Source organism: Oncorhynchus nerka, linkage group LG20, assembly GCF_034236695.1.
Source record: "Oncorhynchus nerka isolate Pitt River linkage group LG20, Oner_Uvic_2.0, whole genome shotgun sequence".
In the NCBI taxonomy this organism is placed as follows: domain Eukaryota; kingdom Metazoa; phylum Chordata; class Actinopteri; order Salmoniformes; family Salmonidae; genus Oncorhynchus; species Oncorhynchus nerka.
Genome location: NC_088415.1, coordinates 60,219,701 through 60,363,879, shown reverse-complemented (window position 1 = coordinate 60,363,879; position 144,179 = coordinate 60,219,701). Strand labels below are relative to the sequence as shown.

The window sequence follows — 144,179 nt, the reverse complement described above, 5'->3', positions numbered from 1 at the left end:
TTTTGGGGCAAAATATATATATTTTTAAATACGGTATAAAGTACTACTATGAAAAAACACATTTAGGCTTTGAACCAGTGCTACCTCAGCTGAGCATGATTTATCCTAACTTCCACAGATTAGTAACAACCAGGAGTGCAACTTTCACTGGGGACGAGGGGGAGATGATACCCCCACATTCTGAAATTGTATTTTTGTCACCCCAGTTATCATTGCACTGTGATACCAAAAGAGGCATCATAGCAGTCGGGTAGGCTGTTTGGCAGGTTCAGACAGCTGGATTTAGGACCGCACGGACACCACATGCTGTGTGAAGGCAAATCATCTGAAAGGCTGGCTTCACTTTTAGCACCGGCAAGGCGGGTCACAAAATAAGGAAAAATGTAAGAAAGTGGAACATATGAATAAATATGGAGTGGGGGATTGCACAAACCTAAAGGAAAATCTGGTAAAATAAGTAGGCAGATAAGGAAGACATTTGAAAAGTGTCAAATGTTATTGAGGGAATATGGAATGGAGGATCGCACAGAACTTTTGGAAGGGCTCGAGACGGAAAGTGAACGTGATGAGTGAGGGTGAATTAATTGTGGTGGCAGGTGCAGTGATGACCTCCAAGAACGAGGTGACGACCACTGAGCTCTGAGGAGGAGCTGAGTGTAGAGGGAAGGGCTGGGATGAGGAGGGTTGGAGTCAAGTGCAAAAAGAGGGGTACGTGCTCTAGTAGCTCAGAGATGGAACCTCATGAGAGTATGAATGTAGTACCTGCGGTGAGTACCTCTAAGTTTGGGCCTAATCCCAAGGAGGAAAAGGATGATTCTGATCCAGTGGGTGTGAGATTTGTGGAATGAATGGATCATTGTATTCTGGCTGATCCATATGTGGTGTTAGGTTGGTTGGAGAAGAGGTTGGGGACTGTTGAGTTGGTGAAAGTAACTTGAAAGTGAACTAGTGTGATTTATTGTGTTTCTTCAGTCCAGCGGGAGCGAGCACTTCGGATCACGCGATTAGGGAGAAGAAATGTGACTTGCTTTGCTCTCCGGAGCAGGGAGCCATTGAAAGGAGTGATAACAGGGGTGGCATTAAGTGTGGAGGGGGATCCTTTGAAATGAAAGATTCCCAGTGTCTGTGATGCCCGCCGTTTGGTGCGACGCAGATCCGGTGGAGAGCGTAGGGAAACGGAAAAGACATTGTCTGTCCTGCTGAGTTTTGAGGTAAAGTCTTTGCCCGACAAGGTCAAGTTAGGAAGTGTCAGTTATCCCTTGAGAACTTTTGTTGTGAACTTACTACTGTGTTTTAGGACACAAGTTGCAGCAGTATGTAGGAGGAAGATTCTTAAATGTGAGAAGTGTGCAGGAGGGCATGAGACAAAGGAATGTGTAGTATCGGTGGAGAAAGTTGTGTGTTAGATGTGGGGGTGCCCATGGGGCTGGAGTTCAGAGGTGTCTGGTGTAAGAGGCACAGGTTGAGGTTGCCAGGGTTAGATTAGTACAGAAAGTGTCAGTATGCCAAAGCAGTGAAGAGAATGGTAGGGTGTGTGCAGGGTAAGGGATACTGAGAGTATTCCTGTGATTAGGCAGAGACCAAGAGAGTGATGGGAAGAATACTGTATGTGCTTCAGTAAGGTGGGCTGTTTAGCATTCATAGCCATGGTTGTCAATTGTCTGCAGACATGGATCGGAAGTCACAGAAAATAGTTGTGGTGGCAGCGGCAGAGAAGTACTTGGGATTGAGAGGATTTATTGCAGAACAGTTGCAGAGGGTGTTGAGTGGTAATGTTCTATCCTCTCAGACAATACCGACAACCGCCGAAGCATCTAGGGGAACATTCTATGAGAACATTTCCGAATGGTACTCTGAAGTATCCATTCTAACCGCTTACAACTACGACAGACTGTGACTTCTGGGGAACACAACCAGAGACTTTTCTGTCGACACTCTCCAGCAGATGGACCGGCCGACCACAGAGAGAGACAGCAAGACATACTCGTAAATATGTCAATTGCAATTTATTTTCTAATGAGCTGTTGTTCATGTAAAGTATTAGCAATTTCTATGAGTGTAGTTATCAGCTATGATACTAACTCCCCTTGTCTACAAGGCCGTCATATCGGCTTAGCTCACTTAGCTGACTTTTCTATCATTGTTAGTAACCCATATCTACTGTTTGTTTGTTCTGTAATTCTGTGTGATTATTTAGTTAGTAAATAAATAATTAAGCCAATTTGTATATTGCTGATTCATTATGGAAACTAGGGTTTGCGCAGTTAACCAATAATTTTACGACGTTTTGAATGAGACTGAGAGAAGTTAACAATTAATAACCATTAATTGAAGACTAATTGATAAGATATGAATATATCTGAAAGTCGATTCGGGAAATAGAGACTTTATTTTAAAAATCGGTGGTACCCCGAATTCCAAGATAATTAAAGTTTACATGATTAGTTTAATTACGTAATAATAATTATACATAGAGAAATGATTTGATGAAATAAGTCTTCATATTTAATGATACTAAAGACACGACACGATACACAGCTGTACATTTCGATGAAACATGGAGATGCCCCAAAATTGCCCTCCCTGGAAGCCTGTGTTTCTGACATAAGGAAGTGTAAGACGTCAAATTGTTTACTATTAAACTCGGACAGAGATGCTTGTTCTAGTTCCCAAGATAAAAAGAGATCTTCTGTTGGCTCTGACAATTAATCTTGATGGTTGTACAGTCGTCTCAAATAAAACTGTGAAGGACCTCGGAGTTACTCTGGACCTTGATCTCTCTTTTGAGAAACATATCAAGACTGTTTCAAGGACATATTTTTTTCCATCTATGTAACATTGCAAAAATCAGAAACTTTCTGTCCAAAAGTGATGCAGAAAAATGAATCCATGCTTTTGTCACTTCTAGATTAGACTACTGCAATGCTCTACTTTCCTGCTACCCGGATAAAGCACTTAATAAACTTCTGTTAGTACTAAATATGGCTGCTAGAATCCTGACTAGAACCAAAACATTTGATCATATTACTTCAGTGCGAGCCTCCCTACACAAACTTCCTGTTAAGGCTAGGGCTGATTTCAAGGTTTCACTGCTAATATACAAAGCATTACATGGGCTTACTCCTACCTATCTTTTCCGATTTGGTCCTTCCGTACATACCTACACGTACGCTATGGTCACAAGACGCAGGCCTCCTAATTGTCCCTAGAATTTCTAAGCAAACAGCTGGAGGCAGGGCTCTCTCGTGTAGAGCTAAATTTTTATGGAATAGTCTGCCGACCCATGTGAGAGACGCAGACTCGGTCTCAACCTTTAAGTCTTCATTGAATACTCATCTCTTCAGTAGGTCCTATGATTGAGTGTAGTCTGGCCCAGGGGTGTGAAGGTGAATGGAAAAAGGCACTGGAGCAACGAACCACCCTTGATGTCTCTGCCTGGCCAGTTCCCCTCTCTCCATTGGGATTCTCTGCCTCTAACCCTATTATGGGGGCTGAGTCACTGGCTTACTGGAGCTCATCCATGCCATCCCTGCGAGGGGTGCATGATCTTCCTGTCCGGGTTGGCGCACCCCCTTGTTCGTACTGTGGGGGAGATCTTTGTGGGCTATACTCAGCTTTGTCTCAGGGTAGTAAGTTGGTGGTTTGAAGATATCCCTCTATTGTTGTGGGGGCTGTGTTTTGGCAAAGTGGGTCGGGTTATATCCTGCCTGTTTGGCCCTGTCCGGGGGTATCGTTGGACGGGGCCACAGTGTCTCCCGACCCCTCCTGTCTCAGCCTCCAGTATTTATACTGCAGTAGTTTATGTGTCGGGGGGCTAGGGTCAGTTTGTTTTATCTGGAGTACTTCTCCTGTCCTATTCGGTGTCCTGTGTGAATCTAAGTGTGCGTTCTCTAATTCTCTCCTTCTCTCTCTCTCTTTCTTTCTCTCTCTCGGAGGACCTGAGCCCTATGACCATACCTCAGGACTACCTCACCTGATGACTCCTTGCTGTCCCCAGTCCACCCTTTCGTGCTGCTGCTCCAGTTTCAACTGTTCTGCCTGTGGCTATGGAAACCTGACCTTTTCACCGGATGTGCTACCTTGTCCCGGACCTGCTGTTTTCGACTCTCTCTTTCTCTACTGCACCTGCTGTCTCTAACTCTAAATGATCGGCTATGAAAAGCCAAATGACATTTTCTCCTGAGGTGCTGACCTGTTTCACCCTCTACAACCACTGTGATTATCTGCTGGTCATCTATGAACGTTTGAACATCTTGGCCATGTACTGTTATAATCTTCACCCGGCACAGCCAGAAGAGGACTGGCCACCCCTCATAGCCTGGTTCCTCTCTAGGTTTCTTCCTAGTTTCCTGTCTTTCTAAGGAGTTTTTCCTAGCCACCATGCTTCTATATTGCATTGCTTGCTGTTTGGGGTTTTAGGCTGAGTTTCTGTAGAGCACTTTGTTACATCAGCTGATGTAAAAATGGGCTTCATAAATAAATTTGATTGATTGAAGAAGTAGAAATGCTTCACTGTCCCAATAATTACAGAGGGCACTGTATGTGAAGGTTGTGCTGTTTCTGCATGTCAATGTATATGTGTAGTTGTTTGTGTGTTTTTGATAAAACTTTTCCCTTGAGACATAAAAAAAAAGTAGAAAGGAAAGTGTGTTGGGGAGAGTTGCGTTATTGACTAGAATGGTGGGGATTGGGCGTGCAGGCAGCTCGGGTTGGCTGGGTGGTGGGCTGAAATTTGATATAGAGGATTTTTTAATAAAGACAAGTCTTTGTACATTATTATTAAAAGTTCATTTGTTAGGCAATTGGTTTAAGACGCAACAATATTGATTATTTAATTATCTTTGATCTAGTTCAGTCTTATCAATCACCTAAAATATACTTAATAATTATATTTTACCTGGCTTGATGACTGTGTGCATTTTTGCTTACTTTTTGTTGTTCTAGAGATGGCTAGAAGGGCCATGGGTCATATTAGATTGTGTAGAAATGCAGGACATTTGCTTTAGATGACCACCACCAGGTTATGCCCCCCCCCCCCCCCACCCGCCCACTTCTAAATCCAAAGTTGCACCATGGTAACAACACATTCATAACACCAATCAGGTGTATGTGACAATAATTTTCTTAATTTTTGGGGTAGATTTCAAATGCAAGGCTCACTTAGACGTTGGTAGCTACACCAAAATTACAATGAACAATGAATGTTCCAAAAACATACGTATTAACCTAGCTATTGATTGATTGATTGTTCAACATTTTCTTTACAGTCTTTACAACTTAAGATTTAAAAAGCAGGCAAAAACGTAAATCTTCAGATTTCAATGTTAGTCATATTATTTTCCTCTGCTTCATAAACATTCCAGACCTAGAAAGGCCTCACTTTTTTCAGTTCTATCCTTGTTTCCTTGGTAGCGCCGATACATTTATTTGTCATTTTTTAAACAACAAATTGACATCCTTAGTAGTGCTGAGCGATTATCTGAAATGTATATTATTTTTCATTTTTTAAACAACTAATTGACAGACGTCAGTTCAATTATTTGAATTCCATTTCGTTTTTTTTTCTGTGAGCTGAAGGCCACATTGCACAGTTTCTCCAGAGATAAATCAGATCAAGCCTGAACTGTGCGATGTAGTGGGGAGTTGTATTTTCTAACAGGCCAATATTCTACACATTTTAGCACAGAACAAGTGGTAATTAACTACAATGATCATAATCCATTGTCCAGTCTGTCTGTTTCTTTTATGTCTGCTACTTTAGGTTAGTTCTCTCACGTCACCCCGCTCCTCCGCTCTCTCCACTGGCTTCCAGTTGAAGCTCGCATCCGCTACAAGACCATGGTGCTTGCCTACGGAGCTGTGAGGGGAACGGCACCTCAGTACCTCCAGGCTCTGATCAGGCCCTACACCCAAACAAGGGCACTGCGTTCATCCACCTCTGGCCTGCTCGCCTCCCTACCACTGAGGAAGTACAGTTCCCGCGCAGCCCAGTCAAAACTGTTCGCTGCTCTGGCCCCCCAATGGTGGAACAAACTCCCTCACGACGCCAGGACAGCGGAGTCAATCACCACCTTCCGGAGACACCTGAAACCCCACCTCTTTCAGGAATACATAGGATAGGATAAAGTAATCCTTCTCCCCCCTTAAAAGATTTAGATGCACTATTGTAAAGTGGCTGTTCCACTGGATGTCTTAAGGTGAACGCACCAATTTGTAAGTCGCTCTGGATAAGAGCGTCTGCTAAATGACTTAAATGTAAATGTAAATGTTAGTGTGGGACAAACACAGAGAGAGGAGATATAAGAATGCGCGAGAGGGAGAGAGAGCAGTTGGTTCATGAGGCATCTCTACCTGGAAATACATGATCTAAGTGATTGATAGTTGGTATTCAGAAGTCATAAAAGTATGCCTTATTTACTTTGAAAAAACTACATTCTGATTTTGAGAGCCAGCAGCTCTATGGAGATGAGATGACTTAGAATGAAATAAAGTAATCAAATAAAACAAATGTAATATATACAACTGAATGAAATAATCAAATAAAACAAATGTAATATATACAACTGAAATATTTTAAAGTCATGAATAAATGGTTAATAAAGCCGTTATGGGCAGTCACTACCATCATGGGACTTTAATTATTTTATTCTATGTTGATACAGCATTCAACCCACAAATGCATAGTACATTTAATGTGGGGGGGGGGTTTATTATCGAAAACTGATATTTTTTTTCTATAATCGAACCGAAACTGACCTCAAAAAGAACTAAATGTTCAGTTCTATTCCTTGGCCATTCATGACTGATGTATTACAACTAACATTGTATGTTTTATGAACTTGTGGCAGTAACTCCGACATAAAGTGAAAGCACTGTAAAAGTGGAAGATATAGTATCTCTCCAAAGGCAGAGCAAATGATTTATTAAGGAAATATCATTTCACAAATAAAGACCCTTCTTTAGTGATCCATCTGAATCTTACTAAATGTCCTAATCAAATGTTCACCATCAATATTAATGGTCATGTTCAGGAGTACCAGATAGAAAACATTTTGAAATGGAAAAGAAAATGTCCTTATTCAACAAATTAGTGCCCTCCCCTTTTCTAAATATGTTATATTTTGCTGCTATTGAAAGCCACCCAGCTCTGTCAAAGCAAGGGTGTAACCGTGGAGTACAAGATATGCAGGCTTTTGTTCCATCCCAGTGCTACATCTAATATGGTTGATCTTGGTCCATACTAAAGACCATGATTAGTTGATTATTCAAAACATGTGTGTGTGTGTGTGTGTATGTAAGTGCTGGAATGGAACACAAGCCTGCACTCACAATAGCAAGACTAGATTTGAAGACCACTGCTCCAGATTCTGGAAATGAGACCCTGCCTCCAAGGTTGGATGGGTGGTGTGGCTCTACTGCCCTCCTCTGGCTAAACATGGGTAACTACAGCCTACAGGGAGCTCATAGCAGTGCATCAAATCCAATTGTCCAATTATAAACAACATATATACTGCCCGGCTGTATTAGGTTCTTATTTAATATCTTAACTTATCAATGCTATATGAATTAGATTCTCAAATGAACACCATCTACCAGGAGGGGGGTGTAGCATGTGCATGGGAAACCATGAGAGATTACACAGAGGGATGCCACATTGAAATAATAGGGCTCCTTTGACACATGCATCGAAGTCCAACACTCAGACTGGAGCCTCCACCAGCATAGTCTCTCACAAGGCACACACACGAGACCCATGTCTCTACTATGGAGAAAATCTAAAAGTATACAGGAAAAAAGACAAAAACACTTAAAGGCCCAGTGCAGTAAAAAACTTGATTTTCATGTTTTATATATTTCTACACCATGAGGTTGGAATAATATTGTGAAAATGATAATGCCCTTTCAGTGAAAAAGCGGTTTGAAAAAACTTGCAGCCTGTTTTGGTGGGAGGAGTTTTGGCCTGCCTGGTGACATCACCAGGCGGTAAATTAGTTAATAGACCAATAAGTTAGAGCGTTCGATCCTCTCTGCCAAACCCAGCTAGTTTTCAATTCTCCCACTCCGACAGTCCTAGGAAAATTCTTGCTTGAAATTGCTCTTTGCTAAGAAGCCATTTGTTTATTTTTGACCATTTTAATTGAAAACAATCACAGTAAGGTACTTAATTGTTACCCAGAAATGATTTGGTATTAAGATAAAAACAGCTGTGAGTAAACAATGTCAAACTACAGGGAACACATCTATTTTCATCAGCAGAAGTAATACATCTTGGAGTACACATTCCTCCCGGAATAATAGTTACTGGCAGTTTACACTTTACAATGATTGCTTGCATTGAAGAGCAATGTCTCATCTATAGGGAATGACAGAGGCCTTTAGTGGCCAAAAGGCCACATTAGCATGGCAGTGCAATTAAGGGCTTCCACCATTTTAATATAGTCAACTGGGTGGGATTTTCAACTTCATTGGCTAATCCGTCCTGGTGACCCTGTTGGAGTCATGTCCAACTGGGTCATCAGGAGGGATCAGCCAATCGTGAAGAAGAAAACGGACTACTTTCAAATGGAAGCCTCAAAAAGGCACTGCCCATGCTGTCAGATTCTAAAATGGCACAGATAGAAAGATGAGTCCTCTATGTTATCGTTGCATTTTGTTGGCAAAAGGTAGCCACCCAGTGGTTAAAACCTCTCATTGCAGAATCAAGTCATAACAGTAGAAAACAAACAACTGTGGAAGTCTCCGGTACAGTAGGCCTATATGACAATGCTAACAATGAACAGATGAAATAGTCATGATTCAGCAGAATTATGAACGGTCTAACAATACAACACTTCTTCGGAGAGAGACACGGGACATCACTCCACTTCTATACCAGGAAGCACATGAACTGTTTTAACTTGTATTGTTTTATTTATGTTGGAATGATAATTGTAAAGTGATAAGAGGAGTTGCTTGGTAAGCCTCAAAGCTTCCTGGTTATGCAGTCGTCACCCACCCTTACTATTCTTTTTCCTATGGTTACACCACTAGCCCAGTTCAAGGATGGTGCAGTGCAATTATATTTTCCCTCAAAGCCACCTTTTCCTCCTTCCTCAAGGCAGACACCACCTCAGTTCTCCATGAGGGAGCGTTGTAGAGCCTCCTGGATCATAGTGTGTTCGTCTGTGGAGTAGTCCTGGAGAGAAGGAAAAGCAAGGCATTAATAAAATAAGATTTTCTTTACAGGAGGTCCCGAAAACAAGAACTGAATTGTGACCAGTGTGTCTTAAGGCCCACTTACCACAAAGGTGTCATAAGAGAAGGTGTGTCTTATCTTTAGGTGCTGGAAGAAGTCAGCGCTTCTGTAGTTGGGGTCCCCCCAAGGCATAGAGGCACAGATAGGACACACCTGCAAGACAACAGAATATAACTTCTTCGTTCATCTCTGGACACAGATGGGCCTTTAGCTTGCCTTCACATGTAACATAAAGCAGTAATAGACAAAACATCACACACTGTGTTAAAGCAGCAATAAACATGCACACTCACGCCGTCAAATGTCCGGCCAGATTGTCACTGGCCTTATCCCAATAGAAACCCTTTTGAATGCGGTCTCATGAAATCTAAAAGGTGCGTAGAGCTACGCCTGTTTTTGGAGTAACACACACATTCTGTAACATGATCCTCTCTACAGTGTTCTTAGACCCCTGAATAGCCACATACAGAAGGTGACGCTAGGTTTGTTTTACATTACCACATTCTGTAACATGATCCTCTCTACAGTGTTTTTAGACCACTGAATAGCCACATACAGAAGGTGACGCTAGGTTTGTTTTACATTACCACATTCTGTAACATGATCCTCTCTACAGTGTTTTTAGACCCCTGAATAGCCACATACAGAAGGTGACGCTAGGTTTGTTTTACATTACCACATTCTGTAACATGATCCTCTCTACAGTGTTTTTAGACCCCTGAATAGCCACATACAGAAGGTGACGCTAGGTTTGTTTTACATTACCACATTCTGTAACATGATCCTCTCTACAGTGTTTTTAGACCCTGAATAGCCACATACAGAAGGTGACGCTAGGTTTGTTTTACATTACCACATTCTGTAACATGATCCTCTCTACAGTGTTTTTAGACCCTGAATAGCCACATACAGAAGGTGACGCTAGGTTTGTTTTACATTACCACATTCTGTAACATGATCCTCTCTACAGTGTTCTTAGACCACGTTGGCTCCTTGCACGTCTCCCTCTATCCTGTCACCTAATTTTCTCTTGTCTGTGCTTTCAGCCTTGGTACAGTAGCTAGCTAGTTTGATTTGCACTGTTTTAACATTTACGATAGCTACTCAACCAGGCATTAGATTAGAGCAGGGGTGTCCAACCTCTTCTAGCAAAAAATACATACAAATTAAATGGCGCTTAATTATTTCTAGCTTTTAAATATCTTCTCTTATCCTCTACCATGCAACTCTTTCCTGGGTCCTTGGTGTACAAGATCAAATCAAATGTATTTATATAGCCCTTCGTACATCAGCTGATATCTCAAAGTGCTGTACAGAAACCCAACCTAAAACCCCAAACAGCAAGCAATTCAGGTGTAGAAGCATGGTGGCTCCCTTGAAAGGCCATAACCTAGGAAGAAACCTAGAGAAGAACCAGGCTATGAGGGGTGGCCAGTCCTCTTCTGGCTGTGCCGGGTGGAGATTATAACAGAACATGGCCAAGATGTTCAAATGTTCATAAATGACCAGCATGGTCAAATAATAGGTCTGGGACAGGTAGCACATCCGGTGAACAGGTCAGGATTCCATACCCGCAGGCAGAACAGTTGTACAGTTTCAAGAGATGTTTTTCTCAATATACCGTACCTTGTCAAATAATGGTAAATAAACTACTAAGGGGCCCCATGAAATTATACTTTGTATTTTCCAGTTTTAGCCATGTTCCCGCTGTTAGGCCTACTGCTACAGGACGTTATGGCAGAGTTTGCAAAACAATGGCCACTCAATTAACAGGGGTAATAATCATGACGTCTTCAGGTAAGCCAACATAAATTCTGTAGAGTGCACGGTATTATGGGTAAAATGTAGGAAAATACTGGTATTAACTGTAATTGGAAGCCTCTTGTAAAAATTACTCTGTATAACACGTTCTTTACAGTAATAACTTAAGCATACTGTAGATTCAAATGATCAGTTTCAGGCTGACTATTTTAGTAAATGTTTTCTTGAAGCAGCTGTGAAGTGGAATAATATTTTAAGCAACTGTTGGGTAGGCACCTGGACTTGTATATAAGTATCTTTATTGGTAGCCAATTGAATTACAGCAAGTTCTCTTAGCTAACTTAGCTAGCTAATGTTTGCTAGCTCAAGTTGACACAAGACATTCCAGTCTGCTCTGGTAAATATCTTGCTGTGCGACCTAGAAAAACCCAGAACATAAAATATGCGTTTCCCTGTGCTGAAGCCGCTGAGTGACAGAATACACAGAGTGCAGAAAAGCCTTCTGGAACATGGGAACTTTCATGTGCTTTAATAACAAACGTGTATTCCATCCGTAAATACAAATAAAATTGTTAAATTACGAGCCTAGTTGGTTTAGACACGGAAAAAGGCCGGGAGATGAGTTTGGATTGGTCTGCCATGTAAGCATGCTTTATTTTCCTTTCGACCACATCGTTTTGAAAGATATCACAATAGCCATCGAGAACTACAAAAGTTTTGTTTATTTTCTCAACAACATTGATGCCATGAATTTAGCAGGCGCTATTGACAGATCAGTTGGAAAATAGTGATAGCTTTAGTATTAATCTGCAGGTAGCTAAAGACATGACAATGTTTGTATTACATGACCCCTTAAGTTAGCCAGGTGTGAATACGGTAATCTATTGTATTTCATGAACATGTGTCAGATAAGCGTCATCTATTAATTATTAAATATTTTTATCTGGACACTTTGTTTTTGATATCAACCATTTCACCGTTCACACCTTCTGTATCCTGTGCATGTGACAAATACACTTAGATGTTAATTCATATACTGTGTGTTTACCAGAACAACTTAACCGGTGCAAAGGTCAGATTAGGATATAGGCCAAGGACCAGATAGGGTATTGTTACCTGGAGTTCTTCCTTGTTGTAGGCTACTACTTACCACTTTTAGTCTTGACATCTTTGGTTATTTACTAAAATACTCTGTTTAGCACATGACCTCACATGTGAATCCTTAAAGAGGTGGGTGGGGCTAAGGCTTAAAAGGGTGTGAATGATACTGCATGGGTGTCGACAAAGAAGAGCTCTCCAGTAGGTGTACCAAAACATTTGAAAGGCCATTTACTCAAAAGTGAGTTTATCAAAAGTTTATTAGTGTTCAACGCAGAATTACTTTCCCATTGTTCCCTCAACTGCAGTGTATGATATACCATTTTCTAGCTCTGAGTCTCTACTTTTATCCAATGTAAAAAACACCATTTCAAATGTTGCTACATAAGACCGAATCAAGGTGGTTGGTCACATTTGGTGGCAGAGAAAGAAAGGAAAATGTTAAGAGTCTGGTAAAATAATCAGTGGTATTGAGTAAGTTTATAGCAATGTTTAATTAGTTATCTAGTGTTAGAAGGTGTATTTAGCCATCGTATTAAACATTTGTTCAATGGATAAATTGATTTAAGACTATATTGGATACAGTGCATTTAGAAAGTATTCAGACCCCTGGACTTTTTCCACATTTTGTTACATTACAGCCTTATTCTAAAATGTATTACATTAATAGTTTATCAATCTACACACAATACCCCATCATGAAAAAGTGAAAACAGGTTATTTAAAAATATACAAAACTTCCTTATTTACATAAGTAATGAGACCCGAAACTGAGCTCAGGTGCATCCTATTTCCATTGATCATTCTTGATGTTTTTACAACTTTGGCCGCTCGGAAAAACTGAGCAATCGGGGGTGAAGGGCCTTGGTCAGGGAGGTGACCAAGCACCAGATAGTCACTCTAAGAGTGACTGAGTTCCTCTGTGGATATGGGAGAACCTTCCAGAAGGACAACCATAAATGTAAATGTAAACCATGCCTGTGTAGCCGATGTGAAATGGCTAGCTAGTTAGCGGTGGTGCGCGCTGGTAGCGTTTCAATCGGTGACGTCACTCGCTCTGAGGCTTTTGTGGAGCGATGGGTAACGATGCTTCGAGGGTGACTGTTGATGTGTGCAGAGAGTCCCTGGTTCGCGCCCAGGTCGGCGCGATGGGACGGACGTAAAGTCTATACTGTTACATCTGCAGCACTCCAACAATCAGGCCTTTATGAGAGTGGCCAGACGGAAGCCACTCCTCAGTAAAAGAAACAAGACAGCCTGCTTGGAGTTTACCAAAAGGTACCTAAAGGACTCTCAGACCATAAGAACAAAAACTATCTGGTATGACGAAACCAAGATTGAACTCTTTGGCCTGAATGCTAAGCGTCACATCTGGAAGAAACCTTGGACCATCCCTAAGGTTATGTATAGTGGTGGCAGCATCATGCTGTGGGGATGTTTTTCAGCGGTAGGGAGTGGACGACTAGTCAGGATTGAGAGAAAAATGAACGGAGCAAAGTACAGCGAGATCCTTGATGAAAACCCGCTCCAGAGCGCTCAAAACCTCAGACTGGGGCAAAGGTTCACCTTCCAACAGGACAACGGTCCTAAGTACACAGCCAAGACAAGACTTCGGGACAAGTCTCAATGTCTTTGAGTGGCCATGCCAGAGCCCAGACTTGAACCTGATCGAACATCTCTGGAGCTACCTGAAAATAGTTGTGCAGCAACACTCCTCATCCAACCTGACAGAGCTTGAGAGGATCTGCAAAGAAGAATGGGAGAAACTCCCCAAATACAGGTGCCACGCTTACAGCGTCATACCCAAGAAGACTCGAGGCTGTAATCGCTGCCAAAGGTGCTTCAACAAAGTACTGAGTAAAGTGTCTGAATATTTGCGAAAATGTGATATTTCCGTTAATAATTTTTTTATGCATTTGCAAGGATTTTTTTTTTTTAAATCTGTTTTTGCTTTGTCATTATGGGGTATTGATGGGGGGGGGCATTTAATCAACCACTGTATATGGCTGTACAGGTTCCTGGTTTGAGTCAGCCCAAGATGATTAACCTGACGATGGGATGATATGCCATGAATATATACAAATACTTGAAAACTTCTCAGTCGGTCACGGGCCGGTACCAGTTGACACCTTTACAAGTTTATGTATTTTTAGCAGCCAAAAACCATCAATTACCAGCTAACGGGTAAATTACCGGCTAACGGAAACACCGTTACAGAACTAGACATTCTCATGCCCCCCCAACCTCCACCACCTCACTCAGTGTTTCTTGGAAGCCGCTATCTATGACCATGACAGTGGCAGGTACAGAATGACGGATGAGCATAGTGGAGCAGCGCAATAGACTCTTTCACACCCTCTCACAGGGCCCTTAGTACCGGATTTTACAAGCCATCCCCATTTAATTTCCCTTCTTACTTTCTCCCTCGCTCTTGACTTTCTGTCAAGCTCATGCTTATTTCTCCCCCTCTCTGCAACCACATCTCCTGGCTGAGGCAAGCCGTCATAGACATAGCATGCACTAACAGTAACACACCATCTTTGTCCTCACGTTTCAAACAATGAATGAAACATGCTTGAGGGAAACTAATTGTCAGGTGAGTCATGTTTCACTGAAGACCACTTACCACGTGGCGCGTGTCCCGGGCATGCTGGGAAGTGCAGTGCTCCACCAGGCCGTCCTGGTCCAGGTTCTGGTAGTTACAGTAGGGGCATGAGAAAGTGAAGCGGTTCGGCATAGGGCTGGGGAGACAGAGGAGAAGTGGAATGAGGACATGTCACTGGATATGTTTAGGTCTCTTTTGTATACATTATATAACCATGATCCCTCTGGGTTTGTGTTATGTCCATGAAACCCAATCACAGCGTTTATGCAAAAGTCAAAGCCACCAGTCAATAAATACATTAGGATATTGAGAGCCATTACAAAGTTGAGAACCTATAAAGATGGGTTGATCAACACATACTGAGAGGCAGAGAATATTACACTATGACCATATATGGATAATTGTACAGCATATCAAAGCTGCTGTACCACCACCCTCCACTTCTCACCCAATAATGTTAGGCTGGGTCTGGGCAGTGGTCCTGACCCCCTCCTCAATATACTCCTGGTACTTGGAGCATGCTGCCGTGTGGCCTCTCATCTGGGACAGGCCCACCTGAAAGTCGAGAAAACACAAGGCATCAATGCTAATGGTAGTGCACTTTATTTAAAAACATAGACAGACTTATCCACATTTATAATAGATCATTCACTCACTTATCTTAATTCCTTTGACTATTCACATTGTTTTACAAACTGACAGACTGCTGGACACACACACCTGTGCTCCACAGCCCTTGCAGGCCGCCATTGAGGTGTGTAGGAGGGCCTCTAGGTCAGTGGCTTTGGCCCAGTGGCCCAATGGTGCCCTACAAACGGCACACACTGGCTTCTGGGGCCGCAGGCACTCCTGCAGACAACTTTGACAAAACCTGGGTGGAGGGAGAAGGGAAAGGAGATCGAGATGTTGCAAGTCATTCATAGGCTAAAATGAAAGCAAACATATAGCCATCGTATTACAGAAGGAAAACGAAACTTAGACGTCTGGTATGACAAAACCAAACATTGATGCTGATTATTGAACCACTATGTTCCTCACTGACAATTACTTTCTTCACTCTGTGAAATTAGAGGACGGTACGAGTAGAATTTGTTTTATTGATAAATTCACTTCCTGATACAAACGAAAGACCTGTCCGCTGAGGACATTGGGCGTTGTAGTTCTTTACATATCTACAGAATACATTTCTAATATAATTTAACTACAAAGGCCACAATTCAATTGAAGCCCATTTCTTGATGTAAACAAAACTGAAAGTAAAGCATATATTTATGAACATGCAAATATATTACCAACATATAACATTGAAAGCCAAAAGGAAACATTAAATGGCAAGTTAAATATGATTTCCTGTCAGTAGTTAGCTTGCCGGATCACATACATGTTCAATCCCTTAGCTAGCCAGCTCACAACACAGGTATCTTGCTGGTTGACGCCAGACAAGCTCGTTAGCTTGAACTTGGATGATGTCTAGCTAGCTACGTTCATAGACAAAATTAGATATTTGTGTAAAGATACTCACGTATGTCCACATTGTGTTGTGACAGGGCTATCGAAAATCTCGAGACAAACCGGACATACGAACTCTGTCCCGTCCCTGTCGCCCCCAGAAACATTTGTGTTCTGCTGTGCGGAGCTAAAAGATCCTAGCATCGCCATTTCTTCTCTCCTCTGTCGGGTGGTGAAAAGGAGGAGCATCCCTAGCTTTTTTGCTGTTGAAGTTTGACAGATTTGGTCATCTTGAGCTGTGTTCAGCAGGGGTGTATTCACTGGAAACCAAAGAGAAGCAAACGGAACGAAACAGGGCGGGACCTTCCTGGATTTCTCCAATAGAAACTCTCTTTGTTGCAAAACTTTTTCGAAAATATTTTGCTACGGGTGTGTACAGTACAATGGTAATGCCAGAGAAGACAGTGTTTGCAGGATATATTGGCAAGGGTGTTGTTAGTCCAGAGAAGTCGAGTGCCGGCAAACTGTGTCAATATATACTCCAAACACCTGCTTCGAGGGCAATATAACTTTTATACAATGGGTTACCAATATATTTAAATAATGATTGACATATTTTCATTAACGTTATTTTGATTAATTTATTCATACTATTTCATCCTTCCACAAGATATAGTCCCGACACAAATCTAGGGTTGGTCCCCAAGCCAACTGGTTGCTTGTTCTACCGGTTCTGTATCTATGGACGCGACCCAGTCGTTCAGTCTTGTTATTTTGTATCTATGGACGCGACCCAGTCGTTCAGTCTTGTTCTTCTGTGTCTAAGGACGCGTCCCATTCGTTCATTCTATTGGTGCTGTATCTATGGACACGTCCCAGTCGTTCAGTCTTGTTGTTCTGTATCTATGGACGTGTCCCAGTCATTCATTCTATTGGTTCTGTATCTATGGACACGAACCAGTCGTTCAGTCTTGTTGTTCTGTATCTATGGACGTGACCCAGTCGTTCAGTCTTGTTGTTCTGTATCTCTGGACGCGTCCCAGTCGCTCAGTCTTGTTGTTCTGTATCTATGGACGTGACCCAGTCGTTCAGTCTTGTTGTTCTGTATCTATGGACGCCTCCTAGTCGTTCAGTCTTGTTGTTCTGTATCTATGGATGCAACCCAGTCGGTCGTTCGTTCTCAATGTTCAATTACCATACTGGCTGGCAACGATCGTATCCCTTGTTTGCTAGCTAGCCAAATACGGCTAACTTACAGTCAAGTCAAAAAGAATAACAACAGTAGCTGCCTTTGTTTAAATTGTTTTCTTGTAACACTTATTTGGATAGAGCCATAACAATGAGATAATGAGGCGCAATTTTGCCTGGCAAAGAAAATGTGCTCTCTAGCACATAGCTCTCCTGTAGATCAGGAGAGCTAGCCGACAACACAGCTAACACAATCACTTCAAACATGGAAGCTGTAAAGACTGCAAACTAGCTGCACTTCATTTCGTTTTACCTTTTGTAAATTGACATGTCTTTGTATATATCCATAAAAATTATGCCATCTGATTCATGATTTTGACTGGCTGAGAAATGCTGCCTGTCTGTCTCCTACCCAACTTCTACACATTCATTACTACGGGACAGCTGGAGATCGAATTTGAAAATTGAAACAATGTAGCAAGTTTTGGAGAGACAGACAGCAAGGTTTATACAAATATCCACTGTTGAAAACTAAATGTTAGTCGAAAAGAAATGTTAAATAATATCTAGATGCTTTTTATAGTGGAGATCAAGTTCCTGCCCTGCCTTTAAGGTCTTCGAAAGCCAAGTTAACAAACAAATCACCGACCATTTCGAATCCCACCGTACCTTCTCCGCTATGCAATCTGGTTTCCGAGCTGGTCATTGGTGAACCTCAGCCACACTCAAAGTCCTAAACTATACCATAACTGCCATCGATAAGAGACAATACTGTGCAGCCGTATTCATCGACCTGGCCAAGGCATTCGACTCTGCCAATCACCACATTCTTATCGGCAGACTCAACAGCCTTGGTTTCTCAAATGACTGCCTCGCCTGATCCACCAACTACTTCTCTGATAGACTTCAGTGTGTCAAATCGGAGGGCCTATTGTCCGGACCTCTGGCAGTCTCTATGGGGGTGCCACAGAGTTCAATTCTCGGGCCGACTCTCTTCTCTGTATACATCAATGATGTTGCTCTTTCTCCGGGTGATTCCCTGATCCACTTCTACGCAGACAACACCATTCTGTATACTTCTGGCTCTTATTTGGACACTGTGCTAACTAACCTCCAGACGAGCTTCAATGCCATACCACTCTCCTTCCTTGGCCTCCAACTGCTCTTAAATGCAAGTAAAACTAAATGCATGCTCTTCAACCGATCGCTGCCTGCACCTGCCCACCTGTCCAAGATCACTACTCTCGACGGTTCTGACCTAGAATATGTGGAGAACTACAAATACCTAGGTGTCTGTTTAGACTGTAAACTCTCCTTCCAGACCCACATTAAGCATCTCCAATCCAAAATTAAATCTAGAATTGGCTTCCTGTTTCGCAACAAAGCATCCTTCACTTATGCTTCATCACTTATATTTCCCTCACCAACTTTAAACATCAGCTACCTGAGCAGCTAACCGATCACTGCAGCTGTACATAGTCCATCTGTAAATAGCCCACCCACTGCTCTTTTGCACACCAGTATCTCTACTTGCACATCATCATCTGCTCATTTATCACTCTAGTTTTAATCTGTTAATCTGTTAAATTGTAATTCTTCGTTACTATGGCCTAATTATGGCCTACCATTCCTTTTGCACACACTGTACATAGACTTCCTTTTTTCTACTGTGTCATTGACTTGTTTGTGTTATTGGCTTGTTTGTTTACTCCATGTGTAACTCTGTGTTGTTGTCTGTGTCACACTGCATTGCTTTATCTTGGCCAGGTCACAGTTGCAAATGAGAACTTGTTCTCAACTGGCCTACCTGGTTAAATAAAGGTGAAATAAATGTTTCTTTTTAAACACTGCTTTGCTTTACCTTGGCCAGGTCGCAGTTGTAAATGAGAACTTGTTCTCAACTGGCCTACCTGGTTAAATAAAGGTGAAATGTTGTGTGGGGGCTGTGCTTTGGCAAAGTGGGTGGGGTTATATCCTTCCTGTTTGGCCCTGTCCGGGGGTGTCCTTGGATGGGGCCACAGTGTCTCCTGACCCCTCCTGTCTCAGCCTCCAGTATTTATGCTGCAGTAGTTTATGTGTCGGGGGGCTAGGGTCAGTTTGTTATATCTGGAGTACTTCTCCTGTCCTATTCGGTGTCCTGTGTGAATCTAAGTGTGCGTTCTCTAATTCTCTCCTTCTCTCTTTCTTTCTCTCTCTCGGAGGACCTGAGCCCTAGGACCATGCCCCAGGACTACCTGACATGATGACTCCTTGCTGTCCCCAGTCCACCTGGCCGTGCTGCTGCTCCAGTTTCAACTGTTCTGCCTTATTATTATTCGACCATGCTGGTCATTTATGAACATTTGAACATCTTGGCCATGTTCTGTTATAATCTCCACTCGGCACAGCCAGAAGAGGACTGGCCACCCCACATATGCTCTCTCTAATTCTCTCTTTCTTTCTCTCTCTCGGAGGACCTGAGCCCTAGGACCGTGCCCCAGGACTACCTGACATGATGACTCCTTGCTGTCCCCAGTCCACCTGGCCGTGCTGTTGCTCCAGTTTCAACTGTTCTGCCTTATTATTATTCGACCATGCTGGTCATTTATGAACATTTGAACATCTTGGCCATGTTCTGTTATAATCTCCACCCGGCACAGCCAGAAGAGGACTGGCCACCCCACATATCCTGGTTCCTCTCTAGGTTTCTTCCTAGGTTTTGGCCTTTCTAGGGAGTTTTTCCTAGCCACCGTGCTTCTACACCTGCATTGCTTGCTGTTTGGGGTTTTAGGCTGGGTTTCTGTACAGCACTTTGAGATATCAGCTGATGTACGAAGGGCTATATAAATAAATTTGATTTGATTTGAAAATATATATATTTAAATGATCATGTTCCCGCACTGACTGACTGGGTGGAGGCTCATTGATTTAACGTTACGTTAGCCTACATGCTACGCTAGTAAAGTAATAAATTATATAGCTGTCAGCTATATTTGCCATGACTTACCGTTCTTTGTGCAGCTTCAAATGTAGAACGAAGTTGGAAATTGTTGCGCCTCCGTCTGTAATTTTCTTCCCGCATGTTTTGCAAGTTGCAATCCGTTTTTTGTTGATACAACGCCGTCTTTATATCCGAAAATAATTATTTTGGATATCATCTTTCCAAGGGCTCCATCTGAGTTCACCTGCCGACGTTCCGCAGTGCCTTAGACCACTGCGCCACCTGGGAGGCTAGAGTAAATTTTAAGGATGCAAAATGTTAAGTTGTGTGTAGACTTTCAGCGACTGTAAAGCCATGAGATAGTTTGACCTGCTCCACTACCTCAGGGCCTGTTAGGTAACACACACACCTCATTGCAGCGTAATATCCACCTAACTTGGACCTGCTCCACTACCTCAGGGCCTGTTAGGTAACACACACACCTCATTGCAGCGTAATATCCACCTAACTTGGACCTGCTTCACTACCTCAGGGCCTGTTAGGTAACACACACACCTCATTGCAGCGTAATATCCACCTAACTTTGACCTGCTCCACTACCTCAGGGCCTGTTAGGTAACACACACCTCATTGCAGCGTAATATCTACCTAACGTTGACCTGCTCCACTACCTCAGGGCCTGTTAGGTAACACACACACCTCATTGCAGCGTAATATCCACCTAACTTGGACCTGCTCCACTACCTCAGGGCCTGTTAGGTAACACACACACCTCATTGCAGCGTAATATCCACCTAACGTTGACCTTTCTCCACTACCTCAGGGCCTGTTAGGTAACACACACACCTCATTGCAGTGAATATCCACCTAACGTTGACCTGCTCCACTACCTCAGGGCCTGTTAGGTAACACACCTCATTGCAGCGTAATATCCACCTAACGTTGACCTGCTCCACTACCTCAGGGCCTGTTAGGTAACACACACCTCATTGCAGCGTAATATCCACCTAACTTGGACCTGCTCCACTACCTCAGGGCCTGTTAGGTAACACACACACCTCATTGCAGCGTAATATCCACCTAACGTTGACCTTTCTCCACTACCTCAGGGCCTGTTAGGTAACACACACACCTCATTGCAGTGAATATCCACCTAAAGTTGACCTGCTCCACTACCTCAGGGCCTGTTAGGTAACACACCTCATTGCAGCGTAATATCCACCTAACGTTGACCTGCTCCACTACCTCAGGGCCTGTTAGGTAACACACACACCTCATTGCAGCGTAATATCCACCTAACTTGGACCTGCTCCACTACCTCAGGGCCTGTTAGGTAACACACACACCTCATTGCAGCGTAATATCCACCTAACTTGGACCTGCTCCACTACCTCAGGGCCTGTTAGGTAACACACACACCTCATTGCAGCGTAATATCCACCTAACTTGGACCTGCTCCACTACCTCAGGGCCTGTTAGGTAACACACACACCGTATTGCAGTGAATATCCACCTAACGTTGACCTGCTCCACTACCTCAGGGCCTGTTAGGTAACACACACACCTCATTGCAGCATAATATCCACCTAACTTGGACCTGCTCCACTACCTCAGGGCCTGTTAGGTAACACACACACCTCATTGCAGCGTAATATCCACCTAACGTTGACCTGCTCCACTACCTCAGGGCCTGTTAGGTAACACACACACCTCATTGCAGCGTAATATCCACCTAACTTGGACCTGCTCCACTACCTCAGGGCCTGTTAGGTAACACACCTCATTGCGACGAGGCAGATCAGTCTACTGTGGTTTTACTGTGTGTGTCCTCGTACTACCTCTTCTCCCCTTGAGAAACAACTAGATGAAGACATAAGAAAAATGGAAAGTGTGTCTTTTCGAAACTGTTTTGCTATGGGTGTGTACTAATGAATTCACCCCTGGACACAACGCGGGCCAATGTTCAGATATAAATGTTTGATGTAGAGCATCCTACATTTATTCACCACCAACTGAATTTAGCTCTGCCCTGAGTTCCCCTGAAGTACTTAATTAAAAATACTTTAAAGTACTACTTCACTATTTATATTTTTTACAACTTTTACTCAACTACATTCCTAAAGAAAATAATTTACTTTTTACTCCATTTATTTTCCCTGACACCCAAAAGTACTCGTTACATTTCGAACGCTTAGCAGGACAGGAAAATTGGCCAATTCACGCACTTATTAAGAGAACATCCCTGGTCATCCCTACTGCCTCTGATCTGGCGGACTCAGCAAACACAAATGCTTAATTTGTAAAGTGTAGGAGTGTGCCCCTGGCTATCCTTACAAGTTGAAAACAAGAAAATGGTGCCGTCTGGTTTGCTTAATATAAGGAATTTGAAATGACTTATACTTTTACTTTTGATACTTAAGTATATTTTAGCAATTACATTTACTTTTGAAACTTAAGTATATTTTTAACCAAATGCTTTTAGACTTTTACTCAATAGTATTTTACTGAGTGACTTTCACTTTTACTTGAGTCAATTTCTATTAAGGTAACTTTACTTTTACTCAAGAATGACAATTCGGTACTTTTTCCACCACTGTAAAAACGTTGATCATAAAAATGTGCATTACCGTAGTTTCCGGACTATAAGCCGCTACTTTATTCCCAATGACGCGGCTAATTTATGGATTTTTCCCGCTTTCACAAGATTCATGCCGCCAAAAAACTGAGCACTAAATCGAGCGCGCTCAAACTTCCCATCATTCTGATTACGGTAGTAATTTTGTCACACTCATCATGGCAAAGACACGGAGAAATGCATATGATGCAGCTGTCAAGTTGAAGGCGATCGATCTGGAAGTTGGAAAAGGAAATAGAGCTGCTGCACGGGAGCTTGGCCTTAATGATTCGATGATAAGACGTTGGAAACAGCAGCGTGAGGAACTGACTCAGTGCAAAAAGACAACAAAAGCTTTCAGAGGGAAGAAAAGCAGATGGCCCAAAGTATTTGCAGCCACTTGTAAATCGTGCATTTAAGGTGGCGCTCCGTGTTCAGTGGGAGGCTTGGATGACAAGTGGGGAGAAATCCTTCACTAAAACGGGCCGCATGCGAAGAGCAACTTATGGTCAAGTCTGCCAATGGGTCCTGACATCGTGGAGCATTGTCAAAAAAAACACTATCATCAACGGGTTTCGAAAGGCTGGACTGCTGCGTGTTGAAGGGGCAGCATGAGCTCAGCGGGGAATTTGCCTCCGGATGAAAGTGAGGAGAGCGACAATGAAAACGATCCAACATCGGATGAAGCAATTCTGAGGCTATTCAAACTCCGACACCGAAGGAGATGACTTCAGTGGTTTCAGTGCACAGGAGGAGGAAGATAGTGACAAATAACTTTCTTGGTAGGCTACTGTTTAATTTTTGTTACAAGCCGTGTTTTGTTAAAGCCTATTTATTTTCGTTACAAGCCGTGTTTCGTTAAAGCCTATTTATTTTTGTTACAAGCCGTGTTTTGTTAAAGCCTATTTATTTTTGTTACAAGCCGTGTTTCGTTTAAAGGCTGTGTAAAGTTCATTTGTTTCAATGTACCGGTAGGCACCTGCGGCTTATAGACATGTGCGGCTTATTTATTTTTAATAATTCAGTGGGTGCGGTTTATATTCAGGTGCGCTAATAGTCCAGAAATTACAGTACATATATTAAACTATTGTAGCCATTCAAAGTATTTACATGGAAAGAGGAAGCTACAGACATTTAAACCTAGCTTCACTGGTAGCTCACTAGTGGCCCCTCAGCAAAAAGTAATGACAAATGCATGATGTTGGAACGGATGCAATGATAGTATCCTCACACAACATGGATACATATAGCACATAACATAGGTATGTGCAAAACATAACATAGATTCTACAAAGTAGCCACTCTTTGCCTTGATGACAGCTTTGCACACTCTTGGAATTCTCTCAACCACCTTCACCTGGAATGCTTTCCCAACAGTCATGAAGGAGTTCCCACATATGCTGAGCACTTGTTGGCTGCTTTTCCTTCACTCTGTGGTCCAACTCATCCCAAACCATCTCCATTCAGTTGAGGTCGGGTGATTGTGGCGACCAGGTCAAATCAATCAATCAAATGTATTTATGAAGCCCTTCTTACATCAGCCGATGTCACAAAGTGCTGTACAGAAACCCAGCATAAAACCCCAAACAGCAAGCAATGCAGATGTAGAAACACGTGGCTAGGAAAAGCTCCCTAGAAAGGCAGGAAACTGGGCAGAAACCTAGAGAGGAACCAGGCTCTGAAGGGTGGCCAGTCCTCTTCTGGCTGTGCCGGATGGATATTATAACAGTACATGGCCAATATGTTCAAACGTTCATAGATGACCAGCAGGGTCAATAATAATAATCACAGTGGTTGTAGAGGGGGCAACAGGTCAGCACCTCAGGAGAAAATGTAATTTGGCTTTTCATAGGTGATCATTCAGAGTTAGAGACAGCAGGTGCGGTAGAGAGAGTCGAAAACAGCAGGCCCGGGACAAGGTAGCACATCCAGTGAACAGGTCAGCGTTCCATAGCCGCAGGCAGAACAGTTGAAACTGGAGCAGCAGCAGGTGGACTGGGGTGGACTGGCGACAGCAAGGAGTCATCAGGCCAGGTAGTCCTAAGGTATGGTCCTAGGGCTCAGGTCCTCCGAGAGAAGAGAGAGAGTTAGAGGGAGCACACTTGAAGATCTCCCCCACGGCATCTCACTCACAGCACTCCATCCACCTTCTTGGTCAAATAGCCCTTAGAATGCCAATAGTGTTCAAAGCTGTCATCAAGGCAAAGGGTGGCTACTTTGAAGAATCTCAAATCTATTTTGATGTGTTAAACACTTTTTTGGTTACTACATGATTCTTTCTATATGTGTTATTTCATAGTTTTGATGTCTTCACTATTATTCTACAATGTAGAAAATAGTAAAAATGAAAACCCTTGAATGAGTAGGCGTGTATATCATTTTTTCATTACCCAAGACTCATTAAAACCCATCACCTTATTCTACTACTTTAACCCTGTCTGATCCTACCCAACGCCCACGACCTGAGCGGACGGGACACTACTGTTAACCGCAATTTTCTGAATTATCTTATGACCAGAACAAAACTACTTATTTCACTTAACTAACGATTGAACTAAATGGTATTTCTTTAAAAATAGGGACCTGGCTGACATGGATTGGTTCCTCACCTTAGTCTCCTTGTATCCATGGTTGTTGGTAATTTACCAGGTAGCAAGAATCAAAACATATACAAGGACTGAAGCGTCCTTACTCAACTAGAGTAACAGTTTTTTCTTTGAAAGGATAGTCCTGTCTGACATAAAAATGCATTAAGGGGAAAGGATCCAAAGACACAGAGGCTGATTAACTTTCTGCACATCTCTTTATTTACCATGCTGGCTGCCATGGTTAACACAAACGCAGGACATTCAATCCTACTTGAATTCAAGTAGAAATAAGTATGCCTACCTCTCAGGGAGGTCAAACAGGTGTGTGTGTGTGTATCTTAGTCAGATTATCCCGTGTCCACAGCAACACTAATAATTATTATCTGCCCCCAGTGAATGTGGTTTACTATGGTCTTAGCCATGCTCTCACTAACCCTCATATTATGTCTTTCTCCCCTTCCAGGGGGCCTGAGGCTCTTGGACTGTGACTGAGGACACCCTGGTCTGACACCTGGATGTGCCTGACCCACTCCCCACACACCCAGAAACTTGGGTTTCATTACTTACCATGTGACTGAGGACACCCTGGCCTGACACCTGGATGTGCCTGACCCACTCCCCACACCCAGAAACTTGGGTTTCATTACTGACCATGTGACTGAGGACACCCTGGCCTGACACCTGGATGTGCCTGACCCACTCCCCACACACCCAGAAACTTGGGTTTCATTACTGACCATGTGACTGAGGACACCCTGGCCTGACACCTGGATGTGCCTGACCCACTGGATGTGCCTGACCCACTCCCACACACCCAGAAACTTGGGTTTCATTACTGACCTGAGGACATGTGACTGAGGACACCCTGGACCTGACACCTGGATGTGCCTGACCCACTCCCCACACACCCAGAAACTTGGGTTTCATTACTGACCATGTGACTGAGGACACCCTGGCCTGACACCTGGATGTGCCTGACCCACTCCCCACACACCCAGAAACTTGGGTTTCATTACTTACCATGTGACTGAGGACACACCTGGCCTGACACCTGGATGTGCCTGACCCACCCCCACACACCCAGAAACTTGGGTTTCATTACTTACCATGTGACTGAGGACACCCTGGCCTGACACCTGGATGTGCCTGACCCACTCCCCACACACCCAGAAACTTGGGTTTCATTACTTACCATGTGACTGAGGACACCCTGGCCTGACACCTGGATGTGCCTGACCCACTCCCCACACACCCAGAAACCTGGGTTTCATGACTGACCATGTGACTGAGGACACCCTGGCCTGACACCTGGATGTGCCTGACCCACTCCCCACACACCCAGAAACGTGGGTTTCATTACTGACCATGTGACTGAGGACACCCTGGCCTGACACCTGGATGTGCCTGACCCACTCCCCACACACCCAGAAACTTGGGTTTCATTACTGACCATGTGACTGAGGACACCCTGGCCTGACACCTGGATGTGCCTGACCCACTCCCCACACACCCAGAAACTTGGGTTTCATTACTTACCATGTGACTGAGGACACCCTGGCCTGACACCTGGATGTGCCTGACCCACTCCCCACACACCCAGAAACTTGGGTTTCATTACTTACCATGTGACTGAGGACACCCTGGCCTGACACTTGGGTTTCATTACTTATCATGTGACTGAGGACACCCTGGCCTGACACCTGGATGTGCCTGACCCACTCCCCATACACCCAGAAACTTGGGTTTCATTACTTACCATGTGACTGAGGACACCCTGGCCTGACACCTGGATGTGCCTGACCCACTCCCCACACACCCAGAAACGTGGGTTTCATTACTGACCATGTGACTGAGGACACCCTGGCCTGACACCTGGATGTGCCTGACCCACTCCCCACACACCCAGAAACTTGGGTTTCATTACTTACCATGTGACTGAGGACACCCTGGCCTGACACCTGGATGTGCCTGACCCACTCCCCACACACCCAGAAACTTGGGTTTCATTACTGACCATGTGACTGAGGACACCCTGGCCTGACACCTGGATGTGCCTGACCCACTCCCCACACACCCAGAAACTTGGGTTTCATTACTTACCATGTGACTGAGGACACCCTGGCCTGACACCTGGATGTGCCTGACCCACTCCCCACACACCCAGAAACTTGGGTTTCATTACTTACCATGTGACTGAGGACACCCTGGCCTGACACCTGGATGTGCCTGACCCACTCCCCACACACCCAGAAACTTGGGTTTCATTACTTACCATGTGACTGAGGACACCCTGGCCTGACACCTGGATGTGCCTGACCCACTCCCCACACACCCAGAAACTTGGGTTTCATTACTTACCATGTGACTGAGGACACCCTGGCCTGACACCTGGATGTGCCTGACCCACTCCCCACACACCCAGAAACTTGGGTTTCATTACTTACCATGTGACTGAGGACACCCTGGCCTGACACCTGGATGTGCCTGACCCACTCCCCACACACCCAGAAACTTGGGTTTCATTACTGACCATGTGACTGAGGACACCCTGGCCTGACACCTGGATGTGCCTGACCCACTCCCCACACACCCAGAAACTTGGGTTTCATTACTTACCATGTGACTGAGGACACCCTGGCCTGACACCTGGATGTGCCTGACCCACTCCCCACACACCCAGAAACTTGGGTTTCATTACTTACCATGTGACTGAGGACACCCTGGCCTGACACCTGGATGTGCCTGACCCACTCCCCACACACCCAGAAACTTGGGTTTCATTACTTACCATGTGACTGAGGACACCCTGGCCTGACACCTGGATGTGCCTGACCCACTCCCCACACACCCAGAAACTTGGGTTTCATTACTTACCATGTGACTGAGGACACCCTGGCCTGACACCTGGATGTGCCTGACCCACTCCCCACACACCCAGAAACTTGGGTTTCATTACTTACCATGTGACTGAGGACACCCTGGCCTGACACCTGGATGTGCCTGACCCACTCCCCACACACCCAGAAACTTGGGTTTCATTACTTACCATGTGACTGAGGACACCCTGGCCTGACACCTGGATGTGCCTGACCCACTCCCCACACACCCAGAAACTTGGGTTTCATTACTTACCATGTGACTGAGGACACCCTGGCCTGACACCTGGATGTGCCTGACCCACTCCCCACACACCCAGAAACTTGGGTTTCATTACTTACCATGTGACTGAGGACACCCTGGCCTGACACCTGGATGTGCCTGACCCACTCCCCACACACCCAGAAACTTGGGTTTCATTACTGACCATGTGACTGAGGACACCCTGGCCTGACACCTGGATGTGCCTGACCCACTCCCCACACACCCAGAAACTTGGGTTTCATTACTTACCATGTGACTGAGGACACCCTGGCCTGACACCTGGATGTGCCTGACCCACTCCCCACACACCCAGAAACGTGGGTTTCATTACTGACCATGTGACTGAGGACACCCTGGCCTGACACCTGGATGTGCCTGACCCACTCCCCACACACCCAGAAACTTGGGTTTCATTACTTACCATGTGACTGAGGACACCCTGGCCTGACACCTGGATGTGCCTGACCCACTCCCCACACACCCAGAAACTTGGGTTTCATTACTTACCATGTGACTGAGGACACCCTGGCCTGACACCTGGATGTGCCTGACCCACTCCCCACACACCCAGAAACTTGGGTTTCATTACTTACCATGTGACTGAGGACACCCTGGCCTGACACCTGGATGTGCCTGACCCACTCCCCACACACCCAGAAACTTGGGTTTCATTACTGACCATGTGACTGAGGACACCCTGGCCTGACACCTGGATGTGCCTGACCCACTCCCCACACACCCAGAAACTTGGGTTTCATTACTTGACCATGTGACTGAGGACACCCTGGCCTGACACCTGGATGTGCCTGACCCACTCCCCACACACCCAGAAACTTGGGTTTCATTACTTACCATGTGACTGAGGACACCCTGGCCTGACACCTGGATGTGCCTGACCCACTCCCCACACACCCAGAAACTTGGGTTTCATTACTTACCATGTGACTGAGGACACCCTGGCCTGACACCTGGATGTGCCTGACCCACTCCCCACACACCCAGAAACTTGGGTTTCATTACTTACCATGTGACTGAGGACACCCTGGCCTGACACCTGGATGTGCCTGACCCACTCCCCACACACCCAGAAACTTGGGTTTCATTACTTACCATGTGACTGAGGACACCCTGGCCTGACACCTGGATGTGCCTGACCCACTCCCCACACACCCAGAAACTTGGGTTTCATTACTGACCATGTGACTGAGGACACCCTGGCCTGACACCTGGATGTGCCTGACCCACTCCCCACACACCCAGAAACTTGGGTTTCATTACTTACCATGTGACTGAGGACACCCTGGCCTGACACCTGGATGTGCCTGACCCACTCCCCACACACCCAGAAACTTGGGTTTCATTACTGACCATGTGACTGAGGACACCCTGGCCTGACACCTGGATGTGCCTGACCCACTCCCCACACACCCAGAAACTTGGGTTTCATTACTTACCATGTGACTGAGGACACCCTGGCCTGACACCTGGATGTGCCTGACCCACTCCCCACACACCCAGAAACTTGGGTTTCATTACTTACCATGTGACTGAGGACACCCTGGCCTGACACCTGGATGTGCCTGACCCACTCCCCACACACCCAGAAACTTGGGTTTCATTACTTGACCATGTGACTGAGGACACCCTGGCCTGACACCTGGATGTGCCTGACCCACTCCCCACACACCCAGAAACTTGGGTTTCATTACTGACCATGTGACTGAGGACACCCTGGCCTGACACCTGGATGTGCCTGACCCACTCCCCACACACCCAGAAACTTGGGTTTCATTACTTACCATGTGACTGAGGACACCCTGGCCTGACACCTGGATGTGCCTGACCCACTCCCCACACACCCAGAAACTTGGGTTTCATTACTGACCATGTGACTGAGGACACCCTGGCCTGACACCTGGATGTGCCTGACCCACTCCCCACACACCCAGAAACTTGGGTTTCATTACTTACCATGTGACTGAGGACACCCTGGCCTGACACCTGGATGTGCCTGACCCACTCCCCACACACCCAGAAACTTGGGTTTCATTACTTACCATGTGACTGAGGACACCCTGGCCTGACACTTGGGTTTCATTACTTATCATGTGACTGAGGACACCCTGGCCTGACACCTGGATGTGCCTGACCCACTCCCCATACACCCAGAAACTTGGGTTTCATTACTGACCATGTGACTGAGGACACCCTGGCCTGACACCTGGATGTGCCTGACCCACTCCCCACACACCCAGAAACTTGGGTTTCATTACTTACCATGTGACTGAGGACACCCTGGCCTGACACCTGGATGTGCCTGACCCACTCCCCACACACCCAGAAACTTGGGTTTCATTACTTACCATGTGACTGAGGACACCCTGGCCTGACACCTGGATGTGCCTGACCCACTCCCCACACACCCAGAAACTTGGGTTTCATTACTTACCATGTGACTGAGGACACCCTGGCCTGACACCTGGATGTGCCTGACCCACTCCCCACACACCCAGAAACTTGGGTTTCATTACTTACCATGTGACTGAGGACACCCTGGCCTGACACCTGGATGTGCCTGACCCACTCCCCACACACCCAGAAACTTGGGTTTCATTACTTACCATGTGACTGAGGACACCCTGGCCTGACACCTGGATGTGCCTGACCCACTCCCCACACACCCAGAAACTTGGGTTTCATTACTGACCATGTGACTGAGGACACCCTGGCCTGACACCTGGATGTGCCTGACCCACTCCCCACACACCCAGAAACTTGGGTTTCATTACTTACCATGTGACTGAGGACACCCTGGCCTGACACCTGGATGTGCCTGACCCACTCCCCACACACCCAGAAACTTGGGTTTCATTACTGACCATGTGACTGAGGACACCCTGGCCTGACACCTGGATGTGCCTGACCCACTCCCCACACACCCAGAAACTTGGGTTTCATTACTGACCATGTGACTGAGGACACCCTGGCCTGACACCTGGATGTGCCTGACCCACTCCCCACACACCCAGAAACTTGGGTTTCATTACTTACCATGTGACTGAGGACACCCTGGCCTGACACCTGGATGTGCCTGACCCACTCCCCACACACCCAGAAACTTGGGTTTCATTACTACCATGTGACTGAGGACACCCTGGCCTGACACCTGGATGTGCCTGACCCACTCCCCACACACCCAGAAACTTGGGTTTCATTACTTACCATGTGACTGAGGACACCCTGGCCTGACACCTGGATGTGCCTGACCCACTCCCCACACACCCAGAAACTTGGGTTTCATTACTTACCATGTGACTGAGGACACCCTGGCCTGACACCTGGATGTGCCTGACCCACTCCCCACACACCCAGAAACTTGGGTTTCATTACTGACCATGTGACTGAGGACACCCTGGCCTGACACCTGGATGTGCCTGACCCACTCCCCACACACCCAGAAACTTGGGTTTCATTACTTACCATGTGACTGAGGACACCCTGGCCTGACACCTGGATGTGCCTGACCCACTCCCCACACACCCAGAAACTTGGGTTTCATTACTTACCATGTGACTGAGGACACCCTGGCCTGACACCTGGATGTGCCTGACCCACTCCCCACACACCCAGAAACTTGGGTTTCATTACTTACCATGTGACTGAGGACACCCTGGCCTGACACCTGGATGCCTGACCCACTGACCCCCCACACACCCAGAAACTTGGGTTTCATTACTGACCATGTGACTGAGGACACCCTGGCCTGACACCTGGATGTGCCTGACCCACTCCCCACACACCCAGAAACTTGGGTTTCATTACTGACCATGTGACTGAGGACACCCTGGCCTGACACCTGGATGTGCCTGACCCACTCCCCACACACCCAGAAACTTGGGTTTCATTACTGACCATGTGACTGAGGACACCCTGGCCTGACACCTGGATGTGCCTGACCCACTCCCCACACACCCAGAAACTTGGGTTTCATTACTTACCATGTGACTGAGGACACCCTGGCCTGACACCTGGATGTGCCTGACCCACTGACCCACCCCCACACACCCAGAAACGTGGGTTTCATTACTTACCATGTGACTGAGGACACCCTGGCCTGACACCTGGATGTGCCTGACCCACTCCCCACACACCCAGAAACTTGGGTTTCATTACTGACCATGTGACTGAGGACACCCTGCCTGACACCTGGATGTGCCTGACCCACTCCCCACACACCCTGAAACTTGGGTTTCATTACTGACCATGTGACTGAGGACACCCTGGCCTGACACCTGGATGTGCCTGACCCACTCCCCACACACCCAGAAACTTGGGTTTCATTACTTACCATGTGACTGAGGACACCCTGGCCTGACACCTGGATGTGCCTGACCCACTCCCCACACACCCAGAAACTTGGGTTTCATTACTGACCATGTGACTGAGGACACCCTGGCCTGACACCTGGATGTGCCTGACCCACTCCCCACACACCCAGAAACTTGGGTTTCATTACTTACCATGTGACTGAGGACACCCTGGCCTGACACCTGGATGTGCCTGACCCACTCCCCACACACCCAGAAACTTGGGTTTCATTACTTACCATGTGACTGAGGACACCCTGGCCTGACACCTGGATGTGCCTGACCCACTCCCCACACACCCAGAAACTTGGGTTTCATTACTGACCATGTGACTGAGGACACCCTGGCCTGACACCTGGATGTGCCTGACCCACTCCCCACACACCCAGAAACTTGGGTTTCATTACTTACCATGTGACTGAGGACACCCTGGCCTGACACCTGGATGTGCCTGACCCACTCCCCACACACCCAGAAACTTGGGTTTCATTACTTACCATGTGACTGAGGACACCCTGGCCTGACACCTGGATGTGCCTGACCCACTCCCCACACACCCAGAAACTTGGGTTTCATTACTTACCATGTGACTGAGGACACCCTGGCCTGACACCTGGATGTGCCTGACCCACTCCCCACACACCCAGAAACTTGGGTTTCATTACTTACCATGTGACTGAGGACACCCTGGCCTGACACCTGGATGTGCCTGACCCACTCCCCACACACCCAGAAACTTGGGTTTCATTACTGACCATGTGACTGAGGACACCCTGGCCTGACACCTGGATGTGCCTGACCCACTCCCCACACACCCAGAAACTTGGATTTCATTACTTACCATATGACTTTATTAAAAGCTATCTAGCCATAGGATCTTGAAGTGTGAGTACTTTCTCTATGGTCATTATGGATATTGTCTGAGCCTGCTGGCCACTGATACTGGTATTACCCTTTCCTTATTGAAATGGTGGATAAAGGAAGACTATGCTTTCATTTTCAATTCAAACACAATGAAGACAAACACATCTCTCCATCTCTCTCGCAAATCAAATACAGATTTGTTCAAACTGGATGTGTGACTTCTTTTCCCAATGATTTCCTAAGGCCTATTCCATACCAACTGAGGCTGAATGGACACAACACCACACACAACCACAATGCAACTAATTCATCTCATTGGTACATGATATGTTCAGTCTGTTGAATATTTCATTCATGAAAATTTGGATTATATCTCTATTTGAGTTAAATATGAGGTTCTGTTGTGATCACAATCAAATCCTAACAATTCAATAAAGAGTCCCACAGTCAGGCAGACAAATCTGAATGTTCTTTCATAAAGTGACAACAATTCGTTACCCTGGCTGATATGGCTTCTACTTAGAGATACTATCCGAGTAAATTAAGATGACATTCACTGCTATAAACCTTTCTCCAATATAATCGGATAATTTACACAGACCCACTGCGGAACTTCGTGTGAAAAGGCGTTCCATGGTCTGTTTTGCCAACGAGCTCAATGTTTTCCAAAAACAGATGATCTCAATCATTTAGGTAGCCTAGTAAACGTTACTCCCTCTGGCATGTTCTATTGCGACCTGTCTGTGACTCGTTGTTTCCCTGTTTACTACTCAAAGAGATTTGACTTATTAAATCGAAGACGAAATTTACTGCAATACACTGGTCTCAAATATATTAGCATAAGTAGGCTATACATAACCATGGCGGACCCACTGTAAAATGAGTCTTTTTTTCTGTTATTGCTTGTTTCAACAGACTCAAACCCATCCTCTGCCTCCCTCAGTCTTTTCAACCTCCTCTCTCTTTCCCTCCAATCCTCCCCCTTCTGAAAAGGATCAACTTTTCCCAGCCTAAATGATTTCTTAGCCTCCTCGAGAGACAGCCCTGTACTCCCTCCTCTTTAAAGTGGAGCCTCACCCACAGCAATCAACCCGTCTTTATTCCGGGCGAGTGGCCGTTCTACGGTCGTCTCCAGGCGCGTTCCTGAGCAGGGCCAAGCCCCTCTCCGGAGAGTGCCCGTGCGCCAGCTGATCCGGATGAACTGTCACAACCCGGAGCCTGCGCACTGAGGCCACGGGGATTTCCAGCAGTACAGCGGAAAAGGTAAGGTGCTGAATGTCCGTGGCGTCTCTCTCACTCTGATGAAACAGGTTTTACAACAGCAGAACATTAAACATGCATAGCTCGCCTTTGACGCGTCTGTCTGGACATGTGTGAAGGGCCCAGAGATGTCCGTTCTCTGTGCGGCTGGGGACCATCAAACAGTTCCTAGCTAACGGTAGTTAGCTCCTGTGGCTAACGCCCATTAGCACCACAGCAAGCGAGCTGTGGCTTGTACATGACACTTCCACTGCGTACCCAGCTGATCATTGTTAACGTTGCAAGGCGTTATTGTTCAATTCGATGTATAATAACGTTTTAGTCGTGGTTAACTGGTGGGAACAACGCAGGCTAACATAGTCGGCAAGCTAACCCAGGTGGTTGTGTGTTTTCAGATGCTAACTAGTTAGCTAGCTTGCTAAGCGGAGTACTAGAAGTTCGTCCCTTGCGCAGCTGGTCCTTTTTGCCTTCAATTTCGGTCACCAAATAGCTTGGCCAGGTCAAACACATTTTCACTAATATTAAATCATAGCACGTTTTTGGGTTCATTCAGTGGTTTCATGTCAAATTAATTATCTTTGAAGTACCATTTTTATATTCCTAGAACACAAGTTGAAAATGATACTGTTTCTGCTTCCTGTTTATTTAAAAAATATATAATTTATAGCAGTGAGTGTCGAAACAACGGTTTTAAATGTCCCAATTCACAATCATTATTCTGAAATATGTTGTGATATGTTGAAGACCAATGCATAAAAAATACTCCCTATAAACACCTGTCACACTTTTGTTCAGATGACTTGTATTTTGCCAAATTAGTACCTTTTTAAACTGCTCATGCAGTTTAACTTTTACCAAGCGGTACTCCAGACTGAAATTGATTAGGTTGTTCTACTATAATCAAATGCACACGCATATTAATCACTCATGTCAAGAATGTATGGAAATCAATGGAACTGGGATAATTGGCTGCTGCTATGTGCCATTTGCACTCTTCTAAAAAAACAAACCACAACACACTTGGGTATACTACCTGTCGATAGATTAGAACATTTATCAACTCATCTCCTTCTGGGACAATGTTTATGGTAGATGGCCAATACTAAACAAGGCAGTAGCAGTGATTTGCTGATTCCCTTTTCCATTCAAATATAGCCATCTCTTAGTTATGCCTTTCGATTTTGAAATTGTTGCATGTTGATCATTTTATTTGGATGAAAGGAATTGCAGAATTAGCAAGTGTCGGGATGATACAAGTATTGTTAAAGTAGTTAGTATCGTGGGAAGGAAACACAAGGCATATTTAATTTCTTTAGGAAAACTCCCCTAATGTTGGAAACTAACGTCATTATGTTGTCATCCAGAGTCGCATGTATTTATTTTCCAAGCTATAGCGCACAACATTTTACATACAGCTTTTTTACAGGACAAAGAGTTTGGTCTGCTTTGTTTTCATTTTTGGCCTGGATTTTTTTGGGGATGGGGGGAAAACTCTGGACTTCATTGCCCTAGAATTTGCCAGCATATTTGCAGCCCTATAGTTAGCTAAACCTTACACTGACGCAAACACTAATTTGAATGTCAAAAGGATATTGCTGTGAAATGCAGATTTGAGATTACATTACATTTTAGGTCAGACTGCATGGTAAAACATTGTCAATTATATTTCTCTATTTTGAAATCCATACAATTATGCAGGTAATATAGGTAACTTCAGAGCTTGCTATATTCATGAATCAGCATACCATGTAGCCATCTGCATTTTGAGCTGTTACTTTTTCTGTTGATCATTCATGCAAAGTGGATGTGAGTGCAGTTTTTTTGCTAAATGGTTAGCTAGCTATTTAGTGCACTGTGGGGCAAAACATCCATCCATCCATGCTACACACTGCACATTTAGTGTCAGTAACAGAGGGGGTGTGTCACTCACTAGGATACATATTCCCTTCCCCTCAATCACGCACAAACACACTGAGATCGATGTTCTCTACCCCTTTGTTTCAATGGGCCATTTAGCATGTTTGGAACATATTTGGCTGCTTCTGTGTCACCTGATGTCAGCATTGCATGAATGCAGAGAAAGAAGGGAAGTGTCCCAAGCTCAATACGTCATCTTTATTGGCACAGTGAAGTGTGTGTGGTGTGCGCATATGTGTGTTCAATATCCTACCGCATATCCCTCTTTTGTCGTTGCAGCTTGGAGTTTAAAAAATGCACAGCATCATGATCGTGACCTTCTCTGCCTGGTGACCTTGAATTCACTACTTTTGACAGGGCAGAGGCTAGAGCTCCGGATGCAACTCAGGACCACCAAACTGTGAACCACCAGCCCCCTCTGACCTTATTTTATTTCCCACATTTTCCCTGGAGAGCCCACATAGACTGCTAATAAAATTACCAGAGATGCCCCAAAGCAGAGGGTGGTCTTACAGGCAAAAGCCTAACCACCCCAATTACCCTAAACCAGGAACCAGTTAAGTTCAATACTACTACCGATCCCCTTTCGTCTTTAGAATGGTGACAGCTTCCTGATTGAGGCCAGAGGCGTTTTCTAGTGCATTTCTCAAAATCCTCAGCGGAGTCTATTTGTGTGCATGTCCTGAGATGGCGGCAGAGAGGGGCTGCTGAGTGTCGTCCCGGTCCTTGGCATGAGAGAGGGAGTGAGAGAGGAGTGTCACGGCTGAGCAGTTCACTGCTGCGCCGCCAATGGATGCTAAACTGCAAGAGGACCTGTTCCGGAGGTACGTGGCATGCCTGGAGAGGCGGCTGGAGGACGGAGGGGGGAATGCGGGCGCTGGGAAAGGCACATCACAGAGGGGCAGCGAGGCCCTACTCTCCACGGCCACGGCCCTGCTGGGGGCCTACCAGCCAGACCCGGGCCAGAGGTTCCGCATGGTGCGCTTCTATGAGGTGGTGGAGAATGCCATGCGCTGCCTGAGAGGCTGCAGTCTGCGTGGCCTGGAGAGAGCCTTCCTCACCCTGGAGACGGTCTGCACCAACCTGCTGCTCTTCCCCTGGAAGAAAGAGTTCCGCTGCATCAAGGTACCATCATCTAAAGCTTCTGGAATGGACTTGTTTCTCTCATCTGACTGTTCTGATGGCAGGATTGTTGTCCTATATTAATATGGTCCCTGAGGTTAAACATTGTATTGCATTTCAATGAATTTGCTGGAACTTAAACAACTTAAACAACCTTAATAATTGTGTCCTCCTTTGTGTCTCCCCCTTCTAGACTTTCACAGGCCCGTATGTCTACCACCTTCAGGCTGTCTTGTGTGACGCCGATCTCCGTTCCCTCCTGCGTTCCATGGGCTACTCCCATGAACACGAGCTCCAGTTCCATGTCCGGGACCACCCTGGTGGCCCGGCCCACCTCCGGCAGCTAGCCTTTGAGCTCTTCCTGGCCCAGGCAGAGTGTCGTCTCCTTGGGGAGGTGGTGGCTCTGGCCCGGGGCTCAGCTTCTGAGCTGGAGGCCCTGGAGCAACGGAGGGGCTGCCGGGACGACGCAGCCGGCTGTGCCGAGGTCCTTCGGCGGCGGGACAGCCTCGGGGCTGACATGGCCCGGCTCTCTGTGCGACCAGTGGACATAGGTCACCCTCACCATCTGAGGAGAGGGGGAAGGCCGTCCAAGTCAGTGGATGTGACGGATGGAGCTGGGCATTGGCACACAGCCTGTAAGCCTGTCCTGAAAGCCTCTCTGAGCCTTAGGAAGGAACCTCTGTTTGTGGATGCAGAGGAGGACATGAAGGATGAGATCATCAGGCCCAGCACCTCCATATCCATGTTTTCTGTGGCTGCCCCGCCTTCTTACAGCCCCTTGGCTGACTTCTTCCCTATCCAATCACCGCCCTCTGTTGATGCCTACTCCTCCTACCACCTCTCCTCATTGGATGAGATTGATCTGTACACAGAGAGGGGTGGGCCTGGGGTTGGAGGTCGACAGACGCCTTCCAGACCTTCATCCAGGGAACCCTGGGATGCCAGGGATGGCTGGGCGTTCAAAGCCCATGGCGGACTCTCTTCTCTGGGGTTGAAGTGTCAGGGTTGTGGCCTGGGCTGCTCCAGCCTGGCCTCCTGCCCTAGGTGTGACATGATCCTGTGCCCGGCCTGTCGCGACATCGACCCCTCCCCTGTTGTGGCCTGCAGGAGTACCCAACCCCCAAATCACCCCGCCCCATGGATGGCTACCTCCCCGTCAAGGAGAAGCTGTCAGTATACTCCAACACCCACTCTCCTCACCCCCATATGCACCCTCATCCCCTCACCCTCACCCAACAGCACACCCACCCCCACCCCCAGATGGTAGAGAAACCCCTTATGGCCACCAAGCTGTTTCCCAGCAAGTCGGTAGCCAATGCTGACCGAGCAAGTCTGGTGGGGTCGCGGTGCGGGTTCTGTAACAAGCCGGGGGCATCTCACACCTGTGTGAACTGCTCCAAGGTATCGTGTGACTCGTGCATGAGCCTGTACGGCAAAGACTTGTGCACACGTAAAAACCCCCAGCACAGCTTTGTCCCCAACCATCAGCTCAACTTTAAGTCTGGAACCATATCACACCTGGTGTACCGATGAGCAGGGAGTGAACTCTCTCACTTTCCTCTCACCCTTCCCTTGTACCCTTGCACTCTCCCCTGCCCTTTCTTTCCTCCCCTCCCTCATATCGTCTCTATCAGATGTATGCCTCTGGAATACATACATTACACATGTTCATAGGGAGTCCTCTCTCTCTGCCTTGTAAAAGATCATGCTTTTTTTAACTGGTTCCTCCTCTTCCTTACTGCTCCACCCCCTCTAGCTTAGTCATGTGACGTCGTAGGGCTTCCCAATCCCTTAAATCTATTCCTCCTTCAAACGAAACGCACGACGGCTCGAAGGAAAGCCGCCCAAACAAAACACAAGCTGACATAACTTGTCAGCCGAGGAGACTCCGTTAGATGTGTCGTACAGAAGACTTCTGAAACTGGATTGTGTGCACTGATGAACTTTTTAACCTTGAAAACCAATAGGAAAGAACACTGAACTTACACTGGAATTAAATAGTATATATTTTCAATGGTTCATTCCGTAGATCAATGTAAGACTGTTAGTTGGGTGGTGAGAGGCTGAAGTGAACATTTGGTGTGGGGGTTGATGCTTTAAAGGGATATTTTGAGACAGACTATTATGGCAACTGACCACTATTTAAAGAACAATCACTTGTACATTTACCCTTAAATATTTAGTGTATGGCTGAGGTTTACATGCTGCTGTGGAAATTGGAGATGTTTTGTTGTATCAGTTTATCATATCACTTACATTTTCACAACACACCTAAATTCTCAATCTCATTGCTATCATGCTGATATGTCACCCAGCGTCTTGGAGGTGGCTGTTGTTTGGAGTAATCCAATAAACTGGAGGACCCTAAGAAATTAAGTCTAAAGCCAGTGACAGTCCCGAAAATATATATGAACTTCACTCTTTGCTACACTGGCATTTAGACACTACAGGGAGAAGTTTCCGTTCTGTGACAGGGAGAAGTTTCGGTTCTGACAGAAGTTTCTGTTTATGACAGGGAGAAGTTTCTGTTTATGACAGGGAGAAGTTTCTGTTTATGACAGCTTACCCAGATGGTAATTCTCCCAACTGATCTTCAGTTAGTGTTTTACAACCTGTTCCTTCTCCTATTTACAGTGGGGTTTGAAATTACTGACACCCTTGATAAAGATAAGCAAAATAAATCAAATACTGAGCTATACTGTATGCTGAAAAGAATGTGCTAAGAATACCTATTTTCATGTCAATTAACTAATGTAAACACTTGGAGTTTACTGAATGACATTGGCATTTGGATTGTAGCTGCTGCTTTGGTCAGAGGTGAAAATAAATGTCTTTGGCCATGCACACCAGTGGTGGGTTTGGCGTTGAAATGAGAATGCAGAAAATAACCCCATTCCTACTGTAAAATATGGTGGTGGATCTTTGATGTTATGGGGCTATTTTGCTTCCACTGGTCCTGGGGCCCTTAAGGTGGGGGCGGCAGGTAGCCTAGTGGTTAGAGCATTGGACTAGTAGCCGGAAGCATTTCGCTACACTCGCATTAACATCTGCTAACCATGAGTATGTGACCAATAAAATTTGATTCAGAAGGTTGCAAGATCGAATCCTCGAGCTGACAAGGTAAAAATCTGTCGCTCTTCCCTTGAACAAGGCAGTTAACCCACTGTTCTTAGGCCATCATAGTAAATAATAATTTCATGCTGAAATCCTTACACATAGGTCTACCTGTGGGCAATGACACTTCACACATACAAAGTAAAATGTTCTGGCCATGCTGAAATCCTTACACATAGGTCTACCTGTGGGCAATGACACTTCACACATACAAAGTCAAATGTTCTGGCCATGCTGAAATCCTTACACATAGGTCTACCTGTGGGCAAATGGCAATGACACTTCACACATACAAAGTCAAATGTTCTGGCCATGCTGAAATCCTTATGTGGCATGTGATGAAGAACACAGGACTGTAAAATTCACAGTTTAATAAAGAGACTTGCGGATAAGGTTCTGGGTTAGAAAAATACACAACACACGAAAAGGGAAGTGTGTTGTTTCTGACTGATGAACCCAATTGGCCACTGCTGCCTTACATTATTCTTTCAACAACCGCTCTAGCTAGAGAAGGGTGATTTTGTCAGCGTCTATGCACTAGCGTCTATGCACTATTGGGGCGGCAGGTAGCCAAGTGGTTAGAGCGTTAATAATGTACTGTGTTGTAAAAACAAATGCAGTAAGCAACATGTCAGGATACTAGGCTCATCCTAATGCGTCATCTAATGTGCAATTGTGTTATTTCCCACCATACGTTCATTTCGGTGAAGTGCGTCCCCCTCAGATGATTATCAGCTTCTGTAAGACACGTGGATCTCAAAAGACGACGACTCTTCCTCGTGCGCAGAGAATTCAACTTGATTAAAAGAAGAAATGAGTATGACATCCCGGCATTTAAAGTATAATACATTTGGAGTCAGTTTTAAAAAGGCCAACTGAAATCCTTTCCTCAATGATGTACTGTAATTGCTTGTTCTATTACTTGGTGAAAGCTATATAGAGGAATGCATTACATTAGTCATTACCTCAAGGAAGTGTGCTACTGCATTTTTTGGAACTTGGTTGAAATGTCTTTCTAGAGTGGCCTTAAGGAGCAGTGCAATTCACTTTTGACCTCTTCTCCTCGTTCATCTAGTGATGTTTCCGAACGGGCCAAAGAGATGCCCTAATGGATATGTTCCAATACTTAAATGTTCTTCTTTCCAGGAGCTCTTTCACCGGTGCTCTGAGAAGGCCAGCTGAGGTGATCTCTAGTTGGCTCTCACCTCCCACTGAGTGTGTTTCTGTCACAGACACAGCTTCTGTGCAGAGTATCATATCTTTACAATGTCTGGCTAGAAACATGTTAACATCTCAGGAACCAATAGGACACCATTAAAATCTCTGCAGAATCTGTACTGAATATGCATGAAAGCAACACCCATTGTCCTCACAGACCAAAAGGAACACAGAGAGAAGAGGCCATTGGGCATAACCTACTCTATATTCTAGCCAGTAGACAAATAGAAACAAATGACGAACTAGTAGTCACAGCAAGCCCATGACAAAATGTCATTGAGCAGCTTTGATGCCGCCAATTTGATTCGCTGTCATTTGTATATATTGTTTCACACATGAAACTTCCTATGTGACAGAGAAATCAATCATCCCTTTTCTCTCTTTGTGGTTATCTTACCAGTATGAAAAGTGGTGGTGTTGCCCCGACCCACAAATCCTCTGGTGGTGTTGCCCCGACCCACAAATCCTCTCCTCACCCGGCATGCTCTGTAGACCCAGCCCGGAACCCTAACTTTACCCCCTCTCCTCCCCCTCCACCCGTTGACACTGAGGAGCATCGCAGAATGTCTGTGTAGAGGGATTCAATCCCCACACGGCCATACAGGGGGAGAGGAGGGGGAAAATAGCCAACATTGTAAATTGATGAAAAGTATGTACAGTTGGAAGTCGGAAGTTTACATAAACCTTAGCCCAATACATTTAAACTTAGTTTTTCACAATTCCTGACATTTAATCCTAGTAAAAATTCCCTGTCTTAGGTCAGTTAAGATCACCACTTTATCTTAAGAATGTGAAATGAGAATGATATATTTCAGCTTTTATTTATTTATTCACATTCCCAGTGGGTCATAATTTTACATACATTCCAGTAGTATTTGGTAGCATTGCCTTTAAATTGTTGAACTTGGGTCAAACGTTTCGGGCAGCCTTACACAAGCTTCCCACAATAAGTTGGGTGAATTTTGGCTAATTCCTCCTGACAGAGCTGGTGTGACTGAGTCAGGTTTGTAGGCCTCTTTGCTCGCACATGCTTTTTCAGTTCTGCCCACAAATTGTCTATAGGTTTGAGGTCAGGGATTTGATGGCCACTCCAAAACCTTGACTTTGTGGCCCTTAAGCCATTTTGCCACAACTTTGGAAGTATGCTTGGGGTCATTGTCCATTTTGGAAGACCCCACAACATGAGGCTGCCAACCCCCGTGCTTCACGGTTGAGATGGTGTTTTTGGGCTTGCAAGCCACTCCTTTTTCCTCCAAACATAATGATGATCATTATGGCCAAACAGCTATATTTTTGTTTCATCAGACCAGAGGACATTTCTCCAATAAGTACAATCTTTGTCCCCATGTGCAGTTGCAAACCGTAGTCTGTTATATGGCAGTTTTGGAGCAGTGGCTTCTTCCTTGCTGAGCAGCCTTTCAGGTTATGTTGATATAGGACTCGTTTTACTGTGGATATAGATTATTTTGTACCTGTTTCCTCCAGCATCTTCACAAGGTCCTTTGCTGCTGTTCTGGGATTGATTTGCACTGTTCACATCGAATTATGTTCATCATCTCTAGGAGACAGAACGCGTCTCCTTCCTGAGCGGTATGATGGCTTTGTGGTCCCATGGTGTTTATAGTTGCGTACTATTGTTTGTACAGATGAACGTGGTACCTTCAGGCATTTGGAAATTGCTCCCAAGGATGAACCAGACTTGTGGAGGTCTACAATTTGTTTTTCTGGGGTCTTGTCTGATTTTCTTTTGATTTTCCCATTATGTCAAGCAAAGAGACACTAAGTTTGAAGGTAGGCCTTGAAATAGATCCACAGATGCAGCTCCAATTGACTCAAATAATGTCAATTAGCCTATCAGAAGCTTCTAAAGTAAAGTTTTTTTAAAGGCACAGTCAACTTGCTGAATGTAAACTTCTGCCCCATTGGAATTGTGAAATAATCTGTCTGTAAACAATTGTTGGAGAAATGACATGTCATGAACAAAGTAGATGTCCTAACCGACTTGCCAAAACTATAGTTTAACAATACATTTGTGGTTGAAAAACAAGCTTTAATGGTTCCAACCTAAGTGTATGTAAACATCCGACTTCAACTTGATTGTGTGTGTGTGAACTCAGCAAAAAAAGAAACGTCCCTTTTTCATGCCCGTCTCTTTCAAAGATAATTCGTAAAAATCAAAATAACTAAACAGATCTTCATTGTAAAGCGTTTAAACACTGTTTCCCATGCTTGTTCAATGAACCATAAACAATTAATGAACATGCAACTGTGGAACGGTCGTTAAAACACTAACAGCTTACAGACGGTAAGCAATTAAGGTCACAGTTATGAAAGGTTAGGACACTAGAGGCCTTTCTACTGACTCTGTAAAGCACCAAAAGAAAGATGCTCAGGTCCCTGCTCATCTGCGTGAACGTGCCTTGGTATGCTGCAAGGAGGCATGAGGACTGCAGATGTGGCCAGGGCAATAAATTGCAATGTCCGTACTGTGAGACTTCTAAGATAGAGCTACAGGGAGACAGAATGGACAGCTGATCGTCCTCGCAGTGGCAGACCATGTGTAACACCACCTGCACAGGATCGGTACATTCGAACATCACACCTGCGGGACAGGTACAGGATGGCAACATCAACTACCCTAGTTACGCAAGGAACGCACAATTCCTCCATCAGTGCTCAGACTGTCCTCAATAGGCTGAGAGAGGCTGGACTGAGGTCTTGTAGGCCTGTTGTAAGGCAGACCCTCACCAGACAACACCGGCAACAAAGTTGCCTATTGGCACATCCACCATCGCTGGACCAGACAGGACTGGCAAAACGGTTCTTCGCTGACGGGTCGCGGTTTTGTCTCACCAGGGGTGATGGCCGGATTCAGGGTTTTTCCGTTGAAGGCTTGAGTGTTAGACCGAGGCCTGTACTCTGGAGTGGGATCGATTTGGAAGTGGAGTGTCCGTCATGGTCTGGGACGGTGTGTCACAGCATCATCTGACTGAGCTTGTTGTCATTGCAGGTGATCTCAACGCAGTGCATTACAGGGAAGACATCCTCCCTCATGTGGTACCCTTCCTGCAGGCTCATCCTGACATGACCCTCCAGCATGACAATGCCACCAGCCATACTGCTCGTTCTGTGCGTGATTTCCTGCAAGATAGGAATGTCAGTGTTCTGCCATGGCCAGTGAAGAGCCCGGATCTCAAATCCCTTTGAGCACGTCTGGGACCTGTTGGATCGGAGGGTGAGGGCAAGGGCCATTCCCACTAGCAATGTCCGGGAACTTGCAATTGCCTTGTTGGAAGAGCAGGGTAACATCTCACAGCAAGAACTGGCAAATCTGTTGCAGTCCATGAGGAGGAGAGGCACTGCAGTACTTAATGCAGCTGGTGGCCACACCAGATACTGACTGTTACTTTTGATTTTGACACTCCTTTGTTCAGCAACACATTATTCCATTTATGTTAGTTACATGTCTGTGGAACTTTTTCAGTTTCAGTTGTTGAATCTTGTTGTGTTCATACACATATTTACACGTTCATTTGCAGAAAATAAATGCAGTTGACAGTGAGAGGACGCTTCTTTTTTGCTGAGTTTATTTATATATTTACTCCCATTCAAAAGTTTGAGGTCACTTAGAAATGTCCTTGTTTTTGAAAGAAAAGCACATTTTTGATCAATTAAAATAACATCAAATTTATCATAAATACAGTGTAGACATTGTTAATGTTGTAAATGACCTTTGTAGCTGGAAACGGCAGATTTTTTTATGGAATATCTATATAGGCGTACAGAGGCCCATTATCAGCAACCATCACTCCTGTGTTCCGATGGCACGTTGTGTTAGCTAATTCAAGTTTAGAATTTTAAAAGGCTAGTTGATCATTAGAAAACCCTTTTGCAATTATGTTAGCACAGCTGAAAACAGTTGTGCTGATTTAAAGTAGCAATAAAACTGGCCTTTAGGCTAGTTCAGTATCTGGATCATCAGCATTTGTGTGTTCGATTACAGGCTCAAAATAGCCAGAAACAAATACCTATCTTCTGAAACTCGTCAGTCTATTCTTGTTCTGAGAAATTAAGAAGAAAAAAAGAAATTGCCAAGAAACTGAAGATCTCATACAACGCTGTGTACTACTCCCTTCACAGAACAGCGCAAACAGCCTCTAAACAGAATAGAAAGAGTGGGAGGCCCCGGTGCACAACTGAGCAAGAAGACATTAGTGTCTAGTATGACAAACAGACGCCTCACAAGTCCTCATTCATTAAATATTACCCGCAAAACACCAGTCTCAACGTCAACAGTGAAGGCGACTCTGGGATGCTGGCCTTCTAGGCAGAGTTGCAAAGAAAAAGCCATATCTCAGACTGGCTAATAAAAATATTAAGATGGGGAAAAGAACACAGACACTGGACAGAGGAAGATTGGAATAAAAGTGTTATGGACAGACGAATCTAAGTTTGAGGTGTTCGGATCACAAAGAGAAACATTTGTGAGAATCTGAAACAAATGAAAATATGCTGGAGGTGTACTTGGCGCCATCTGTCAAGCATGGTGGAGGCAATGTGATGGTCTGGGGGTTCTTTGGTAGTGGTAAAGGGGGATATTTGTACAGGGTAAAAGGGATCTTGAGGAAGGAAGGCTGTCACTCCATTTTGCAACGCCATGCCATACCCTGTGGACGGTGCTTCATTGGAGCCAATTTCCTCCTACAACAGGACAATGACCCAAGCACAGCTCCAAACTATGCAAGAACTATTTAGGGAAGAAGCAGTCAGCTGGTATTCTGTCTATAATGGAGTGGCCAGCACAGTAATAGGATCTCAACCCTATTGAGCTGTTGTGGGAGCAGCTTGACCGTATGGTAGGTAAGAAGTGCCCATCTAGCCAATTCAACTTGTGGGAGGTGCTTGGGGTGAAATCTCTTCAGATTACCTCAACAAATTGACAACTAGAATGCCAAAGGTCTGCAAGGGTGTAATTGCTGCAAATGGAAGATTCTTTGATGAAAGCAAAGTTTAAAGGACACAATTTATTATTTAAATTAAAAATCATTATTTATAAACTTGTCAATGTCTTGACTATATTTGCTATTCATTTTGCAACTAATTTCATGTACAGTTGAAGTCGGAAGTTTACATACGCCTTAGCCAAATACATTTAAACTCAGTTTTTCACAATTCCTGACATTTAATCCTCTTAAAAATTCCCTGTCTTAGGTCAGTTAGGATTCCCACTTTATTTTAAGAATGTGAAATGTCAGAATAATAGTACAGTCGTGGCCAAAAGTTTTGAATGACACAACTATTCATTTTCAGTCTGCTGCCTCAGTTTGTATGATGGCAATTTGTATATACTCCAGAATGTTATGAAGAGTTATCAGATGAATTGCAATTCATTGCAAAGTCCCTCTTTGCCATGCAAACGATCTGAATCCCCAAAAACCATTTCCACTGCATTTCAGCCCTGAAGAGAGATCACTCTGTCATGCTGATTGAGTTTGAAAAACAGACTGGAAGCTTCAAAAGGAGGGTGGTGCTTGGAATCATTGTTCTTCCTCTGTCAATCATGGTTACCTGCAAGGAAACAAATGCCATCGTCATTGCATTGCACAAAAAGGGCTTCACAGGCAAGGATATTGCTGCCAGTAAGATTGCACCTAAATCAACCATTTATCGTATCATCAAGAACTTCAAGGATAGCGTTTCAATTGTTGTGAAGAAGGCTTCAGGGCGCCCGAGAAAGTCCAGCAAGGGCCAGGACCATCTCCTAAAGTTGATTCAGCTGCGGGATCGGGGCACCACCAGTACAGAGCTTGCTCAGGAATGGCAGCAGGCAGGTGTGAGTGTATCTGCACGCACAGTGAGGCGAAGACATTTGGATGATGGCCTGGTGTCATGAAGGGCAGCAAAGAAGTCACTTCTCTCCAGGAAAAACATCAGGGACAGACTCATATTCTGCAAAAGGTACAGAGATTGGACTGCTGAGGACTGGGGTAAAGTCATTTTCTCTGATGAATCCCCTTTCTGAATGTTTGGGGCAGCCGGAAAAAAAGTTTGTCCGGAGAAGACAAGGTGAGCGCTACCATCAGTCCTTGTCATACCAACAGTACAGCATCCTGAGACCATTCATGTGTGGGGTTGCTTCTCAGCGAAGGGAGTGGGCTCACTCACAATTTTGCCTAAGAACACAGCCATGAATCAACAATGGTACCAACACATCCTCCGAGAGCATCTACTCCCAACCATCCAGGAACAGTTTGGTGATGGACAATGCCTTTTCCAGCATGATGGAACACCTTGCCATAAGGCAAAAATGTTAACTAAGTGGCTCGGGGAACAAAACTTCAATATTTTGGGTCCATGGCCAGGAAACTCCCCAGAATTTAATCCCATTGAGAATTTGTGGTCAATCCTCAAGAGGCGGATGGACATAACCCCCCCACACAAATTCTGACAAACTCCAAGCATTCATTATGGAAGAATGGGCAGCCATCAGTCAGGATGTGGCCCAGAAGTTAATTGACAGCATGCCAGGGTGGATTGCAGAGGCTTTGAAAAAGAAGGGTCAACACTGCAAATATCGACTTCTTTTGATTTTCACATGATGTCAAGCAAAGACGCACTGAGTTTGAAGGTAGGCCTTGAAATACATCCACAGGTACACCTCCAATTGACTCAAATAATGTCAATTAGCCTATCAGAAGCTATCAGAAGCTTCTAAGGCCATGACATCATTTTCTGGAATTTTCCAAGCTGTTCAAAGGCACAGTCAACTTAGTGTATGTAAACTTCTGACCCACTGGAATTGTGATACAGTGAAAAATAAGTTAAATAATCTGTCTGCAAATAATTGTTGGAAAAACTACTTGTGTCATGCACAAAGTAGATGTCCTAACCGACAAAACTATAGTTTGTTAACAAGAAAGTGGTTGAAAAACGAGTTTTAATGACTCCAACCTAAGTGTATGTAAACTTCCAACTTCAACTGTGTGTTTTCATGGAAAACAAGTACATTTCTAAGTGGCTCCAAACTTTTGAACGGTAGTGTGTATGTGTGTGTGTATATATGCGCACACAGTACCAGTAAACATTTTGGACACACCTACTCATTCAAGGGTTTTTCTTTATTTTTTACTATTTTCTCCATTGTAGAATAATAGTGAAGGCAACAAAACTATGAAATTACACATAGAATCATGTAGTAACCAATATCGTTTTAAACAAATCAAAATATATTTTATATTTGAGATTCTTCAAAGTAGCCACCCTTTGCCTTTGACAGCTTTGCACACTTGGCATTCTCTCAACCAGCTTCATGAGGTAGTCACCTGGAATGCATTTCATTGAACAGGTGTGCCTTATTAAAAGTTAATTTGTGGAATTTCTTTCCTTCTTAATGTGTTTGAGGCAATCAGTTGTGTTGTGACAAGGTAGGGGTGGTTTACAGAAGATAGCCCTATTTGGTAAAATACCAAGTCCATATTTGGTCAAAAACTGCTCAAATAAGCAAAAAGAAATGACAGTCCATTACTTTAAGACATGAAGTTCAGTCAATCCGGAGAATATCAAGAACTTTGAAAGTTTCTTCAAGTGCAGTCGCAAATACCATGAAGCGCTATGATGAAACTGGCTCTCATGAGGACCGCCACAGGAAAGGAAGCTGCAGAGGATAAGTTCATTAGAGTTACCAGCATCAGAAATTGCAGCCCAATTAAATGCTCACAGAGTTCAAGAAACAGACACATCTCAACATCAACTGTTCAGAGGAGACTGTGTGAATCAGGCCTTCATGGTCGAATTGCTGCAAAGAAACCACTACTAAAGGACACCAATTAGAAGAAGAGACTTGCTTGGGCCAAGAAACATGAGCAATGGACATTTAGACTTGTGGAAATTTGTACTTTGGACTGATGAGGTTAATTTGACATTTTTGGTTCCAACCGCTGTGTCTTTGTGAGAAGCAAAAGAAGGTAAACGGATGATTTCTGCATGTGTGGTTCCCACCGTGAAGCATGGAGGGGTGTGATGTTGTGGGGATGCTTTGCTGGTGACACTGTCTGTAATTTATTTAGAATTGAAGACACACTAACCAGCATGGCTACCACATCTTTCTGCAGCGATACGCAAACCCATCTGATTTGTGCTTAGTGGGACTATCATTTGTTTTTCAAAAGGACAATGACCCAAAACACGCCTCCAGGCTGTGTTAGGGCTCTTTTACCAAGAAGGAGAGTGATGGAGTGCTGCATCAGATGACCTGGCTTCCACAATCCCCCGACTTCAACCCAATTGAGATGGTAAAACTTGTAAGAATAATGAAAAATACAACATTAATATATCTTGGTCATCAAAAAGAAAGGAGGACCAAGGCACTCTTCATATAATTAATTAAAATGCCTTTATTAGAATGGCATGTTCAATAGAAAAAAAGTTTTTAAAAAACAGACGCGTTTCGGCTGCATGGCCTTCGTCAGGGAGTACAAAAAAAAGGAATACAATGTCCTCTTTTGAACAGCTTTTCCAATTAGTCCTAATTGAAAGAAGGAGTGGTTACAAAATTGTGGTTACAAAATGTCAATTATCCCAGCTCAATTAGCCAGAATGATGACATTATCTCTCTAAACTAAATCACAGTAGACCTATTGCTTGCATGATAATCATACATGAATTAGAATAGAGGAAATTACCCATTGTAATTCATCACCTCAAAATAATTTATATTATTAAAATAACAAACAGGGAGAGACTACAGGAAGCGGCCGAAGTGCACATGACATCAGAAGCGCAGAAAGATTGAAACTATGAGCTGGCGATTTCTGATATTTGTTCTGAAATGATCATGTTAAAAATACTAGTGTAATCCTACAGCATAATAGGTAGGCTAGATTTGGACATAAATTTGGCAGCAGGTAGGGTAACATGGTGTAACTAGACACCCTAAGAAATATGTTCAAATGCTGATGCAAAAAAGCTACGTTTGGTAAAAATATGTGGATATGTGGATGATGGTCAACCTTAAGGAAAACAAACTATGAAGGCAAATAAGTGGCTAGTTTTTTAAACTCTTTTTGTTATTTAATGAAATGTTGTTTTCAGAAAAGTACTGGGGTAACTGGAAGTTACTTGTGGATGGCCAGCATCCACAGTCCCGGAGTCGACTCTTCACTGTTGACATTGAGACTGGTGTTTTGTGGGTACTATTTAATGAAGCTGCCAGTTGAGGACTTGTGAGGAGTCTGTTTCTCAAACTAGACACTCTAATGTACTTGTCCTCTTGCTCAGTTGTGCACCGGGGCCTCCCACTCCTCTTTCTATTCCGGTTAGAGCCAGTTTGCGCTGTTCTTTGAAGGGAGTAGTACTCAGCGTTGTACGAGATCTTCAGTTTCTTGGCAATTTCTCACATGGAATAGCCTTCATTTCTCAGAACAAGAATAGACTGACAAGTTTCAGAAGATATGTATTTGTTTCTGGCCCTTTTGAGCCTGTAATCAACCCCACAAATGCTGATGCTCCAGATACTCAACTAGTCTACAGAAGGCCAGTTTTATTGCTTCTTTAATCAGAAGAACAGTTTTCAGCTGTGCTAACATAATTTCAAAAGGGTTTTGTAATGATGAATTAGCCTTTTAAAATGATGAACTTAGCTAACACAACGTGCCATTGGAACACAGGAGTGATGGTTGCTGATAATGGGCCTCTGTACACCTATGTAGATATTCCATAAATAATCTGCCGTTTCCAGCTACAAAGGTCATTTACAACATTAACAATGTCTACAGTATTTCTGATCATTTTGATGTTGTTTTAATGGACAAAAAAAACAAGGATATTTCTAAGTGACGCAAAACTTTTGAACGGTTGTGTGTGTATGTATACACAATGTGTGGACACCCCTTCAAATGAGTGGATTAGGCTATTTCAGCGACACCCGTTGCTGACAGGTGTATAAAATCGAGCACACAGCCATGCAATCTCCATAGGTAACATTGGCAGTGCAATGGCCTTACTGAAGAGCTCAGTGACTTTTAACGTGGCACGGTCATAGGATTCCACCTTTCCAACAGTTCGTCAAATGTCTGCCCTGCTTCTTGCTGCCCCGGTCAACTGTAAGTGCTGTTATTGTGAAGTGGAAATGTCTAGGAGCAACAATGGCTCAGCTGTGAAGTGGTAGGCAACACAAGCTCACAGAATGGGACCGTGGAGTGCTGAAGCGTGTAAAATCAGCACAAGAACTGTTCATCGGGAGTTTCATGAGATGTTTCTATGGTCGAGTGCTCAATGCCAAGCGTCGGAGTGGTGTAAAGTTTACCATAAGGGTAGGCTAGTTACCCCATCAAATGAATGCTTTGGTGGGAGAAAAAGGAGGATTGTGAATTAAGTTAATTAAAATGTTTTCACAATTCTGTGGTGGCGCAAAACTTAATCATCACATGTATACACACATTGTAGATTTTCCATAATTTATGACAAGTAGGAATACATTTACTTTTTAGTTTTTCTAATTTCAGACGATTTTCAGACGTAGATACCTGTGATATCGACACTCACCTTGAATGCAACTGCAATCTGTCCTTGTGACCAACAGAGGGTGGTAGGTACCTACAGACCACAGCTTGTTGGACTTAACTGCGGACAAAATAAGTACTAAATATAAGGCATCCTATTTGTCTTGAAATAATATTACATTTTAAATTATAGTAGCGTATAAGTGACCAATACATAATATACATACAGTATTGTCAGCATGGCAACAATATATTTGATTCATCAAATAATTTGTCATAATATGATCGGATTTGGTCTGAACAATAAAGTACAGCAGTCTGATTGGTTATTGAGACATGGATGATACAAGGTTGCCATAACAACACACAGGCATACAATACAGCAGTCTGATTGGTTATTGAGACATGGATGATAAAGAGTTGCCATAACAATACACAGGCATACAATACAGCAGTCTGATTGATTATTGAGACATGGATGATACAGGGTTGCCATAACAATACACAGGCATACAATACAGCAGTCTGGTTGGTTATTGAGACATTGATGTGCATTGATACAGGGTTGCCATAACAATACACAGGCATACAATACAGCAGTCTGATTGGTTATTGAGACATGGATGATAAAGGGTTGCCATTACAATACACAGGCATACAATACAGCAGTCTGATTGGTTATTGAGACATGGATGATACAGGATTGCCATAACAATACACAGGCATACAATACAGCAGTCTGATTGGTTATTGAGACATGGATGATAAAGGGTTGCCATTACAATACACAGGCATACAATACAGCAGTCTGATTGGTTATTGAGACATGGATGATAAAGGGTTGCCATAACAATACACATGCATACAATACAGCAGTCTGATTGGTTATTGAGACATGGATGATAAAGGGTTGCCATAACAATACACAGGCATACAATACAGCAGTCTGGTTGGTTATTGAGACATGGATGATACAGGGTTGCCATAACAATACACAGGCATACAATACAGCGCCCTGATTGGTTATTGAGACATGGATGATAAAGGGTTGCCATAACAATACACAGGCATACAATACAGCAGTCTGATTGGTTATTGAGACATGGATGATAAAGGGTTGCCATAACAATACAGCAGTTGAGTATAAATTGATGTAACCTTTAGGGGTAGATTTGGGATGGAACATTACTCTACCATAGTGATAGGTGGAGCTTTCATCCTATTAATTACACCAATTAATTATTTTCTAATCTAAGAAGTGTAGCTAGGTCACTGCTCTGTGTGCAGAGTGTTTTGTGCGCAGCAAATGGGTGTGTGTGTGTGTATGCAATGGGTGTGTGCCTTTACAGCGTGTGTTTGCATTTGTGGTGTGTGTATGTGTGTGCCTTTGCAGCATGTGTGTGTGCCTGTGCAGTGTGTGTATCCGTGCAGCATGTGTCCATGCAGTATGTGTATGTGCCGGTGATGCGTGCTGCACCTCGTGCCGTGGGTTTCCCTCAGAGACAGTGGGCTCCTCTGTGTCATGTGCAGGGGACTCACAGCACCCCTCATCACCCAGCATCACCAGGACATTCTGGGCTATATTTATACTGGGATAACAGCTAGACCCATGGCATGCTACATTTGGACCTGGTTCAAAGTAAACACCATAGCAGCCTAAACTATACACCATACAGTGCCTTGCGAAAGTATTCGGCCCCCTTGAACTTTGCGACCTTTTGCCACATTTCAGGCTTCAAACATAAAGATATAAAACTGTATTTTTTTGTGAAGAATCAACAACAAGTGGGACACAATCATGAAGTGGAACGACATTTCATATTTCAAACTTTTTTAACAAATCAAAAAATGAAAAATTGGGCGTGCAAAATTATTCAGCCCCTTTACTTTCAGTGCAGCAAACTCTCTCCAGAAGTTCAGTGAGGATCTCTGAATGATCCAATGTTGACCTAAATGACTAATGATGATAAATACAATCCACCTGTGTGTAATCAAGTCTCCGTATAAATGCACCTGCACTGTGATAGTCTTAGAGGTCCGTTAAAAGCGCAGAGAGCATCATGAAGAACAAGGAACACACCAGGCAGGTCCGAGATACTGTTGTGAAGAAGTTTAAAGCCGGATTTGGATACAAAAAGATTTCCCAAGCTTTAAACATCCCAAGGAGCACTGTGCAAGCGATAATATTGAAATGGAAGGAGTATCAGACCACTGCAAATCTACCAAGACCTGGCCGTCCCTCTAAACTTTCAGCTCATACAAGGAGAAGACTGATCAGAGATGCAGCCAAGAGGCCCATGATCACTCTGGATGAACTGCAGAGATCTACAGCTGAGGTGGGAGACTCTGTCCATAGGACAACAATCAGTCGTATATTGCACAAATCTGGCCTTTATGGAAGAGTGGCAAGAAGAAAGCCATTTCTTAAAGATATCCATAAAAAGTGTTGTTTAAAGTTTGCCACAAGCCACCTGGGAGACACACCAAACATGTGGAAGAAGGTGCTCTGGTCAGATGAAACCAAAATTGAACTTTTTGGCAACAATGCAAAAAGTTATGTTTGGCGTAAAAGCAACACAGCTCATCACCCTGAACACACCATCCCCACTGTCAAACATGGTGGTGGCAGCATCATGGTTTGGGCCTGCTTTTCTTCAGCAGGGACAGGGAAGATGGTTAAAATTGATGGGAAGATGGATGGAGCCAAATACAGGACCATTCTGGAAGAAAACCTGATGGAGTCTGCAAAAGACCTGAGACTGGGATGGAGATGTGTCTTCCAACAAGACAATGATCCAAAACATAAAGCAAAATCTACAATGGAATGGTTCAAAAATAAACATATCCAGGTGTTAGAATGGCCAAGTCAAAGTCCAGACCTGAATCCAATGGAGAATCTGTGGAAAGAACTGAAAACTGCTGTTCACAAATGCTCTCCATCCAACCTCACTGAGCTCGAGCTGTTTTGCAAGGAGGAATGGGAAAAAAATTCAGTCTCTCGATGTGCAAAACTGATAGAGACATACCCCAGGGGACTTACAGCTGTAATCGCAGCAAAAGGTGGCGCTACAAAGTCTTAACTTAAGGGTGCTGAATAATTTTGCACGCCCAATTTTTCAGTTTTTGATTTGTTAAAAATGTTTGAAATATCCAATAAATGTCGTTCCACTTCATGATTGTGTCCCACTTGTTGTTGATTCAGTTTTATATCTTTATGTTTGAAGCCTGAAATGTGGCAAAAGGTCGCAAAGTTCAAGGGGGCCGAATACTTTCGCAAGGCACTGTATGTGCCTGACCACCTTGATTCGGTCTCATGTAGCAAAATTTGAAATAGTTTTTTTTACATTGGACAAAACTAAAGACTCAGAGCTAGGAATGGTATATAATACCCTGCAATTGAGGAACAATGTCAAAGTAATTTTGCTTTGAAAGTTGATCAACTTATAAACCCCACTTTTGAGAAAATGGCCTGTGAATGTTTTGGTACACTTACTGGAGATCTCTTCCTTCTCTACACCCATTTAGCATCATTCACACCCTGTTAAGCTTTAGCCCCACCCATCTCTTTAACCTCTTAAGTCGACCCTCTACTTTTTTGAACATTCTGTTAAAAATCGCGCAACATTTCAGCGCCCTGCTACTCATGCCAGGAATATAGTATATGCATTTGCTTAGTCTGTGTGGATAGAAAACACTCAGACGTTTATAAAACTGGTTAAATCACTGCTGTGGCTTTACCAGAACGGCATTTACATCGAAAAGCACAGGAAAAACTGATCACTGAAAATGGGAAAATATATCCATGCGCTACTTGAACCCATTGATAAAGGTGAACCACAATTAATTGACTGAGGTTGCAGTACCTACAGCTTCCACATGGTGTCTAGAGTCTTGTCATTTCCCTTCGAGTTTTTTCTTGGTCAAACACATGCAGGGCACCGTATCTCCTATGGTCTAGGACCGGATATTTTCGTTGAGTTTCTAGCCGGACATTTTTCCAGACGGACAGCTAATGATCTTTACATCGCCTCCTGATGAATTTTATCGCTTATTAACGTTTACTAATACCTAAAGTTGCATTACAAACGTATTTCGAAGTGTTTTGTGAAAGTTTATCGTCGACTTTTTGAATTTTAAAAAATGACGTTACGTTTTGAAACGATGTTTTTTCGTTTATCACACAGTCTACATATAACGATATCTAGGCTTTATATGGACCGATTTTATCGAAATAAAGACCCAAATAGTGTTTATGGGACATCTAGGAGTGCCAACAAAGAAGATGGTGAAAGGTAATGAATGTTTTCTATTTTATTGTGCGGTTTGTGTAACGCCGAAATGCTAATTATTTTGTTTACGTCCCCTGTGGGTCTTTTTGGGTGCTTTAATTCGATACCCTGCATGTGTATTTTAATGAACTTTTGAGTTTTAACTAATACTATTAGCATTTAGCGTAGCGCATTTGCATTTCCAGAGCTCTAGTTGGGACGCAAGCGTCCCGAGTAGAAGCAACAGGTTAAAGTCTTGGCTGAACGACGACATGAATAACATAGATCTGGAAAGACAAGGGTTGGCGGTCTGTGTATATTTGTAAACAACAGCTGGTGCACAAAATCTAAGGAAGTCTTGAGGTTTTGCTCACCTGAGGTAGAGTATCTCATGATAAGCTGTAGCCCACACTATTTTTTCATCTATATTCTTCGTAGCTGTCTATTTGTCACCACAAACCGACGCTGGCAGTAGGGCCACATTCAATGAGCTGTATACGGCCATAAGGAAACAGGAAAATGTTCATCCAGAGGCGGTGCTCCTAGTGGCCGGGGACTTTAATGCAGGGAAACTTAAAACCGTTTTACCTCATTTCTATCAGCATGTTAAATGTGCAACCAGAGGGAAAAACTCTGGACCACCTATACTCCACACACAGAGAGGCGTACAAAGCTCTCCCTCGCCCTCCATTTGGCAAATCTGACCGTAATTATATCCTTCTGATTCCTGCTTACAAGCAAAAATAAAGCAGGAAGCACCAGTGACTAGATCAATAAAAAAGTGGCCAGATGAAGCAGATGCTAAACTGCAGGACTGTGTTGCTATCACAGACTAGAATATGTTCCGGGATTCTTCCGATGACATTGAGGAGAACACATCATCAGTCACTGGCTTTATCAATAAGTGCATCGATGACGTCGTCCCCACAGTGATACCCAACAGACATACCCCAACCAGAAGCCATGGATTACAGGCAACATCTGCACTGAGATAAGGGGTAGAGCTGCTGCTTTCAAGGAGCGGGTCTCTAACCCGGAAGCTTAAAAGAAATCCCGCCATGCCCTCTGACGAACCATGAAACAGGCAAAGCATCAATACAGGACTAAGATTGAATCCTACTTCACCAGCTCTGACACTCGTCGGATGTGGCAGGGCTTGCAAACTATTACAGACTACAAAGGGAAGCAGAGCCGCGAGCTGCCCACAATAATCTACCAGACGAGCTAAATTACTTCTATGCTCACTACGAGGCAAGTAACACTGAAACATGCATGAGAGCATCAGCTGTTCCGGACGACTGCGTTATAATGACCTCCGCAGCCAATGTGAGTAAGACCTTTTAAACAGGTCAACATTCACAAGGCTGCAGGGCCAGACGGATTACCAGGGTGTGTACTCGGAGAATACGCTGACCAACTGGCAAGTTGACTTTACTGACATTTTCAACCTCTCCCTGACTGAGTCTGTAATAACAACATGTTTCAAGCACACAGTCCCTGTGCCCAAGACCACTAAGGTAACCTGCCAAAATGACTACCGACCCATAGCATTCACATCTGTAGCCATGATGTGCTTTGAAAGGCTGGTCATGGCTCACATCAACACCATTATCCCAGAAACCCTAGACTCACTCCAATTTGCATACCGCCCCAACAGATCCATGAATTATGCAATCTTTATTGCACTCCACACTGCCCTTTCCCACCTGGACAAAATGAAGCCCTATGTTAGACTGCTATTCATTGGCTACAGTGAGGGCGTTCAACAACACAGTGCCCTCAAAGCTCATCACTTAGCTAAGAACCCTGGGACAAAACACCTGCCTCTACAACTGTATCCTGGACTTCCTTGAAGGGCCAGCCCCAGGTGGTAAGAGTAGGTAACAACACATCCGCCACATTGATCCTCAACACAGGGGCCCCTCAGGGGTGAGTGCTCAGTCCCCCCCTGTACTCCCTGTTCACTCATGACTGCATGGTCAGGCACGACTCCAACACCATCATTAAGTTTGCCAATGACACAACAGTGGTAGGCATGATCACCGACAACAATGAGCTAGCCTATAGGGAGGAGGTCAGAGACCTCGCCGTGTGGTGGCAGGACAACAACCTCTCCCTCAACGTGATCAAGACAAAGGAGATGATTGTGGACTTCGGGAAAAGGAGAACCGAGCACACCCCCATTCTCATTGACGGGGCTGTAGGGAGAGCTTAAGTTCCTTGGTGTCCACATCTCCAACAAACGATCATGGTCCAAACACACCAAGATAGTCGGGAAGAGGGCACGGCAAAGCCTATTCCCCCTCAAGAGACTGAAAATATTTGGAATGGGTCCTCAGATCCTCAAAAGGTTCTACAGCTGCACCATCGAGAGCATCCTGACTGGTTGCATCACTGCCTGGTGTGGCTACTGCTCGACCTCAGACTGCAAGGGTAGTGCGAACGGCCAAGTACATCACTGGGGCCAAGCTCCCTGCCATCCAGGACTTCTATACCAGGCGATGTCAGAGGAAGGCCCTAAAAATTGCAAAGACTGCAGCCACCCTAGTCATAGGGTCACTATTGTGGAGGATTTAATTATTCCGGCTGCCACGGATATGGTTGGGACAATGCTGGGGGAAAAGACCCAAAAACGATACAATGTCTTCATCAAACAACACTGTTTCACAACGCATCAGTGACATGGCAGGAGATGTTTTGAAACAATTACTACTAAGCCAGTGAATTATATGCGTGACAGCTGGATGAGTCAACAGACGTGGCGGGCCTGGCACAGCTCCTGGTATATGTCTGTTACGTTTATGTGGGGGTCAATTAAAGGAAGACATCCTCTTCTGCAAAGGACAACATGAGAGGATATTTTTAAAGTACTGGACAGCTTTGTGACATCAAATGGACTTTGGTGGTCAAGATGGGGCGGCAGAGTAGACTAGTGGGTAGCGCGTTGGACTAGTAACCGAAAGGTTGCAGGATCGAATCCCCGAGCTGACAAGGTACAAATCTGCCGTTCTGCCCCTGAACAAGGCAGTTAACCCACTTCCTAGGCCATCATTGAAAATATGAATTTGTTCTTAACTGCCTTGCCTAGTAAAATAAAAAATAAAAATGTGTTGGTATCTGTACTGATGGCGCAAAAGCCATGACAGGGAGACATAGTGGAGTGGTAACGCGCGTGCAAGCAGTTGCTCCCAACGCAACTTGGGTACACTGCAGCATCCACCGAGAGGCTCTTGCTGCCAAGGGAATGCCTGACAGCTTGAAAGATGTTTTGGACACTACAGTGAAAATGGATAACTTTGTTAAAGCAAGGCCCCTGGTGACCATGTAATGCTTTTACAACATATAACAAGGGTTATCAAGGGGCAAAGTACTGACGCATTTTTTAAAATTGAAAGACGAGCTTAAAGATTTCTTTACTGACCCTCATTTTCACTTGTCTGACCGCTTGCATGATGACGAGTTTCTGACACGACTGGCCTATCTGGGTGATGTTGTTTCTCACCTCAATTATCTGAATCTAGGATTACATGGACTCTCTGCAACTCTATTCAATGTGCTGGACAAGCTGAGGCTAAGACCAAGAAGTTGTATCTCTTTTATGTCTGCATTAAGAAGGTGTTTCCATCATTGTAAGATTTTTTTGTGTAAAAATGAACTCAAGCTTACGGACAATGTCAAATGTAATATAGCGAAGCACCTGAATGAGTTGGGTGCTCAGTTACACAGGTACTTTCACATAACGGATGACACAAACAACTGGAATCGTTATCCCTTTCATGCCCTGCCTCCAGTCCACTTACTGATATCTGAACAGAGAGCCTCATCGAAATAAGCGGTTCTGTGAAAATTGAATTTAATCAGAAGCCACTGCCAGATTTTTGGATAGTGCTGCACTCAGAGTTTCTTGTCTTGGCAAATCATGCTGTTAAGACACTGATGACCTTTGCAACCATGTATCTATGTGAGAGTGGATTCTCGGCCCTCCCTAGCATGAAAACTAAATACAGGCACGGTGTGTGTGTGTGGAAAATTATTTAAGACGGAGACTCTCTCCAATACAACCCAACATTGCAGAGTTATTGCATACTTTCAAGCCCACCTTCTCATTAACCTGTGGTGAGCTATTCATAATGTTTGATGAACAAATAATGTTTTAAATGTAAGATGGCTAAATAAAGAGCAAAATGATTGATTATTATATTCTTATTTGTGCCCTGGTCCTGTAAGAGCTCTTTGTCACTTCCCACGAGCCGGTTTGTGAAAAACTCACTCATTCTTATGTTTAATAGATGTATCATATAGTGTGTGTGTGTGTGGCAGGCTTACAATGATGGCAAAAAAACAAACATTTGAGAGTGCGCTGACTAGAGGTCGACCGATTACAATTTTTCAACGCCGATACCGATTATTGGAGGACCAAAAAAGCAGATACCGATTAATCGGCCAATTTTTATTTGATTTTATTTATTTATTTGTAATAAAGACAATTACAACAATACTGAATGAACACTTATTTTAACTTAATATAATACATCAATAAAATCAATATAGCCTCAAATAAATAATGTAACATGTTCAATTTGGTTTAAATAATGCAAAAACAAAGTGTTGGTTTGTAAAAGAGCAATATGTGCCATGTAAGAAAGCTAACGTTTAAGTTCCTTGCTCAGAACATGAGAACATATGAAAGCTGGTGGTTCCTTTTAACATTAATATTTCTCTCTATACGATTTGTATTTCATCTACCTTTGACTATTGGATGTTCTTATAGGCACTTTAGTATTGCCAGTGTAACAGTATAGCGTCCATTCCTCTCCTCGCCGCTACCTGGGCTCGAACCAGGAACACATCGACAACAGCCACCCTCTTAGCAGCGTTACCCATGCAGAGCAAGGGGAACAACTACTCCAAGTCTTGGAGCGAGTGACGTTTGAAACGCTATTAGCTTGGCACCCCGCAAACTAGCTAGCCATTTCACATCGGTTACACCAGCCTAATCTCAGGAGTTGATAGGCTTCAAGTCATAAACAGCTCAATGCTTGAAGCATTGCGAAGAGCTGCTGGCAAAACGCACGAAAGTGCTGTTTGAATGAATGCTTTACGAGCCTGCTGTTACCTTCCATCACTCAGTCAGACTGCTCTATCAAATCATAGACTTAATTATAACATAATAACACACAGAAATAAGAGCCTTAGGTCATTAATATGGTCGAATCCGGAGACTATCATTTCGAAAACAAAACGTTTATTCTTTCAGTGAAATACTGCACTGTTCCGTATTTTATCTAATGGATGGCATCCCTAAGTCTAAATATTGCTGTTACATTGCACAACCTTCAATGTTGTGTCATAATTACGCAAAATTCTGTGTGACTGGCTTGTATGCGAAGTGACATAATTTCACCTGGTTAATATTGCCTGCTAACCTTTCTTGTAGCTAAATATGCAGGTTTAAAAATATATACTTCTGTGTATTGATTTTAAGAAAGGCATTGATGTTTATGGTTAAGTAGACGTTGGAACAACGACAGTCCATTTTCACGAATGCGCATCGATTATATGCAACGCAGGACACGCTAGATAAACTAGTAATATCACCAACCATGTGTAGTTATAACTAGTGATTATGATTGATTGATTGTTTTTTATAAGATAAGTTTAATGCTAGCTAGCAACTTACCTTGGCTTCTTACTGCATTTGCGTAACAAGAAGGCTCCTCGTGAGGCAGGTGGTTAGAGCGTTGGACTAGTGAACTGTAAAGTTGCAAGATTGAATACCTGAGCTTAAAAGGTAAAAATGTGTCGTTCTGCCCCTGAACAAGGCAGTTAACCCACCGTTCCTGGCCGTCATTGAAAATAAGAATGTGTTCTTAACTGACTTGCCTCGTTAAATAAAGTTGTACAAAAAAATATATATAAATATATTTTTTAAATCGGCCAAATCAGCATCCAAAAATACTGATTTCCGATTGTTATGAAAACTTGAAATGGCCCCAAATTAATCGGCCATTCCGAATAGTCGGTCGACCTCTAACGCTGACCCTGGTGCTAGAGGGGGTACGCAGCTGGAGGTTGAATGTTTTAAATAAGGAGTCATCTGAGGGTTATCTGGTGTCATGGAACTACTAAACCTCATCCAGCTACATACTGTAACACTTTCACATGATTAGTTCCTCACTCATTTTAAATAAGGAGCAACGTGAGGATTTGTCCATCAGCTTTTAGAATTCTGGAATAGTTTGGAATGACAAATGCTTTCCCCTTGTCATGCAGTAGAAGATATTGCATGAAATTATTGTACACACTTAGAAAAAAAGATTTGCTAGGCTGTTCCCATAGCATAATCCTTTTGGATCCTTGTAGAACTCTGTGGAAAGGGTTCTACATGGAACCCAAAAGGGTTCTTCAAAGGGTTCTTCTATGGGAACAGCTGAATAACTCTTTTAGGTTCTAGATTATACACTAGGACATTTTTTTCCGAATAGTGTAGTTTGGGGGGGGGGGGGGGGGGTTGGTTCAGAAAAGGGCTAGAAAGAGGGGGGAGGAGGAAGGAGAAGAGGAAGATAGTGGTCAGAGCTGTAGCCTGCCCATCCTTTCTCTGACTGCATCCTTAAATAAAGGTTACCTAAAGACATTGAAATTCTCTCACTCCACCAAAATAGGGACTCACAGTTCATCTTTGGTTCTCATTGTAATATCTTGGCAACTTCTAACCATTCTTTAAAACAAGGATTGACAGTTAATCTTTGGCGACTTCGAACCAGTGGTCTGTGATACGTGCTGATGCAGTAAACCTGCCGACAGTGCAGCTCTCGTGCACTGAATCAAATCCTATCCCTCCGTTTACTCTCTAGTCCACCTGACATGGAAAAATGGTCTTCTTCTGTGAAATGGGGGAGATTAGTCCCTGACTGTCCCTTTGTTTTGAAAATACCACTGAAATACTAAAGAACAAACCATAAAATCTCTGTTATCAGAGGATTTGATGCCTCCTGCTGGTTAATCTTTGAACTGCATCAGAACATGATAAATTAGATTTTCTTTTCTTTCTTTCTTTTACAAGTGCCAGTCTGTTTTTGCTATTATGTCAACTCCCTGGTAAGAGCACAATCCGATCTGGACCAGGCTATTACCAAAACACTTCAGCATACTAATATTATGTCTTTGACATCAGAATGACCAGAAAATAAACCACAACACTTTAAAAGTAAAAATAGCCTTTTGAATGACCAAAACATCACCCAGAATATTTTTACCCTAAGAACAGTCTGAGTGGGCAGAGAGATTCTATATACTCATGACCGCTCTTTGAAATGGCCTTGTGGTCACTGCCAGGTAACAAGGTAAACAATGGGACAAGTCATTCCAAGCCTAAATAGTATGCCTCAAACCATAGACATAAGGGACTGTACATGGAAACAGCATACAATAAGTGTACTGGACAATTTATTGGTGCCTCTGCATTAGCATTATAAGTGACAATATGGTCAGGATTGTATGTAAAGATCAGACATTTATTCTATATTCTATGATAGGCCAGCATAGCAAAAAGATCAACAAGAACACTCATGAGAAATAAAGGTGAGAAGTAATGGTGAGACATAATTTGACAGCAGATACATAATTAGAGCCATGTGCCTGATATAGGCACCCGGCCACCCTAGAGTGTGCAGGACCCATTGATTTGTGTAATTTGTAACACTCATCTCCTGTCCGAAATGCTTTTTAAAACGTTTCTATAACAAAATGTGATATCATACCACGTGAAAGTTAATTACTTATGATTCAGGAAATACAACTACAGAGATTGATGGGGAGGGGTGAGGAACCCATATACCCCACTTCAATCAAGCAGGCTTCAGTCACCCTAAAGATTGAAGCGGGAGACAACAGCTCACACTGGGCAGACAGGTGTCCTGCGATGGACAGCTCGCACAGCTTCCTCACCTATGGAGCTGGATCAAAGGTGATCTCATTGAAGAGGAGACCTAGGAGCCTCTCTACGTAGCCTGTAATGTTTTTGAAATGGGAAATGTTTGTTAAATGGGTAGTGCATTTTATTGTATTTTATGATTCTATCAATTCGTTCATGTAGCAATCTACTCATTCTACAATGTGTTTTCTATTTGTTTTCTCATTCTACAAGGTGTTTTTTATTTGAAATACGCAATATTTGGTTGTGCGGTTTTTGTGAAACTTTTCAATGTGTGTGTTTTAGTGTGTGTGAATTGCTCAACTGATGCAGATTTGAAATGAATAACTATAATCCCCCAAAGAAAATCATCATGACTAGCCCCAATGACACAGGGGGCTTAGGAATGAAAGATACAATCCATATACTGTAGTGACTCAGCTGTGTTATAGAAAATATACAGTTTACAAGTCAAAGCAGCCACAGTTGCATTATTTGACGTTAGGCCTATGATCTCCAACAATGTTGGCTACCGTGTCAGACATCAAACTCTGATACTTACATTACGGTCAGCGCTTCCAAGATCCACTGTCTATGATGGCATCCGTTTTCAGGACTAGCTTCTTGGCACGACTCATCGAATGTTCTCCCCAATTGGTAAAGCTGCCGCCTGCCCACCCGAAATGAAAAGCAGCCACGGCTATCTGATGTCTTCATACGTTCTGTTTGAGCGAGATACTGGCTTATGGTTTGTTAACAAGACCAAATCAAGGCGTAGGCGCACGTGATGTCGGTAAGGCAGAACATAATATGTTTATATGATAAGACGCTATTGTTGTGGTTTTACACTTCCTGCTTCATGTGACTTTGCATAAAGCCGGACGTAAAGCCTTGGTTATGCCTGTCCAGAGATAGAGGAAGGAGTATCTGGCCTGCCTCCTGAATCCAAGCGTTTGACATGGGGGAGGGGACCAGTGACTTTATGATTCAACTTTATCAATGTAGAATCAACAGTCATTTTGATGATGTTCGCGACCTTTAAGGAGAAATACTCAAAAATGAATGTTAACCAAATGTATAGCACCTTTCATATTGACATACAGTATTTTTAAAGGACAGTCCACACAGAGAGTAGAGTGTGCTTGCAGGGTAGAAACCCATAGTCCCAACCCACTGGGCACACACTGGTTGAATCAACGTTGTTTCCACTTCATTTCAATCAAATTACGTTGAACAAATGTGGAATAGACATTGAATTGACGTCTGTGCCCAGTGGGATATTATTTGCTTTGTTTTTGTTGTTCATTTTTCACAAATATGTCTAATACAGTATAACAATGAAGTCATCCTTTCTTCAAATAAGTTAAAAAGTCAGTTAATATCAATATAAAATGTGAAAACAAAACTATAAGAAAAAAACTAAATGCCCCTTTTGAAGAAAAACTTGAGGGAAAATATTGCCCAACTATACAACCAAGGGTGCTTTTCAATAGCTTCAAATGGCCTATTCTACTCATCTCCTCTCCTTCACTGATCTGAAAATGCAGGAATAAATCTGTTTTCAAGTTTCCCATTTGAGCAGATGAAGGAGAGCAGAAGATGAGAGGACACACGCCTTTCTCCGTAGCACAAGTGTTACTGGTCTCCCCTCTGATTGGCTGAGCCCTTTCCGACACAGTCTTTCATTTCTCCCTTCAGTTTGGCCAGCTGTGTGGAGTGACTGGCCATCGTTCCTTTGACCTGTGACAGGTGCAAGTCTGAGTGTCTCTCCAGCTCTGTCCTGATCCTCTCCAGGTTGTCCGCCAGCTCCCCCAGGCTACCACACTGTCCCTCCACCTGGGCCACTCGACTATCCACCTCCTCCACCTCCCTCTGCACCCCCAGGGCCGTACTCCGGCAGCCCTGCAGCTCCCCAGCCAGTCTCCTCCTCATGCTCACCAGCTCCCCCTTCAGCTGGGCTAGTCGGTGCTCCCCGGCCCCCAGGAGGTAGGCCTGGCGCCCCACCAGCTGGGTGATACCCTGGACCTGGGTGGCTAGCTGATTCTCCCTGTGTGTCCACGTGGCATTAGCATGGCCCACTTCCTTACTGAACAGGCTAACAGAGTCCCTCAGGCCCTTCAGGGTGCGGTTGACTGAGTTGACTTTGATCTTGAGGAGGGTGATCTCTCCCTGGACATAGCCTTCCTCGTCCTCCTGGGCAATGCGGCTCAGTAGGGTCTGCAGGGTGGTATTGAGACGGTCCAGCTGGTCAGCATGGGAGTCCAGACGGCCTGACACCTTCTTCTCCACCGCCTCACACTCCTCCACTAGGCCTGTCCGTGCGCCTCCTCCAGGGGGAGTGGCGTGGGAGCAGGAGGAGGTGCAGAGGAGCTCCAGGTCTGTGAGTTTCCTCTGGATGCAGTCCAGGTCTCCTTCAACCCTCCTCCTGACCGACTCTGTCTCCAGGGCGGGCATCACCTGACCCTCCAGCAGAGCTGGGGCGGTGGTGTTACTCAGCTCCTCCAAAGCCACAAACACCCTCTCCTCCAGGGACTTCAGCTTGTCCTTCAGCAGGGTCTTGAAGCCATCCAGATCCCCAGGCACCTTACCAACCCCTACGTCGCCAGACTCGGTGACATTGAGCCTGGCATCTATGTCTTCCAGACGGGCCTCTATCAGGGTCTCAATGTGGATGGTCTGGTCAGTGAGAGAAGCCTGAAGCTCCAGCTGGGACTCTTTTAAGCCCTTCACTGACTCCTCCAGCATCAACATCCTCTGTGACAGGCTATTCACCTGCTGGGACAGTCACATGTCAGGCATATAGTGTAGCAATAAGACATTTTGCAAATATTTGAGTAATATACAAGTTTTAGCCATTTAGCAGATAATATTTCATATTTACATTGAATAACTGTAACCCAATTTTCCTAGTGCATTTTTCAAGGTGTGTATGTCCATAACATTTGATGTGGTAGCTATTGTTTGAAGTATTGATTAATTTCTGTTGCCTCAATAAAAACATGCCATGTCCAGTAGCATTGAGAAACACCAAAGTTCATTGGTACCTGTCCACAGCAGCTCTCAGTGAGGGTCAGTCCCTGTATCTGGGCCTGCAGGGTACCCAGCTCCTCTCTCAGTCCAGTTTCTCTGCCGTCCAGAGACTGCTGTATGTGCTCCTGGCCGTTCATGTGTTCATTATGGCACTGTCTCTGGACCTCTCCTATCCTCTCCTCACAGTGGTTCTCCAGGCCAGACAGACGCCTCTCAAAGCCGTCCAGGATGTCAGCGCGGACACCTGCTAGTTTAGCATCCAGCAGCTCCTCCAGGGTGGAGGGAGAGACTGACCCAGTGATGGGCCTGCCAGTCGCAGCTTCCAACAACTTTTTCAGCTGCCCTTCATGGCCCAGAACCATGCCCTGAGGAAAGACAATGGTTTGGCTTTAGGAACACCTCAAATTCTTTGACACTGTAAATGAATGACACTGTGTGGAAATAGCCCAGTCTCAGAATCTCAGTGTGAGATTCAGAATGTTACCAATCAGCAAAAGTGATATTATTGATTTAGACATCTGCTACATTTCCATAAGCTAGCATAAACCAGTCGAATAACATTAACAAAACCGTAGCACCCACCTGTATCTCCTCAAGCACATGTCCTTTGGCTTTGAGCTCATCCTTTACCTCTGTCACCCTCCCAGCCAGGTCTCCGAACCCAGGGAGTCCCTCTCCCCCCTCCAGGCCATCTGGGGTCCCGTCTGGGATCACCCCAAAGCCAACCGAGGTGTCTGAAAGACGGGGGACGGTGGAGAGCAAGGAGCCCAGCATATTTTTTGTGTCCTCCCGGAGAGAGAGGTGCAGGCGGTCTTCTAGGCTGGCCATCACCCCGTTCAGAATGTCCAGATCCTGGGTCAGACGAAGCAGGTCCTCCTCCATGCGATCGAGACGGTCTCCACCAACTTTATGACCCAGAGAGAAAGAGAAAACGTTATTACATAGGGGCAAGGGAGGGAGAAGTGAATCACAGTTTGAAAATATAAATGGGCAAATATTTCACCCACTGTCTGGACTCACCATAGTTGGGTTTGCCGTTCCCGGTGGGCAGTTGTCCAGTGGGGATGGTTCTGCTATTAGGCTGATTTGGGAAGGGGCTCCCTGGCTCCAGATTAGCCCCACCAGGGACAGGTTTTTGGATCAGGGGAGGTTGGGGGTGCCCATGGGGGTACCCCTTGATCCCTGGTCGGTGTGGGGCACCCCCTTTGAAAGGGGGCAGAGAGGTGGGTCCATCGTTGCAGTTCTCCCCAGAGTAGCCAGGACAACACCTCCACTCCAGCGCAGTAATTCTCTTATAGCCCACCTTATACTTAGGCTTGTAGAAGGTCCGGTACCTGGAGTGGATGGAGAGGAGAGAAGATAACAAGAGGTCAGTGACTATCTTAGAAAGTGAGATGGGAGGAGAGAAGAGGGTAGATCAAAGGATCAAGGTTTGTATATTGATACTGGGGAGGGTATGAACAGTAGATTTGGAGATAAAGAGACACTTTAGTGTGATGATGATGATGATGATGCATTCTCAGATGAAGGATTGTTACAAGGGTCATTGACCTCACTGAGCCGGTTATGTCTTAAGGTGTCTACTCTTCTACTGAAGAATGGTGATCTCTACTCTCTCTTTCATCTCATTCCCTACATTTAAAAAAAAAGTAGAAATCCTTTCTCTCTGTGATGTCACTACAGAGGACCTTTGAGAGGCTTCAGTCACATCAGAGAGAATCTGACATCCCAGCTCACACACTCATTACAGAGATGAGCTATAGACACACAAACACATACGCACTCATGCATGCACACAAACGGACACAGCACAATTTCACTGTAAACTTATACTGAAAAGGTGGCCTCTGTAATAACCATAATGTGAGTTTGTTTTTAATCCACTGAGATGGAAATAAATTGTCAAATTTGACAAGAATCCAATTATTATGAAAACTAGCAGACCATTAACACTTTCCAACCTTTGAGGCCTGAGCAGAGTCACAGAGCCACTGACCACAAACACAGCTGGAAGTGCAGCTGGAGGGACAGTGTGGAGTTAACTAGTAATACAAACTGACACCACCAGAGGGCAGCACATATACATGAGTCCCAATGCATGGTACACCACCTACTTTGCTGTGCCTGTCAAAACTATACGGAAAGTGTACAGCAGTGGGGTGAGTCTCATAAACCACGTTCCCATCCACAGTTTTATGCGAGTCAAGTCATACCATATAAAAACAAATCATAACAGCTGTGATGGAAACAGGACATTTCCGTACAACAGATCATTTGTTCTTTCGACATTGTGGGATCTTTTGGAGGTCTTTAAAAGGATTATATTTATGCACAAATATTGATATAATAATTATCATACAGAAGTAAATGTGGAGTCATGGTGTGTGGTCCTCCTACTACGACTAGGGATTGGCCTACCATTGCAGTTTATTAGGCTACAGATGAAATAAGTTACGATGAACTTCACAGGGTGGTGAAAGTGCAAGGTGATGAGCCTGATGCTCCTTTCCAATAAATATTAAGGGTTTTATTCTAGTGACATGATGATCGGCTGCTGTTTTTACAAGTAAAAACATTCTGGTTCTTATCCATAATATCATCATCTAAACTAGCCTACCTGCAGACCACTGTATCCGCGAGATATTGGCTAGAGCGAAAGTACCAAGACGTAATCACATATTTTCATCTGCAATGAGCCAGTTTGTTGGAAACACCACTGGTGGGTTTCAGATTTTAGAATATTCGCATGAGAATATGTTGCAAACTGGATGGAAAGCTAGCTACTATCAGTATCTATTATGTCCCTGTATGTATCCTCTCTCATGTTACGATAAGTAGTGTCAGAGGCTGCTGGGTCTGAATTGAGTAACTATCAGGGTTGGGGTCAATTCCAATTGAATTTGAAAATCCAATGAAATTATTGAATTCACTCATGAAGTGAAGAATTTACATAGCATTACATTCTAATAAAAACAATCTTCAACTCATGCAATTGGAATTGAATTGGAATTAAACTGTTTGGACTTTTTGAATGGGAATTTAATTGTATTGGAATTGAATATTTTTTCGACGAGTGTAGACTTACATGACGACAGGACACTTCTGACCCCAGATGCACTTGGTGGTGTACTCTGCCTTCACGTAGGTGGCCATGCCGTCCTCAATCGTACACGTGGTGTTCTTCTGGACCACATACGCACAGTGGTTTCTGTTAGAGATCGAAAGAGAGAAGACAAAAAGACAACAAAATACAACATCGTCAAGTGCTCAATCCGACGTTGTGTCTCCTGTAGGACTTTGTGTACTAAAGCTGTCTATAACAACATTAGAGATAGTTGCTAATCCAACACACACAGCTGCTTTTCATAACGACCAAGGAATTCAATCATTTTGTACCACACTTTCTGAAAGTTTAGTGATGAAATTTCCAATGACACTTGATTCCCCCATTCAGTGCACTATACTTTAGGCCAAAATAAAATGTGAAGACATGTATGTGTCATTGAGGTTTCCCTCATGAAAATAAAACATACTAATCGAGCGATTTATGTGATTTAATGTGAAGTTAATATGTTAACATAAAATTAAACATGTGACAACATGATCTCATGTGAAATTGATGTGAACTACATGTGACCACATGGGGATGCAAAATCTCAACATCTGATAACATCAAACTTCACGTGACAATCACACAATTATTGACTTGATTCCGGGCAACTTGCAAAATGCAGAAATGTATTCTTGCCAATACATCTGTGGTTGATCTCTGTCATGGCCACATATCTGCTGGCAATGCAGGAAATTCCTCTTAATGGCATCCTAGAGGTTATGAGTTCAAATCCCAGGTGTGGTTGTGTCCAAGTGTGCTAACCAATGTTGAGGTCAGTTCCATTTACATTCCAGTCAATTCAGAAAGTAAACCAAAATCCACTTTGACATTTTACGGGAACTAGAATTTCTGTGTACTTCCTGAATATAGTTTGTTGTTGTATATTTTGAGTACCAGGATGTGTACTCAAAGCATGTGCGTACCAATTGCCATGTGTCTTCACTGACATTTTCAACCTCTCCCTGACCGAGTCTGTAATACCTACATGTTTCAAGCAGACCACCGTAGTCCCTGTGCCCAAGGAAGCGAAGGTAACCTGCCTAAATGATTACCACCCGTAGCGCTCACGTCGGTAGCCATTGTTGTGTCTTGACTATCATTAATGTGATTGACTGTTATTTTATCAAATAATTACATACCATGTAAAATTATTATGCAACAATTAATTAAGTAGTAATCTGGGGCACCATGGAAAAAGTTATTTAACGAGTTACTATCTCCCAACTAAACTATAAAGACAAATATATCTTACATCAGTCAATTCATTCATTCTTATTTACCTTCAGTCTCATTCTGAATTGCACAAAATCCTTGGATGTCTGCATGAACCCTAGCATAAATGATGAATCAGCGATATACAAATTGACTTAATTATTTATTTACTAACTAACTAAATAATCACATAGAATTACATAAACACACAAACAGAATAGCGTACACCTTGATTACAACATAATGTAATGAAAAGTCCTTAGTGGACTAAACCTGATATGACGACTTGGTACACAATGGAAATGGGTGGGGACAGATAAAGAGCGGGAAAGACAGAATGGATCCACTACATACAGTTGATAACTACGCTCATTCAAAAGAATTGCAAAGTACACTACTGTTCAAAAGTTTGGGGCCACATAGAAATGTCCTTGTTTTTGAAAGAAAAGTTATTTTTTTTTGTCCATTTAAAATAAGATCGAATTGATTTGCGATACGGTGTAGACATTGTTGATGTTGTAAATGTCTATTGTAGCTGGAAATAGATTATTTTTTAAATGGAATATCTACATAGGAGTACAGAGGCCCATTATCAGCAACGTTGTGTTAGCTAATCCAAGTTTATAATTTTAAAAGGCTAAAAACCCTTTTGCAATTATGTTAGCATATTAATGCCCATGATTTCTGAATGAGATGTTTCGACGAGCACGTGTCCACATACTTTGGTCATGTAATGTACAAACCTAAAAAGTAACTTCTATTGTTATTACCAACTTTGTAAAAGTAGTCTACATAAAACATTTCAGCCTGCAGGTAGAAAATATCCTGATAAAAATAAATGCCTTATAAATCACATTGGCTACGCATGGCCTGTCTGCAATGATCTTGAATTAATTTCGGTCTGGCCTGAAGCTTGCTCTAGCATTGTAGAAAATAATCTGGGCCCTTAGAGTTTCCCTTGCCAGTGAGCTCGGGACAGACATAGCTGTAGGCTATTTGCGCAAGGGATAAGAAGTAATCAGGTAGGCCTATTTTATGAAGTTTCCACTGGATCAGAGGATGACGTTTTCCCCTTTCACGCTGAGTGGTTATCGAAAGGGAGAGAGCTGGAAAGATCTTTCAGATACATTGAGGAACAATTGTCATTCTCAATAGATGTAAAAACAGTCTTTGTTTGTTTGCTATTTGAGAAGCTCCACAGCTCCTTAGTGGTGGTGCATTAAGAGAATCAGAAATACTATCAGATCCCCGAATGGGCCTATAGGCCTACTTCTATGTGAAATCAGGTGAGCGTAATCAACATTGACAGGAGCGCTGCAAACAAAAGAGAATGAATAAATTGACAAAACTGAAAAGAAATCAAATAAACCAAAACGTGTTTCTCATAAGCGTAACATAGGCTGTGCGGTCTGCAAACAACTTGTCCACTTCGACAATGAGAGCAAAAATAATATATTGAATGCATTTACAGAAATTACCTGTCTCCTGTGTTGCGACTCTAGGGGCAGTATTTTCATTTTTGGAAAAAAAACTTTCCCGTTTTAAACAGGATATTTTGTCAGGACAAGATGCTAGAATATGCATATAATTGACAGCTGTGGATAGAAAACACTAACGTTTCCAAAACTGTAAAGATATTGTCTGTGAGTATAACAGAACTGATGTTGCAGGCGAAAGCCTGTGAAAAATCCATTCCGGTAGTGCCCCATATTTTGAAAGCGCTGCGTTCCAATGAGTCCCTATTGAGCTGTGAATGCCCTATCAACCAGCTTACGCTTTCTACGTATTCCCCAAGGTGCCTACAGCATTGTGACGTAGTTTTACGTATTTATGTTGAAGAATAGCCGTAGGCGGCTACATTGCATAAGTGGTCACATGATGGCTCCCAGAGAGATTCTCGCGTAAAATACAGAGGTAGCCATTACTCCAATCGGTCCTACTGAAAAACGAATTGCCCCGACGGATATATTATCGAATAGATATTAGAAAAACACCTTGAGGATTGATTTTAAACAACGTTTGCCATGTTTCTGTCGATATTATGGAGTTTTCGTGACTGCAATTTCCAGGCGATTTCTCAGCCAAATGTGAAGAACAAACAGAGCTATTTCGCCTACAAAAATAATATTTTGGGAAAAAATGAACTTTGGCTATCTACCTGGGCGTCTCGTGAGTGTGAAAACATCCGAAGTTCATCAAAGGTAAACTATTTAATTTGATTGCTCTTCTGATTTCTGACAAGGTTGCCTGCTGCTAGCAAGGCATAATGCTATGCTAGGCTATCGATAAACTTACACAAATGCTTGTCTAGCTTTGGCTGTAAAGCATATTTTGAAAATCTGAGATGACAGGGTGATTAACAAAAGGCTAAGCTGTGTCTCAATATATTTCATTTGTGATTTTCATGAATAGGAATATTTTCTAGGGATATTTATGTCCATTGCTTTATGCTAATTAGTGTCAGGCGATGATTACGCTCCCGGATCCGGGATGGGGAGTCACAAGAAGTTCCAAACAAGCGTTGTAGATTATTCATTTTGTAGAAATGACAGGAATTAATGGTAAATGTACTACTGCTAGTACACAGTACCAGTCAAAAGTTTGGACACAAAAACTCTTGAATGAGTACTTTTTTTATTTTCTTCATTGCAGAATAATAGTGAAGACATCAAAACTATGAAATAACACATATGGAATTATATAGTAACCAAAAAAGTGTAAAACAAATCAAATTATATTTTTAATTTGAGATTCTTCAAATAGCCACCTTTTGCCTTGATGACAGCTTTGCACACTCTTGGCGTTCTCTCATGAGGTAGTCATCTGGAATGCATTTCACTTAACAGGTAGGCCTTCTTAAAAGTTAATTTTGTCACACCCTGATCTGTTTCACAATAATTCTATATTGTAGAAAATAGTAAAAATAAACAAAAACCCTTGAATGAGTGTTCTAAAACTTTTGACTGGTAGTGTATATTTTAGATTTTAGATTCTTCAAAATATTAACCTATTGCCTTGATGACAGTTTTGCACACTCTTGCCATTCTCTCAACCAGCTTCATGAGGAATGCTTTTCCAACAGTCTTGAAGTTCGCACATACGGTGAGCACTTGTTAGCTGCTTTTTCCTTCATTCTGCTGTCCAACTCATCCCAAACCATCTCATTTGGGTCGGGTGATTGTGGAGGCCAGGTCATCCAATGCAGTACTCCTTCACTCTGCTTCTTGGTCAAATAGCCACTACACAGCCTGAAGGTGTGTTGGGTTTGTTAAAAACAAATGATGGTCCTTCCAAGAGCAAACCAGATGGGATGGCATCACAGCAGAATGATGTGGTAGCCATGCTGGTTAAGTGTGCCTTGAATTGTAAATATATCACAGTGTCACCAGCAAAGCACCCTCACACCATCACACCTCCTCCTTCATGCTTCAAGGTGGGAAGCACACATGCAGAGATAATCAATCACAGACTCTTCGTCTCACAAAGACATGGCAGTTGGAACCAACAATCTCAAAATTGGACTCATCAGACCAAAGGACAGATTTCCACCTTTTTAATGTCCATTGCTCATGTTACTTGGCCCAATGCAAGTCTCTTCTTCTCATTGGTTTCCTTTAGTAGTTGATGTGGAGATGTGTCTGTTACTTGAACTCTGTGAAGCATTTATTTGGGCTGCAATCTGTGGTGCATTTAACTCTAATGAACTAATCCTCTGTAGCAGAGGTAACTCTGGGTCTTCCTTTCCTTTGGCGGTTCTCATGAGAGCCAGTTTCATCATAGCGCTTGATGGTTTTTGCGACTGCACCTGAAGAAACTTACAAAGTTCTTGACATTTTCCGGATTGACTGACCTCCATGTCTTAAAGTAGTGATGGACTGTCGTTTCTCTTTGCTTATTTGAGTTGTTCTTGCCATAATATGGTTTTTAACAAATAGGGCTATCTTATGTATACCACCCTTACCTTGTCACAACATAACTGATCAAACACATTAAGTAGGAAAGAAATTCCACAAATTAACTGTGCAAAGCTGTTCTTCAAGGCAAAGGGTGACTACTTTGAAGAATCTCAAAAATAAAATATATTTTGATTTGTTTAAAACGTTTTTGCTTACTATATGAATCCATATGTGTTTTTTCATAGTTTTGATGTCTTCACTAATATTCTATAATGTAAAGAAAATGTAAAAATAAAGAAAAACCCTGAAATTAGTAGTTGTGTCCAAACTTTTGACTGGTACTGTATGTAATGTGGAATTGATAGACACTAACAATCAAACGCAAACAATTCACACAATAAAGTTATGAAACAATGAATGTGCACAAATTGACGGGAAAGAGTACATTCTGGAGAGAGATGTGCATTTTAGCCACTCCCCTCCGTCTTAGACTGTGCCATTCCCACAGCCTCCGCAATGTATTAGTCTGGGCCTCTTCAATGGATTTGTTCACTGAGATTTTTTGACAGTTTGAAATGGCCATCTCAGTCTCCCGACTTGGATCCCATTGAAATTGTGTGGTTTGAATTGAAGAGGACAGTCGATAAGCACAGACAAAAGATATCAAGAATCTGGAAGGATTCTGTACGGAGGAATGATTCATCTCAATGTGTTCTTCGTCTCACAAAACTTTTTAGAAAAAGGATCAGTGTCGTTATCTTTGTAAGGTAAGGTACTGAAAGGAATTGAAAACAGAGGTGTCAATAACCTTTACCCCTACCTTTTATATTAAATATAAATATTACTTGTTAAACAAAATCTCTATCTCTTGTCTTTAGAAATGAAAAGGAACGCAGCTACCTCTCACTGGCATGCGCATGATTTAGCTCATGGCATTCTGCCAGAAACCTGACTCAAACAGCTCTCATTCGCTCCCCCTTCACAGTAAAAGCCTGACACAAGGTTCTGAAGACTGTTGACATCTAGTGGAAGCCGTAGGAAGTGACCCCATAGACACTGTATATTCGATAGGCAATGGCTTGAAAAACTACAAACCTCAGATTTCCCACTTCCTGGTTGGATTTTTTTCTCAGGTTTTTGCCTGCCATATGAGTTTTATTATACTCACAGACATCACTCAAACAGTTTTAGAAACTTCAGATTGTTTTCTATCCAAATATACTAGTGATATGCATATTCTAGCTTTTGGGCCTGAGTAGCAGGCAGTTTACTCTGGGAACCTTATTATCCAAGCTACTCAATACTGCCCTCCAGTCCCAAAGAAGTTTTAAGCTACACTCTGTGATATTTGTTAACCATCAATAAGTAGGCCCACCAACAAAACAAAACACTACCAAGCAATATTAATATAGGATTACAATATATTTTCACATGCAAATAGCTAAAAAGACTGAACTGGCATTGACCTGACTTGACTCCTGCTTCTGAGTTTGAAAGATGCATTTGTTGGGCCAATGAGATGAATGACACAGGACCATACGTTCCCATATGTACCTATCTTGGGGCTGCGCTCATATATTTCATGTGGACCCCTCCCTCTGCGTGCTCTGTCTGCAGTCACTATATTTATGGAGATAATCGATGATAATTGAAACAGAATCATGGCAGCTGCAGAATACACTATAAGTTGACTGACTTTTTTGTCCCTCTCATGATGTGGCCCTTTCTGGTTGTAGATCGTGGCTTCTCACTCTCTCCTAATTCCAGGTTCTGTTATCTCAGGTCATAAATTCCTGGCGGAGACTCTCTCCCTCTGGTCATGCAGAAAGAGAGACACAGAGAGAACAAAGGATTTCACTTGGCAAACTCCTAAATCCCCAAAATGGGAATATGAAACAAAATGCCCACTTGTGGGAATGGTTCCTGGACACTTAAGGGACGGGTCTGACGAGTGTGTTTCATTTGGTGACCTCAGAGAGGACAGAAAACACACATAACTATATCTCTGAATGTGTACATTTCTCAATTATGGGGTTTGCATCTAATTCACGTATAAAATGAATGAGTAAAGATGAAACTATTTGTGAAGTGATGTAATGTGATGTTAAACCTTTAATGTGAGAGAATTGTATTCCCTTTAACTAAGTCATTGGCCCCCGTGAGCACAGACCAGGCGTCCTTTCTATTGTTACGAATAAAACCCCCTCCTGAGGAAATCCTCTTCAGACTACGCATACCTCGGTGTGAGCTGAGGTGGCACAGGTTTGAGAACCAAGACTGAGCCAACCCTCAGCATGAGCTGTGATTGCAAATAGTTATTTAGTTCCTAACCATACCACATGGAGAATTGGCTACAAGGCTGGAAATGATTAAACTCTGAGACTATAGATCCATACAGAGTAAGAGAAAATCTAAGATACTAATTACTAGTCTGCAGCTAGAATTTATGTAAACCTGGGATGCAAATACAGACAATCGCCGAAACATCTATTCTATGAGAACATTTCTGAATGGTACTCTGGAGTATCCATTATAACCACAGAAAGAGAGAGAGCGACTCCATCAGACGGACCGGATTTCAACAGAAAAGATCACAATGAAACACTGGGCATAAATATATATTGATTGCAATTATTCCCGAATGAGTGAGCGTTCATGTGCAATTAATCAGATATTAAAATATCTGAAGAGTTATATTCGGAAAATTATAACTTTGTAATCTGAAGATTTTCCATGGTGCCCTGACTTCCTAGATAATTATATGTACACGATTAGTTTAATCACGTAATAATAATTACAGAGAATTGATTTGATAAAATAACAGTCTTCACTTTTAATGATACCAAAGACACGACTTCCCCATGGGGAAATGTTGCAGTGTCATGTACATGTTTAAAACTTCTTATGGCTGCAATCCCGTTAACGGGGTCGATATGACAACAGCCAGTGAAAGTGCAAATTCAAAACATCAGAAATCTCATAATTAAAATTCTTCAAACATACATGTATTTTATATCGTTTTAAATGTAGTCTTGTTGTTAATCCCACCACAGTGTCCGATTTCAAATAGGATGTACGGCGAAAGCACCACAAACGATTATGTTAGGTCACCAACAACTCACAGAAAAACACAGCCATTTTTCCAGCCAAAGAGAGAGAAGAAAAAAGCACAAATAGAGATAAAATTAATCACTAACCTTTGATGATCTTCATCGGATGACACTCATAGAACTTCATGTTACACAATACATGTATGTTTTGTTTGATAAAGTTCATATTTATATAAAAAAATTCGGAGTTTACATTGGCGGTTTACTTTCACTAGTTCCAAAAACATCCAGGGATTTTGATTAGGCACATAGATTCAACAGAAATACTCATCATAAATGTAGATGATAATATACACAAGGAATTATAGATATATCTCTCCTTAATGCAACTGCTGTGTCAGATAAAAAAAAAAAAGCTTTACGGAAAAAGAAAACCATGCAATAATCTGAGACGGCGCTGAGAACAATAGTCAAATTAGCCGCCATGTTGTAGTCAACATAAACCATAAATTACATGCTAAATATTCCCTTACCTTTGATGATCTTCATCAGAAAGTCTCCTAGGAATCCCAGGTCCACAATAAATGCTTGATTTGTTCGATAATGTCCATTATTTATGTCCAATTAGCTACTTTTGTTAGCGTGTTTGGTACACCTATCCAAACGCTGGAGCTTGTCGCCGTTTCTTTGGACAAAAACTTCAAAAAGTTATATGTGGACGGACCACTAGAGGGCAGGCTGGGCTCATGGATAGTTGCCCAACAGAGCCTGGGAGACAAGGTAACCAGAGTCAATTAAGCACAGCTGACGGTACTAATGAGATACTCTCCTTCCCCTATAAAAGAGAGAATGGAACCAGAAGAGAGAGGGGGAAACTATCTCTGGAAGATGGCCACCGAGAGAGAGAAGCTGTGCTGAAAGAACCACTAAGACGGTGACAAAACCGTGATTTATGTTTGTTGTAGTTTAACCTGTTGCCTCTACTTGGGACGCTTGCGTCCCAACTAGAGCTCTGGAAATGCAAATGCGCTACGCTAAATGCTAATAGTATTAGTTAAAACTCAAAAGTTCATTAAAATACACATGCAGGGTATCAAATTAAAGCTACACTCGTTGTGAATCCAGGCAACAAGTCCGATTTTTAAAATGCTTTTCGGCGACAGCATGAGAAGCTATTATCTGATAGCATGCACCAATACACTACAACAGAAAAGCACAGCAGGGGACGTAAACAAAATAATTAGCATTTCGGCGTTACACAAACCGCACAATAAAATAGAAAACAGTCATTACCTTTCATCATCTTCTTTGTTGGCACTCCTAGATGTCCCATAAACACTATTGGGTCTTTATTTCGATTAAATCGGGCCATATAAAGCCAAGATATCGTTATATGTAGACTGTGTGATAAACGAAAAAAACAGCCATTTCACAACGTAACGTCATTTTTTAAAATTCAAAAAGTAGACGATAAACTTTCACAAAACACTTCGAAATACGTTTGTAATGCTACTTTAGGTATTAGTAAACGTTAATAAGCGATAAAAATCATCCGTAGGCGATGTAAATATCATTAGCTGTCGTCTTGGAAAAAATTTCAGGAGAGAGCTCTTCCGGAATGATCTGGGCGGAGACCGGAGGTAAGTCGTGCTCCTCTTTCGGTTCAACCAAGAATCAAAGAGGATTCAATTCACAAGACTCTAGACAACATGGGGATGCTGTGGGAGTTGAATGCTCGGTCTTATCTAATTCGGCTCACTGTTAACAATTGCTGGAAGTGGCGCAAGGATATTTATTTCCATTTTCTGTGATCAGGTTTTCCTGCGCTTTCCGATGTAACACACGTTATGTAATAGCCACAGTCGTGATTTAACCAGTTTTAAAAACGTCCGAGGGTTTCCTATCCACACATTCTAACCATATGAACGTACTATATTCCTGGCATGAGTAGCAGGGCGCTGAAATGTTGCGCGATTTTTAACAAAATGTTCAAAAAAGTAGAGGGTCGACTGAAGAGGTTAAAGATTATCCTATTGTGTTCTTGTTTCATCTGGAGAAGAAGATGTGTGTTTTTCCTTGGAAGATTTTTCATTGATTATGTTTGAATGGTTTTGTTGACAAAATACTCTCAATAGAGAACCGTGTTCAATCAGAAAAACCTTTTTCCTGACTCGTTTATTCCACCTTCCCGCTTTAGAGTGACGCCTAATTACTTGGTACGCTCACATATATTACAGGTCAAAGAAACATTTCAAACTAAATACAGAATCAATCATTAGGCTGTTTGCAATATAGTTCCAACCAGAGAATTCCTTTGTGTCTAGAGGAGGAACGGAACGCAGGAAGATATCATGTGCTTTGCACGTGACCTGGAACTGGCTCTCTGCCAGTAGACTGATGCATTCTGTTCTTATTCAGCCCCACATCACAGTAGAAGCCTCATTCAAATTTCTATAGACGGATGACATCTAGTGGAAGCCCTAGAAAGTGAAAGTTCATATCTAACAGGGATTTCAAAACGGAATGGATTGAAAATATACCAACTTCCTGTTTGGATTCCTTCTCAGGTTTTTGCCTGCCATATGAGTTATGTTATACTCACAGACATCATTCAAACAGTTTCAGAAACTTCAGAGTTTTTTCTATCCAATACTAATAATAATATGAATATATTAGCAAATGAGACTGAGGAGCAGGCCGTTTACTCTGGGCACCTTTCATCCAAGCTACTGAATAGTGCCCTTGCAGCCATAAGAAGTGGCATTCAAATACAAAACAAGTTGACAAGACCACTTTCATAACAGTTACAGTTGTAGTCGGAAGTTTACATACACTTAGGTTGGAGTCATTAAAACACATTTTTCAACCACTCCACAAATGTCTTGATAACAAACTATAGTTTTGGCAAATTGGTTAGGACAACTACTTTGTGGATGACACAAGTAATTTTTCCAACAGTTGTTTACAGACAGATTATTATTAAATTGACTGCCTTTAAACAGCTTGGAAAAATCCAGAAAATGATGCCATGGCTTTAGAAGCTTCTGATAGGCTAATTGACCTAATTTGAGTCAATTGGAGGTTTACCTGTGGATGTATTTTAAGGTCTACCTTCAATCTCAGTGCCTCTTTGCTTGACAAAAGAAATCAGCCAAGACCTCAGCAAAACAATTGTAGAACTCCACAAGTACGGTTCATCCCTGGGAGCAATTTCCAAATGCCTCCCAGTTAGGGGGAGTGATGAGCTCTACAGCAGAGTCTCACAACTCAATCACTGGTTGAAAACTGTTTTCTGCCCCTCCCAAAAGATATAATTTGTAGATAATTGGCCCTCTTTTTGGGACTCACCCACAAACAGGACCAAGCTGCTGAGGAGTGACGGACTCCATCCTAGCTGGAGGGGTGCTCTCATCTTATCTACCAACATAGACAGGGCTCTAACTCCTCTAGCTCCACAATGAAATAGGGTGCAGGCCAGGCAGCAGGCTGTTAGCCTGCCAGCATAGTGGAGTCTGCCACCAGCACAGTCAGTGTAGTCAGCTCAGCTATCCCCGTTGAGACTGTGTCTGTGCCTGGACCTAGGTTGGGCAAAACTAAACATGGCGGTGTTCGCCTTAGCAATCTCACTAGGATAAAGACCTCCTCCAGACCTCCTCCATCAGACCTCCTCCATCATGATACCTCACATCTCAAAATAGGGCTACTTAATGTTAGATCCCTTACTTCAAAGGAAATTATAGTCAATGAACTAATCACTGATCATAATCTTGATGTGATTGGCCTGACCTGAAACATGGCTTAAGCCTGATTAATTTACTGTGTTAAATGAACCTTCTGGCTACGCTAGTGACCATATCCCCTGTGCATCCCGCAAAGGCAGAGGTGTTGCTAAAATTTACGATAGCAAATTTCAATTAGTCTTGAAATCTATGCAGCCTACTCAATCACTTTTTATAGGTACTGTTTACAGGCCTCCTGGGCCATATACAGCATTCCTCATTGAGTTCCTTGAATTGCTATCGGACCTTGTAGTCATTGCAGATAATATTCACATATTTGGTGACTTTAATATTCACATGGAAAAGTCCACAGACCCACTCCAAAAGGATTTCGGAGCCATCATCGACTCAGTGGGTTTTGTCCAACATGTCTCTGGACCTACTCACTGTCACAGTCATACTCTGGACCTAGATTTGTCCCATGGAATAAATGGTGTGGATCTTAATGTTTTTCCTCATAATCCTGGACTATCGGACCACCATTTTGCAATTGCAACAAATAATCTGCTCAGACCCCAACCAACGAACATCAAAAGTCGTGCTATAAATTCACAGACAACACAAAGATTCCTTGATGTCCTTCCAGACTCCCTCTGTCTACCCAAGGACGCCAGAGGACAAAAATCAGTTAACTCCCTAACTGAGGAACTCAATTTAACCTTGCGCAATACCCTAGATGCAGTTGCACCCCTAAAAACTAAAAACATTTCTCATAAGAAACTAGCTCCCTGGTATACAGAAAATACCCGAGCTCTGAAGCAAGCTTCCAGAAAATTGGAACAGAAATTGCACCACACCACACTGGAAGTCTTCCGACTAGCTTGGAAAGACAATACCTTGCAGTATCGAAGAGCCCTTACTGCTGCTCGATCATCCTATTTTTCCAACTTAATTGATGAACATAAGAACAATCCGAAATTCCTTTTTGATACTGCCGCAAAGCTAACTAAAAAGCAGCATTCCCCAAGAGAGGATGACTTTCACTTCAGCAGTAATAAAGTCATGAACTTCTTTGAGGAAAAGATCATGATTATTAGAAAGCAAATTATGGACTCCTCTTTAAATCTGCGTATTCCTTCAATGCCAGTTGTCCTGAGTCTGCACAACTCTGCCAGCACCTAGGATCAAGAGAGACACTCAAGTGTTTTAGTACTATATCTCTTGACACAATGATGAAAATAATCATGGCCTCTAAACCTTCAAGCTGCATACTGGACCCTATTCCAACTAAACTACTGAAAGAGCTGCTTCCTGTGCTTGGCCCTCCTATATCGAACATAATAAATGGCTTTCTATCCACTGCATGTGTACCAAACTCACTAAAAGTGGCAGTAATATAGCCTATTGAAAAAGCCAAACCTTGACCCAGAAAATATAAAAAACTATCGGCCTATATCGAATCTTCCATTCCTCTCAACATTTTTAGAAAAGGCTATTGCACAGCAACTCACTGCCTTCCTGAAGGCAAACAATGTATACAAAATGCTTCAGTCTGGTTTTAGACCCCATCATAGCACTGAGACTGCACTTGTGAAGGTGGTAAAGGACCTTTTAATGGCATCAGACCGAGGATCTGCATCTGTCCTCGTGCTCCTAGACCTTAGTGCTGCTTTTGATACCATCGATCACCACATTATTTTGGAGAGATTGGAAACCCAAATTGGTCTACACGGACAAATTCTGGCCTGGTTTAGATCTTATCTGTCGGAAAGATATCAGTTTGTCTCTGTGAATGGTTTGTCCTCTGACAAATCAACTGTAAATTTCGGTGTTCCTCAAGGTTCCGTTTTAGGACCCCTATTGTTTTCCAAATATATTTTACCACCAGGGGATGTCATTCGAAAACATACGGTTAACTTCCACTGCCATGCAGATGACACACAGCTGTACATTTCAATGAAACATGGTGAAGCCCCAAAATTGCCCTCGCTAGAAGCATGTGTTTCAGACATAAGGAAGTGGATGGCTGCAAACTTTCTACTTTTAAACTCGGACAAAACAGAGATGCTTGTTCTAGGTCCCAAGAAACAAAGAGATCTTCTGTTGAATCTGACAATTAATCTTCATGGTTGTACAGTCATCTCAAATAAAACTGTGAAGGACCTCTGCATTACTCTGGACCCTGATCTCTCTTTTGAAGAACATATCAAGACTGTTTCAAGGACAGCTTTTTTCCATCTACATAACATTGCAAAAATCAGAAACTTTCCGTCCAAAAATTATGCAGAAAAAATGTATCCATGCTTTTGTTACTTCTAGGTTAGACTACTGCAATGCTCTACTTTCCGGCTACCCGGATAAAGCACTAAATAAACTTCAGTTAGTGCTAAATACGGCTGCTAGAATCCTGACTAGAACCCCAAAATTTGATCATATTACTCCAGTGCTAGCCTGCCTAAACTGGCTTCCTGTCAAGGCAAGGGCTGATATCAAGGTTTTACTGCTAACCTACAAAGCATTCCATGGGCTTGCTCCTACCTATCTCTCTGATTTGGTCCTGCCGTACATACCTACACGTACGCTACGGTCACAAGACGCAGGCCTCCTAATTGTCCCTAGAATTTCTAAGCAAACAGCTGGAGGCAGGGCTTTCTCCGATAGAGCTCCATTTTTATGGAATGGTCTGCCTACCCATGTGAGAGACGCAAACTCGGTCTCAACCTTTAAGTCTTTACTGAAGACTCATCTATTCAATGGGTCCCTATGATTGAGTGTAGTCTGGCCCAGGAGTGTGAAGGTGAACGGAAAGGCTCTGGAGCAACAAACTGCCCTTGCTGTCTCTGCCTGGCCGGTTCCCCTCTTTCCACTGGGATTCTCTGCCTCTAACCCTAATACAGGGGCTGAGTCACTGGCTTACTAGGGCTCTTTCATACCGTCCCTAGGAGGGGTGCGTCACTTGATTGGGTTGAGTCACTGATGTGATCTTCCTGTCTGGGTTGGTGCCCCCCCTTGGGTTGTGCCGCGGCGGAGATCTTTGTGGGCTATACTCAGCCTTGTCTCAGGATGGTAAGTTGGTGGTTGAAGATATCCCTCTAGTGGTGTGGGAGCTGTGCTTTGGCAAAGTGGGTGGGGTTATATCCTTCCTGTTTGGCCCTGTCCGGGGGTGTCATCGGATGGGGCCACAGTGTCTCCTGACCCCTCCTGTCTCAGCCTCCAGTATTTATGCTGCAGTAGTTTATGTGTCGGGGGGCTAGGGTCAGTTTGTTATATCTGGAGTACTTCTCCTGTCCTATCCGGTGTCCTGTGTGAATTTAAGTATGCTCTCTCTAATTCTCTCTCTCTTTCTCTTTCATTCTCTCTCTCGGAGGACCTGAGCCCTAGGACCATGCCTCAGGACTACCAGGCATGATGACTCCTTGCTGTCCTCAGTCCACCTGGCCGTGCTGCTGCTCCAGTTTCAACTGTTCTGCCTGTGATTATTATTAATTGACCATGCTGGTCATTTATGAAAGTTTGAACATCTTGGCCATGTTCTGTTATAATCTCCACCTGGCACAGCCAGAAGAGGACTGGCCACCCCACATAGCCTGGTTCCTCTCTAGGTTTCTTCCTAGGTTTTGGCCTTTCTAGGGAGTTTTTCCTAGCCACTGTGCTTCTACACCTGCATTGCTTGCTGTTTGGGGGTTTAGGCTGGGTTTCTGTATAGCACTTTGAGATATCAGCTGATGTATGAAGGGCTATATAAATACATTTGATTTGATTTTGATTTGGTTTGAATAGTACGCAAGTATAAACAACATGGGATCACTCAGGCGTCATACCGCTCAGGAAGGAGACGCGTTCTGTCTCCTAGAGATTAACGTACTTTGGTGGGAAAAGTGCAAATCAGTCCCAGAACAACAGCAAATGGCCTTATGAAGATGCTGGAGGAAACGGGTACAAATGTATGTATATCCACAGTAAAATGAGTCCTATATCGACATAACCCGGGGACAAAAATCATACTTTTTGGAGAAATGTCCTCTGGTCTGATGAAACAAAAATAGAACTGTTTGGCCATAATGACCATCATTATGTTAGGAGGAAAAAGGAGGATGCTTGCAAGCCGAAGAACACAATCCCAACCGTGAAGCACGGGGTGGCAGCATCATGTTGTGTGGGTTCTTTGCTGCAGGAGGGACTTGTGCACTTCACAAAATAGATGGCACCATGAGGGAGGAAATTATGTGGATATGTTGAAGGCATCATTCTAGAAGTTGAAGGTTGGTCGCAAAATGGTCTTCCAAATGGACAATGACCCGAAGCATACTTCCAAAGTTGTGGCAAAAAGGCTTAAGGACAACAAAGTCAAGATATTGGCGTTGCCATCAAAGCCCTGACCTCAATCCTATAGAAAATTTGTGGGCAGAACTGAAAAAGCGTAGGCAAGCAAGGAGGCCTACAAACCTGACTCAGTTACACCAGCTCTGTCAGGAGGAATGGGCCAAAATTCACCCAACTTATTGTGGGAAGCTTGTGTAAGGCTACACGAAACGTTTGACCCATGTTAAACCATTTAAAGGCAATGCTACCAGATACTAATTGAGTGTATGTAAACTTCTGACCCACTGGGAATGGGATATTAGAAATAAAATCTGAAATAAATCATTCTCTCTATTATTATTCTGACATTTCACATTCTTAAAATGACTGACCTAAAACAGGGAATTGACCTAAAACAGGGAATTTTTACTGGGATTAAGTGTCAGGAATTGTGAAAAACTGAGTTCAAATGTATTTGACTGAGGTGTATGCAAACTTCCGACTTCAACTGCACATACCAATAAAAAGAGACTAGCCTGCTGGCCTTACTGAGTCGATAGGAACAATAGACTGAGCTATTTAGGAGGGATATCACACCTGGCACAAATTGTTGTCTAGTTCTGTTTTTCCTGCTGAGGGGTGCCCTATATCTGTGCCCAGAGGGGAGTAGTTCAAAGTCTGGGTACAGGGGGTGGCTTGGGTCTAAAATGATTTTGTGAGATCTTTAAAGATCTCACCCAGGCCTGTCTGTTTGACTCCGACAACATCCAAATGAGCAGGATTGGAGTGAAAAACACAACCTTTCACCAATACTCCCCCTGTAGCCCTCTGTTGTTTGTGTAAATCCCATGCAAGTTTAGTTTGAACCATTGTGATCATTATCTTCCTTGTCACTAACAATGAGGAGCGGGCACATTCCCTCCCAGTTAGCTGTTGAATCACATGTTCCATTGCAACAATACTGAAAAATGCGAACATGAAAAAAACACCAACAGACCCACAGCTGAAGACTTGACAGAGAATGCTGTGATCTGTTAATTCTATGTAGTGATTTCTAGGCTATATATTTTGTTACCTAGTTTTATACATATGTGTTATGTTCTTGGTTGTGTTTTTATGTGTTATAAATTCCAGATAATGACACACATACACACATGTTTTGTTCTATTCTTGCGTGGACCTATTGATTTCCATTCAAAACCATACCTAACCATAACCCAAACCCTATCCCTAACTCCTAAACCTAAACCTAACCACTAACCCTTTACCCTCACCCTAATTGTAACCTAACACTAATTGTAACCCCTTAGCTTATGGCCTTCGTCCTCATGGGGACCTTTCCCATGTTCCCTAAGCTTAAGCTTAGGGGTTATGGTTTTCCTTATTTTACTATCTTTGTGGGGACATTTGGGGATTTTAAGTCCCCACAAGGATAGGAGAACCCTACCTATATTTCCACTGCCCTGGAGACAGCTAACTCAAGTCATATATCTGCTGTTGTGGTCTGCCTGTGACATATCCCTTAGAAACAGACAAGGAACAGACAAGGACAGCAGCGACTGTGAACGAAGACTATATTGAGTGACAGTTCTGGTCAGTAAATAACAGAGATACAAAGGGACCCCTCCCTGTGCAACTGGACATCCTGATTTGCCGCCTCCAGATGGTGAGGGTAGGAAATAACATTTCCACCCCGCTGATCCTCCACACTGGGGCCCCATAAGGGTGCCTGCTCAGCCCCCTCCTGTACTCCTTATTCACCCACGACTGCGTAGCCATGCACGCCTCAAACTCAATCATCATGTTTGCAGACGACACTACAGTGGTAGGCTTGATTACCAACAACGATGAGACGGCCTACAGGGAGGAGGTGAGGGCCCACGGAGTGTGGTGTCAGGAAAATAACTTCATATTCAACGTCAGCAAAACAAAGGAGATGATCGTGGACTTCAGGAAACAGCAGAGGGAGCACCCCTTATCCACATCGACGGGACAGTAATGGAGATGGTGGAAAGTTTTAAGTTCCTTGACGTACACATCACGGACAAACTGAAATGGTCCACCCACACAAACAGCGTGGTGAAGAAGGTGCAGCAGCGCCTCTTCAACCTTAGCAGGCTGAAGAAATGTTGCTTGTCACCAAAAACACTCACAAACTTTTACAGATGCACAATCGAGAGCATCCCGTCGGGCTGTATCACCGCCTGGTACAGCAACTGCTCCGCCCTCAACTGCAGGGCTCTCCAGAGGGTAGTGAGGTCTGCACAATGCATCACCGGGGGGAAACTACCTGCCCTCCAGGACACCTACACCACCCGATGTCACAGGAAGGCCATAAAGATCATCAAGGACACCAACCACCCGAGCCACTGCCTGTTCACCCCACTATCATCCAGAAGGCGTGGTCAGTACAGGTGCATCAAAGCAGGGACCGAGAGACTGAAAAACAGCTTCTATCTTAAGGCCATCAGACTGTTAAACAGCCATCACTAACATTGAGTGGCTGCTGCCAACATACTGACTCAAATCTATAGCCTTTATTAATAATAACTTTAATAATTAAAAATTCGATGTAATAAATGCATCACTAGTCACTTTAAGCAATGCCACTTTATATAATGTTTATAATATAATGTTTGCCTATGCCGTTCGGCCATCGCTCATCCATATATTTATATGTACATTTTCTTATTCATTCCTTTACACTTGTGTGTGTATAAGGTAGTTGTCATGAAATTGTTAGATTACTTGTTAGATATTACTGCATGGTCGAAACTAGAAGCACAAGCATTTCGCTGCACTCACATTAACATCTGCTAACCATGTGAATGTGACCAATCAAATTTTATTTGAATTACTTATTTGCTGTGTACACAAAATTGTACCAGTGCTTTAGCCTCCTCGTGGAAAGAGAGGCCCATTGCACCATAGCATACAGATCACAGTGATGGGTCAGTGATCTAGCATTTGTAATACATCTTAAAGCACCATGATACATGACAATATCACCACCATAATTCAGCACTGGTTAAAAATAAGTGTTTTGAACAAGATCCTTTCTGACTAACATTGAAAAGCAAGATTTGTTCCTGAAATAGAAACCCTATTTCAACTTCAGTTTCTTGGTTATCAATGTGCTGTTTAAAATTCAACTTCTCATCTAACCAAATCCCAAGATACTTATAGGAGGTGACCCTATCAATTTGTTGGCGTTTTATAGTTAAGATCTGCAATTGACTCATCTGTTAACTTTCAGGGAAGAGAACCATAAACTTTGTTTTCCTTTCATTAGGCACAAGTTTCAATTGGAAAAGCTGCCTTTGAATGACATTAAAGGCCAACTGTAAGTCCTGAAAAGGCTCAATATTAGACGCGCTAGAATGAATGTGTCATCAGCATACAAATGGAGATTTGCAGAGTCAACAGTCTTCCCTATATTATTTATATACAGTTTAAAAAGGATCAGAACTAAAAATGAGTCCTGGGGAACTCCTTTTGTAAGCCTTAACTCAGATTTCATACCCTCCTGTGCTACATACTGTGTTCTGTCAAAAAGGTAGTTCTGGAACCAATCCAATGCATCAACACTTAAGGGTGAGATGAAGGGGGAGGTTGAGGGTGAGACAGAGGGATGTAGAGGATGGGGGAGCTTGAGGGTGAGATGGAGGGGGTGGGGAGCTTAAGGGTGAGATGAAGGGGGAGGTTGAGGGTGAGATGAGGGATATGGGAGGAAGGGGGAGGTTGAAGGTGAGATGGAGGGATAGAGAGGAAGGGGAGGTTGAGGGTGAGATGGAGGGATGGAGAGGAAGGGGAGGTTGAGGGTGAGATGGAGAGATAGGGAGGAAAGGGGATGTTGAGGGTGAGATGGAGGGGGAGGTTAAGGGTGAGATGGAGGGATATGGAGAAAGGGTGAGGTTGAGTGTGAGATAGAGGGATAGAGAGGAACGGGGAGGTTGAGGGTGAGATGGAGAGATAGGGAGGAAGGGGGAGGTTGAGGGTGAGATGGAGGGATAGAGAGGAAGTGGGAGGTTGAGGGTGAGATGGAGGGATAGAGAGGAAAGGGGATGTTGAGGGTGAGATGGAGGGATAGAGAGGAAGGGGGAGGTTGAGGGTGAGATGGAGGGATAGAGAGGAAAGGGGAGGTTTTTTATTTTTATTTATTTCACCTTTATTTAACCAGGTAGCCTAGTTGAAAACAAGTTCTCATTTGCAACTGCGACCTGGCTAAGATAAAGTGTAGCAATTCGACACATACAACAACACAGAGTTACACATGGAATAAACCAAACATACAGTCAATAATACAGTAGAACAAAAGAAAACAAAAAGTCTATATACAGTGAGTGCAAATGAGGTAAGTTAAGGAAATAAATAGGCCATGGTGGCGAAGTAATTACAATATAGCAATTAAACACTGGAATGGTAGATCGGCAGAAGATGAATGTGCAGGTAGAGATACTGGGGTGCAAATGTTAAGGGAATTTTTATCAATAAATTTCAATCAGGACGGACTAATCAGAATACTATTATGTTACCATAGATGTATGAATTTTCTTTTAACCCTAGTACTGAATATAATCTGTGTAATCATAATCAAGAATTAGAACAATGACTGTCTGTTCCTTGGTAGAAATTAATGAATTTATCGCTAGACTGGCTAGAATGCTTATCTACACAGGCAGACCTTGGCTCTGGTTATAAATTATGTAAGTCTTGAGAACCATACAGCCATTGTCCTGGAGCGGAGATGAGACGGGGTAGTACGAAAACGAATGACGTCATCTTCAGTTTATAACCTGTGGTAAACTGTATCATGTTCAGTACTCTAGAGAATAAACGCTGCTGATAGATTTTGAGACTGGTCTCTGTCCATTTAATGCAAATAAGAGTCTTACAAATTCTTAGGAATTGACAGAGTGTTTAATTTTAATTGGGTGTTAAAACACATAGGAATTTAGTGCCATGAGAGACTCTGGGTTCGCGCCCAGGCTCTGTCGTAACCGGCCGCGACCGGGAGATCCGTGGGGCGATGCACAATTGGCCTAGCGTCGTCCGGGTAGGGGTGTCCTTGTCTCATCGCGCACCAGCGACTCCTGTGGCGGGCCCGGGCGCAGTGCGCGCTAACCAAGGTTGCCAGGTGCACGGTGTTTCCTCCGACACGGTGCGGCTGGCTTCCGGGTTGGATGCGCGCTGTGTTAAGAAGCAGTGCGGCTTGGTTGGGTTGTGAATCGGAGGACGAATGACTTTCAACCTTCATCTCTCCCGAGCCCGTACGGGAGTTGTAGCGATGAGACAAGATAGATACTACAACAACTGGATACCACAAAGGAGCAAAATAAATAAATAAATACCAGTATGGGGATGAGGTAGGTAGGTAGATAGGTGGGCTATGTACAGGTGCAGCGATCTGTAATCTGCTCTGACAGCTGGTGCTTAAAGCTAGTGAGGGAGATGTGAGTCTCCAGCTTCAGAGATTTTTGCAATTCGTTCCAGTCATGGGCAGCAGAGAACTGGAAGGAAAGACGACCAAAGGAGGAATTGGCTTTGGGGGTGACCAGTGAGATATACCTGCAGGAGCGCGTGCTATGAGTGGGTGCTGCTATGGTGACCAGTAAGCTGAGATAAGACGGGGCTTTACCAAGCAGAGACTTGTAGATAACCTGTAGCCAGTGGGTTTGGCGAGAGCGAGAGCGTACAGGTCGCAATGGTGGGTAGTGTATGGGGCTTTGGTGATAAAACGGATGGCACTGTGATAGACTGCATCCAGTTTGTTGAGTAGAGTGTTGGAGGCTATTTTATAGATGACATCACCGAAGTTGAGGATCGGTAGGATGGTCAGTTTTACGAGGGTATGTTTGGCAGCATGAGTGAAGGATGCTTTGTTGCAATATAGGAAGCCGATTCTAGATTTAATTTTGGATTGGAGATTCTTAATGTGAGTCTGGAAGGAGAGTTTACAGTCTAACCAGACACCCAGTTATTTGTAGTTGTCCACGTATTCTAAGTCAGAGCCGTCCAGAGTAGTGATGCTGGACGGGCGAGCAGGTGCGGGCAGTGATCAATGAAAAGCATGCATTTAGTTTTACTTGCGTTTAAGAGCAGTTGGGAGGCCATGGAAGGAGAGTTGTATGGCATTGAAGCTCGTCTGGAGGTTAGTTAACACAGTGGCCAAGGAGGGGCCAGAAGTATACAGAATGGTGTCGTCTGCATAGAGGTGGATCAGAACAGGGCTCCGGGCAGCCGAGCGGAAATGGAGGAAAACTCGCCTCCCTGCGGACCTGGCATCCTTTCACTCCCTCCTCTCTACATTTTCCTCTTCTCTCTCTGCTGCTAAAGCCACTTTCTACCACTCTAAATTCCAAGCATCTGCCTCTAACCCTAGGAAGCTCTTTGCCACCTTCTCCTCCCTCCTGAATCCTCCTCCCCTCCCCCCTCCTCCCTCTCTGCAGATGACTTCGTCAACCATTTTGAAAAGAAGGTCGACGACATCCGATCCTCGTTTGCTAAGTCAAACGACACCGCTGGTTCTGCTCACACTGCCCTACCCTGTGCTCTGACCTCTTTCTCCCTCTCTCTCCAGATGAAATCTCGCGTCTTGTGACGGCCGGCCGCCCAACAACCTGCCCGCTTGACCCTATCCCCTCCTCTCTTCTCCAGACCATTTCCGGAGACCTTCTCCCTTACCTCACCTCGCTCATCAACTCATCCCTGACCGCTGGCTACGTCCCTTCCGTCTTCAAGAGAGCGAGAGTTGCACCCTTCTGAAAAACCTACACTCGATCCCTCCGATGTCAACAACTACAGACCAGTATCCCTTCTTTCTTTTCTCTCCAAAACTCTTGAACGTGCCGTCCTTGGCCAGCTCTCCCGCTATCTCTCTCAGAATGACTTTCTTGATCCATATCAGTCAGGTTTCAAGACTAGTCATTCAACTGAGACTGCTCTTCTCTGTATCACGGAGGCGCTCCGCACTGCTAAAGCTAACTCTCTCTCCTCTGCTCTCATTCTTCTAGACCTATCGGCTGCCTTCGATACTGTGAACCATCAGATCCTCCTCTCCACCCTCTCCGAGTTGGGCATCTCCGGCGCGGCCCACGCTGGATTGCGTCCTACCTGACAGGTCGCTCCTACCAGGTGGCGTGGCGAGAATCCGTCTCCACACCACGTGCTCTCACCACTGGTGTCCCCAGGGCTCTGTTCTAGGCCCTCTCCTATTCTCGCTATACACCAAGTCACTTGGCTCTGTCATAACCTCACATGGTCTCTCCTATCATTGCTATGCAGACGACACACAATTAATCTTCTCCTTTCCCCCTTCTGATGACCAGGTGGCGAATTGCATCTCTGCATGTCTGGCAGACATATCAGTGTGGATGACGGATCACCACCTCAAGCTGAACCTCGGCAAGACGGAGCTGCTCTTCCTCCCGGGAAGGACTGCCCGTTCCATGATCTCGCCATCACGGTTGACAACTCCATTGTGTCCTCCTCCCAGAGCGCTAAGAACCTTGGCGTGATCCTGGACAACACCCTGTCGTTCTCAACTAACATCAAGGCGGTGGCCCGTTCCTGTAGGTTCATGCTCTACAACATCCGCAGAGTACGACCCTGCCTCACACAGGAAGCGGCGCAGGTCCTAATCCAGGCACTTGTCATCTCCCGTCTGGATTACTGCAACTCGCTGTTGGCTGGGCTCCCTGCCTGTGCCATTAAACCCCTACAACTCATCCAGAACGCCGCAGCCCGTCTGGTGTTCAACCTTCCCAAGTTCTCTCACGTCACCCCGCTCCTCCGCTCTCTCCACTGGCTTCCAGTTGAAGCTCGCATCCGCTACAAGACCATGGTGCTTGCCTACGGAGCTGTGAGGGGAACGGCACCTCAGTACCTCCAGGCTCTGATCAGGCCCTACACCCAAACAAGGGCACTGCGTTCATCCACCTCTGGCCTGCTCGCCTCCCTACCACTGAGGAAGTACAGTTCCCGCTCAGCCCAGTCAAAACCCCCAATGGTGGAACAAACTCCCTCACGACGCCAGGACAGCGGAGTCAATCACCACCTTCCGGAGACACCTGAAACCCCACCTCTTTAAGGAATACCTAGGATAGGATAAAGTAATCCCTCTCACCCCCCCTTAAAAGATTTAGATGCACTACTGTTCCACTGGATGTCATAAGGTGAATGCACCAATTTGTAAGTCGCTCTGGATAAGAGCGTCTGCTAAATGACTTAAATGTAATGTAAATGTAGAATCACCAGCAGCAAGAGCAACATCATTGATGTATACAGAAAAGAGAGTCGGCCCGAGAATTGAACCCTGTGGCACACCCATAGAGACTGTCAGAGGTCCGAACAACAGGCCCTCCGATTTGACACACTGAACTCTATCAGAGAAGTAGTTGGTAAACCAGGCGAGGCAATCATTTGAGAAACCAAGGCTGTCGAGTCTGCCAATAAGAATGTTGTGGGTGAGATGGATAGATAGGGAGGAAGGGGGAGGTTGAGGGTGAGATGGAGGGATATGGAGGAAGGGCGAGGTTGAGGGTGAGATGGAGGGGGTGGGCAAGCTTAAGAGTGAGATGGAAGGGTAGGTTGAGGGATAGGGAGGAAGGGGGAGGTTGAGGGTGAGATCGAGCGATGGGGGAAGGAGAGGTTGAGGGGAGAGAGTGACTGAGGAAAGGGAGAGAGGGTGTGTGAGATATAGTGAGCAATGGTATGGTGAGTATATAGTGTAGGTGAGGGTCGGGATGAAAACTGTTAAGTCAGACCCTCTCTCTGAGGGAATTAAAATGAGGAGAAGTAAGGATGAGGTGGGTAAAACAGGGGGTAAATGCTAAGTTGGGCTGGGTCAGGGTTAGTCTCCCTGGTGAATTAGGGTAATGAGGGGTGAGGGGGAGGGTAAAGACTAAATTGGGCTGGATCAGGGTCTGTCTGCTGGGGCTGGGAGAGGAAAGGGTTTGCCTCCCTGGCGAATTAGGGTAATGAGGGGTGGGGAGGGAGGGGGAGGGTAAAGACCAAGTGGGGCTGGGTCAGGGTCTGTCTGCTGGGGCTGGTAGAGGAAAGGGTTTGTCTCCCTGGTGAATTAGGGTAATGAGGGGTGGGGAGGGAGGGGGGTGGGTAAAGACTAAATTGGGCTGGGTCAGGGTCTGTCTGCTGGGGCTGGTAGAGGAAAGGGGTTGTCTCCCTGGTGAATTAGGGTAATGAGGGGTGAGGAGGGAGGGGGAGGGTAAAGACTAAGTAGGGCCAGGTCAGGGTCTGTCTGCTGGGGCTGGTAGAGGAAAGCAGCAGGTAGGTGGGCTGCTGTCCAGAGTGGTACAGCTCTCAGGGGAAGCCAAGCAACAGAAAAGGACAGAACGGAAAACCCCCAGGGCCAAACAACAACCTGCCATGTGGAACTCTCTTTCTCTACAATGCAGAACATCGCAATGTTCTTCACAGTCATCACAGCAATGTTTTTCACAGTCCCATCTTTCAGCATCACTCCTAACAATTCCTATGTTCTTCTTTTATGTAATAATTTAATTGCAATGACAATTCTTTTAAGTTTTATGATCAAATGAGGAAAAGGGAGAAAACCCCCAGATCCAGCTACTGTATGTTATCACTTGAGTAAGTATTTGGTGGTGACAAGAAAATATTAAAAGCTTTACTAGCATTAGAGCACAAAGAATGTAGCCACATTCTGGCCCCTTACTGTCGATCTACTGTACAGTTGAATTACTCTGAGGCTGGAATTCAGTCAAATTTACCACAGTCATAACTTCATTGACAAACTTAAGTCACACACACACACTTCCCACTGGGCACAAAATAGTTGAATCAGCGTCGTTTCAACGTAATGTTCAACGTATTGTGACGTGGAATCTATGTGGAAAATACATTGGAGTTAAAAAAAGAAATCAAAATAAAATGCTGTTTTGAGGGTGACATTTCAACCACAGGATTATGTCATCATAGTAACCAAATTTCAACATAGACAAACCTATAAAATACACTGAATATACAACATTTTAAGGACACCTACTCTTTCCATGACATAGACTGACAAGGTGAATTCAGGTGAAAGCTATGATGCTTTATTGATGTCTGTAAGGGGTGCGTACTGGCGGCAGAGAAGTCAGGCGCAGGAGAGCAAAAACTGTGTTACAACGGTGCAGTTTAATAATAAAAATCATCAGAAACAGAATAATCAATACAATGGGTACAAAACCCGTCGTCGCCTACCAGAATAACATGCAAAAGCACTTAAAATAAACAATTCTGGAAAAGGACATGGGTGGAACAGTGGGTTAATACACAACATTTAACGATGGAGTTGAAACCAGGTGTGTGGGAAGACAAGACAAAACAAATGGAAAATGAAAAGTGGATCGATGATGGCTAGAAGACCGGCGACGCTGAACGCTGCCCGAACAAGGAGAGGAACCAACTTTGGCAGAAGTCGTGACAGTACATCCTCCCCAGGCAAGTTCTGTGCCATCTCGGCCCATGGCACGAACGCCGCCCACTCCCCCGGCCAGTCCTGGCAATAAGACCACAGAAACCTGCCATACATCCTGGTTTACTCTCTCCACCTGCCCATTACTCTTGGGGTGAAACCACGAAGTAAGGCTGATCGAGACCCCCAGACGTTCCATGAACGCCTTCCAGACCCTCGACGTGAACTGGGGACCTCGATCAGACACTATATCCTCAGGCACCCCGTAGTGACGGAAGATGTGCGTAAACAAGGCCTCTGCAATCTGTAAGGCCGTAGGGTGACCGGGCATAGGGAGGAGACGACAGGACTTCGAGAACCGATCCACAACGACCAAAATCGCAGTGTTACACTATGAGGGGGGAGAATCCACCGACAGGTGCGACCAAGGCTGTTGTGGAACGGGTAATGGGTGTAGCTTCACACTGGGCAGGTGCCTAGGAGCCTTGCATGGGCACACATGGAGCAGGAGGACACCCTCACATCCTTAGCCAAGGTAGGCCACCAGTACCTCCTGCTCAAACAGCGCACTGTCCGACCAATTCCAGGATGACAAGAGGAGGGTGACGTGTGGGCCCAATAGATCAACCGGTCACAAACAGCAGACGGTACGTACAGACGCCCAGCGGGACACTGGGCTCTGCACGTAACGCCTGCTCAATGTCCACGTCTAGCTCCCACACTACCGGCGCCACCAGGCAGGAGGCGGGAGTATGGGAGTGGGATCCATGGGCCGCTCCTCTGTGTCATACAGCCGGGACAATGCGTCTGCCTTAACATTCTGGGAGCCTGGTCTGTAGGAAAGGGTGAACACAAAACAGGTGAAAAACATGGCCCACCTTGCCTGGCAAGGTTTCAATCTCCTCGCTGCCTGGATGCACTGCAGATTGCGGTGGTCAGTCCAGATGAGAAAAAGGTGTTTAGCTCCCTCAAGCCAATGTCTCCACGCCTTCAAGGCCTTGACGACAGTCAACATCTCCAGGTCCCCCATGTCATAGTTTCGCTCCGCCGGGCTGAGTTTCTTCGAGAAGAAGGCACAGGGGCGGAGCTTCGGTGGCGTACCCGAGCGCTGATGGAGCACAGCTCCTATCCCAGCCTCGGAAGCATCCACCTCCACTATGAATGCCAAAGAGGGATCCGGTTGGGCCAGCATGGGAGCCGAGGTAAACAGAGCCCTCAGGTGACCAAAAGCCCTGTCTGCCTCAGCCGACCACTGCAAACGTACCAGGCCCCCCTTCAGCAGTGATGTAATGGGAGCCACTACCTGACCAAAACCCTGGATAAACCTCCGGTAGTAGTTGGCAAACCCTAAGAACTGCTGCACCTCATTTACCGTGGTGGGAGTCGGCCAATTACGCATGGCTGCAATGCAGTCACTCTCGATCTCCACCCATGAGGTGGAAATGCGGTACCCTAGGAAGGAGAAGGACTGCTGGAAGAACAGGCATTTCTCAGCCTTGACGTACAGGTCATGCTCCAACAGGCCGACCAAGCATTCTGCGCAACAGGGGCACATGCTCGGCGCATGCAGCGGAGTATATCAGAATGTCAGCAATATACACCACTACACCCTGCCCATGCAGGTCCCTGAAAATCTTGTCTACAAAGGTTTGGAAGACTGATGGTGCATTCATCAACCAGTACCTCATGACGAGGTACTCATAGTTCCCTGAGGTGGTACTGAAAGCCATCTTCCACTCGTCTCCCTCCCGGATACGCACCAGGTTGTAAGCGCTCGTGAGATCTAGTTTGGTGAAGAAGTGCGCCACGTGCATTGACTCAATCGCTGTGGCTATGAGCAGTAGCGGGTAACTATACCTAACAGTGATCTGGTTCAGACCTCGATAGTCAATACACAGGCGCAGACCTCCCTCTTTCTCCTTCACAAAAAAGAAACTCGAGGAGGCGGGTGAAGTGGAGGACCGAATGTACCCCTGATGCAGGGATTTGGAGAAATATGTTTCCATAGCCGCCATCTACGCCTGTGAGAGGGGATACACGTGACTCCTGGGAAGTGCAATGTCTACCAGGAGCTCTATCGCACAATCGCCCCGTTGATGGGGTGGTAATTGAGTCGCCTTATTTTTGGAGAAGGCGAGAGCCAAATCTGCATATTCAGGGAGAATGCGCATGATGGAGACCTGGTCTGGACTTTCCACCGTAGTAGCACCAACGGAAACCCCTAAACACCTCCCCGAGCACTCTTGCGACCACCCCGTGAGAGCCCTATGTTGCCGAGAAACAGTGGGGTTATGACAAGCCGACCAGGGTAGGCCTAGCACCACAGGAAACGCAGGAGAATCAATAAGGAAGAGACTAATTCTCTCCTTGTGACCTCCCTGCGTCACCATGCCCAGAGGAGTGGTGGCCTCCCTAATCAACCCTGCCCCCAATGGTCGACTATCTAAGGCGTCAACGGAAAAAGGCACAGCCACGGGAACAATGGGGATCCTTAAACTTTGGGCGAACGATCTATCTATAAAATTCCCATCCGCGCCTGAATCGACGAGCGCCTTATGCTGGGAATGCGGGGAAAACTCAGGAAAAGTTACATACAAAAACATATGTGCAACAGAGGGCTCTGGGTGAGAATGGTGCCGACTCACCTGAGGTGACGCCAGAGCGCCCTGCCTGCTGCCTCGATACCCAGAGGAACCAACCCAGCACCGACCGGTAGTGTGACCTCTACGGCCACAGATGGTGCACGAGCTGGAACCCCCTCCGGTCTCTCTGTGCACCGCCCCTCCCAGTTCCATGGGTATCGGAGAGAGGGGTGCGGGGGGATGGAATCAACAGACCCCGATCTGGATGTCCGCAGGTAGCCAGCAGGTTATCCAGCCGGATGGACAGGTCCACCAGCTGGTCGAATGTGAGGGTGGTGTCTCTGCAGGCCAACTCCCGACAGACATCCTCGCGCAGACTGCAGCGATAATGGTCAATCAGGGCCCTGTCGCTTCATCCCGCGCCGGCAGCCAGGGTCTGAAACTCCAGGGCAAACTCCTGGGCGCTCCTCGTCCCCTGCCTCAGATGGAAGAGGCATTCACCCACCGCTCTACCCACGCACAGGTGGTCGAAGACTGCCCAGAAACGGAGGATGAACTCCTCAAACTGGTCCAATGCAGCATCTCCCTCTCTCCACACGGTGTTGGCCCACTCTAGGGCTTTCCCGGTGAGGCACGAGATGAGGGCGGACACCCTCTTACGGCCCGAAGGAGCTGGGTGGATGATTGCCAAGTCTAGCTGCAACAGGATCTCCTGGCTGTTCGCAGCTGTCCCATCGTATTCCTGGGGAAGGGAGAGACGAATCCCACTGGGACCAGGAGAAGGAGGGGCGTGTAGTGGATACCCCAGTTGTGCTGGTGGAGGCACTGGTAGAACTCCCTGTCTCTCCCAGTTTACCTTTGTCTGGACAACGCGGTCCATGGTGGTGACAAGATGGTGGAGCATTGCTGTGTGCTCCTGGACGTGCTCCTCCACCCCTATACCCGGGGTACCTGCTCCCGCTGACTCCATAAGTTTGGTCCGGAATTCTGGGGTGCATACAGGCGGCAAAGAAGTCAGGCGCAGGAGAGCAAAAACTGTGTTACAACGGTGCAGTTTAATAATAAAAATCCCCATAAACAGAATAATAAATACAATGGGTACAAAACCCTCCGTCGCCACCAGAATAACGTGCACAAGCACTTATAATAAACAATTCCAGACAAGGACATGGGGGGGAACAGAGGGTGCAATGACGGAATTGAAACCAGGTGTGTGGAAAGACAAGACAAAATTAATGGAAAATTAAAAGTGGAACGATGATGACTAGAAGACCGACGACGCCGACCGCTGAACGCCGCCCGAACAAGGAGAGGAACCAACTTCGGCGGAAGTCGTGACAATGTCACCTCTTAAATCTACTTCAATCAGTGTAGATGAAGGGGAGGAGACAGGTTAAAGAAGGATTTTTAAGCCTTGAGAAAATTGAGACATGGATTGTGTATTCTGAGGGTGAATATGCAAGAAAATAGGATTTAAGTGCCTTTGAACGGGGTAGTAGTAGGTGCCAGGCGCATCGGTTTGTGTAATGAACTGCAATGGGTTTTTAACACTGAGCAGTTTCCCATGTGTGTCCTTTGGTCCACCATCCAAAGGGCATCCAGCCAACTTGACACAACTGAAGGAAGCATTGCAGTTAACATGGGCCAGCAACCCTGTGGAACGCTTTCGACATCTTGTAGAGTCCATGCCCTGACAAACTAAGGCTGTTCTGAAGACAAGGGGGGGGGGTGTATCTAATGTTTGGTCAGATCTTCAGCATTATATCCACCATTAGAAAAAAATACAATAGGCTGGGCAGCAACGCCTAGTGGAGAATCAAATCTATCTACAGCTACCCTTTGGTCTCCCATGTTGTAATCTCATCGATTACAACGATCGGTCTCAGCCAAATATGACCCAATTATCCACGTTTGAAATTACATAGTTTGCCCGGTGGGTTGTTATTTTGTCACAAGCCTCAAGGCTGACGTTGAGGAGATCCTGCCTGGTAGTAGTAAGGTTTTAACCTACCCAAAATACAATCAGTGGCCAGTGTATTAGTTACACCCATCTAGTACCTGGTCAAACCTCTTTTTGCCTCCAGAACAGCATAAATTCTTCTGGGCATGGAAACATTGCTCAATTGGTATGAAGGGACCTAACGTGTGCCAGGAAAACATACCCCACACCATTACACCACCACCACCAGCCTATACTGTTGGCACCTGACAGGATAGGGCCATGGACTTATGTTGCTTACGCCAAATCCTGACCCTGCACGACGTAACAGGAACCGGCAATGTTTTTCCAATCCTAAATTGTTCAGTGTTGGTGATTGCGTACCCACTGCAGCCACTACTTCTTGTATTTAGCTGATAGGAGTGGAACCCAGAGTGGTCGTCTGCTCCAATAGCCCATCCGTGAAAAGGACCAACGAGTTATGCATTCAGAGATGCTGTTCTGCACACCACTGTTGTACTCCGCTGTAATATTCCTGTTGGTGGTCAGAAAGCCTGTTAGTTTGCACGATTCTTGCCATTCTCCTTTGACCTCTCATCAACGAGGTGTTTTCGACCCACAGGACTGCCACTGAATGAATGTTTTTTGTTTGTCGCAGCATTCTCTGTAAAACAGAGCATTTTTGCAAATTTAAATAAAAATAACCTTATTTACATAGGTATTCAGACCCTTTGCTATGAGACACGAAATTGAGCTCATTTGCATCCTGTTTCCATTGATTATGCTTGAGATGTTTCTACATCTTGATTGGAGTCCACCTGTGGTAAATTCAGTTGATTGGACATGATTTGGAAAGGCACACACCTGTCTATATAAGGTCCCACAGTTGACAATGCATGTCAGAGCAAAAACCAGGCCATGAGGTTGAAGCAATTGTCCGTAGAGCTCTGAGACAGGCTATTGTCGAGGCACAGATCTGGGGAAGAGCACCAAAACATTTCTGCAGCATTGAAGGTCCCCAAGAACACAGTGGCCTCCATCATTCTTAAGTGGAAGAAGTTTTGAACCACAGAGCGTCTTCCTAGAGCTGTTCACCCGGCCAAACTAAGCAATCAGAGGAGAAGGGACTTGGGCAGGGAGGTGACCGCGAAGACGATGGTCACTCTGACAGAGCACCATAGTTTCACTGTGGAGATGGGAGAACCTTCCAGAAGGACAACCATCTCTGCAGCAGTACACCAATCTGTCCATTATGGTAGAGAGGACAGACGGAATCCACTCCTCAGTAAAAGGCCCATGACAGCTCACTTGGAGTTTGCCAAAAGATAGCTAAAGACTCTCAGACTCCAATATTGAACTCTTTGGCCTGAATGCCATTCGTCACATCTGGAGGAAACCTGGCACCATCCCTACGGTGAAGCATGGTGGTGGCAGTATCATGCTTTGGGGATGTTTTTCAGCGGCAGGGACTGGGAGACCAGTCAGAGTTGAAGGAAAGATGAAAGGAGCAAAATACAGAGAGATTCTGAAATCCTGCTCCAGAGCACTTAGGACCTCAGACTGCGACGAAGGTTTACCTTCCAACAAACCAACGACCCTAAGCCCACAGCCAAGACAACGAGGAGTGGCTTCAGGAGAGGTCTCTGAATGTCCTTGAGTGGCCCAGCCAGAGACAGACCTGAACCCATTTTAAAATAGCTGTGCAGCGACGCTCCCCATCCAACCTGACAGAGCTTGAGAGGATATGCAGAGAAGAATGGGAGAAACTCCCCAAATAAAGGTGTGCCAAGCTTGCAGCATCATACCCAAGAAGACTCAAGGGTGTAATCGCTGCCAAAGGTGCTTCAACAAAGTACTGAGTAAAGGGTCTGAATATTTAAGTAAATGTAATATTTCTGTTTTTTATTTGTAATACATTGGCAAAAATGTATAAAAAACAGCTTTTGCTTTGTCTTTATGGGGTACTGTGTGTAGATTGATGAGGGCAAAAAAACTACAACTTTTTATTTATTTTTCTCATCAATATTTACACCCTGAATTTAGCATCTCTTGTTTTGTATGATCTTCATGTTTACTATTATTAAACTCACCTTCTGCACCTGCTTCCTGACTCCCTGTGTATATTTTACAGTTATAGCTTAATGTTACCTAGCTGGTTAGCTCTGTAGCTACCTGCAGATTAATACTAAATCTATGACAATGTTTGTGTCACGTTCTGACCTTTATTTCCTTTCTTTTGTCATTATTTAGTATGGTCAGGGCGTGAGTTGGGGTGGGCAGTCTGTTTGTTTTTCTATGATTTGGGTATTTCTATGTTTCGGCCTAGTATGGTTCTCAATCAGAGGCAGGTGTCATTAGTTGTCTCTGATTGAGAATCATACTTAGGTAGCCTGGGTTTCACTGTGTGTTTGTGGGTGTTTGTTTCCGTGTCTGTGTTTTTCACCACACGGTACTGTTCTGGGTTTCGTTCATTCCACGTTTATTGTTTTTGTATTCAGTTGTTCATGTGTACTATTTCTTATTAAAAAGAACCATGGACACTTACCACGCCGCACATTGGTCCTCTGATCCTTTTCGCCTCTCCTCTTCGGAAGAGTTTGTATTGGTAGTAATATGAGTTGGGATTATGCCGGCTCATCGTTTAGCTACATGTCTAAACAAACTCCACTTCGCCAGATGATTACATGACACGTCAAGTTAGCCAGGTGTGTCTGTGGGTGATTACGGCCATCTATTGTATTTCATGAACATGTGTACATGTCTAGGGGTGGTTATATTATTTCCTTCACATGATTTATCAATTTAGACAAGCGTGTTGGGCATGTGTCATCTAATAATTACAAAATATTTATACAATATTTTTATTTGGACACTTTATATCTTTGTGCATGAGTCAAATCAACGTAGCTATTTTTTGATAGTGTGTGCTTACCAGAGACCGTAATGTGATAAACAACATGACATGCACCATTGTCAGATTAGGATATAGGCCAAGGATTGGGTATTGTTACCTGGAGTTCTTCCTTATTGTAAGCTACTACTTTTACCACTTTTAGTCTTGACATGTGAATCCTTAAAGTGATGGGTGGGGCTAAGGCTTATGAGGGTCTGAACGATGCTGAATGGGTGTAGATAAAGAAGAGCTCTCCAGTAGGTGTACCAAAAACATTCAAGGGCCAGAAAAACGAGAGCCTCGTGTTGGCAGGCTCCTCATTCTTTAAACAGACAGCAGTGGCTTCTGTAACTCATGGACATTATAAACATGGAAATATCTGTAGCATATACGCATGGAGCAAGTGAAAGACACATAATGGTTCTTACATCAGCGTATCTCTGTAAGACTGATATTGTGACCCAGGAATCTAACTATGGGTTAGGAAGTCCTGTGGGGGGAGGGGGTTGTTTCTTTGTTCACGTGTACTTGTCTAAACGTTAACAATAAAAACATTTGATCCCCTGTAGTATTGTAAATGGCTTTGGATAAGATGGAAATCAATGGAAATCCCTATTGCCATGTAAATCACTTTGAGCACTTGGCGAGGTGCTGTATGAATCCAAGTCATTACAAAGTATTCCTTGTACAGGTGAGGCTAGAGACAGTTTCAGGAGGTGCACTTACTTGTGACGGCCCAAGGGTTTGCCCGGGCTGTAGTGTGAGTTGGCTCCAGACTTGTACAGGTTGTATCTGTTGCCATGGCCTCCTCCATAGAGCGGGTTCCCATGGCCTGTTCCATAGAAGGTTCCTTTGGCGTCCACCAGTGACAGCAACAGTCCTAGAAAAAAGGGCTGCAAAGCGGCTTGAGGCATCCTGGACCTCATTTTCTCTTCTGGGTGGCTTCCAAAATAACCCGTGGAAAAGCACCAAAAAGGAGGACAAAGATGAACAACTGATGGACCGATTGAGAACCAAAGGAGAAAAAAACAGACAAGCTGTGTGTTAGGATCCTGGTGCCTCGAGTGTTTTTGTCTTGTCTTCAGTCAGCCCTGAGGGAAACCTGTAGACGCATACATCTGCAGAGTCCACAGCATCCTGACCCGTCCTGCACCTCTTCTCTTCTGTTTTCTTCAACACACACTCTCTCAGACAACTGCCAGCGACAGGCAGAGCAGAAGGAAAACTAGAGAAGGAGAAGGGAAGAGGGAAAGAGGGAGGGAGAGAGCACAACCAAAGGTAAAGTAAAGGAGAGAGATAGATAGAGATGGTGTCTAGGAATGCCACATATCCATATACACATGCAAGTGTGTGTGTGAAAGGGTGGACGTTTCTGACTCAGCTTCTTCCGTCTTCTGTGCTCTGTGTGTGTATAAGGGTGTGTGTGTGGAGCAGCGTGCTCTACTACTGACTATGAGGGGGCAGGCTGACAGGCAGTAGCCATTTGTATATCCCCTGTCCCTCCCCAGGCCCTACCCCTATCCTTAGCCCTGCCCTGAAATGCTACCCAGCCCAGACACAGAGGAACAACCCCATACTTTCTCTCAAATTCAGATAAGATTTATTAGCATGAATGGCAAGGCCACTGTTGCTAAAGCTATATGACATCAACAATAACAGTAAAAAATTAACAATACAATTGGTGATTAGAGAAAGGGGAATATATATATATAATATATATATATAGTACCAGTCCAAATTTTGGACACACCTACTCATTCAAGGGTTTTTCCTTTTCCATTGTTGTACATTGTGAACAATAGTGAAGACATCAAAACTATGAAATAACAGATATGGAATCATGTAATAACCAAAAAAGTGTTAAACAAATCAAAATATATTTTATATTTGAGATTCTTCAAAGTAGCCAATTATTGTATCAGGTTTCAGGTAAGACCCAAGTGCAGACTGTGTTGAAGTAACAATGTTTATTGCAACAACAGGGGCAGGCAAACGACAGGTCAAGTCAGGCAGGGGTCGATAATCCAGAGTAGTGGGGCCAAGGTACAGGACGGCAGGCAGGCAGGCGCGGAGTAAGTACAGGCAAGGGTCAAAACCAGGAGGGAGAGAAAAAGAGAGACTGGGGAAAAGCAGCAGCTGAGACAAACCGCTGGTAGACTTGAACAAACAAGACGAAGTGGCACAGACAGACAGAAAAACAGGTATAAATACCCAGGAGATAAGTAGGAGATGGGAGACACCTGGAGGGGGGTGGAGACAAGCACAAGGACAGGTGAAACAGATCAGGGTGTGACACTTGCCTTGATGACAGCTTTACATACTCTTGGCATTCTCTCAACCAGCTTCATGAGGAATGCTTTTCCTACTGTCTTGTAGGAGTTCCCACATATGCTGAGCACTTGTTGGCTGCTTTTCATTCACTCTGCAGTCCAACTTATCCCAAACCATCTCAATTGGGTTTAGGTCGGGTGACTGCCTAGTTAAATAAAGGTTACTTTTTTAAATGTATTTTTATTGTGGAGGCTAGGGCATCTGATGGAGCACTCCATCTCTCTCCTTCTTGGTCAAATGGCCCTTACAGCCTGGAGGTGTGTTGGGTTATTATCCTGTTAAAAATCAAATGATATTCCCACCAAGCAAACCAGATGGGATGGTGTATCGCTGCAGAATGCTGTGGTAGCCATGCTGGTTAAGAGTGCCTTGAAATCTAAATTAATCATTGACAGTGTCACCAGCAAAGCAACCCCTCTCCATCACACCTCCTGCTCCATGCTTCACGGTGGGAACCACACATGCAGAGATCATCCGTTCACCTATTTTGCATCTCACAAAGACACAGCGGTTGGAACCAAAAATATAAAAATTTACCTCATCAGACCAAAGGACAGATTTCCACCGGTCTAATGTCCATTGCTCGTGTTTCTTGGCCCAAGAAAGTCTCTTCTTGTCATTGTTGTCCTTTAGTAGTGGTTTCTTTGCAGCAATTCAACCATGAAGGCCAGATTCACACAGTCTCATCTGAACAGTTGATGTTGAGATGTGTCTGCTATTTGAACTCTGTGAAGCATTTATTTGGGCTGCAATCTGAGGTGCAGTTAACTCTAATGAACTTATCCTCTGCAGCAGAGGTAACTCTGGGTCTTCCTTTCATGTGTCGGTCCTCATGAGAGCCAGTTTCATCACAACGCTTGATGGTTTATGTGACTGCACTTTCCGCATTGACTGACATTTATGTCTTTTAAAGTAATAATGGAATTGTTGTTTCTCTTTGCTTATTTGAGCTGTTCTTGTCATAATATGAACTTGATATTTTACTAAACAGGGTGATTTTCTGTATACCATCCCTACCTTGTCACAACACAACTGATTGGCTCAAACACATTAAGAAGGAAAGAAATTCCACAAATGAACTTTTAACATGCCACACCTGTTAATTGAAATGCATTCCAGGTGACCAACTCATGAAACTGGTTGAGAGAATGCCAAGAGTGTGCTAAGCTGTCATCAAGGCAAAGGGTGGCTACTTTGAAGAATTTCAAATATAAAATATGTTTTGATTTGTTTAACCCTTTTTTGGTTACTACATGATTCCATATGTGCTATTTCATAGAATTTGATGTCTTCACTATTATTCTACAATGTAGGAAATAGTAAACATAAAGAAAAACGCTTGAATGAGAAGGTGTGTCCAAACTTTTGACTGGTACTGTATATTTCTTTATGAATACAAATACAATAAATTAAATGATCTATTATTAATAATAATGTGATGATCTAAAAAAGCATTTTGATAAGTAAACAAAACATCAAAAAGAAGACGTACAGTGAGATCATTGTATACATGTAACAACATTAAATAGGTGAGATACAACAAGGTTATATATGGAATGTATGCATTTGTCAGCAGTGTATGTATGTGTGAGTGCATAAGGGTGTGTATGGATAAGTGTATGAGTGTCTTACATGTTATTTGATGTATTCCTTGATGTCTATTTAGAGCAGAGGCGCAACTTTGGTTGTAGAAGTGTAGAATTGAGAGCTTCTAGCGGTGAAGATGCCATTGGAGGAATGGGGGCACTGGCTGGAATGGACGGAACCTGGCCGGGTGTCCAAGAACATCAAGCCGGATTCCCTGTCTCGCCGCTATAGCCCCACGGTTACTACCCCGTAGCCCGAGACCATCCTCCCACTGCTTGCCTGGCGATGGCACTCAGCTGGGTATAGGGAAACAGGTCTGGGAGGCGCAGCAGTCCCAGCTGAACCCTGGGGGGGGGGCCAGATAACAGGATGTTTGTGCCTGACACTGTCCTCAGTCCTGTAGTGGGCCCATTTGTCCAGGCTGGCCTGCCCGTCAGACCCTGGCCTTCATGCGACAAGGCTTTTGGTGGCCTACTATGGTTCCTGATATCGCTGCGTGTCGCCGCCTGCATGGTCTGTGCTCAGAACATGACTCGTTGCTAGCTCCGGCTGGTCTTCTTCAACCACTGCCTGGCCCTCACTGTCCCTTTTCCCACATATCCCTGGATTTCATCATGGGTCCCTTTTGAGGGAAACACTGCCATCCTGACTGGGGTCGACCGGTTTTCCAAAGTCACCCACTTCATTCCTCTCCCCAAACTACACTCGGTCAAGGAGACTCCCCAGCTCCTGGTGCAGCACATCTTCCAGATCCGGAGCACGTCTTACTCAGTTCTCATCCCAGTTTTGGAAGGCGTACTGCACCCTCATTTGGTCGCCGGCCGGCCTGTCCTCTGGGTTCCACTCCCAGTCCAATGGCCAGTCGGAGTGATCATCCAGAACCTCGAGACTACTCTGCGCTGCTTGGTCTCCGTAAAATCCACCACCTGGAGCCAGCAGCTTGTGTGGGTGGAATACGCCCGCAACACACTTCCCTGCACTGCCACGAGCGTATCGCCATTTTAGTGTTCCCTAGGGTATCAACCCCAGCTCTTCCCCGAGCATGAAGAAAACGTTGGCTACAGCCCAGATGTTTGTCTGCCACTGGAGGAGAGCCCGGTTGGCCCTCCTAAAGACGACCTCCAGGTATAAATGACAAGTGGATTGCCATCGGATGCCGGCTGCCCCGTCTCAGGCAGAAGGTATGGCTATCCACCTGGGATCTTCCTCTCCGGGTGCAATCCCGTAAACTCTCCCCCTGGTTTATCGGCCCTTTCCCGAATTCCAACATCATTAGTGCCTCTGCTGTTCATCTTCTGTTGCCCCGTACCCTTCGTATACATCCTACTGTTCATGTGTTCAGAGTTAAACCCATGTCTCACACCCCTTTGCCTCCTGTTTCCAGCCCTTTGTCTCCTGTTGTCTTACATTTACATTACATTTAAGTCATTTAGCAGACGCTCTTATCCAGAGCGACTTACAAATTGGTGCTTTCACCTTATGACATCCAGTGGAACAGCCACTTTACAATAGTGCATCTAGGTCTTTTAAGGGGGGAGGGAGGGGGAGAAGGATTACTTTATCCTATCCTAGGTATTCCTTAAAGAGGTGGGGTTTCAGGTGTCTCCGGAAGGTGGTGATTGACTCCGCTGTCCTGGCGTCGTGAGGGAGTTTGTTCCACCATTGGGGGCCAGAGCAGCGAACAGTTTTGACTGGGCTGAGCGGGAACTGTACTTCCTCAGTGGTAGGGAGGCGAGCAGGCCAGAGGTGGATGAACGCAGTGCCCTTGTTTGGGTGTAGGGCCTGATCAGAGCCTGGAGGTACTGAGGTGCCGTTCCCCTCACAGCTCCGTAGGCAAGCACCATGGTCTTGTAGCGGATGCGAGCTTCAACTGGAAGCCAGTGGAGAGAGCGGAGGAGCGGGGTGACGTGAGAGAACTTGGGAAGGTTGAACACCAGACGGGCTGCGGCGTTCTGGATGAGTTGTAGGGTTTAATGGCACAGGCAGGGAGCCCAGCCAACAGCGAGTTGCAGTAATCCAGACGGGAGATGACAAGTGCCTGGATTAGGACCTGCGCCGCTTCCTGTGTGAGGCAGGGTCGTACTCTGCGGATGTTGTAGAGCATGAACCTACAGGAACGGGCCACCGCCTTGATGTTATTTGAGAACGACAGGGTGTTGTCCAGGATCACGCCAAGGTTCTTAGCGCTCTGGGACGAGGACACAATGGAGTTGTCAACCGTGATGGCGAGATCATGGAACGGGCAGTCCTTCCCCGGGAGGAAGAGCAGCTCCGTCTTGCCGAGGTTCAGCTTGAGGTGATGATCCGTCATCCACACTGATATCTCTTGAAGGTCATCCACACTGTCTTCTCTTGAAGGTTCGACATTGGGGCAGGGGGTTCCAGTACCTGGTTGACTGGGAGGGTTATGTCCTATGTCCCAGAGGAGAGGTACTGGGTCCCTGCCAGGGACATCCTGGACCCAGGCCTCATGGCAGATTTCCAATGCCGGCACCCCGGTCAACCAGGTATGCGCCCAGGAAGGACACCAGGTAGCGCCCCCTAGAGGGGGGTACTGTCACAAAATTATCTGTTTCACGTGTCTTTTTGATTGTCTCCACCCCCCTCAAGGTGTTGGCTTATCTTCCCCATTATCCCCTGTGTGTTTATACCTGTGTTCTTTGTTTTTCTGTTGCCAGTCCGTGTTGTTTCGTCAAGCCTACCAGCATTTTTCCCTCTATTCCTGTCTCTTGATTGTTCCTGTATTCTAGTTTTGACCTTTTCTGCCTGCCCTGACCCTGAGCCTGCCTGCCGTCCTGTACCTTTGCCCACCTATAATACTGACCTCTTGCCTACCCTGATCCTACCTGCAGTCCTGAACCTTTGCCCCTCCTATCTGGATTACTGATCCCTGCCTGCCCTTGACCTGTCTTTCGCTTGCCCCTGTTGGATTAATACGGCTAGGGTCCTTTTTTCTCAATTTCCGCCTGACTGACGTGCCCAAAGTAAACTACCTGTTGCTCAGGCCCTGAAGTCAGAATATGCATGTAATTTGTACCATTGGACAGACGACACTTGGCAGTTTGTATGAATGTTAAAATAATGTAGGAGACTATAACACAATAGATATGGTAGGAAAAAATCCAAAGAAAAACCAACCTGAATTTGTTTTTTTTGAGAGCCTATGCTCTTACAATGGAAAGAATACGGGCATTCTGAAATCTAGCTCTCAGGATGCAATCCCTATGGCTTCCACTGGGTGTCAGCACTTAAAATTCAAGGTTTCAGGCTTGTTTATTCCAAAACGAGTAAGAATAATGATTTTTACCACAGGGACACAGACTTGGAAATTTGTGTATGCGAGAGCGAGGAAGAGGACACGCACCTGCTAATATCACCATACTTATTTTCCGTATGAAATATTATAGTTTAATTACATTTTAGGGTATCTGAGGATTAAATAGAAACATATTTTGACTTGTTGAAACAAAGTTTAGGGGAAGATTTGTTAAAAGAGTGGATTACTCAAATCGAAGGCGCCAACTCAACAGACTTTTTGGGATAAAAACTACACTACATGTTATAGCTGGGACCCGTTGGATGACAAATCAGACGATGATTTTCAAAAAGTAAGTGAATATTTCATCGCTATTTGTGAATTTATGAAACCTGTGCTGGAGGAAAAATATTTTGATGTGGGGCGCCGTCCTCAAACAACCGCATGGCATGCTTTCACTGTAAAGCCTACTGTAAATTGGACAGTGCAGTTAGATTAACAAGAATTTAATATTTTAATCGATATAAGACACTTGTATGTTCATAAATGTTTAATATCCCCAAAATGTATGATTATTTATTTAAATTGCGCAACCTCCAGTTTCCCCGGAAGTTGTCCCGCTGACGGGATGCCTAGCCTTTTAATAAACTGTTGTTAATTCGATGTTGTCTACATCTGTTCTCTAATTCTCTCCTTCTCTCTTTCTTTCTCTCTCTCGGAGGACCTGAGCCCTAGGACCATGCCCCAGGACTACCTGACATCATGACTCCTTGCTGTCCCCAGTCCACCTGGCCATGCTGCTGCTTCAGTTTCAACTGACCTGAGCCCTAGGACCATGTCCCAGGACTACCTGACATGATGACTCCTTGCTGTCCCCAGTCCACCTGGCCATGCTGCTGCTCCAGTTTCAACTGTTCTGCCTTACTATTATTCGACCATGCTGGTCATTTATGAACATTTGAACATCTTGGCCATGTTCTGTTATAATCTCCACCCGGCACAGCCAGAAGAGGACTGGCCACCCCACATAGCCTGGTTCCTCTCTAGGTTTCTTCCTAGGTTTTGGCCTTTCTAGGGAGTTTTTCCTAGCCACCGTTCTTCTACACCTGCATTGCTTGCTGTTTGGGGTTTTAGGCTGAGTTTCTGTACAGCACTTTGAGATATCATCTGATGTACGAAGGGCTATATAAATAAATTTGATTTGATCTGGGTCTTACCTGAAAAGTAATCATGTTGTATTTACTATGGATCCCCTTGGCATCAGCTACTATTCCTGGGGTCTGTCAAAATTAAGGCAGTTACACAATTTAAAAATCTTTGCAATACGTTTACAACAAATTTCACAACACACTAAGTGTGTGCCCTGCTCCACTACCACATATCTACAACACAAAATCCATGTGTACCTGTGTGTATAGTGCGTATGTTATCATGTGTGTATGCATGAATGTGTCTGAGCCTATGTTTGTGTTGCTTCACAGTCTCCACTGTTCCATAAGCTGTTTTTTAAAATCTGATTCTACTGCTTGCATCAGTTGCCTGATGTGGAATAGAGTTCCATGTAGTCATGGCTCTATGTAGTACTGTGCGCCTCCCATAGTCTGTTCTGGACTTGGCGACTGTCAAGAGACCTCTGGTGGCATATCTTGTGGGGTATGTGTGGGTGTATGGTATACATGGGTTACCTGATGTGGAATAGTGTAACATGGGTGTCCGAGCTGTCTGCTAGTAGTTTAAACAGACACCTCGGTGCATTCAGTATGTCAACACTTGTAGTGATGAAACCAATCTCTCCTTCACTTTGAGCCATGAGATATTTACATGCATGTTGTTAATGTTATCTCTCCGTGTACATTTAAGGGCCAGCTGTGTTGCCCTGTTCTGAGCCTATTGTAATTGAGGTCTCTCTTTGTGGCACCTGACCATGACTGAACAGTAGTCCAGGTGTGACAAAACTAGGGCCTGTAGGACCTGCCTTGTTGATAGTGCTGTTAAGAAGGCAGAGCAGCGCTTTATTATGGACTTCTCCCCATCTTAGCTACTGTTGTATCAACATGTTATGACCATGACAGTTTACAATCCAGGCTTATTCCAAGCTATTTATTCACCTTAACTTGCTCAATTTCCACATTATTCATTACAATATTTAGTTTAGGGTTTTTTGAATGATTTGTCCCAAATACAATGTTTTTTTTTTCAATATTTAGAAATAACTTATTCCTTGTCACCCATACTGAAACTAATTGCAGCAGTTAATTCACTCACTGTAGATCTGCGTGATGAGGTGGAGAGAGGCTAGACGGCAGGCTGCCTTCTGAGGAGTCGGAGGCGATTGAATAAACCTCCACTACCCTCAATTCTGCTAGCAAACATGCAATCTTTGGACAATGAAATGGAAGAGTTATTGGGAAGATTAAACTACCAATGGGACATTAAAAACTGTAACATTTTATGTTTCACGAAGTCGTGGCTGAACGACGACATTATCAACATACAGCTGGCTGTACTGGCAGGATAGAACAGCGACGTCTGGTAAGACAAGGGGCGGCAGTCTATGTATTTTTGTAAACAACAGCTGGTGCACGATATCGAGCTATTGCTCGCGTGAGGTAGAGTTTCTCATGATAAGCTGCAGACCACATTACCTACCGAGAGAGTTTTCATCTATATTCTTTGTAGCTGTTTACATACCACCACAGTCAGAGGCTGGCACTAAGATAGCATTGAATGAGCTGTACTCCGCCATAAGCAAACAAGAAAACGCTCACCCAGAGGCGTCGCTCCTAGTAGCCAGGGACTTTAACCTCTTGAAGCTATGGGGGAGCTATTTCATTATTGGATTAAAAAACGTGCCCGTTTTAAGCGCAATATTTTGTCACAAAAAGATGCTCGACTATGCATATAATTGACAGCTTTGGAAAGAAAACACTCTGACGTTTCCACAACTGCAAAGATATTATCTGTGAGTGCCACAGAACTGATGCTACAGGCGAAACCAAGATGAAACTTCAAACAGGAAATGAGCAGAATTTTTGAGGCTCTGTTTTCCATTGTGTCCTTATATGGCTGTGAATGCCATATTGCCCAAGGTGTCTGCAGCATTGTGACGTATTTGTAGGCATATCATTGGAAGATTGGCCATAAGAGACTACATTTACGAGGTGTCCGCCCGGTGTCCTTTGTCGAAATTGCTGCGTAATCTCCAAGCTGCACGCATTCATCCATGTGATTCAGGGGGGAGAGGAGACTTCCACAAATGACATATCATCGAAGAGATATGTGAAAAACACCTTGAGGATTGATTCTAAACAACGTTTACCATGTTTCAGTCGATATTATGGAGTTAATTTGGAAAAAAGTTCGGCGTTTTGATGACTGAATTTTTGTTTTTTTTGGTAGCCAAACGTGACGCAGAAAACGGAGCGATTTCTCCTAAACAAATAATCTTTCAGGAAAAACTGAACATTTGCTATCTAACTGAGAGTCTCCTCATTGAAAACATCCGAAGTTATTCTAAGGTAAATGATTTTATTTGAATGCTTTTCTGGTTTTTGTGAAAATGTTGCCTGCTGAATGCTAACGCTAAATGCTACGCTAGCTATCAATACTGTTACACAAATGCTTGTTTTGCTATGGTTGAAAAGCATATTTTGAAAATCTGAGATGACAGTGTTGTTAACAAAAGGCTAAGCTTGAGAGCTAGCATATTGATTTCATTTCATTTGCGATTTTCATGAATAGTTAACGTTGTGTTATGCTAATGGGCTTGAGGCTGTAGTCACGATCCCGGATCCGGGATGGCTCGACGCAAGAAGTTAATGCAGGGAAACTTAAATTTGATTTACCACATTTCTATCGGCATGTTAAATGTGCAACCAGAGGGAAAATAACTATTGAACACCTCTACTCCACACACAGAGATACATACAAAGCTCTCTCTTGACCTCCATTTGGCAAATCTGACCATAATTCCATCCTCCTGATTCCTGCTTACAGGCAAAAATTAAAGCAGGAAGCACCAGTAACTAGATCAATAAAAAAGTGGCCAGATGAAGCAGATGCTAAGCTACAGGACTGTTTTGCTATCACAGACTGGAATATGTTCCGGGATTCCTCCGATGGCATTGAGGAGTACACCACATCAGGCATTGGCTTCATCAATAAGTGCATCGATGATGTCATCCCCACAGTGACCGTACGTACATACCCCAACCAGAAGACATGGATTACAGGCAGCATCCGCACTGAGGCTACAGCTGCTGCTTTCAAGGAGCGGGACTCTAACCGGGAGCTTAAAAGAAATCCCGCCATGCCCTCTCACGAACCATCAAACAGGCATCAATACAGGACTAAGATTGAGTCGTACTACATCAGCTCTGACACTCGTGGGATGTGGCAGGGCTTGCAAACAATTACAGACTATAAAGGAACAGCCAAGAGCTGCCCAGTGACACGAGCCTACTGGACGAGCTAAACTACTTCTATGCTCGTTTTGAGGCAAATAACACTGAAACAGTCATGAGAGCACCAGCTGTACCATGAGACTGTGTGATCACACTTTCCGCAGCTGATGTGAGTAAGACCTTTAGACAGGTCAACATTCACAAGGCCTCAAGGCCAGACGGATTACCAGGACATGTACTGCGAGCAAGCGCTGATCAACTAGCAAGTGTCTTCATTGACATTTTCAACCTCTCCCTGTCCATGTCTGTAATACCAACATGTTTTAAGCAGACCACCACCGTGCCTGTGCCCAAGAACACGAAGGTAACCTGCCTAAATGTCAACTGACCTGTAGCACTCATGTCTGTAGCCATGAAACTATCCGCCGCCATTGTCGCAACCCCTATTACCAGCCTGTTCAACCTCTCTTTCATATCATCTGAGATCCCCAAGGATTGGAAAGCTGCCGCAGTCATCCCCCTCTTCAAAGGGGGAGACACCCTGGACCCAAACTGTTACAGAACTATATCCATCCTGCCCTGCCTATCTAAGGTCTTCGAAAGCCAAGTCAACAAACAGGTCACTGACCATCTCGAATCCCACCGTACCTTCTCCGCTATACAATCTGGTTTCCGAGCCGGTCACGGGTGCACCTCAGCCACGCTCAAGGTACTAAACGATATCATAACCGCCATCGATAAAAGACAGTACTGTGCAGCCGTCTTCATCGACCTTGCCAAGGCTTTCGATTCTGTCAATCACCATATTCTTATCGGCAGACTCAGTAGCCTCGGTTTTTCTGATGACTGCCTTGCCTGGTTCACCAACTACTTTGCAGACAGAGTTCAGTGTGTCAAATCGGAGGGCATGCTGTCCGGTCCTCTGGCAGTCTCTATGGGGGTGCCACAGGGTTCAATTCTCGGGCCGACTCTTTTCTCTGTATATATCAATGATGTTGCTCTTGCTGCGGGCCATTCCCTGATCCACCCTTACGCAGACGACACCATTCTGTATACTTCCGGCCCGTCCTTGGACACTGTGCTATCTAACCTCCAAACGAGCTTCAATGCCATACAACACTCCTTCCGTGGCCTCCAACTGTTCTTAAACGCTAGTAAAAACCAAATGCATGCTTTTCAACCGTTCGCTGCCTGCACCTGTACGCCCGACTAGCATCACCACCCTGGATGGTTCTGACCTAGAATATGTGGACATCTATAAGTACCTAGGTGTCTGGCTAGACTGTAAACTCTCCTTCCAGACTCATATCAAACATCTGATCTAAAATCAAATCTAGAATCGAGGAGCGAACCAGAGCCACTTCACTCACACCGCCAAAGTTACCCTAGTAAAACTGACTATCCTACCGATCCTCGACTTCGGCGATGTCATCTACAAAATAGCTTCCAATACTCTACTCAGCAAACTGGATGCAGTTTATCACAGTGCCATCCGTTTGGTTACTAAAGCACCTTATACCACCCACCACTAGCCCTCGCTACATATTCGTCACCAGACCCACTGGCTCCAGGTCATCTACAAGTCCATGCTAGGTAAAGCTCCGCCTTATCTCAGTTCACTGGTCACGATGGCAACACCCACCCGTAGCACGCGCTCCAGCAGGTGTATCTCACTGATCATCCCTAAAGCCAACACCTCATTTGGCCACCTTTCGTTCCAGTTCTCTGCTGCCTGTGACTGGAACGAATTTCAAAAATCGCTGAAGTTGGAGACTTTTATCTCCCTCACCAACTTCAAACATATGCTATCTGAGCAGCTAACCGATCGCTGCAGCTGTACATAGTCTATCGGTAAATAGCCCACCCAATTTTACCTACCTCATCCCCATACTGTTTATATTTATTTACTTTTCTGCTCTTTTGCACACCAATATCTCTACCTGTACATGACCATCTGATCATTTATCACTCCAGTGTTAATCTGCAAAATTGTAATTATTCGCCTACCTCCTCATGCCTTTTGCACACAATGTATATAGACTCTCTTTTTTTCCTCTTTTTTTCTACTGTGTTATTGACTTGTTAATCGTTTACTCCATGTGTAACTCTGTGTTGTCTGTTCACACTGCTATGCTTTATCTTGGACAGGTCGCAGTTGCAAATGAGAACTTGTTCTCAACTAGCCTACCTGGTTAATTAAATAAAGGTGAAATAAAAAAATATATTTAAAAAAATGAAGTGCTTTGAAATGCTGGTCATGGCTCACATTAACGCTATCATCCCAGAAACCCTCGACCCACTACAATTTGCATACAGCCCCAACAGATCCACAGATGATGCAGTCTCCATTGCACTCCACACTGCCCTTTCCCACCTGGACAAAAGGAACACCTATGTGAGAATGCTATTCATTGACTATAGCTCTGCGTTCAACAACATAGTGCACTCAAAGCTCATCAATAAGCTAAGGATCCTGGGACTAAACCCCTCCCTCTTCAACTTGTTCCTGGACTTCCTGACAGGGCGCCCCCAGGTGATAAGGGTAGGTAACAACACATCTGCCACACTGATCCTCTACACAGGGGCCCCTCAGGGGTGCGTGCTCAGCTCCCTCCTGTACTCCCTGTTCACTCATGACTGCACGGCCAGGCACAACTCCAACACCAATTTTACATTTTCCGAAGTAACAGTGGTAGGCCTGACCATTGACAACAACGAGACAGCCTATAGGGAAGAAGTCAGAGACCTGGCCGTGTGGTGCCAGGACAACAACCTCTCCCTCAACGTGATCAAGACAAATGAGATGATTGTGGACTACAGGAAAAAGATGCTCGATTATGCCCCCATTCTCATCGATGGGGGCTGCAGTGGAGCAGGTTGAGAGCTTCAAGTTCCTTGGTGTTCACATCACCAATAAACTAACATGGTCCAAGCACACCATGACAGTCGTGAAGCGGGCATGACAAAACCTATTCCCCTTCAAGAGACTGAAAAGATTTTGCATGGGTTCTCAGATCCTCAAAAGGTTCAACAGCTGCACCATTGAGAGCATCCTGACTGGTTGCATCACTGTCTGGTATGGCAACTGCTCGACCTCTGACCGCAAGGCACTACAGAGGGCAGTGAGAATGGCCCAGTACATCACTGGGGCTAAGGTTCCTGCCATCCAGTACCTCTATACCAGGCGGTGTCAGAGGAAGGCCCTAAAAATTGTCAAAGACTCCACAGCCATCCAAGTGTTCTCAGACTGTTCTCCCTAATAACACACGGCAAGTGGTACCGGAGCGCCAAGTCTTGGTCCAAGATGCTTCTAAACAGCTTCTACCCCCAAGCCATAAGACTCCTGAACATCTAGTCAAATGGCTACCCAGACTATTCGCATTGCCTCCCCCCCTTCGCCACACCACTGCCACTCTCTGTTGTCATCTATCCAGTCACTTTAAGTACCTACCTACATGTACATACTACCTCAACTAACCGGTGCCCCTGCACATTGACTCTGTACCGGCACCCCCCTATATAAATTGTTATTTTTATTGCTGCTCTTTAATTACTTGTTACTTTTATCTCTTATTCTTATCTGTATTTTTTTAACTGCACCATCGGTTAGGGGCTCGAAAGTAAGCATTTCACTGTAAGGCATCAATATGAAATGGCATCATGTCCTTTGCAATGTAATATGAAAGGGCTGCAGTGAGTTCCTGTTGTATTCGGCGCATGTGACTAATACAATTTGAATTTATTTGATTTGACACATTGGCTTTACTCAAAGCCAGTGGCATGTCATTAGTAAAGATTGAAAAAAATAAGTGGCCAAGACAGCTGTCCTGGCGAATTCCTGAATCCACCTGGATTATGTTGGAGAGGCTTCCATTAAACACCCTCTGTGTTCTGTTAGACAGGTAACTCTTTATCCACAATATAGCAGGGGGTATAAAGCCATAACACCTACATTTTTCCAGCAGCAGACTATCATCAATCATGTCAAAGCCACACTGAAGTCTAACAAAACAGACCCCACAATCTTTTTTATCATTAATTTCAATATTTTTTCACCTTTTACTCACTCACTTCACTGAATTCAAAATTACAATGCTTGTCTTTCATAATTTGATCAGTTATACTTGGATGTGTATTGTCAGCGTTTGTTGCTGGCATGTCATGCTTGAATTTGCTTATCGTGCCAGTGGGTTTTGTGATGAATGAGCCATCTGATTCAATGAATGATGGAGCTGATCAACAGATTCATGTGGTATATGTAGACATGTTATTTATTTGTTTTCCCATTTGAATTTTGCTGTGACCGCTAAATCAAAAATCTGATATTGTATTTCATGACATAAAGAACTGTATTATACATTATATATTATCTATAAAGTATATATATTATATGGAGACATGGTTGAACAAGGACATGGATAATGTACAGTTAGCTGGGTTGTCCATGTATAAGCAGGAAAGAACAGCATCGTCCGATCCGTGGGGGTGGGGAGTGTTTCTTTGTCAACAAAGACTGGTGGGCGATCTCTTATATTAGGGAAGTCTCAAAGTTCTGCTCGTTTAAGTTAGATAATACTGTTTACTATTTACCATGAGAGTTTTCATCTCTATTTTTCGTAGCTGTCTATTTACCACCACAAAAACGTATTCTGGCACTAAAACCGCAATCAACGATCCATAAGCATTCATCCAGAGGTGCTGCTCCTAGCGGCCGGTGATTTTAATGCAGAAAAACAAATCTGAACGTTTATAAGAAATCCGACTACACCCTCCGACGAACCATCAAACAGGCAAAGCTTCAATACAGGACAAAGCTCAAATCTTACCAAACTGGCTCTGATGCTTGTCGGATGTGGCAGGGCTTGCAAACTGAACAACGCGGCAAGTATCTTCACAATTCGTATACCGCCCAAACAGATCCACAGATGACACAATATCTATTGCACTCCACACTGTCCTGTTCCACTTGGACAAAAGGAACATCTATGTGAGAATGCTGTTCGTAGACTATAGCTCAGCATTCAACACAATAGCAGTGTGGTGCTTGACAACAACCTCTCCCTTAATGTGAGCAAGACAAAAGAGCTAATCGTGGACCACAGAAAACATCCCCATTCACATCAACGGTTTGAGAACTTCAAGTTCCTCGGTATCCACATCGCTAAGGAACTATCATGGTCCAAACACACTAACACAGTCGTGAAGAGGGCAAAACAATGCTTGTTCCCCTCAGGTGCTTGAAAAGATTTGTCATGGGCCTTCAGATCCTCAAAAAGGTCTACAGCTGCTTCATTGAGAGCATCTTGACTGGCTGCATCACTGCCTGCTATGGCAACTGCTCGGCCTCCGACCGCATGGTGCTACAGAGCATAGTGCGTACGGCCGAATACATCACTGGGGTCGAACTCCCTGCCAACCAGGATCTCTATACCAGGCGGTGTAAGAGGAAGGACGTAGAGATTGTCAAAGATTACAGCCACCCAAGTCATAGACTGTTCTCTCTGAACCAACACGGCAAGCGATACCGATGCACCAAGTCTGGATCCAACAGGATCCTGAACAGATTTTACTGCTAAATAGTTAATCAAATAGCTACCCGGACTATCTGCATTGACTTTTTGCACTAACTCTTTTGACTCATCACATACGTTGCTGCTACTGTTTATTATATATCCTGTTGCCTGGACACTTTACCCCTAGTTATATGTACATATCTACCTCAATTGCTTTGTATCCCTGCATATGAACTCGGTGCTGTTAATCTACACCTATTGTTTATGTGACAAGATTTTTTATTTTATTTGCATTTTATTTGCATAAATTGTAGGACCCGGTGTGCCCAGTGTGTAGCCTCCACAGTTGGGAACTATTCATGGTAACTAGCTGTCTGCAACTATCACATTCGTTATAGGAAGGAGACCAAGGTGCAGCGTTGTATGCGTACCTTCTTCTTTTATTAAAGAAAGAACACTGAACAAACTAGAAAAACAACAAAACGAACTAAACGTGAAGCTATACGAAAAGTGCAGACAGGCAACTAAACATAGAATAAGATCCCACAAACAGCAAAGGGAAATGGCTACCTAAATATGATCCCCAATCAGAGACAACGATAAACAGCTGCCTCTGATTGGGAACCATATCAGGCAACCATAAACATACAAATCACCTAGACCGTACGAAACCCCAATACAAAAACTAGCGTACCCACCCTAGTCACATCCTGACCTAACCAAAATATAAAGAAAACAGATATCTCAGGTCAGGGCGTGACAGTACCCCCCCCACACAGAGGTGCGGACTCCCAGCCACAAACCTGAACCTATAGGGGAGGGTCTGGGTGGACATCTACCCTCGGTGGCGGCTCTGGTTCTGGATGCCGTCCCCCCTCTTCATGCTGATCCCGCCGCCTTTGTAGAACCGGACCGTGGACCATCGCCGGAGGCTCTGGACTGCGGACCATCGCCGGAGGCCCTGGACTGGGTACCGTCTCTGTAGACCCAGGACTGGGAACCTTCTCTGTAGACCCTGGACTGGGGACCGTCACTGGAGGCCCCGGACTGGGGATCGTCGCTGGAGACCCCGGACTGGGAACCGTCGCTGGAGACCCCGGACTGGGGATCGTCGCTGGAGGCCCCGGACTGGGGACCGTCGCTGTAGGCCCCGGACTGGGGATTGTCGCTGTAGGCCCCGGACTGGGGATCGTCGCTGGAGGCCCCGGACTGGGGATCGTCGCTGGAGACTCTGGACTGGGGACCGTCGCCGGAAGCTCTGGACTGGGAACTGTCGCCGGAAGCTCTGGACTGGGAACTGTCGCCGGAAGCTCTGGACTGTGGAGGTGCACAGGAGGCCTGATGCATGGGACCGGTACTGGTGGTACCGGGCTGATGACATGCACCTCAGGGCGAGTACGGAGAGGAGGCACAGGACGTACTGGACTGTGGAGGCGCACTGGAGACTTGATGCGTGGGACCGGTACATGTGGCACCGGGCTGATGACACGCACCTCAGCACGCCCGCTCTGCAGTGCTCTCAATGCTAGCACCTCTCTCCGGAATCTTGCGTCGAACTCCTCATCCGACTCCCTGACTGGCTCTGGTTCGCTCCTCGGCTCCGACTACTGTCCCATGTTCCATGCGGTTTCTGTGGCCTATCTCGTTGGTAAAACTCCTCGTAACGTCGCCATTCCGCTTTCAATGTCTCTATTTCCTCCTTCGGAAGGCGATACTCACCAGCCTGCATCCAGGGTCCTGCTCCATCCAGGATCTCCTCCCAGGTTCATTCCTCCTGAACACACTGCTTGGTCCATTTTTGGTGGGATCTTCTGTCACGTTCATTATACGAAGGAGACCAAGGTGCAGCGTGTATTCGTACATTCTTCTTTAATTAAAAAAAGAACACTGAACAAACTAACAAAACAACAAAACGAACGAAACGTGACGCTATACGAAAAGTGCAGACAGGCACACTAAACATAGAACAAGATCCCACAAACACCAAAGGGAAATGGCTACCTAAATACACTGCTCAAAAAAATAAAGGGAACACTTAAACAACACAATGTAACTCCAAGTCAATCACACTTCTGTGAAATCAAACTGTCCACTTAGAAAGCAACACTGATTGACAATACATTTCACATGCTGTTGTGCAAATGCAATAGACAACAGGTGGAAATTATAGGCAATTAGAAAGACACCCCCAATAAAGGAGTGGTTCTGCAGGTGGTGACCACAGACCACTTCTCAGTTCCTATGCTTCCTGACGGATGTTTTGGTCACTTTTGAATGCTGGCGGTGCTTTCACTCTAGTGGTAGCATGAGACGGAGTCTACAACCCACACAAGTGGCTCAGGTAGTGCAGCTCATCCAGGATGGATCATCAATGCGAGCTGTGGCAAGAAGGTTTGCTGTGTCTGTCAGTGTAGTGTCCAGAGCATGGAGGCGCTACCAGGAGACAGGCCAGTACATCAGCAGACGTGGAGGAGGCCGTAGGAGGGCAAAATCCCAGTAGTAGGACCACTACCTCCACCTTTGTGCAAGGAGGAGCAGGAGGAGCACTGCCAGAGCCCTGAAAAATGACCTCCAGCAGGCCACAAATGTGCATGTGTCTGCTCAAACGGTCAGAAACAGACTCCATGAGGGTGGTATGAGGGCCCGACGACCACAGGTGGGGGTTGTGCTTACAGCCCAACACCGTGCAGGACGTTTGGCATTTGCCAGAGAACACCAAGATTGGCAAATTCGCCACTGGCGCCCTGTGCTCTTCAGAGTCTGGAGACGCCGTGGAGAACGTTCTGCTGCCTGCAACATCCTCCAGCCTGACTGGTTTGGCGGTGGGTCAGTCATGGTGTGGGGTGGCATTTCTTTGGGGGGCCGCTCAGCCCTCCATGTGCTCGCCAGAAGTAGCATGACTGCCATTAGGTACCGAGATGATATCCTCAGACCCCTTGTGAGACCATATGCTGGTGCGGTTGGCCCTGGGTTCCTCCTAATGCAAGACAATGCTAGACCTCATGTGGCTGGAGTGTGTCAGCAGTTCCAGCAAGAGGAAGGCATTGATGCTATGGACTGGCCCGCCCATTCCCCAGACCTGAATCCAATTGAGCACATCTGGGTTGCACCACAGACTGTCCAGGAATTGGCCGTGGCGGAGATCTTTGTGGGCTATACTCAGCCTTGTCTCAGGATGGTAAGTTGGTGGTTGAAGATATCCCTCTAGTGGTGTGGGGGCTGTGCTTTGGCAAAGTGGGTGGGGTTATATCCTTCCTGTTTGGCCCTGTCCGGGGGTGTCATCGGATGGGGCCACAGTGTCTCCTGACCCCTCCTGTCTCAGCCTCCAGTATTTATGCTGCAGTAGTTTATGTGTCGGGGGGTTAGGGTGAGTTTGTTATATCTGGAGTACTTCTCCTGTCCTATTCGGTGTCCTGTGTGAATCTAAGTGTGCATTCTCTAATTCTCCCCTTCTCTCTTTCTTTCTCTCTCTCGGAGGACCTGAGCCCTAGGACCGTGCCCCAGGACTACCTGACATGATGACTTGCTGTCCCCAGTCCACCTGACCGTGCTGCTGCTCCAGTTTCAACTGTTCTGCCTTATTATTATTCGACCATGCTGGTCATTTATGAACATTTGAACATCTTGGCCATGTTCTGTTATAATCTCCACCCGGCACAGCCAGAAGAGGACTGGCCACCCCACATAGCCTGGTTCCTCTCTAGGTTTCTTCCTAGGTTTTGGCCTTTCTAGGGAGTTTTTCCTAGCCACCGTGCTTCTACACCTGCATTGCTTGCTGTTTGGGGTTTTAGGCTGGGTTTCTGTACAGCACTTTGAGATATCAGCTGATGTACGAAGGGCTATATAAATACATTTGATTTGATTTGATTTGACATACAAAACACTAGACAATACAAACCCCCTTAGACAATACTAAAACTAGCGTACCCACCCTAGTCATACCCTGACCTAACCAAAATATAAAGAAACAGAGATATCTCAGGTCAGGGCGTGACAGTAACTCACTAATTAGTTTTCACGTCTCTGCTGTTTCTGAGATCGTAGATTAAAAGTACAATGCATTTGGAAAGTATTCAGACCCTTTCATTTTGTTACGTTACAGGCTTATCTAAAAATGGATAAAATACATTTTCCCTCATTAAGCTACACACAAAACCCCATAATGACAAAGTGAAAACAGGTTTTTAGAGATTTTGCAAATTTAATTAAACATAGAAAACAGAGATGCCTTATTTACATAAGTATATAATAATAATAATATGTATTCTGACCCTTTGCTAAGAGTCTCGAAATTGAGCTCAGGTGCATCCTGTTTCCCATGATCATCCTTGAGATGTTCTACAACTTGATTGGAGTCCACCTGTGGAAAAGGTGGAAAGGCACACACCTGTCTATATAATGTCCCACAGTTGACAGTGCATGTCAGAGCAAAAACCAAGCCATGAGGTCAACCGAATTGTTCTTAGAGCTCAGAGACAGGATTGTGTCGAGGCACAGACCTGGGGAAGGGTACTAAAACATTTCTGCACCATTGAAGGTCCCCAAGAGCACAGTGGCCTCCATCGTTCTTAAATGGGAGAAGTTTGGAACCACCAAGACTCTTCCTAGAGCTGTTCACCCAGCCAAACTGATCAATCGGGGAAGAAGAACCTTGGCCAGGGAGGTGACCAAGAACCTGATGGTCACTCTGACAGAGCTCCAGAGTTCCTCTGTGGAGATGGGAGAACATTCCAGAACGACAACTATCTCTACAGCACCACCAATCAGGCCTTTATGGTAGAGTGGCCAGACTGAAGCCATTCCTCGGTAAAAGACACTTGACAGCCCGCTTGGATTTTGCCTAACAGCACCTAAAGACTCTCAGACCATGAGAAACAAGATTCTCTGGTCTGATGAAACCAAGATTGAACTCTTTAGCCTGAATGCCAATTGTCATGTCTGGAGGAATCTTGGCAGCATCCCTACAGCAGTGGTGGGCCATCAGGGCCAGCAAGGCCTTCTCTGCTGGCCTAAACATTATCAGAATATAATTTAAAAATATATTTTCCCACAAATATGTATTAAATTATTCCCCAGAGTAAGAGTTACACTCTTCATTTCATAGCGTTCCTCTTGGTTGCACTGCTTCCAGCCCCAGGTTGAGATTTGGAGGGCTGGTCTTTATGTTAGATATTTTATCCAATCATATTCAGCCATCATGTGTTGCCAGGCCTGCCCTCAGGCCTTCAGAATCAACAGTGCGGGCGCTTGTAGCTTAAAGGGAATGGAAATTAACATTTAGTGTCAACCAATCAGCTTTAGAGTTGGCTATTGTACGCCTGCTGGCTGGCTCCAGTGTTACACAGGAGCCAGCTAGCAGGCGTAGTGCGTGCACGTCTTTTGATTGGATTACCAATATTGAGAGGCAGGTCCTATATGGGCAGGTCTCAGAACTAGGAAACTGAAATTGATCAACGAATTAATTTGCGTACTACTAAGCTGTTTTTTCAACCCACAATGGCGGAAGGAGAAGATATCGATTTGGTCGAGGATATAATTATAACGCCTTTTCAAGAAAAGTTAGACATTGTCAGGAGAGGTAGACGCCGACGCTACAAAGCCTGTCACTGGCGGGAAAGGGGTTCGTTCGCCACTTTCAACTATGAATGACTCACAGGCTCCGAGAAGCACTGCAAACTGTACTGCTGGGAATGCCTATAATTTGCAAGTGATCGATTTGGTGTTTGGAGCCACACTGGCTTTGCAAACCTGAGTTGTCTAACCAAGGCAGCAACGAGACACCAACGTACGGCTGGGCACTTACAAGCAATGGTGCTTTTGAAAACTTTTGGGGACACCCGAGTGGATCTACAGCTCAACGAACAAGCACGCAGGGCAACGAAGCTACACAATGAAAAGGTATTGTACTCTTCCCCTGCAATTCTCTGAATAAAAATGTCAATTTCAAGGTGACGCAACGCCTGGTTATACTGCGTTTCTGTCTAAATGTATAGTGTCTAGAGCCATGGCATCATAATGATGGTAATAAGAGGTGGATTAATTCGGGTGGGACTGTGTAGGACTTCACTGAAGGCCCAGGCCCCAGAACCACGGCACGCTACTGCCCTACAGTGATGCATGGTGGTGGCAGCATCATGCTGTGGGGATGTTTTTCAGCGGCAGGGACTGGGAGACTAGTCAGGATCAAGGGAAAGATGTACAGAGAGATCCTTGATGAAAACCTGCCTCAGAGTGCTCAGGACCTCAGACTGGGGTGAAGTTTCCCCTTCCAACCGGACAATGACCCTAAGCACACAGCCAAGACAATGCAGTAGTGGCTTCGGGACAAATCTGAATATCCTTGAGTGGCCCAGCCAGAGTCTGGACTTAAACCGATCGAACATCTCAACTCAAATCAAATTTTATTGGTCACATACACATGGTTAGCAGATGTTATTGCGAGTGTAGCGAAATGCTTGTGCTTCTAGTTCCGACAGTGCCGCAAAATTCCACAACAACTACCTAATACACACAAATCTAAGTAAATTAATGGAATATGATTATATAAGGCAAGATGCAATCTCTGGAGAGACCTGAAAATAGCTCTGCAGTGACACTCCCCATCCACCGTGACAGAGTTTGAGAGGATTTGTAGAGAAGAATGTGAGAAACTTCCCAAATACATGTGTGTCAAGCTTGTAGCATAATACCCAAGACTCGACGCTGTAATCACTGCCAAAGGTGCTTCAACAAAGTACTGAGTAAAGGATCTGAATACTTATGTATAAGTGATAGTTCTGTTTTTTTATACACTCGCAAAAAAATTATAAAAACGTGTTTTTGCTTTGTCATTATGGGGTATTGTAGATAAAATAGTAGAGGAATACATTTGTGAATGTGTTCTGTAGCAGAGCTTTCTACTAAATGGGGGCTTTATTCTTTAATCATTGCAGGTGTGCATACGGACTCTCGTATTTGAAGGACATTTTTATAACATTTCCTTGAGCTATGTGGAGTCATCTAATTGGTAAATTGTTGCGGAAAAAATGACATAAAGAGAAACAAATAACCGTGACATGAAACACCTTGGAATCCATAGTAATAAACAAGGCATCCGTTGTGTCTTCTGTTTGTAAACAAGAAGTTCATCTTTTAACCGATACATATTTTCATGATTGTTTATTATTACTATTTTTGTAATTTGAATTTGGCGCTCTGCAATTTCACCGGATGTTGTTGAGGTGGGACACTGGCATCCCAATGAGCCGAAAGAAGTTAAATATGGTGCTCAGATTCCTTGTAGCTTCATAGATCATTAAAACATCTGGGACCAATTCCCTGGGGAGAGAAAAAAAACTAAACGATTGTATCCATGTATTGCCTTCTACTGTACTGTTAATGTGAAATGCTTTCCAGACTTAAGACTTCTCAGCTTAGAGAACTCCCTGAGCACAACTGTCAGCTATGGTCCCACAATACAGTAGACTATGTGACCCACACTGCAGTCCTTTGCTGATAGAGCCACCAGAGACTGACTTAATGAAAGCAGCATACCACTCAGTTAGTTTCATTACTTGAACCCTGCTGTGACCCGTCACTGGCTCTTTCTTAGGCACTTTTACTGGACATGATCTTATTAGATGCAGCCATAAAGCTACTCGAGAGAGAGAGAGTTTACATCCCTGGGTTGTGACATCAGCAATGTATCCCAGAGTTAAGACACCTGATCCATTCTCACAGTAGTGACCTGGGAAATTACCCGCCTCTATAAAGAGAGGGAGGTGGAAAAGGAAATATTTCTTTCACTTATTGTGGATTTCATATGCATGTGGATTTCTCTCCAGTTTAGCAGCTGCTGCCAGAGGAAAGCAATTGGCCTGGGTTAGGTGTGTACACAATCAGCCCTATTAGATGGAGACACAGTATGTTGAGTTACCTTCGCCATGCTTTTGCCAATGGACATGGGCCATTGACGCCTCGTGGGGTGTGAGGGAGAAGAAGGAGGGTGTTTGTTCTTGCGTTCATAGTGTATGTGTGTGTGTGCACATGTGATTGTTCGTTTTCATGTAGCCTAAAGTTAGTTTTCATTCATCTTGTATCAACGACCACAATAAATGCATTAAGGATCGGTGTCCCGAAATCAGGACAGTTGTTGCTCAATATGCGATAATGTGACAGGAATGATGTTGGAAACAAAAGCCAACTTTCCAGGACAATGACATGTCTTATATGGGCAGAAGCTTAACTTCTTGTTAATCTAACTGCACTGTTCAATTTACAGTAGCTATTACAGTGAGAGAATACCCATATCTATTGTTTGAGAAGAATGCAACAAAACACTTTTATCATGGCAACTGGTTTGATACATTTACCTCTGTAGGTAAATAATGTACTTACATTCAGTAATCTTGCTCTGATCTGTCATCCTCAGGGTCCCAGAGGTGAAATGTAGCATAGTTTTGTTTATTAAAATAAATTTTTATATCCTAACATGATCCATGTTGTATACAGCATTTCTCATGAATTCCATCACTTTCAACTTGCAACAAAACAATCGATGTAATATAAACGCTAAACCTTGTTTCACCCAGTCAAGTTTGGTTTCTGTGCAATCCTTAGACACTCTAGAAGGCAACCAAAATGTCCTGCATCATTTTAGATTATGTATTGGCTACACAACACCTCTTTAAGCCCACAGAAATCATTACGCACCAATGAGACGGGCGGTGTTCACTTTGTTGACTGTACTTGGTCCAACCACCTATCATTTTGAAACATAGCTAGCTAGATAGCCAAAAGGGCTTTGCATGAGTCCTTTGTATAAGTAAAAGCCATTGTACTAAGCCCAACAAGATTAATTGTCCATTGAAAATCGAGAGAAAGAAGAGTTTGCATTACGCACAGCTTGATGAGTAATACAACGTTTTCTGCAACTGTAAGAAGTATAACATGTCTACTAAGAGGATAAACGCTAAATCGAACTTCAAGTATACACATTTGAATGAGATTAATGCAGAAATTGAGATACGAGGATTCCTGCTCGCAAGAGAGAAGGAGAAGATGGTAACGTTACTTTTACAGATCAGTAAGTAAAATACGTTTTTGCTTATCTTGCTAATCCAGTTGTTTACATGATTGCATATTCATTTATGATATTTGTATTTAATTTCTATATATGTATCTATAATGCCTGAGGCATACAATATCTTAGTATAGTCTATTTGTCTTATTCCCTATTGATCCACATTTTTCAGTATAGTGATTGTGTTCCCCATACTCTATATATATATATATATACTATTTAAGTGTTGTGGATTTGATGTATTGATGTAGTGCTCACCCCCTGCTAAAATAAAGGTTAAATAAAAATAAGTAATAGTAATATATATGTATTTTTTGTCCTGAATAGTGGCTGTGGGTGACATCTTCAAAAGCACCACTTTTAAGTCCTCCACCCCCCACACATTCATATGTAGGAACTGGGTTCTACAGTTTGACCCCACTGCTGTCTCTGGCTCCACAACCACCCCGCTCAGCCATCTAGATGTGTGAAGGTTCATGTATTTTCTGTAGGGAAGCTAATTATCCTTCATATATGAGATTCCTGGGAGTGTGTAAACTTATATTTTTATTATCATACAATTTGTGTATGTTCTCCATAGTTATGTACAGACGTACTCAAATTAGTTGGTACCCTTACAGCTCATTGAAATAATGCTTCATTCCTCCTGAAAAGTGAGGGAATTAAAAGATATTTGATCATGTATCCTTGCATGCCTTTGGTATGTCATAGAATAAAGCAAAGAAGCTGTGAAAAGAGATTAATTATTGCTAATTCTACAAAGGCCTGGACACATTTGTTAGAAAAGATAATAAATAATTGGATTATGGTGATATTTCAAACAAAACATTTTCTTTAATTAGTATCACACATCTCCAATATTGTAATCAGTCATTCAGCCTATTTAAATGGAGAAAAGTAGTCACTGTGCTGTTTGGGATCATTGTGGTCACCACACTGAACATGGACCAGAGAAAGCTAAGGAGAGATTTGTCTGAGGAGATCAGAAAGAAAATAATAGACAAGCATGGTAAAGGTAAAGGCTACAAGACCATCTCCAAGCAGCTCGATGTTCCTGTGACAACAGTTGTAAATATTATTATGAAGTTTAAGGTCCATGGAACTGTAGCCAACCTCCCTGGGCGCGGCCGCAAGAGTAAAACAGATTGAACAGAAGTGTAACGGATCTCGTCCTCCTCTTCTGAGGAGGAGTAGCGAGAAGGATCGGAGGACCAATGCGCAGCGTGGTAAGTAAGTAAGTCCATAATGTTTAAAACCTGTTAGAGATAGGGGGCAGCATTTTCACTTTGGATGAATTGCGTGCCCAAACTTAACTGCCTCCTACTCTGTCTCAGATGGGAATATATGCATATTATTATTACTGGTGGATAGAAAACACCCTGAAGTTTCTAAAACCGTTTGCATTATGTCTGCGAGTATAACAGAACTCATATGGCAGACAAAAACCTGAGAAGAAATCCAAACAGGAAGTGAGAACTTGATTTTCAAAACAGTGCCATTTGAAGTCCATGTTAGTTATGGATATGCATGCACTTCCTATGGCTTCCACAAGATGTCACCATCTTTAGATTCTGGTTGTATGATTCTACTATAAAGGAGGGGCTCATAGGAGCTCTTACTGAGTGGGATTCCTGGGACTGCCTTCTGATGAAGATATTCAAAGGTAAGTGAATATTTATAGTGTTTTTTGTAGCTTCTGTTGACGCCAAAATGGCGGCTATTTCTTTGGCTAATTTGGGTTCTGAGCGCCGTTCTCAGATTATTCTTTTTCCGTAAAGTTTTTTTGAAATCTGACACAGCGGTTGCATAGCGGATACATTTATCTTTAATTCTGTGAATAACACTTGCATCTTTTATCAATGTTTATTGTGAGTATTTCTGCTAAATTACCGGATGTTTTGGAATCAAAACATTACTGCACGTAACGCGCCAATGTAAACTTTATATATATATGCACATTATCGAACAAAACACACAATACATGTAATACATGTATAACATGATAATCAAAGGTTTGTGGTGAACTTTATCTATATTTCTGCTTTTTTGACTCTATCTTTGGCTGTGAAAAATAGCTGTGTGTGTTTTTGGATTTGGTGGTGATCTAACATAAATATATGTTGTGTTTTCGCTGTAAAACATTTAAAAAATTGCACACGATGGGTAGATTAACAAGATGTTTGGACTTGTTAAAGTGTGAAAGTTAAATATTTCCCAAAAATATTTTTGGAATTTCCCGCGCCATCTTTTCAGCTGAATTGGGGGGTGTTCCTTTCGAGGGACTCCTAGCCATAACAAGTTTTAATCAAAACGCAACAGAACACTGGAACAAAACAATAAACGTAAATTAACGAAACAGTCCCGTGTGGCAACAAGCACTGACACGGAAGACGAACACCCACAACTCAAAAGTGAAACCAGGCTACCTAAGTATGATTCTCAATCAGAGACAACGATTGACAGCTTCCTCTGATTGAGAACCATACTAGGCCGAACACAGAAATCCCAAATTATATAAAAACGAACATAGACAACCCACCCAACTCACGCCCTGACCACACTAAAACAAAGACATAACAAAGGAACTAAGGTCAGAACGTGACAAGAAGGATAGTGTGAATGGTAGAAAAAGAACCAAGGTTAACTGCCAAAGAGATACAAGCTGAACCCCAAGGTGAAGGTACGTCAGTTTCTGATCGCACCATCCATCGCTTTTTGAGTGAATGTGCGCTCCATGGAAGAAGACCCAGGATGACACAACTTTCAAAAGGAAAACATAAAAAGCCAAACTGGAATTTGCATAAACGCATATTGACAATCCTTCTGGGAGAGTGTCCTTTGGACAGATGAGTCAAAACTGGAACTTTTTGGCAAGTCACATCTGCTCTATGTTCACAGACAAAGATTTTTTTTCAAGTTTTCAAAGAAGAGAACAACATACCTAGAGTGAAACATGGAGGAGGCTCGGTTCTATTCTGGGGCTGCTTTGCTACGCCTGGCACAGGGTGCCTTGAATCTATCCAGGGCACAATGAAATCTCAAGACTATCAAGGCATTCTGGAGTGAAACGTACTGCCCAGGTCATGTGTCCTCCAACAGGATAATGACCCAAAACACTCAAGGATGGATAAGAACAAAACATGGACTATTCTAAAGTGACATTCTATGAGTCCTGATCTGAATCATATCTAACATTTTTGGAAAGAGCTGATGCTTGCAGTCTGGAGAAGGAGCCCATCAAACCTGAGACAGCTGGAGCAGTTTGCTCAGGAAGAGTGGGCCAAACTACCTGTTAACATGTGCCGAAGTCTCATTGAGAGCTGCAGAAAACATTTGATTGCAGTGATTGCCTCTCAAGGTTGTGCAACAAAATATTAGGTTATGGGTCTAGTAATTTTTGTCCATGCCATTTATTTGTTTGATTATTTTCAAAATTATGTTGAATAAAAAATCAAAAGCAAAGTGTGATTTCTATCAAATATGGAATAAACAATGGTTGATGCTAATTTCTTTTGTCAGTTTCAAGTTATTTCAGAGAAATAACGCGCGGCTCTAGCAGGGTGCCGACACCGGCCTCGGGGTCGACCCGGAGGGCGAGGCGCAGGGAGATCCGTACGAAGACGGTGGAACTCCTGCAGCATTGAAGGGTCCAACACCTCCTCGACCGGAAACCAGCACCTTTCCTTCGGACCGTAGCCCTCCCACTCCACAAGATACTGAAGGCCCCTCGCCCGATGCCTCAAATCCAATATGGAGCGAACGGACTACGCTGGGGCCCCTCGATGTCCAGAGGGGGCGGAGGGGGCGGAGGAACCTCCCGCACCTTAGACTCCTGGAGCGGGCCAGCCACCACCGGCCTGAGGAGAGACACATGGAACGGGGGGTTAATACGGTAATCGGGTGGAAGCTGTAACCTATAACAAACCTCGTTCACTCTCCTCAGGACTGTAAATGGCCCCACAAACCGCAGACCCAGCTTCCGGCAGGGCAGGCGGAGGGGCAGGATTTGGGTCGAGAGCCAGATCCAGTCCGAACACCGGGGGCTCACTGCGTTCTCTTTTTGACGCAGCACAGCCGGCTGAAGGTGAACACGGGCAGCTTCCCATGTCTCATCCGCGCGCCTTAACCAGTTGTCCACCGCAGGAGCCTCCAGTTGTCCACCGCAGGAGCCTCCGGCTGGTACCCCAGTACGCACTGGAAGGGAGAGAGGTTATTGGAGGAGTGGCGAAGCGAGTTCTGTGCCATCTCGGCCCAGTGCGACGCCCACTCCCCTGGCCGGTCCTGGCAATAAAACCTGCCCACATCCTGGTTTACTCTCTCCACCTGCCCGTTACTCTCGGGGTGAAACCCCAAAGTAAGGCTGATTGATACCCCCAGATGTTCCATGAACGCCTTCCAGACCCTAGATATGAACTTGCGACCTCGATCAGACACTATATCCTCAGGCTCCCCGTAGGGCCGGAAGACTTGCGCAAACAAGGCAGTCTGCAGGGCCGTAGGGAGACAAGGCAGAGGGAGGAGATGACAGGACTTAGATAACCGATCCACAACGACCAGGATCGTGGTGTTACCCTGTGAGAGGGGAGATCGGTAAGAAAATCCACCGACAGGTGCGGCCAAAGCCATTGTGGAACGGATTCTAGGGGTGTAGCTTCCCTCTGGGCAGGTGCCTAGGAGCCTTGCACTGGGTGCACACCGAGCAGGAGGAAACATTAACCCTCACGTCCTTAGCCAAGGTAGGCCACCAGTACCTCCCGCTCAAACAGTGCACTGTCCGACCGATCCCAGGATGACCAGAGGAGGGTGACGTGTGAACCCAATAGATCAACCGGTCACGAACAGCAGACAGGACGCACAGACGCCCAATGGGACACAGGACGGTAGCGGGATCTGCACGTAACGCCTGCTCAATGTCCGCGTCTAGTTCCCACATTACCGGTGCCACCAGGCAGGAGGCGGGGAGTATGGGAGTGGGATCCATGGGCCGCTCCACTGTGTCATACTGCCGGGACAATGTGTCTGCCTTCAAGTTCTGGGAGCCTGGTCTGTAGGAAAGGATGGACACAAAACGGGTGAAAAACATGGCCCACCTCACCTGGCAAGGTTTCAGTCTCCTCCCTGCCCGGATGTACTCCAGATTGCGGTGGTCAGTCCAGATGAGAAAAGGGTGTTTAGCCCCCTCAAGCCAATGTCTCTACGCCTTCAAGGCCTTGATAACAGCCAACAGCACCTGGTCCCGGGCTGAGCTTCTTCGAGAAGAAGGCACAGGGGCGGAGCTTAGGTGGCGTACCCGAGCGCCGGGAGAGCACAGCTCCTATCCAAGCCTCGGACGCATCCACTTCCACTATGAATGCCAAAGAGGGATCCGGATGGGCCAGCGCGGGAGTCGAGGTAAACAGACCCCTCAGGTGACCAAAAGTCCTGTCCGCCTCAGCCGACCACTACAAACGTACCGGGCCCCCATTTGGCAGTGAGGTACCTGACCAAAAACCCGGATAAATCTCCGGTAGTAGTTGGCAAACCCTAAGAACCGCTGCACCTCCTTTACCCTGGTGGGAGTCCGTCAATTATGCACGGCTGAAATGCGGTCACTCTCCATCTCCACCACCGAGGTGGAAATGCATTACCCTAGGAAGGAGATGGACTGCTGGAAGAACAGGCGTTTCTCAGCCTTGACGTACAGGTCATGCTCCAACAGGCGACCAAGCACACTGCGCACCAGGGACACATGCTCGGCGCGTGTAGCGGAGTATGTCAGAATGTCATCAATATACACCACTACACGATACCCGTGCAGGTCCCTGAAAATCTAATCTACAAAGGCTTGGAAGACTGATAGCACATTCATCAACCCATACGGCATGATGAGGGCCTCATAGTGCCCTGAAGTGGTACTGAAAACCGACTTCCACTCGCCTCCCTCCCGGATACGCACCAGGTTGTAAGTGCTCCTGAGATCTAGTTTGATGAAGAAGCGCTGCCCGTGCATTGACTCAATCGCTGTGGCTATGAGTGGTAGCGGGTAACAAAACCTCACAGTGATCTGGTTCAGACCTCTATAGTCTAAACACGGGCACACACCTCCCTCTTTCTTCTTCACAAAAATAAACTTGAGGAGGCGGGTGAAGTGGAGGACCGAATGTACCCCTGACATAGGAATTTGGAGACAAATGTTTCCATAGCCCCCGTCTCCGCCTGTGAGAGGGGACTCCTGGGAAGTGCAGCGTCTACCAGGAGATCTATCGCACAATCGCCCCGTCGATGGGGTGGTAATTGAATTCTTTCTGGAGAAGGTGAGAGCCGAATCGGCATATTCAGGGGGAATGCGCATGATGGAGACCTGGTCTGGTCTTTCCACCGTAGTAGAACCAACGGAAACCCCTAAACACCTACCTGAGCACTCTCGCGACAACCCCGTGAGAGCCCTCTGTTGCCAAGAAATAGTGGGGTCATGACAAGCTAACCAGGCTAGGCCTAGCACCATGGGAAATGCAGGAGAGTCAATAAGGAAGAGACTAATTCTCTCATTGTGACCTCGCTGCGTCACCATGCCCAGAGGAGCGGTGGCCTCCCTAATCAACCCTGACCCTAATGGTTGACTATCTAAGGCGTCAACGGGGAAAGGCACAACCACGGGAACAGTGGCGATCCTTAAACCATGGGCGAACGATAAAAATTCTATAAAATTCCCAGCCGCACCTGAATTGACAAGCGCCTTATGCTGGGAATGCGGGGAAAACTCAGGAAAGGTGACATACAAAAACATATGTGGAACAGAGGGCTCTGGGTAAGAATGGTGTCGACTCCCCTGGGTTGACGCCAGAAAGCCCTCCCTGCTGTCTTGATACCCAGAGGAACCAACCCGGCACCGACCAGCAGTGTGAGGATGGTGCACGAGCTGGAACCTCCTCCTGTGAGGGGGTGCGGGGGGATGGAACCAACAGACCCCGATCTTAACATCCGCGGGTAGCCAGCAGGTTATCCAGCCGGATGGACAGGTCCACCAGCTGGTCGAATGTGAGGGTGGTGTCTCTGCAGGCCAACTCCCGACGGACTTCCTCGAGCAGACTGCAGCGATAATGGTCGATCAGGGCCCTGTCGTTTTCATCTTGCACCGTCAGCCAGGGTCCGAAATTCCAGGGCGAACTCCTGGGCGCTCCTTGTCCCCTGCCTCAGATGGATGAGGCATTCACCTGCCGCTCTACCCTCGGGTGGGTGGTCAAAGTTTGCCCGGAAACGGCGGGTGAACTCCTCAAACTGGTACAACATCGCATCTCCCTCTCTCCACGTGGCATTGACCAACTCCAGAGCTTTCCCTGTGAGGCACGAGACGAGGGCGGACGGTTGCCAGGTAAATGTCTAGCTGCAAGAGGATCTCCTGGCAGTTCGCAGCCATCCCATCGTATTCCTGGGGAAGGGAGAGATGAATCCCACCGAGACCAGGAGAAGGAGGGTCGCGTAGTGGAGACCCCGTTTGTGCTGGTGGAGGTGCTGGTAGAACTCCCTGTCTCTCCCAGTTTACCTTTGTCTGGACAACGCGGTCCATGGCGGTGACAAGATGGTGGAGCATTGCTGTGTGCACCTAGATGTGCTCCTTCACCCCTATACCCTGGGTACCTGCCTCATGCTGACTCCATAAGTTTGGTCCGGAATTCTGTAAAGGTTGCGTACTGGCGGCAAAGAAGTCAGGTGCAGGAGAGCAAACACTGTGTTTCAACGGCATAGTTTAACCTCTCTAGGGTGCGTGGGACGCGTGCGGTTGAAAGATTAACTTCTTGTGAATCCAACCACAATGTCAGATTTCAAAAATGCTTTACGGCGAAAGCATAACTTACGATTATATGAGAACATCGCCCAGCAGACAAATCATTACAAACAGTAACCAGCCAAGTAGAAGAGTTACACAAGATAGAAATAGAGATAAAATTAGTCATTTACCTTTGATGATCTTCATATTGTTGCACTCAGAAGATAAAGTCTCTCTTTATATCCAAAAACCTTTCTTCAGTAATCCACAGGCTCAAACGCAGTCACAACAGGCAGACAAAAAAATCCAAATTGTATCCGTAAAGTTCATAGAAACATGTCAAACAATGTTTATATTCAATCCTCAGGTTGTTTTTAGCCTAAATAATCAATCATATAAATTTTAGCCTAAATTGCTAAATAATTTTAGCCTAAATAATCGATAATATTTCAACCGGACAATAACGTATAAAAGGTAAACAAGAAAGTTACTCTCTCGGTCGCCCTCATGAAAAAGCTCTGTGACATGTTAGGGTCCACTCATTCAGACTACTCTTACTCCCTCATTTTTCAGAATACAAGCCTGAAACAATTTCTAAAGACTGTTCACATCTAGTAGAAGGCATAGGAACTAACAATTTGAATCCTAAGTCAATGGATATTGTAATGGCATTGAATAGAAAACTACAAAAAATGAAAAATCCTAATTCCTGAATGGATTTTTCTCAGGATTTCGCCTGCCATATCAGTTCTGTTATACTCACAGACACTATTTTAACAGTTTAGAGTGTTTTCTATCCAAATCTACCAATTATAGGCATATCCTATCTTCTGGCCCTGAGTATAAGGCAGTTTAATTTGGGCAAGCTTTTCATCCAAAATTCCAAATGCTGCCCCCTACCCTAGAGAAGTTAATAATAAAAATCACCGTAAAGAGGAACAATCAATACAATGGGTACAAACCCCTTCGCACACCAGAATAACGTGCACAAGCACTTACAATAAGCAATTCCGGACAAGGACATAGGGGTAACAGAGGGTTAAATACACAACATGTAATGATGGAATTGAAAGCAGGTGTGTGGGAAGACCAGACAAAACAAATGGAAAATTAAAAGTGGATCGATGATGGCTAGAAGACCGACGACGCCGACCGCCGAACGTCGCCCGAACAAGGAGAGGAACCAACTTCGGCGGAAGTCGTGACAAGTAATGGGTGCAAAAGAAATCTTGATTGAGTTAGTACGTATGTATATGATAAATAAATTGTTATTTATCATTGTGTAGCATACAATTATCAATCAATCTCTCAATGTAAATGCAAAAACACAGATATTAAAAACATGTTTTTTTTTAATCTACTTTCAAAAAATTTTTGATGACTTTTCACGTAGTTTTATTTTTATTTTCAGTTCCACTAACTTTGAGTTCAACTTACTTGTAGTTTAAATACCGAACCAAATGATATGGGGATTTCCAGGTCAGTCTATGCAACACTGGTGGCATTGTGAACAAAGAAAGGTACACAAAACCATTTGTACAAAAATAAAAGCCCTTTCCAAAAATCTAAATGGACTACTCTAAGCTAAATTACATCTAAATGGGCCAATAGATTAAATAAATCCAGGTCACTTGTTAACTTAACTTGTCTAAATAGATTTAATGCATATATGAGGTCTGAATAAGTCATTGATCAATAGATGTATGTTTTTTTGCGAAGCTGTACTTGTCGGGAGAGTTATTCTATGTAATCCATATGATTTATGGATCAAACCATACGAAGCTGTACTTGTCGGGAGAGTTATTCTATGTAATCCATATGATTTATGGATCAAACCATACGAAGCTGTACTTGTCGGGAGAGTTATTCTATGTAATCCATATGATTTATGGATCAAACCATACGAAGCTGTACTTGTCGGGAGAGTTAATCCCTCATATTCCATAGGATCAAACCATACGAGGCATGAGCTCATTCCAGCTTGCATGACATCCCTGGTCTTCCATTGTGGTTTGGAAAAATATGAGATTAGATTATATTTTAGACACACACACACACACTTCCACACAGAAACACGTACAGTCCTTCTCTCTCCGGGGGGACGATAGTCTACTCAGCATCTGGCTTTGATTACCAGACTACCACAACCTCGCCAACAGCAAAACATTCACACAGAAACACAGCCATCATCTCATCCATATTCCATACCTCATTATACAGCTCCCCAGTGCCCTGAAACACCCAAGCAATGTCTCCTATTATCCAAGGACAGAACCAAGCTATGTACCTCTATCCCCTCGCCATGCTGGGCAAAGAGCTGGCTGTAAGCTATCGGACCAAAACGACTGTGTGTGTGTGTGTGTGTACGTGCGTGCGTGTGTGTGTGCAAGGGAGCGTGCGTGTTTGTGTGTGAGTGTGTAGGATTGGGAGCCTGTTTTTTAACCCTAAAAGTGCAAACCTACTGTACTTTGTCTTAAAAGCGCCACAGGCGTTATTTTTTTACCCTACATCGGTAATGATTGCAAAGAGAGGCTGTCTGTCAAGCAGTAAGACTTCCTTCAATTACATTTTTGTAACACAAGTTATTGCTTTTATTTCCCCCAAAATAACATATATTAGAACATTTTCACACATTTATAGTCACATTTTATTATTAGAAATATACGTTTTGGGCTGTTTTTTATGTTTTTAACAGTTATTTAGATACATTTCATCCATAGAAATTTGTCATGAAAATGTTTCTGTTATTCAATCAAAGTGTTGTGTTGCTTTAATATTCAGAGGTTGAGAAATTGGCAATTAAGCTAATCTGACGTACTGGTATTGGTAAGGTTTTCTTGCGTCGAAAGAGAGGAGGACCAAAATGCAGAGTGGTTATCTTCATACATCTTTAATAAAGACGATACAATACAAAACAATAAACGTACCGTGAAAAACCTAAACAGCCCTATCTTTTTTTAATTCTTTTTTATAAAAAATAATTTATTATCTTCAATACCATTCATTCTTTACAACTCATAATTTACATACATACTCAAATAATGGTATTTTTAAATTAAACATAAACCCCAAACAAAACCTCAGGGGAGCATCTTCCCTCCCCATCACCCTACAAAATACCTCTCCCTATCTCCCCGTCCCTAATCTATCCTCTTACAAATCTAAATGACTCCCAGCCCTAAACCCCCCTTCCACCTCTCCCGAACAGCATGCTGCCCCCACTTCCTCTCCTCCGTGTTCATCCTCCCCCTCAAATCTCCTTCCAACCTCCTCACTATCCCTTCAACCCCCCAATCTCTCCCTGTCTTCACCATGTTCTGCCTTGCTTCCCACAGCCCCCGAGACTCATGAGAAGCCAGATCAGAAACCTGTCGCTATCCGTCCCTCTCGCTCTCCCTACACCCCTATCTAACCTGGCCCACGTCAATACAAAATCCCCCTTTACCAAACCTAACAACACCCGTGCCCTAGCCCATACTGCTCCGGCAAAGGCACAGTCCCAAAAGACATGGCGCACAGTCTCCTCCCTGCCACAAGAGGATCTTGGACAGCAGGGGGATTGCACCAAATTATACCGGTACAAGATGGAACGTACCGGCAAACACTTATGAAGGCTCAACCAATTCAGGTCCTTGAGCCTGTTGTCCAGACCCCGCGCCTGCACTCCCTCCCAGACCACTTCCGAGATGCCCACTACAGGTGCCGGACTCCCCGCCTTTCTGACCTCCTCGTACAGGTGCTTGTGATCTAAACCTACTCGGGCAAATTCAACCTCAGGGTGCGCACGCAGCCACTTGGCCGCATGACCAAAGTGCCACGGCAGCTGTTCCGCCCGAGGACCCGTGTTAGACCACACCATTATGCTTCTCGCCTGATACGAGAAAAACACCCGCAGGAGGTAACCGGACGGGTGTATCACTGGCTGAGCAAGCTCCGTTAACAAGAAAGAAACAAAAATTGTGTCCAGCTTGAGGGGGAAATGTGGTACCCCCCTACCTCCCTCCCCGATGGGACAGATCATGCGTGCCCTGGCGACCTACTCGCACCTGCCACTCCACATAAACTGAAACACAAGCCTCACTAGAGGCCTCCTCAGACAAACCGGCAATGGGTAGATGTATGCCAAATACAAAAGAGACGGCAACACATCCACCTTTAGGACCAGGCCTTTGCCCATAAAAGACAAATACCGAGCTTTCCACATTGCTAGCTTCCTCTGTACCACTGCGATACGCATGTTCCAGTTTAGCGTCGCTGAGCCGGAGGTCTCAAAACAGACCCCGAGAATCCTCAGGGCCCCCTCACAGAGAGATAACCCCCCAGGCACATCCGTTCTACCGCGCCATCTTCCGAAAAACTTGACAGAAGACTTTGCATGGTTCAGAACTGCTCCCGACGCTCGGGTGAAATCCCCAAAGATGGCAAGGGACCTTGTCAGGCACGAGTCCTTGCACAACAGCAAGGAAGTGTCGTCGGCGTACTGCGTCATCTTAACACGCAGCCCACCACTTCCAGGGATCAGCAAACCTTCCAGCCCTGTGTCTGCCCTAATGGCAGCCCCCAGAGGCTCCATGTACAGAACGAAGAGGAGAGCCGAGAGTGGGCACCCCTGCCTGACACCAGACGAGAGGTCAAAAACGTCACCCAAGTGACTATTTACACTAACTCGGCACCCCGCTCCGACATATAATGTACGAATCCATCCTATAAACTTCTCCCCAAATCCTAATCGACCTAACACTCTGAATAAAAGGATCTATTCACGCGATCGAAGGCTTTCGCCTGATCTAGCGCTGCTACCATGAAAGGCAGTCCTCTATCTTCAACCCAAGCGATGGAGTCCCTGATTAACTGTAGGTTCCATCTAATAGAGCGACCCTCTACCCCGCACGTCTGATCCTCATGAACGACGTAGGGAAGGGCTGTGCGCAACCGGTCTGCTAAAACCTTTGCAAGTAGCTTGTAATCTAC

General features: G+C 44.6%; 3 protein-coding genes across 5 annotated transcripts; 1 reads left to right on the top strand and 2 right to left on the bottom strand.

Moving 5' to 3' along the window:
- Positions 1–8,885: 8,885 nt before the first annotated feature.
- LOC115102884 (E3 ubiquitin-protein ligase RNF114-like) lies at positions 8,886–16,534 on the bottom strand. The gene is made up of 6 exons (XM_029623299.2): positions 16,222–16,534; positions 15,420–15,570; positions 15,148–15,254; positions 14,721–14,835; positions 9,281–9,388; positions 8,886–9,175 (listed from the first exon to the last, which is right to left on the bottom strand). The coding sequence occupies exons 1-6, from the start codon at positions 16,395–16,397 to the stop codon at positions 9,110–9,112; spliced, it is 723 nt and encodes a 240-aa protein (XP_029479159.1). The 5' UTR covers positions 16,398–16,534; the 3' UTR covers positions 8,886–9,109.
- Positions 16,535–34,904: 18,370 nt separating this feature from the next.
- On the top strand, positions 34,905–41,226 carry LOC115102883 (spermatogenesis-associated protein 2). Its single transcript, XM_029623298.2, is given in 4 exon segments — positions 34,905–35,093; positions 37,287–38,132; positions 38,323–39,214; positions 39,217–41,226. Coding segments are annotated over 3 exon segments (1,674 nt in total). The 5' UTR covers positions 34,905–35,093; positions 37,287–37,796; the 3' UTR covers positions 39,663–41,226.
- A 23,426-nt stretch (positions 41,227–64,652) lies between these two features.
- LOC115102882 (EMILIN-3-like) lies at positions 64,653–106,761 on the bottom strand. Of its 3 annotated transcripts, XR_003859505.2 has the most exons (7): positions 106,037–106,761; positions 71,256–71,378; positions 69,191–69,504; positions 68,753–69,075; positions 68,185–68,535; positions 65,703–67,915; positions 64,653–65,237 (listed from the first exon to the last, which is right to left on the bottom strand). XR_003859505.2 is itself a non-coding variant. In XM_029623296.2 (6 exons), the coding sequence occupies exons 1-6, from the start codon at positions 106,234–106,236 to the stop codon at positions 66,776–66,778; spliced, it is 2,451 nt and encodes an 816-aa protein (XP_029479156.2). In that variant the 5' UTR covers positions 106,237–106,761; the 3' UTR covers positions 65,566–66,775. The 3 variants fall into 3 exon arrangements, 2 of the variants coding, with proteins under 2 accessions (XP_029479156.2, XP_029479157.2); XM_029623296.2 differs by lacking the exon at positions 64,653–65,237 and having other exon boundaries at positions 65,566–67,915; XM_029623297.2 differs by lacking the exon at positions 64,653–65,237 and having other exon boundaries at positions 65,566–67,912.
- Positions 106,762–144,179: the final 37,418 nt, after the last annotated feature.

Excerpts from the sequence above, each read along its gene's own strand:
- LOC115102884 (XM_029623299.2), bottom strand. The coding sequence starts at position 16,397 with ATGCTCCTCCTTTTCACCACCCGACAGAGGAGAGAAGAAATGGCGATG. Across the intron at positions 15,255-15,419 it reads GCAAGGGCTGTGGAGCACAG|GTGGGCCTGTCCCAGATGAG; the intron begins GTGTGTGTGTCC and ends CTCGACTTTCAG. Across the intron at positions 9,176-9,280 it reads TCTCTTATGACACCTTTGTG|GACTACTCCACAGACGAACA; the intron begins GTAAGTGGGCCT and ends CCTTCTCTCCAG.
- LOC115102882 (XM_029623296.2), bottom strand. The coding sequence starts at position 106,236 with ATGAGGTCCAGGATGCCTCAAGCCGCTTTGCAGCCCTTTTTTCTAGGA. Across the intron at positions 71,379-106,036 it reads AAACCCTTGGGCCGTCACAA|AAACCACTGTGCGTATGTGG; the intron begins GTAAGTGCACCT and ends GATCTCTAACAG. Across the intron at positions 69,505-71,255 it reads CAGAAGTGTCCTGTCGTCAT|GTACCGGACCTTCTACAAGC; the intron begins GTAAGTCTACAC and ends CATCCACTCCAG.